Source organism: Nyctereutes procyonoides, unplaced genomic scaffold (assembly GCF_905146905.1).
Source record: "Nyctereutes procyonoides isolate TBG_1078 unplaced genomic scaffold, NYPRO_anot_genome, whole genome shotgun sequence".
In the NCBI taxonomy this organism is placed as follows: Eukaryota; Metazoa; Chordata; class Mammalia; order Carnivora; family Canidae; genus Nyctereutes; species Nyctereutes procyonoides.
The window spans coordinates 22,444,924-22,589,102 of NW_026575140.1; positions in this window are offsets into that span (position 1 = coordinate 22,444,924).

The following is a 144,179-nucleotide window of genomic DNA, read 5'->3' on the forward strand; positions in this document are numbered from 1 at the left end:
CATTCGTGAGCTGACTTTGGCTTCCAGTGAGCCCAAGTGCCAAAACCATGTCTCTCCAAAGGAAACCTGACCTTGACAGAGAGGACACAGGCTGACTCGTGTTACCCAGTTCTGAGTTCGGGGTGGAATGCTGTGTGGAAAGCGGACCCCGGGACACTGGAGCTGGAAGAGGCTCCCACCACCTTCTAGCAGCTGCTGACATTTATAGCATTCTCACTGCGGCACCAGCTCTGAACTCAGCGTGGGGGCGCCTCGTCTCCACAAACCATCCCTTCTTCCCTCAAGCTTTGCTGTCCCCATTTTATGGACAAGGAAACTGAAACCCAAACAGCAAATCCCTCACCCAAGACCCCTTCACTAGAAAGTGGTGGAGCTCAGACACAGGGTGTCAGGTTCTAGAACCTGCTTCCTAACCCTTGGCCTGGGGTCTGTGAGCCCCTTTGGGTGTCACTGGGTGGGCTTCTGGGAGTCCACAAGACCTCACAGTTTCCATGCAAAACATTGTACACACATTTTGCTGGGTGAGGACCCACAGCATGTTGGAGAGGTCCACGCTCTCACAAAGGTGAAGACCTCCTGTATCCCTCATTCTCAGAGCAAGTAGATGGAGATTTGGCCTCAGGCCCCCACAGCCAGCCCACTGCCTTCCCTACTATCATCTGGTACATAAATAAATTGTCAGACAATTTTTATTTGGTTCTTTATTCTGCATAAAGCACCTACAGGAAAGCATCAGGTCCTATGAGCAGAGCACAGGGAATTAAGCTGCATAACCCCATCCACATCAGGGACTGAAGGGGTGCCAGTGCCCCAGAAGCCCCTCACATCTCCAGCCCTGCTTCTCCAAAGGCAGCTGCTCTCCTGGTCTCCTGGCAGCCTGAGTGGTTCCCCCTGTTTGGAACACCACACGGATGGGATCACACAGCACACACTCTGCACATAGGGCCTCTTGGCTCCACACTGCTGAGATCCACCTGTCGCAGGGCTGGGATACGTCTTCACTGCTGCGTACTATTCCGTGGAGTAAACCCACCAAGCTCACTTGTCCGTTCTCCTGCGGAGGGACTGCCAGGTGGCATCCAGTTCGGGGCCTTAGGAATGGGGCACGTCTGCATATTCTTGGATGTGCACACATTTACCTCTGTCATGTGTGTCTCAGAGCAGGATCACCCAGGCACCTGACGGGCCTGCTGTCAGCACTCGTGTCCTCTTCCACAGGGGAAGTTCATGCGCCCACAAGCAGCTTCCTGCCTTCTTGCCAACATCGCATTTTAGCCATGCTGGTGGGTGAGGACATAACATGTATTATAGAATATTAAACAACCTTCCTGGTCTTTTATTTTCCTCCTTTAAGGAGATTTTCCTTAGTCACTGTCATTCCTCAGCCCCATGACACACAAAGCCAGAGGCCAAGGCTGTGGCGGAGGTATGACTGTGAGCTGTGGTCCTCATGGGAGTGCCGGGTTGGGGGGCACCAGCTGAGAAGGAGCCCCTGGAGATTGCCTTTCTCCCCTCTCACCAAGGCTTCATGTGTGCTCTTGAGGAGCAAGCAGGTGCCGACTCCAATCTCAACGGTCTTGGTGGGAGAGCCTGCCTGCCTGCGGCCCTGATGGCAGTCTCTAACAGTGCTGAGATGCCTTGATGGCTTTAGCCCTTGCACTGTGCACTTACTACAGTCATCAGGGCTGGGGGTCCCTGGCCACTGTCCATGGCTGCTTTGAGCCTGGTTCCTGAGAGCGAGTGACAGCTGCAGTGGCTGGTACCCATCCCATGCTAGAAATTGTCAGATCTTGAACCTTCATGTAACCCCCGCCAGCCTCACATCCATTAGGAACAGAGAGATGGCTCGTTGTAGGCACGACCCTCTCCCTGGATGGCCATGGAATCTTGGCATGTGGGCTCCTCCCCTCAGGCACCCACATCTAGGGGGAGGTGGGACACGGGGGACACAGCAGGCAGAGCTGCCCACGATGGTACCTGGCCACAGGCACTCTGCGCTCTGGCCTCTGCCACTCCCTGCAGGACACACTCACATTGAGACTGCTTCTGATGCCCACACCCCTGCCTGGTCAGATGGCAGGAAGAATGTCCCTGAGCTGAGCCAGACGGTCTCTGCCCCTGCACCTCTGACCCTCATTCCATACTTTGGGACTGAGCAAGTCATTCTTCTAGGATGCCTCAGCCTGCTGAGCTCCAAGAAGGCACCGCTCCCACTCAAAAACACTTCCCGCTGCCCTACCCATCCTGAGCTGGGGAGTGCAGGCCACACCTAAAGTGCCACTGCCAGAAGCCTTGCCCCGAGTCAGAGGAAGGGAAGGACTTTTTTCCTTCTTTGCTGCAAATGGAGTAAATTCAGGGCTGGGAAATCTACAGGGTTTGGAGTTCCTTGCCACTGCCTGTCCTGCGCCTCCTCTTCCTTCCCCACCTTGCTGCCTCATGTCTCCCAGAGGGTGCCCTCCCCATACATGCTCCATGCATATGTGTGCACACATGCATGAGGCAGGGCCGAGGCTTGGCCTGGAGCGGGACCGGGCATCCTGGGGTCGGTTGGCTCACTCCTTCCCCCGGCCAGTGGGCAGGATCACTCAAAGACTGGGGAGGGGAGGATGCCCACATTGCCGTCAACGTTGCTTGATGCAGAGGTATTTCAGATTGCATCTTTAATGCCACAAGTCCAACTTAAAGGCATAAACATTAAGTCACTCCCGAGACATGTTTTCCACCAGTTGTGGATTTTGTCAACCCTGCTGTTGAGACACGCGAAGAGCCCACCGAGTTTCTCCCTCGCCATGGGGTGTGCTGGTCACCCCCACGTGGGAGGGATGCAGCTTTGGCACAGTGTGTCCCGCAGGGGCACTCGGCGGGATGGCAATCTGGCAGCCAGCGGGTCCCTCTCTGTCCTGGGGGAAACTGTCTGCCCTCTTCACCAGAAGACCCCCGGCCGTCATATATTCCAGGGGTCATTTGATCATTGCTGCCTTGTAAGGGGGCCGACATGACCCACATCTATTGACTGATTCATTGCAGATGATGTGTGGACAGAGAGAGGCCTACTGTGTGTGCTTTTTTAATGACCAGTTCCCCACAACCAGCATGAAGGGTGTTTTATTCATAATACCTCGAATGAGGGTGCATCCACTCACCCTATTAAAATTGGTGATTAAGTCTGAGCTATTACCAGTCCTTTCCACTCACTTTGGTTGGTGCCATGTGTGAGTCTGAGCTGCTCTGGAGACTCTGCTGCATTCTGGCTCGTGCTGTGTCCACAGCCACAGCAAACCTAACAACCTATCTTGGCGAGTGTGAGCTATTGCAAAAGCCCTGCTCCCACCCGAGGTGACTTTGTGCACTTACTACTCGTGAATATGCACATACATGAAATATTCCTTGAGTGACATTTACACTAAGGTAAGTTTTGCAGAATGGCTTTGCCTACCAAAAGTTTTCCTCTTAGACTCACAGTTCTTGTGAATTGGATGCTACCTGTAGCAGTTGTCACTGAAGGCAAAGATCACGCAGTGGGAATATTTATGAGGCCAGGTGGACAGGATCGGCTTCTCTACACTGCTCCTCACTTACTTCGGAAGGGGCAGAAGCAGGAAACCGCTCTGCGCCGCGCTCCCGTGCTTGCTCACTCCTGAAACTCACGCACAACACGTCTCTGTGACCTTTACGGTTTATGTTCCTTCTGGGAGAATCAAGACGTGTCTTTACAACAGGCATGTGGCATGTGGCATCCTCTTGAAACACAGACGTGCACCTCTTACCTTGGAAAGCAAGTTTTAATTATGGTTAAGTTACGAGAACTATGAAGTCTTTGGAAATTGTATGGAGATAACTTTTTTTTTTTCCTGAAGCTTTTCTTTTTGCCTCTAGCTATTTTACCAGGGTGAGAGACAGAGAGAAGGAGAGGGAGAGAGGGAGACAGAGACAAAGAGATTTAAGAACTTTAAAATTAAAGGTTGAGAAACACCAGATGAAGGGTCCCAATCTTTGTAGCTTCTATTTCCTTGAAAATGTCCCAGAAAATGTTCTTCCTCCCTGCAGGATGTAGCTTCCCCACAAATCCTGAAATTCCTTTGTTTAAAACAAAAACAAAACAAAACAAAACTTGTGGCTTTTCTCAAAATGACAAACCAGACACGCAGAATCTGCAATCCCCAGAACACAGCCTGGACCATAAACCTTCTGGCTCAGCAAGCAGGTTTTACGGGGACCCCAGTAAACCTGCGAGGATGCAATAAATAGCCAGCTGCCTCTCCCGTGCAGCCGCGTCTCTGGGACGACAAACGTCCGAGGCCACAGGACAGAGCCACTCGTGTAGGTCTGGGGCTCCGTGGACAAAGCATCCAGAAGGCTGAGATGCCCATCCCTCCTCCCGATGGTCCAGAGGGAATGCAGCAGAGAGGTGTAGGCGGTGCACACTCATCCCAAAGCATTCCTCCAAATTGCCGCCTCAAACAGGCGTGTAAGTATTTGGTTTAAACAATGGAAGAAGTAATACAACCAAGTAATTAGCAAAACAGGGCAGCTAGTGACACCCCGGGGAGTTAACATTGAGGCCATCGAGGACAGATGGGGAGGGATTTAACGTTTCAGGGTTGACACACGGGCACACACTTGACACTTGTGATGGAAAATTCTGCTTGACCCCCTTTGTCAGGTCTCGGGGGCCCCCACGCAGATGGACAGGTCCTCAGCCCTGGACTCCACTTGGTCACTTGCACCCACTTGACACTGGACAAATCATCTCATCAAGCCTAGCTCTCAGCCAAAAATGGGAATAATTCCCTCTGTGGACCTCCTCTCTGGGGATATTAGGAAAAAGAGTAGAGACAAATAGAGAAGACATTCAGGAGGATGTTGAAGCGAGAGGGTTTTGTGCGCATGCCAACCTGCAGAGAAGAACAATTCAGTCCTGCACACAGCTCGCTGTCCGCCCAGCCCCGTGATCCCCTCTGCAATCAGCTCCTCCCCATGGTCCCCGCACTTGCTACCTCCTTCCCTCTGCCAGGAAGCCGCTTCCTCCTGGAAGGACCTTGCCATCACTCCCGGGTGTTCCAGAAATCCCCTGATAACTGGTTGTGTCCGGAGAGTGTGGTGGACCGGCACGGGAGCACGTGGGAGCGTGCCAAGCAGATCTCTATCTACATCCTTTTCCCTCCGAGGTGTGCCCTGGCCACTAGACTCCCACACACAAGCTCATGCACAATGGCACACACCCAGACGGCCACACACTTGTGCATGCCCTCCCGCATGCACGTTCTCACACACACTCAGACCCGCACGCAACTCTGCACACACTAAGATGCACCACGGAACACAGTTTCCTGTGTCTTGCACAGACAGCAAACCACCTCATATGGCTCCCTATGGTTTGGGGCCGTCTCCAACCACCCCGGCCAGCAGCCCCTAAGTGGACCTGCCCCCATTATGGCCCCAAGCTTGGTGCCTCACAGCAATAGGCCTGACTCTGGGCTGCGAACAAGGTTTTGCTTCTCCAGCACCCTTCCTGGGTGCAGGTGTCTGGATGTGTGGGCTCTGGGACCTCGAGCATCCACGAGCATCCCCCATGGAGCTTGGGTGCTGGCGGTCATTTCCCCAGAGCTGCCAAGACCACACAGCTGCAGGACAGTTACAGTCTTCCCATCGTGTGAGTTTGAAATCCAGGTGGCGGTTTGGGGCTCAGCACCCATTTGTCCTTTATTGGGCTCTAGAAGGTTCCAATCTGGTGGCGAGCAGTTACGAGGAGCCCAGAGTCAGGAGACTCTGGATGCAGGGGCCACTTGCTTCTCTTCAACTGCCGCACTGCCTGGACTCTCTCCTCTGGGTCCCGGCTGCCCACCAGTACCACACGGTGTCAAACACTGCCCCACAGGTGGGACGCCCCATCCCAGCACTTGCCATGTGTAGGACCTCGTGTTTGTGGGATTGTCTGACAAATTGCCTGTCTCCCCCCTCGAGACACCAGACTCCCTAAGCTGAGGGGCTGGCCCACTGCCTCCCTCAGCCAGGCACAGAGCCCGGCACGGAGTGAGCACACATTCCTGCAACAAACCCGGGCTGACGAGCGGCATCCAGGCTGCCATCTGGGCATGTGGGCTATAGGGTGTCTGCGAGTGTCTGAGTCGGTGATGCTGGGGAGAAAAAGTACGCACACTCAGTGGTGGTTGTTGTTACTGTTTTGTTTTATCTGATGAGGCCCCTGCTTCTGGAAGGGACAGATTCATAAAGTCAGCATCACCGTGCAGTAATACACGTGCAGAACACACTTCAGAGATGGCAGACTTTCTCCACCACGTGTGGTACTCCTTCCTATGAGCTTCACATCCACGTCTCCTGACCCAAATCCCAGACGATCCTTTTTTGAATAACATGCTTTCGTAAGCAGAAGTTTATTTATTTATTTTTTACCTCTCCCAGTCCTAGTGAAGCTCTGGGTTCCTGGTGGGTACACGCCAGCCCCTGTCTTGGGGCACTGAGCAGGAGGGACGATGTCCTACAACATACGTGCCACGGGAGCACGGCTTCCCCATGCAGACAGCAGGCATGCTGTTTCCAAAGCGTCTGGGACTCCAGTGCTATGCCATTGCCCCGGGCAGCGCTAGCCCTGGACACCCAGTGCCCAATAACCAGTCGGGCTGTGCTAACTGCCCTCTGGGTCCTTTTTATAGACATTCACATTTCAGTGGTGGGCAGGCAGCCTTCCAAGTGGCTGGCACCAGTCTTGTAAGAGATGGGTCTCCATGTCACCCAGCACGGGCAGGCTGGAAGCTGGGTCTCTTCATCACCCTGAGGCTCCAGGCTGAAAGAGGAAAAGAGGAGCCAGAGGCAGGAGCTGGGTGATAGTTATCTTGTCACTGCTGGTATCACAGACATATGAATGGCCCGATTCCTGAATCAGAGCTGGTTCCTGGAGAGGTTTCAGAGGTACTGTCTGCTGAGAGGCTGGCAGCCCAGCTACAGAATAAATCACTCCCCTCACTGGCTCCTGCAGGACTGAAACCCCCACGGAGGTGGTCATCTAACGAGCTTGTTTGCTCAAGTATAAACGCCCAAGCATCCGTCCACAGGTTGCCTTACTTCTGAGCCCTTCAGTGTGGAGGGAGCATCACATCCTGCACGAGGCCCCAGCCCGCAGGAGAAGGGACAGGGAACAGGGTCCGAGAAGCAGGGCAGGAGGCAGCTGGCACAGCCAGGATGAGAGGTTGTGGGGTGGGACTCCAGATGACCACCCGTCACTTGCCCACTGGGCGACTTTGGAATAGCCCACAAATATTAGCTGAGTATCTACTAAGTGCCACGAAACATCCCAAACACTAGCACCATGAGGGCACACAGGATGAGTTCCCAATCCTGTTGGGGGCAGGGGCAGGGGCAGGAGATGAGCAGATGCATGAGCCAGGGAATGTCAGGTAGTGGTAAGAGTGGGTTTTAAGAAGAGAGGGAGACATGGTGTGGGTGGGGGAGGCTCTCAGAGGAAGGAGATCATTACCTGGCCGTGTGGAAGTTTGGGGAAGACTGTTCCAGAAAGAAGGGGTGGTTTGTACACAGTGGAAATGAGCATCAGGTGCTTGAGGAGGCAGAGGCTCATGAGGCTGGAGTTGAGAGGAAGAGAGAAGCCAGAGGCACAGTCAGAGGGCAGGCGAGGAAGACGGCACTGGGCCTGGGGCCTGAGGCCCAGCAAGATGACTGAGTCCCATGGTGTCACCCAGCTGACACATTTATGCTTTTAAACACAAAACTGTAACCCCAAGCAATACAGTTTTGCATTTTTATTAACATGACATGAGCATTTCTCATCTTAATAAAAATTCTTCTAAAGTTAAAAGGAAAAAGTTCTAGAAAAAATACCGAGTGTCAGGACAGATGCAAGCTGCTGTGGCTGTGGCATGGGATGGAGAGGGAGGTGGGGCTCATTAGCACGGAGCCCCGAGAACCACCAGGACACACCAGATCCAGACCTCGTCACCTCCCCCTGGGGCTACACCGAGTTCCACCTCCTTGGTCAACCATCCTATACCGAACCACAGTGGTTCCAACAAAACACCCCGAATTTAAGACATTTCCAAGAATGAATCTCAGTGACACTGTGTGCTTACATATGCCAAACGCGGCTCTTGATGTTGGAGACACTGCGCCAAATTCCCTTCCTCCACGGAGCTCAGGTTCAAGGACCTTCCGGAACTTTCTAGTAACCAGTGAGCCAGGTGTTTGCACTTGGAGTTAATACCTTTTAGGAAGCTTGACAATATTTTTTTACTTTTCATCTGGATATTCTCACAATCTGTGGGGAGGCTAACAAAGACTCCTTTGAAAAAGATATTTTTGGGAGTGAGGTAAGGTGTTTGGAAATGAGTAGTGAGGACGGTTGTACAACATGGGGGAAAGAAGTCACACCACTGAACTGTACACCTAAAAATGGTTAAGACTCAAAATTTTATGTTATATGTATTTTACCACATTTTTTTTTAAAAAAAGGTTAATAATATCCTATACCTAAGCTCATCGGATTGTATACAGGGCGCGATACCTGAATTGATACCTCAATAAGCCATTTAAAAACAAATAGAAATAAATTGACTTTTATCAAGACACCTTTAAAAAATGCTACAGAGCCCAGAATGGTAAGATAAAATTCTACCATTTTATGTCTGATCATTTATGTCTGATCGTCACAGACATCGCAGGAATGAATCGCTCTTTACTATTTTTTGTTTCTTATTAACCAAGCCTTGCTCAACAGACAGCCCGAGGTACACCAGAAAACAGCCCCCTGAGTCTCGCCCGGGAAACCTTGGTCAATCGATTCACAATCAATTTCGTCACTACCGACAAGCAAGGAAGTTGGACATGTTCTAGAAATCAACTGGTCTCCGAAGTAACTCAATATCCCACGGGCTCAGCCACTCTGCCCTCTCCTCTCTCTTTATGCCATTTATTATGATTTGATTTTTTTTATAATCCTAGAGCTTACAAGTGCCTCTCTGAAGGCGAAAATCCCCACAGAGCGGAGACATTTCGTCTGGCAGAGAAATAATGTAGTTTGCCCCTTAAATGCTAATATCCACTTGCGTTGTTGATTCAACCAACTACTCCAAGAACTCAAACCTGGATCCCAACAAAGGTGAATTGTACAAAAGTCAAAATGTGAGGCGGGTGGGATCAGCTCCGACACCACGCGGGGGGGCGGCGGGGACGGAGATGGCAAAGGGCCGGGGTCAGTTCTCCGAAAGGAGCCGTGTGGTCTCGGTTTGGTTTCAATTAACTTTAGGAACGATTCTTTTCTGTGCTGCTGGCTCGTATGAAGGCAGAACTGCCCCGGCAAATGGCATTTTGGGTAATTGGCGCTGATGGTCACCAAACCCACAGGGCTGAGATCGACACCCCAAGTGCTGCTGATTTAGGTGAAATTGAACAGTGCGCATGTGACCGCAAACCCAGCTGAAAGGCGAACGCCCCGGAACGGGCTGGTTTGCAGCTTGAGCAGAATAGAGGCTTCGCTGTGCTCCAAGTCAGGACGGGATCCAAGCCCGATCTGAGGCTCCGCTGCTGGCGAGGTCTCTGGGGTAGAGGGCAAGTGGCCTGAGGGACAATGCAGTTACTGAAACCAGAGAGGTTCTCAGGGAGGAGGGCCGAGCCTGGCCCGCGCCTCTGCAAGCCCAGGCAGCACGTCACGGCTGCTGGCACATGAGGAGGGCCGATCGTTGGTAGTGATGACACCGTCACCAAATACCTCATACCGCACATGTCCTTGATTTGACCATGTCTCATTTGAGGAGGATTCTTCCTAGGTCCCTGCCTCCAAGGTCCACGTGAACCTGCAAACACACGGCTCCTGCATAAACTCCATTTATGTGGGATCACTCCGATGAGGGATTGGGATTCCATGGGAGCTCGGAGGAAGGAGGCCTGGTGCAGCCTTAGAGGTCAGGGGGGTCTTCCTGGAGGAGGTGGCACTGGAGCAGAATCTTGAAGAGATGTAGGGACCCTCCAGGACCAGGGGAGAGGACTGTAGCCAGAAGCAGGTGTGTAAAGGCACAAAGCTGGGGAATCGCCAGGAGCCTTCTGGGAACTCCTGGTCCCTAGGGTGGTGTCAGGAGAGGAGTGCTGGGGAGGTGGGCGTGGAGAGCTGAGAGGAGCCCAGGCGCCGGGCCTGCAGCTGGGTCTCTGTCCTGCAGGCAGGGGGCGCAGAGGGAGTGATCCGGGTGGTGTTAGAACTCTGGGTCTTGGCCTCTGGAAGGGGGGTTGGAAGGGGTCGAGGGTCTGGTCTGGAAGCTCTGACCACAAACTAGGCAAGGGATGGGGGTTTGGGGTGGACGCTGGTGGTGGAGGTGGGCAGCAGGGGCAGCAGGATTTGGGGAGCACAGAGGAAGATTTAGGACATTGCTGTGTCTCCTGCAGATTTGTCCCGGGAGTCTTCAGCCTCCGTGTCCTGTGAACTCGAGCTGAGCATGGACTTCTTTGTCCTCAGCTTCAGGGAGACCAGGACAGGACAGGGCCCAGGAGTCCTCCTCTTCCCAAGGGTCTCCCCGGGAGGCCACCTCGGGCTAGTGTGTCCCTCAATCCGAAGTCACTATTCCCCTCCTGGTGGTCCTTGTGCATGAATCTCTCCTGTGTCCTGCTGTCTCTTCTTCCCTTGTCCCCTAAACGGCAACAGCTCTCATTGCCCCCCGGGGCCCCCACACCCCAACCCTCCTTAATAAAAATCCCTTTGTAAACAGACCCTCCTGAATTCTTCTGATGTGAGTGGTCCATCTGCTGCCTGGTGGGACCTTGGCTGAGAGAGATACAAGCAGGACGTCCATTTCTCAAAAACTCTGGGTCACTTCCCAGGTCCTGGCTGTGCAGGGACTGAGCAGAGAACAGTGTTGGCAGGATCTCTGTTCCCACAAGATGCTACAGCACAGGGCTGCCCCGGAGGCCTTGGTGAAGAAGCCTCGGGGGCCCCGGGCTTGGGGAGTCAGACCCTCCGGGGAGGGGGCCCCTGAGCCTGAAGTCCCAGCGAGACTCTCAGGGGCTCTTGGGCACATGGAGGTCCAGCCACTCCCATGGGCCACGCACCAGGCTCAGAGCCACCAGCGCTGCAGCGTCATGTCACACCTTTGCCTGGAGCGGGACTGCGTCCCATCTGGCACACACAGAAACTACATCTTGGACTGGGCGTCCTTCCTAACTGGTCAGCAAGCATGGGAGGGGCCAGGACGCAGCCACCCGTACCAGTGGTTCAGGATTTGGAAAATCACCCCCAAACTCCTAAGCAGGTTGCTAGCTGATGTGTCCTCTTTGTCCCACTCACAGTTTCCTGCTGTTTCTATCTCTGGTCCCAGGAGTCGCACAGCACAAGCACAATGATAATAATTTGGAATTTGTGCAGGTACCAACAGTGTTCCTGCTCTCCCTCCCTCTTCTTTTCTCTCCCTCTCTTCCTTTCTCCCTGCCTCCAAAATATTAGCAATATAGCAAGTCCTGCTTTATGAAAAGTGATGTTAATTTTTTAAAAAAGAGAAGTTGGTGGTCATCGGTCATTTTATTCAGAAACCGTGTATCTTCTCTCTTTGCAGCACGTTCGATCGACAAGAAAAGCGTGATGTGCAGCTTGTGGAGGAGTCGTGGTGCTTTGAAAGGACGCAGGGCTGTGTGCCCCATCGACTGACCCACCTGGGGCACCCACTGGGACTCTGGTGCCTTCCACCCATCCAAGACTTAGTGGGCACCCGCCCCACACCCTGCGCTATGTGCTGGCAGCGATGGTGGTGGGGAGATTACTCAATCCCACATCTCCACACCCTTCACTGCACCCTTTACTTTGAGATGTTTCTTCAAAACACAAAACGGAACGAGTCCTTTCTTTCCCTTGCTCCCTGATCGCAGCATTCAATAGGCCGCAGTAGGTAAAATGTCCGTGCCACCGACAGGAATCCCACTGCACGAAGTAAAAGCCGTCGTGTGCTTTCCCTTTGGATTGGATTTCCAAACGGGTCAAACGTTTACAGAAATGGACCAGATTGTACAAATAAACCATAGGTCTAGCGGAGAAGGCAGTTTACATTACTCTGGGTCGGATGAATATGGGAGCCACAGCCCTGGCCCTTTGAAAACCACTTTGCACAGTGTACGTAAGCTCTGCTCCCTGTCTGGGATCCCTCAGCCCCATCAGAAAGCGTCAGGAAAGGCATCATGATCCTATACATCCATGGGCCCATTCCCACTCCAGCTGGGTGGCTTTGCCCCCACCAGCTCAAACAAAAGAGGATTTTAGCCTGGAATCCCAGCTGCCCAAAGGGCCTTCAGGGGTTCCCCTCCCCCACCTCACTGCTGGCTTGGGGCTTGGGGCTGCCATCATCTTCCCCAAGCATCTCAAGAGCAGAACACGGGTCTCGTTACCTCGTACCCCACACATGAGACACCGTGCCTCGCACAAAGTCTTCCCCATTCATCATAGATGAAGAACGGGGTGTGGACCTGTGTAGGCAGAGCAGGCAGGCCTGGGTCCCTGCTTCGCAGAGCAATGCCCACCTGGTTATTAGGCTACTGTCTCTCAGCTCCAAGCCCACCTGCTCTGGGTAGAGGTTGTGGTGTGTGTGTGTGTGTGTGTGTGTGTGTGTGTGTGTGCAAATCAGGATGGATCTGACCCAAAGGGACTCGTGTCCTTACAAGAAGAGATATTTGGATTCAGACACACACACAGGGAAGATGGTCATGTACAGACAGAAGCTGAGACTGGAGGGACACGGCTCCCAGCTGAGGGATGCCTAGAGTCCCCAGGAGCTGGAAGAGGCAGGAAGTCCCTCCCCTGGATCCCTCAGACGGAGGCACCTTGATTTGAGGCATCTGACCTCCAGGTGAGAGAATGCACTCCTGCTATTTTAAGGTACCAGTTTGGGGCTCTTTTGTACTCAGCGGGGTTAGGTGTCTGACTGGCTGTACCAACGCTGCTAGAAGGGGGTTGGAGTGTGTCCTCCGTGGCATCGGAGGTGGGGGTCCCCCTCAGCACCTCTGAAACCATAGGGGGAAAGGGAACTGCTCCACTGGTGCCTAGCTGGCTGGAGGACAGTTTGGTCACAAAGGTTTTCTGTTCTGTTCATCTGTCCTTTTCCTGGGACCTTGGGGAAGCAGGCTTTGCTTGGAGCATCGTTTTGTCTGACCTGTTGATAGTTCTGGGTTGCAGCCTTCTCTCATGTTCTCTCTGGGATATTAGGGAGGCCCTGGGGAACTTGGGGACCTCATGCCCACCCTTCCTCCAGGGCCGGGGTCCCAAAGCAGTGATCCCTCCTCATTCCACTCTCCCTGGCTCTTGTGTACTGGTTGGTTGTGCTACGTTCGGGGTTTTTAGTCATAAGAGAGAAGACCTGCAGGATGGAGCTCCCCCATCCTGGTGGGATCCAGAAGGGCACACCTGAAACCGTCTGCCTACTCAGAGCCCCTGCTTTTCACCTGTTTGCCCATCAAGCTGCCCTCACCTCCGTGCTGACCACCCAGTGCCCAGGTCACAGCCTGCCTGGGCCTCTCCAGACAAGGGTGAACTACCATTTCCCTGGAGCCTCCCCACCCAGTCGAGGTCCACAGGGCACCGTGTGATGTTGTTCTCCCGTGGCACATCTACCAAGCCCGGCCTCCGTGAGAGTGACTCAAGCATGGGCTCTGACCACTTCCTCAGGAGGCCTCCGCCCCTGCATTCAGTGCCTCCTGAACAGACACTCTGCAGGAGGGATTCGAATCCCTCCTCAACTCTTGAGTGAACTCTTGAGTGGCCCAAGGAAAAATCCATCAGTGCATGCTAAAACCTCCCAACCTCTTCACCCTAGATGAGCAGCGCAAACGTGGGACAGAATGGGTAGGTGTAGGTCGCAGCACCTGGATGGCTGTCAGCTAAGCATCAGACTCTTGGTTTCCATTCAGGTCATGATCTTGGGGTCGTGAGATCAAGCCCCACATTGGGTTCTGTGCTCAGCGAGGAGTCAGCTTGAGCACAGCCCCTGTGCTCTATGAATAAATAAATCTTTATTAAAAAAAAAAAAAGAATAGGTGTAGGTCTCCAGAGGTTGGGGGACAGGAGGAACAAGCCCAATGTCAGGGCCCCGCTAATTCTAAGTTTTAGAATTACTGATGTTTTCTCCAGCCCAGCCTTGCACCCACTTTCCTTTTGGCCTCTCACCAGACTTATTTTGGAATGATTTTTTTCAAATTGCTGAGAATCCTTATATGCTTTCCCCCCACACCGACCCCAATTCTTTTTTTTTTTAAACACTCTTTTTTTAAATTTTTTTTATTTATTTATGATAGAGAGAGAGAGAGAGAGAGAGAGAGAGAGAGAGAGCCAGAGACACAGGCAGAGGGAGAAGCAGGTTCCATGCACTGGGAGCCCGACGTGGGACTCGATCCCGGGTCTCCAGGATCACGCCCTGGGCCAAAGGCAGGCGCCAAACCACTGCGCCACCCAGGGATCCCCCGACCCCAATTCCAAATCCCTTTACTTCAAATTCACTTTTCTGCATTAAATTTGGGAAAAGGGGCAGCATTTGGAAAGTCCCATCAAAGGGACCAGAAACTGGAAGTTATAAAATCCCAAGCTATGACATCAGGGTTGTTTACAGAAAGGACGTCTCTTCCAGGAACTGAGGCCTCCTGGTCGTCAACAGTAGAGGCCAAAGGAGGAAAAGCCATAGAAATCTGGAAACCAACATTTATTTTTCTCCTAGTCTGCATTTGGGCTTCAGAGATGGGTACAGCCAGGGAGGGTCTATGAGCATCTTTCAGCCCACCCCAAAGGCGGTGTGGGCTCTGTCTGGAGGCGGCTGGGATCAGAAGGGAGGATCATGCCTGAACTTAATTCAACAGGCTGGGGATTTTTTTAGGATGAAACTGTGCATCTCCTGACTGTGTGGTTTCTCCCAGGGCCACTCCTGGTGGGGAATGCTGGTCTTGCCCCTATGCTAACTCTGCGCAAAGAGAAATGTTTGACTGTTTGTGCCCCTAATCCACCTTTGTCATTTCTTGATCCTGGTCTCCCCTCTTGATGGGCTCTTGGAAACCTCATTGCTGTTGGTGACCACCACCCTGACCACCACTGTCTTTTCCTTTTTTTTTATTTTTTATTTTTTTAATTTTTTTTTCCACTGTGTTTTCCTCTGTTTTATCCAGCTCCTATTGGTCCCTCTCACCCATCCCCAGCACACACCAACAAACCTCCAGGATTTCTGGCCCCCCGATGACCTGACCTCCCCAATTCCAACACCTTTCTCCCACTGGTTAAGTCCAAGTTGGGTTGGTAAGTCTAACATGAGAGAGAAACAGACTTGGATCCTTGGGTCTCTCTGTTATATAAACTGAACCTTCTTAAATTATGCAAATGAGAGCCTGTAAGAGGAAATGGCCGTAAGCTGACCTAGGCAGGCAAGAGGACAGATGGCTTCACAGATTCCAGTGACCCCAAGCTTGGCATGGAAGGGGCTCTCACACCCGAAGGGCCAAAGGGATGAGAAGGAAGGCCAACTCATGGTGACCTATGTGGACATGAACACCAGGACAGGTGTGTCTCCTCCACATGTCCTCAGCACTGTGGGGGCCCCACATCTCTCAGACAAGTCCCGGTGGGGGTAAAGGGAGGCCCTGGAGCTGGGTGAGGTCCAGGCAGACAGAGGCTCAAGACAGTAGCTCGAATTATGGAGAATCAGAGACACATTGCTGGTACAAGTAAGTAGGTTTGGACTGAGGAGACAGGGCTCGGTGGCAGCTTCCTCTTCCCCTCACTCTGCCATCCCTCGGCGACCACAGCCCGCATCTCCATTTAGGCACGCGCCACCCCACCCCCCCTTGCAGCCTCCTCTCCTGCTCCTCCTGCACCCTTAGATTCCAGCATTGAAAAAGTTGTCACCTGGGAGGGACCTTCACTTGACAAATGAAGAACCTGAGAACCAGGAGGGTCAGGAGTGTGACAATAGCCCTAGGAGCATGGCAACAGGACCCACTCAGAGCTGTCACAGATGGCCCGCCCGGCTCTGCAGGGCATCATTTGCACGTGGCAAACCTCATCAGAGGAGTCAGGTGGGCATCCTCTGCAGTGAAGATTAATCAGTTTCAGATAAGCACTAAATTATGAAATTGTCATTAAGGTATTAATTATTATTAAATTAAATTATTAAATTATTGGCTTGTTTCGATAATTAGGAGGCGCCTCTGCTTCTGTTGTTATCACCTGTGGGTTTGCAAATGCTGCTCTGGGGGCCACTTCCCCATGTCCGTGTCCTAACATTTTCAACACCTATTGCTCAAGTGTTCCTATTTCTCCTGCCTGCTGTACCCGGAGACACCAGCTCCTTCCTAAATGTTGGGAACACCTGCTTGGTCCTGGAGATGTATCTGGAGGACCAAAGCCAGTGGGGTTCCCCTCCTGCTGTGGGATCATGGGAAAGAGTCCTGGTGGAAACCCACAGCTGTATGAGTCCCGCGGGTTCTGCAGAGTCCAGTGACCCTGGCGAGCAGCCTCTTCAGAACTCTCCTGGAATCTTGACCCACCCAGAACACTCTGGTACTCATACTGTCTGGTTTATTTTGAGCAATAGTATTTGAATGCCAGAAAATTCCCATGTTTCCTTTAACACTGATGAAAGATATGATTTGCTCTTTCTCAGCAGCACTGTCCCTATGGTAGAGCGTCACATAGCAAAGTGCGAGAAGACAGGTTTCTGTAGAAGTTGCTTTTTTGTGCAGGGGGACTTAGGGTTTAAATCCAGATAAGCTTCAACTTGAACCCAAAGGGCTGCAAAAGCTATGACACTACTGCTTCACTTCTGCATGCAAGGAGGCACGCAGGTCCCTTGAAGACCACACATGTGCTGAGGACAGAGCAGGAAGCATCAGCAAGCCCCCCTGGGTGCTCACTGTGTGCCAGGTGCCACTCTGAGTCTGGGCGTATTAACCCCCAGGGTCACCACAATGATCTTATGAGGCGGGTGTTACTATTGGTCTCGTTTTACAGATGAGGGAAAGGAGGCCCAGAGAGGCTGAGTCACTTGTCCAAGGTCACACATCAGGTGGTAGAACTGGGATCCACAGCCAGGCTGGAGTTGATTTCAGAAGGAAAAGAAGTCCACCCAGGCACAGAAATGAGCTGGACTTCTTTCAGAAGCATAGAGAGAGAATCTTCCTGCCTCTGATAGGATGAATCCCGTGCACAGGGAGAGTAGCGACGTGGGGACACCAGGGCCGGCCCAGTCCCCACAGTCACCACCAGAAGAGAACACTAGAGAGAGCCCGGAGCCTCCTGGTGCCAGAAGGCAGAAGGGTGAGGTGGGGGAGTGTGGAGCCTTGCCAAGGAAGGCAGGTGGCCTGGCAGGGCTGAGGATGGGGGCACAGGGGGCTTTGGGGACCAGCCAAGGAAGCGTGAGGTACGTGGGCCTGTCCTTGCAGGATATGGAAGGGGGTTCAGGCACCTCCTGGATGGGGACAGACCTCCTGGGGAAAGTCCCAGAATCAGAACCAGGCATGATCCTTCTGGGTGGATTCCCCTACTCTGGGACTTGGGGCCAGGGCGCTACCCCACTCCTGACCCCGCACAGCCCTGGTGAGCCTCTGGGCTCCTGTGTGACCTCGGTCTCCTCGTGGGGAAAAGCCATCCCAATCTGACAGAGTACCGGGAAGAATCGGAGAGACACACACGGCCAGGGTCCTGGCACGCAGCACAGCATGTGTGTATGACAATTCCTAGGAGAAAATTTTGCCACCGCTCCTCCCTGTCCTCCCCACCCCCCGCCACACACACACAATTTCCAGTGGGGAAACCGTTAATATTTCATGAGGTTGTGGTGAGGCCAAGATCTGAATTCCCAGCCAAGGAAATCAAATTTTCAAACCCCAGGGGAAGGCAGTGCAGAGACACTGACAAGTCTATCTAATGCCTTCCCGGGAGCTGGGTCTGCGTGGGGACTCTTTCGGGGCACTGGCTTTACACGCGTCTCAGCAGGTGACTGAGCCTCTATGTGCCTGTCAGTGACATCGCTGCCCCCTTTGTGGCCAGGGACAGATGGAGATGCCCAGGAGGGGGGTGGCATTGCAGCCCCCGGGGTGGGGACAGATCTCTGCGGGCGGCAGGGAGGAAAAGCCTGCTCCGCAGTGGTTTCAGCCTCTCTGCCCTGCACTTTGTTTTGCCTCACAGCTCATCAGACGCCGTGCCTGGAATACCCCTGGCTTACCCACCCCGACTGTCCCTGCTCTGCAGGTGAGGAGACTGAGGCCCCGAGAGGGTGAGCCAGGACGGCAGCCAGCTAGACCCCGAGCCAGTCACTCCTGAAAGTCGTCAGCCGGGTACTTAGCAAAGCGCTATCCCACCCGCAGGTGCACGGGCCCAAGGCAACGGCTAGAAGGAGGCCCGCCCTGGAACTGGTGAAATTGGTGGCAAACAGCCCCAGCCCCAACCCATCCCCACGTCCCCAAGGGCCCCTGGATACCGTGGACCGAAGTTGTCCCAACGGGAAGTCCAACAAGCAAACAAACACACACCAGACATCTACTTGAAATGATTTGGTGCCTAAGATACAGGATGGGACGGTCTGCTGGGTTCTACGTAGGAAACGGGGCGCGCCTGCTGCAGTGGCTCCAAAGCAGGGGCACCTCTGGCTCTCACGCCTTCCCAGGGCTGCAGGAGGTAACTGCTGTCTCCTGGGTGCAAAAGCAAACAGCGGCGGGTCTTTGCAAAGTGCCTCATTTCATTAGACCCGTGGGAGTCGAAAGCCAGTCTGGCCACAGAGGGTTGGGAAGGCCGATTTCACCCACGTACAGAAACAAGAGGGTCGCCAGCAGCTCCCTCGTGATTTCGAGCCCGCCAGCACCCCAAGAGTTGTTCCTTGGTCGTGCCTGCACAATAATGAGAGTTGTAGGAAGGATTCCTGTTTACTCTTAATGTATCTAGTTGTATCCTACTATGGTTGTTCAGATGTGAGCAAGCGCTACTTTGTAGGACTTCCAAGAAAATATCTTGAAGGGTTGATCAGCTGGGGGAGAGGGCTGCCTGTTGTCTTCTCCTCCCATCGCCACCACTTTTTTTTCTGCCTGGATTGTGGATGCAATGAATGAGGCTGTAGCAGCCTCCTTGGGCCACGAGACCTCAAAAACAAAAAGCTTGCCTAGTGGGTAAGAAAGACTTCTGAATACCTTCATGGAGCTAATAGCCAGAGCCCTTATCTTTTATTTTATTTATAGACTTTCTTTCTAATAGGAAAAACAATAATATTCCAAAAATAAACTACTTGAGCTTAAATTCCAACCGTGCTGCCTCTTACGATGGTGGCCATTAACCACAGGCAAGTAATTTTAAATTCTCCTTTGCCTCAGTTTCCTTGTCTAAAATACAAGGATAATAATATTACCGACTTCACAGGATTGTTATGAGGATCAAACACATACCCATATATAAGTAATAGTAAAAGCTGCATATACACATTAAAAAAAATACAATAACCCCCAGCAGTGGTGACCCACAGAGACCATCAAATAGCTCCTGTTTCTTAGACTCCAGCACCTTCCTGTTTTTTTTTTCCTTCTTCTTTTCTTCCTGAGCTTTGTTTTCCATCTCTAACAGCTGGTTTTTGAGCTATGAAATACAGAGGATTCTCTTTCCCTATGTCGACCATGAACACAGAAGTCTACCTAATACAGTCCTCAAGCTAACTGCAGACATTTAGGGTTGCCAAGACCAAGATGATGAATCCTGCCTCTGCCACCGTCAGGGTGGGCGACCCCACAGTCCGGAGCCTTGTTGGTGAATTTGCAGAAGATTTAGGTCAGTTCGTCATGATGCTGGGGCTGGCTGAGCAGGCCTGCCATCACTGCCCAGGGCAGAATGAACGCCCCTGCAGCAGACCACTGCCTCCCATGCAGGGTCTTCTCCACCGAGACCCTCTCCCCGATGGCCAGCTGAGGTCCCTTGTCACAACATCCCTGCTTTGGCTGTCGGTGACCGCAGGGGCTGGATCTTGTCTTTCTGAGAACCAAGCCCTTCCAAGCAACTCAAGGATCTGGAGCTGGGCAACGTCCAAGGGGGGCCACTTGTAGGACATTCCCTGAACCTCTCACGGGGCAGTCCTAATTGTGGAAGTCGCCATGAGTCTGTGGGTCCTTCACTTTTGTTTACTTCTTAGGAGCATCTTCCATGGAGGGCTGGTCTGGGAGAGCTTTAGTGCCTGAGAAAGGCGGCCAGATTTCCTGGGGACTGTTTTAATTTTGGATCCTGCCCAAGAGATGCACAGACAGCATTCAAGTGAAGTTTGTTTGGTTGATGATCCTGGGAGCCATTGTGGGTGAGTGGGGAAGGCAGATGGGGGCAGAGGGCAGGTCCTTGGGCCACCTAGCACCCAAGGACCACCAAGCTCAGCCCTGCTATGGTGACTCTAGGTGCCAGTGCTCAGATATCCCTGCAGAGGCAGCTGGGGTATTTATCAGGGGTTCTGGTGCAGGGCGAGTGGGCGAAGCAGAGGGAGAGACTGAACCCCCAGAATTTTTCAGGATTGCTTGCAGGCAGCAAAAGCCAGAGGCAGTCCCAAGCAAAGGACAGCAAGGCTGGCAGTTAGAAGCTGGGTGGGCATGCCCTGCTGTGGTGAGGGTCAAGGGGTCCAGGAAGCTGGGTATGTGCTCTGGGGACAGATGGCAGGAGACTGGGGAGGGGCCGTGAGACCTGTGCATGCTCATCTGGGAGTCCAACCTGCCCTCTGTGACATGATGGCAACAGTGCACGTGACACTGAAGGTTCTCAGTTGGCAAGAAAGTAAAGCAAAACTCCGACTGCTCAGGATAGGCCCCCCCCAAATGATGTCTTTTTTAGTTTGAAAGGAGATCTGTTCTGGTTTGTGAATCCAAAGCAAGGAGCCCAGAGCTCTAGCTGGTAGGCACCTGTCCTCACCTCCAGCCCCTGCTCCCCGTTCATGACCATGCCTCTTCCCAGGGTGTAAGCAGGTGTGAGCATGGGAGAGCCGCCCCGCCCTCCATGTGGACCTCCCAGCCTCCCGTGTTTGTTTGGGGGCAGGCCGGCTCCTCTGTCTGCTGTGCAGCCCCCGTGGGGAGGACCTGCGAGGGGGTCTCTGCAGAAGTGGCACACATGCAATAAGTGTGTTGGGGAAGAATGCATGAATGTACAAATGAGTGACTCCCACGGGCAGCGCGCAGCCCTCTTCAGGACGGGTTTGTGTTCCCAGGAAGGTCTGCTCCACATCCTAGGGGTGCACGTTGCCCCCACCTCCCAGCCCCTGCCCCACCTAATCACATAGTAGGAGGCTTGAAAGGACCCACTGGAGAATGAGCACCCCAAGTCGCTGTGCGTGGGGGAGGTGATTCGCTCTCCACCTGCCTTTATGAAAGTTCAGGTGTCAGACTCCTGCCATGTACCAGTCCTATCACTCTGGCTCCAGAGTGACCTAACCCTGCACCCCGCCCCGGGCTTCAGTGCCCTTGTCAAAAAGGAGTTCCTTCCTCACAGGTTGTTGAGGGCATTAAATGAGTTAATATATGCAAAACCCTTGGAACAGCAGCTGGCAAAAAGGAAGGCTGTGAGGAGGCTAGACATTGTTAGAGGTTCCTGGAGGGAAAGCAGCCCTTTTGCAACCACGAGGCTCTCCCTCCAGGAGACAGACAGGCCCTGACAGTGGGGTGGAGCAGCCTCAGTCTCTGTGAGCCTCCTCCCCCACAGTGCAGGAGACAAGTGCTTGTTAGTTGGTTGGAACTTGTATGCATAACATTCATTTGTTTCAGATAAATATGCAGAAGACACGCTTGTCCTTGCTGAGGACTCCACAGAGAGGCCAACCTGGACGGGCAGCCGTGGAGCTCCTGCTGTGTGGTGGGACATGTCATGTTGCCCACCTGGGACCTTCGCCGTGAGCGAGTCCAACATTTTGTTAAATTACTTGGAAACCACAGTCTGGACGCTGCAGCTACCTTCAGTGTGGTGGCTGAGACCAGAGCATCTGCAGCCCCAGGGCTTGGGTCTGAATCGTGGTTGCACTCCTTGCTGGCAATGACTTTGGTCTCTGTGCCTCACTTTCCTTATCTGGGAGATGGGGATGATAATTTTTGCACCTCATCCAGTGTTGTTAGGACTTAATGAGCTATTCCATGGAAACACTTAGAATGTCAGCACGTAGGAGATGCTCAGTCAATCTTTGCTTCGATTACCATTGCTGCATGTTCAGTGATGTGCTCAACACCACCCTGTCAGGAACTAGATGAACCCTGGCCTGAGGGAACCCCCCCCCAACCAGCCAGGGACACCGAAAGCCCTGCTTCCCCACTAAAGCACCTGGGGCCTCACCTGCTTCCAGCTCCACCTTGATCACTGAGGTTTGGGGCTTTGTTCAAGCATCTAGCCCTATCTGAACCTCAGTGACTCATCTGTAAACAGATCGGGTAATTCCTGAAGTCATTCCAAGCACCAAATCCCTACGGCTTCTAGTTCTACGGATGCTTAGAAATATTTCCTGCGATACATCCACACTTTTCCAACAGAAAGAGCTGCATCCTCCTGAGATGGCCATGACCTTATCTCCTGTCCCTATGCTCTTCCCCGGCAGACTTGCTCTCTTCCCAGGAGAGGTCAGGCCTATGTCCCCTCCTCTTGAATCGGTGGCTTTGTGACCATTTCATTCCATTGAGTGCAGTGGAAATGCTGCTGTGTGGCTCCCGAGCCAGGTCCTGATGCAGCAGGTGACTCTTACTTGCCTGGTCCTCCTGGGACATGGCTCTGGGGATGCTGGGTGCCACATCAGACACCCAACACGAGACCACTGTACTGGGGGGGGGGCACGGTGAGTGCTCCAACCCACAGCTCAGTGTTGACTGGGGGCTATAAAAGTGAGCGACTTTGAACCTCCAACCTGACAACTGACCACAAGCAATGAGCCGCCCCTACAGAGAGCCCCCCCCCCCCCCGAGCTTTCTTGCCTTCCTGACCCACAGAATTGTGAACAAAATAGTACGGTTGTTTGAGCTACTAAGTTCTGAGTAATTTGTTACATAGCAAGAATAACCAGAACAGAAGGGATACCCCCAATATCCTATGCTCAGTGTGTGATTGATGGTAACATCCTGTGCTCACCTAGGATATTCCAATAGCTCTGGCTCAGGATAATTACCCCGCATTTTCAAGAAAATCGCAGCACAGAAGTCAGACTTCTGTCTTCCCCTCCCTAGCAAAGAGTGGTGTACTTCATCTGCATTTCAAAGGGAGGGCCTGTGACTGCGTTTAACCACTCTGGGGAACCTCTGACAGCTCTCTCCCCAGGTGTGAAGGTCCCACCCTCAGCCCCCAAGGCTAGGAAGTCCCCGGAGAGCCCTCTGATAGCTAGAGTCCCGGTCCTTTGCGGAGACAGGCATCTGCCTCTGCAGGCAGGTCTTACAGAGGCTAAGGTGTCACACCCACTCATGCAGAGCTTGTGTCCCACAAGCTGCGGGATGGTGATGTCATCCCCTTGAACCGTTTATACCTGGGCTTCATCCACTCCTGCACTCCTCAGTCCCTTGGGGTCGCAGGCACTTACTTGCTCTCCAGGTCCCTCTCCCCTTGGGCTCCTCACCGCATAGCCTGGCCACTCCCTCCCATTCTGGGGCACTCCTGCGCCCCCTCCTCCACACCCTCTGCCTGCCTCGAGGAACCTCCACTTCCAGAGCACCCCCCCCCACACACACACACACACAGGGCTCTTGAGCCTTAGTTAGCCTCCCTGGTGGAGGGAAAGGTGACTTTCCCTGCTAACACTCTGCTTGGCCCAGTGGGCACCTGGAGGCCGTCCCTGGGGCCTTCAGGCTCCATGGGGGCAGGGGAGCCCCAGGGGCCCGCAGCGACTGTGTAGGTTAGACCACCTCTGATCCAGCAAGATCATAGCCCACTTCCCTTTGGAATAAAAAGAACGTTTCAGGGGGTGGCCAGATGGATTGATAAGAATAAGGATCAATCGGGATCTGACCAGGTGATATTAAAAAATGTTAAAGGAGAAGAGTGTTAAAATTACAGAGAACCCCATTTTTGTTGGGAGCTATCACTGGACAGGGAGGGAGATGGAGAAAATGCCATTGTTGGAGGAGTTTGTGTTTCTGGTCAGAGGGAAAAAAGGCAGCAGCTTCTCAGCAGGGGGCTGCCCTGTAGGTTTGTTTTAATCCCCCACATTCCTTTCTGCCCCCTTGGTTCTGGGGGGGCCCTAGGGGAGGAAGGGAGGGAGGTGCTGCAGGCGGCAGTACTGACAGTGAGCATCCACAGGGGGATCTGCTGGGTCACAGGTGTGGATCCCAGTGCTCCCATCCCCGGAGGGGCGGCAGTGACAGAGCCAGGGTTCACACCACAGAGACCCAGAAGGGTGCACAGACTTTTCCTTGAAATGCCATCAGTCCTCACTGGAGGGAGAGAGGGAAAGAGAGGTGAGTGTGAGAAAGGCCGGGTCCAGGGCAGATGGTGTAGAAATGCCCCACTTCGTTGGAGAAAAGCCCTAATTCTGACTTGAGCTCTCCCTGGAAAGTAATCCCCCGGTCTTGGTCAGTGTTCTTCTCTGGGTCGATGTGGGACCTCCTTCAATCTAAGTCCGTTCTCTCTGCGATGCCGGAAACCTGGACGATATCCATTGTTTTTGTAGTAAGAGGGACAAAAGAGTAATATTGCAAATATTATTGTTTTTTTTTTCAAGTAAAATAAACAATGGGGTGGATGGGACCCGGGTTGGGATGGATTTAAGGGCAACCTGGGATGATTTAGAACCTTCTGGCAGGGCCCACTTGCAGTCTCTACCACCAGAAAGAGCCAGGGACGAGCTCACCTCAAAGGGTGATCGCAAAATTAAATGAGTTCACGTAGAGCTCTTAGACCACAGCCTGGCAAGTGTTAGGATTGCTACGCTCCCTAGAATGGTCACTATTTGGATCCATAGCGCCCCAGGAATTGAAATTCGATTGCTGGGACTTTGCCTGGACGCTGCATCTGATCCAAAGGCTTCTGCTGCTTCTGCTGCTGCGGAGGAGCCTGGCAGGAAGTGCCGCGCCGCTCGCTCCCCTGAAACTCAGCTCTCCTGGCCCCGGTCCGCCTGGGACAATCTGACAATCCCATTTGGGAAGGTGAGCTGGCCTCCAACGCCCCACGTCTCTGAGGACCCCCAACTTGTCCCAGCAGCTTTGCTCTTGCCCTTCCTCTCTCTCTCTCTCTCTCTCACTCGCTCACGGGCAGGACACAGGACTTCGGAATCCAGAGTCGCGTTCCCAAAATTGCACAGATTCACTTGACTTAGCTCCCTCCTCCTCACCGCCTCCCCAAAGCCCCCAGACCCCGAGTGCCCCTCGGCGCCTCTCACTCTCCTTCCCACCCCCTTCCCCGAGGAGCCCCAGAGAGTGGCACAGAGGCACTGGCGGCTCCCCACGCCCGTAGTCGTGGAGGGGAACTGGGGCAGCGTCATATTTTAAAAGCCTGATTTCTCCTCCAAGGCCACGAAGAATTATATTGTAGAAAAATAATAAAGGTGGGGGAAATGTTCAAGCAATTAGATAAAGAAAGCAATCTGCAAAAATAGCACCCGCACCGTTCGTCCTGTTTTTATGAGGACGAGAGAAAATAAATCATAGTAATAGCAGTAGCTCATGCTTATGGGTGCAGATGCGATGCCAGGCGCTGCTCCTCATGGAAGTGTGTACGTGTGTGTAACTTGCACACAAAAACACCCAAATGTGAAAAGCTGGTACCTCCCCGTGGTGGCATTTTAGTGTGTTTTTTCCCTGTCTCTTTTGTGCTGTTGTATGTTTTCCAGATATTCTACAATAAACACGGGATACTCTTGCAAACTGTTTTAATACATTTTTTCTTAAGAATCACAAGAAGCAGGTTTAAGCACCCAGAGACACTAGTCCGGGGTATGGGAGCCCTGAAGGCAGAGGCTGGCCGGTTGGGCCCCGCTCCCTCCCCTCCGGCAGGGCCAGCTGGATCCTGTCTGTTACCTCCCCGGGACTCTATTCATTGGTCTTAGGATTTCCTGGAGTCCTTAGCTGAGGCCTTCCCACATCCTAGATGATCAATACGTGATATCAAGTAATGCTTTTTCAAAAGGATGTTTCACCACCTCCCCAGCCACACCAGAGCCCAACAGAAGCCTCCCCCAGACAGCCACACCCCAAGATGACTGTCTCTGGGCACACTATCTGATCTACGGGGCGGTGGGGTGTAGGGAAGGAGACAGACACGGAGATCCTCTGGGACCAGGCTCTGAGCCAAATGCATGACATGTCCCGTCCCATCTGGAAGGAGGATGTGGGGTCCCCACATTCCAGGAGGCCAAGGCTCCGTGACCTCAAGCTGGTCCCCAAAGCCTTCCTTGTCACTATTCCTGCTTCCTTCCCCGTCTGTCTTAATGATAGATAAATTCTGCTCAAAAAGCTACTCTGTACTACCAAATAATTATACTGTTGTTGTTTTAACTGAATTGGTCAGCCAGTTTAATTAGAGCCGGCAGGCGGACGGTCCCCCACGCCAGGGCTGCAGACAGCCCCCTTCGATCCTGCACGCCTGTATCTTAGCAAAACAGAGCTCTACCTTGGAGGGCTTGGTTTAAGAATGTTATCATTTCATTTAAGAAAAAAAGAAAACAGGCAAAACTATGTGGTCAACAGCGAAATCAATTTATAAATGACCCTTCCTATGTGTCCTATAAATGTTCCCTTCTCCAGATTCTGAGGATCTGGGTTTGGGGAACATTTTGTTAAAAAAAAAAACATAGTTAAGTAAAAAGAGGAAAAGTTTTTGTCATCAACATTATAGCAAAGTGTATGTTTCCCATAAAATACGTGACGCCTTGCCATAAAACTGTTCCAGGAGTGTGAATGTGTGAGTTCCAAATGGAAACACTGTCATCCCCGGGGTGACCATGCGGGGCTGGTGGAAATGCGCCCCAGTGACTTGTGAGTGCATTGCTGACCTGGGCGCACCTCACTGAGCCTTGTGACAGGCATGGGGGGCAGGGAGGAGACTAAACAGAGAATTACTGAGTGCTGAGTGACTTCTGCGGGTCCTCAACTCAATACATTCCTCTCTGCATCTGCTCTCCTGAGGAACCTGAGGTGCCCGGGCGGCTCCGGGGTCCTGCTGGCCGCTACAGTGCAGGGCCAACGGTGTCACAGAGAAGCTCTGGTGGCCAGAGCCCTGGGTTTGAATCCCAGCTCTGCCACTGATGACCTCGGATAAGACAGGGCAGCCGGGTCAGGAGCAGGGCACCTATCTAGGAGACCACAACCAAGGGGGCGCCGAAAACTCAGTCATCAAGAGAAACAGTAGTTCCAGACTTTTTTTTTTTTTAAAGAAGTCAAAATTAGTGTTAAATATCCATGATAATCAACTTATCAGAATTTTAAAGACAGGATCTGACCCTGCCCCTGCCTGAGCCTGTTTCCTTGGCCTCACCCTGATCCAGACCCTTGCATCCTGTCTCTATGTAAAAATGTGATATTTTCCTCTGCACGGATTTACTTTTGCATGAATTTAGATCTTTCTTCTTGATGCCTAAGTTTTTCTGTGCCCTTGTCAATACTCTGTGCCTGAGGCTAGTGCCGCACTCTCCTCCTCTGGCTCCCTGCCCCGGGAACAGCCTCACCCCTCTGCACCTGGTATCCTCAGGAGCCCCAGTGCGAGGTGGCTCCCAGGGTATGTGCTCCCATATCGTATGTATGTGTGACTCAAAAGTCACAGCCAATGTTTGGCTTCGAGGCCAGGATGGTGTGCACGCTCACATATGGAGTTGTGTGCTCACTCGTGCAAAGTGCCCGGGGCCAAAGTCCTAAGACACCACTGTTCCCCCCCGCCACCCCCCGCCAACCACCCCCACCCCCGAGCTAGTAGTGCAGCTTGGCAGTCAGAGCAGAGCCTAAGAGCACATGTGGGGATCCAGCCTGGACCAGCCAGGCCCTGGAGGCCTTCCTGGAGGAGCTGACAGTCTACTAGGCCTCAGGACATTTGAAGAAGGGAAGAGATAGCATGTGACTGAGATAACGTGGGCAAAACGATTGGCATGAAGAGCAACACCTTCCGTCACTGAGGCAGATGTAGAGCTGTCACAAGGCTCTGGGAAATGGACATGTCCTTTCCTTTGCAGCAAATTTTTTTTTTCTTTTTCGGCTGACTCACACACACACAAGCCCCCAGCAGCCGCCTCTTCTGCCCAGCACCCAGAGGTGATGGCAGTCTCCCCATCGCATGCTCCCTTCTCAGGTGCGTTTGCTGGCCTGTCCTGTGTCCTTGGGTCGTACTCTCCAGCAGCCTGTGGTCTCTGCTGGCATCTGCTCCTCACCCACATCTGCAAAGGCCTGCTGAGCCCAGGTGTATGCATGTCACTCAGGCCTCATTGCAGAGTCCTTTAAGTCCTGAATTCTCCCATAGGATTCTTAGATCCTTCCTCAATCACTCCTGCCTGGGAGCAAGCCCCCAAATCCAATCAATTAACGCAGACCAGAAAGTCAGTCCGCTTGAATGAAAACTAGATGCTCACACTTAATCACCCATCCCCAGGGGCTGGTTAGGCCAACTGCACGGGAGGAAGGAGCCCTGTGCAGACATAAAACGATCAAGGATGGCCCGCGTGGGTATGGAAATATGCCAGTGACATATATGGTTGGGTTGGAAAAATCAGGCTCTGCCGACCTAGCAGTCTGATATGATGGCCCTAGCTTTTCAGAGCGTGGCTTTATACAAAGAGATGCCTGGGGTGGGGAGGGCTTGGGGCCACCAAATATGCCTGTGGTTACTTAGGATGCGAAATTGGGAGGAGACCATTATTAAAATGTCTTCTTTATATTTTTTGGCAATGGTTAAATTTTCTACATGGCTATCCGTTATCTTTGTACCACCACCAACAAAAACCCCGCTGAGCTATTTGCATTTAGCACGGCTGGTGAGCAAGAAGGACCTGATTTTCTGGGATAATGCATAGAGAAGAAGGCAGATTCCAGATGTCCGGGGTTGGGAGTTGGGGGGGAAGGTGGGGTGGGGCAGGGCTGGGGGACAGAGAAACTGTTTGATGGAGCTGGGGGTTTTATTTGTGGGGATGGAAACGCGTGGAACTAGACAGGGCTGCACGGCACTGTCAACGTGCTGAATGCTACCGAATGGTTCACTTTCAAGCACGTAGTTTTCTGTTGGGTGAATTTCATCTCAATGAAAAAAGTGACTACTTCTCTTTTGTAAAATAAGCCACCTAGTGAAGTTACCCTTCTATCTTTGAATTATACATTTAATGATCTAATGATCAAGTTTGGACAGCAGTGGTGCGGCTTGGTGTGTCCCAAGGCACACGGACCTGTGTTTGTGGAACCCAGAGGAACACGGGGTTAGTGCTTGGGACTCAGCTGGATGACCACTGAGGTGCCCCAGGGTCCAAAGAATCCTGTTCTGAAGCCCGAAGCCTCTCTGCCTATGGGATCATCTTAATATCCCACGCAAACTTAACTTCTTAACACAACGGTCTAGCCTGACATCCATCGAAACTAGACCTTCTAGAAACTTCATTTCATTTTAAAGGGAAAATAAAAAGGCATTCTGTGTGCCTGACTCTCTGTCCTTTCCATTCCTTGTCCCTGCATACAGTATCAGAGATGATTTATAAGAAATAAATATTGAAGAGGAGGAAATTGCCCATGAAAAAATGCAGAATCGGGGAAAAGAGGAGAAATAATTAGAATCTAACATCCATGAAAGCTATGAAATCCTGCGCAGCCGCCATCATGGGTCATAAATCTGAAATGTATTTGCGCAGTGTGTTTACCTCACCCCCAAGAGGTCCCGGAGAGGTGGATCGGCGCTGAAGACCGCTACATGGCGGGCAGATACTGGGACCTACAGACTCCTGCCAACGCTTGCCCAAATCTCCAAACCGATCCATCTGTCCTTTGACCCTCGCATGCAGACACGCACACATGCACGCAAGCCCGGACCGGACAAGCGTATGTTTATGTCCGCGGTCAGGATCATGAACAGCACTTTGGCCCCCCTCGGGTCGGGTGATTCATGCCCCTGGTCTGTCTGGGCGAACCTGCGGTGGGGGCCGGAGGCTCGTGGGGACGTTGGAAGCTGCCAGAGAAAGGATCGAGGGGATGTGGCCCATGAGGGGACGTCTTGATTTATCCAGAACCCCATTTACAGCCTATCCATTGTAGAGCTTCACACGTACACCATGTCCCTCTTCTCCCCCTCCCCCTCCCCTGAGCAGGTCCAGCTGGAAGGAGACAGCGCTCGGAGTTCAGTGGGCGCAGACAGGAATAAAGTAAACAGACAGGTCATCGGCAGGCAGTTAGCAGCCTTTGGACAGATGATCAGCGTTGAGCTGGTGGCGGACCACACACACGAAGCCCCCTCGGACCACACAGGCATCCGCCTGCCCGGCCTGCCTACGCCACACGCACGCGCAGGCTGGCCTCGCCTCACCGGCGCGTTTCCCCCGCGCCACAGGAGATTTGGAGAAGAGTCTAGAAACCCCCGAATGTTGCAGCCCCGTGGCTGACCCTGCTGCTTCCAGGGGCCCCTGCGAGAGCCCCCTCGGATCGGGTCGTGGGGTAGAGACCACTGGCTGGAGGAGGCAGAGGGGCAGGGTCTCGGGGTCACACACTCTGTGAACTGGGGCGCTCACAGCAGCTGGTGTGCGGGCTGGATGGACCCTTGCCTCCCAGGGCCGTGGCCCACCCACCCCGCGACCATTATTACTCTTATTCTCCTCCAGCAAGTGGTCCGCGACCCCCGCGGCCTGCACACCGAGCAGGCCAGCACCCCTCTACCAAGTAGCTGCTGTGCCTCCTGAAGACAGCTCCCACCCTTCACATCCTCTCCCTTCCTGGGACCTTCAGACCCAGAGGCCACCTAGGACACTGGAAGCTGCGTCCCGAAGCCTCGCCAAGTGGGACGCCTCTGAGGGTTAAAGCTGTCCCCCCCGCCGACCCCAGCCACATGTTCAGAGAACCTCCCTCTCCCATAAAGCCTCCCCCCACCACTCCTGTGGGCTGGCATGAGGTGGGCAGGAAGCTGAGGGATGCTCTCTAGGCTTCTGCTGCTCCTCAGGGTTGGGGCCCCGTGTCTGACACGCCCAGGGTGAAGCCCTGACCCCCGCAGTCCATTATGCCATCTCAAGAGGCCTCCCAAGTCCCTGGACACCTCTCTAATGAGGAGTCAGCCGAATAAAGCCCCTGCACCCTGGCCAAGGCGGGGCTGGCAGTGGTTTTGGCTCAAACCCACCCTGGAAGGGGGCCCGTCTACTCAGACTCACCAGGCTTATCAAGCAGAGGTGCTGCCCCCAGGGCGCTGGAGGGGGTGCAGGCGAGCGGGCAAGGATCCATCCCGGTGACACCTCAGACCACCGCTCCAGGGTGGGGTGTGTGGCCTCAGGCCGCCCACGGCACCATCTGCAGGCTTTGCTCCGCGCCCCGCACGGCCGGCGGCTGACCGGGGCCATCTGTCTTCATTACGCGGGTTTATTTGGGGAGGCGAGCGATGGGGGGCTGTCATGGCTGAGAGAAGGCTTGATCTATTGGCAGACATGCTTTGAAGCCCTCTTCAAGGCTGCGGTTCTGCAGATCAGAGTGGATGGCAGCCCCAGGCGCGTCCCCGTGTAACAGGGGGTTTCAGTCCGGGGGCTCCGGCAGTGGCCGTCCTGGGGAGAACTGGGTGTGAGCCGAGCCTTTGAACTTTGCACTGCTGCTCTCATGGCCTCCGCCCACCACTCAGTCCACTGTTTTTTGAGGTCCGGGGTATTTTTAATGATCCAGTCCATTACCAGGAGGGGTCATCGGCCCAGCCTTGAGGACGTAATGCTGCACATCAAGGACAGAAGCTTCGTAGTCTGGAGGGGGAAGCAGACAAGAGGCAGAGAAGGAAATGAGATTCTTAGAGAGTGGAGAGAACACCAAGGACAACTAGGCAGGATAATGGGATCGAGATGCCGGGAGGCTGGGCCGGCGGCTGCCCGGCCAGTGGGCAGCAGCCCTTAGCCGGGCTCCATGTGGATTTAGGTCTCAGAAACCATCCAGTGAGAATCTGAGCTCCGTTACTTGGGGTCATCCTTCCAGCCTCAGCTCCCTGGCACACCAACCCTCCAGTCCTCATCTGAAAATGGGCCGATAAATGGACCCAACTCCCAGGGCTGCCCTGAGGACTGCATGAGGTCACAGCCAAGCCCCCATGAGACCCAGAGACCTGGCTACAGTGGCTGTCCCTGTGGGGGGACCTCCACATTTACCCCGAGCTGGGGATAAGCCCACCCTGGACAGAGAGGAACTACCCGGTCCAGTCCCTTCGGCCACTTGTCTCTGCTCCTTGGGATGGTGTTGAAGTATTAGTGAATAGTCCTAAGCATCAGGAAGGCTTTCCACTGAGGAGGGACCCTGAAATATTAGTGTAACAGAGGAACCACTGGGCCAGGCGAGAAGGGATTCACTGGGGTCCCTTTAGGGAATGGAGGAAGGTTGCTGCTTGCTCACTCACTCAGTTGGCCTTCCCTTTGGGGTGGGAATCAGGCTCAGTCACACATGAGCAGGTGATCAATGCCAGTTACCCAATCTCCCCACACTCATCCATGTAATGGGTCTAACAACTGTATCAACAGGAGGACTGTAAAGATTGAAATTTAAAAGTCGGAAGCAGGTGTCCCTGGGGCACGTGGGTGGCTCAGTGTTTGATCGTCTGCCTTTGGCTCAGGTCGTGATCCTGGGATCCTGGGATCGAGTCCCGCATCAGGCTCCCTGCATGGAGCCTGCTTCTCCCTCTGCCTGTGTCTCTGCCTCTTTCTCTGTGTATCTCTCATGAATAAATAAATAAAATACTAAAAAAGAACAAAAGAAAGAAAAGAAGTAGGTGTCCCCATACATAACAGGTGAGCAGTCAATCTGCCTTCTATCTCTCTGTCCTTTCCTTCCATTGGTCTCCCCATCTCCCACTTTTTCCTTTTTTAAAAAAGGTCACTAAAATGTACAGCAGAGTCACATAAATGCTGGGGAAATAATCTGTGAGGACAGTGAAAGGAACCACTTTAAAATGAGGGTCGGAACTCGTCTTCCCCCCGCCCCTCCCGGGTCCGGGAAAGCCAGAGGCACAGGCTCTGGACACGCGTTCCCATGGGCAGGATTCCTCGAACCTGGGCCGCATGCTTCCAGAAAGGAGGGGCCCTGTGTTGCTGGGATCAAGGGGGGCAATGACACTTGCCACTCCCTGAGTGCTGGCTGGGGACCCGGTGCCTTGAGGCCTCAGTTCACGGAGTCCTCCCGTTACCGGGCGTTTGGAGAGCAGAGAACGCCCTGTCCCAGCGGCGCTCTGCTCTGCCCAACAACAGCGCTCCAGGCCCGGACGACGACCGGGCAGGAGGCTTTTCCACGTCCCACCAGATGTTTGCCGCTGAACAGCCCGAAGCACACCGGGCTAGGAGACAAACCCCAGCGTTCCCTCCAGCGCGCGCGGGAATTCCATTTGCCTGTCAGGGCCCAGTGCAAGCATAACACAGACCCTCCTCTCCAGCCCCGGCATGGGAGGCGTTTTGACTCCTGCTGAGAAACACGAAGGTCGTGACCCACCAGCTTCCCCATCTGCCCTTTCCTCACCAGGGGAAAATCTGACAACAGACTTGTTATTTATGAAGCTAATGCAATCCAGAGGCTATTGGCACATGGGAGGGAGCGGGAGAGAGCATGGGAGAGGGGTCTGGCCCCACAGAAACCAGTTTCACTGGCTGCATTGTGAGCAGGACATCCATGGGAGGGTGGGGAGCGGGCTCTCCGTGGCCAGGAGCCTGGGGGGGCGGCACTGGGGGGCCAGCGAAGCTCCAGCAGGCCGGCACACATCCACCCAGGGTCTGCTGGGTCCCTGGCACCAGTGAACACTCCTTGGTTAGTTCCCTTCTAGGAATCGTGCACATGGAGGGGAGGAGCTCCCCAGAACCAGCCTTTCTGTGGGGCCACGGGGGTCAGGCACTTCTAGCGCCACATCGTTCTCATGCATGGGCTCTGAGACGCACTCTTCTTGGGGCAAAAGCTAAGTTGGTTGGTGGTTTCTTTTTTTTTTTTTTAAGGTAGATTTTCTAAAAAGTTTATTCTCTCTAAGGACTCACGCACAGAATCAACATCAAACAATGATTTAACACAGAGATGCTATATTTGTTTTTCTCTATTTCACTGAATGGAGGTGATGAGCCGGCTCGGAAAGACACAGACACTGTGTCTCACAGACCTGGTGTGACCCCAGCCGCTCTGCTCACAGGGCCTGTGAACTTGGTTGAGTCACTAGTAAGTGGCGGATGAGGCCAGGACGTAGCCCCACAAGGTTCGGGTGAATTAGAGATGAGAAAGCACATGACCCAACAGAGCCTGACAGGGAGCAGGCTGCAAGTACCGGGGGCTCTCATATTGTCTTCACCCCATCTCCAGCTAGAGACCTCATGCCAAAGGGATCGCACACAGAGACAATGGAGCTGTAGGTCCGGGTTCAAACCCCTTCCCTACCTCTTGCCGGCTGTGTGACCTTGGGCAAGTTACTCAACCTCTCTGTTTGCCTCAGTTGGTTTCCTCATGGGGATAACCAGTGGTAGCAAAAGGTGAGTGAGTTAATGCAAAGCCCCGAGGGGCCCCTGGCTCACGGGTAATTGGCATTTATTCTTGTCATTATGGGGAGAATTGCCATTCTCAAACGTTTGACTTAGAATCACTAAAAATATTTATTACACAAAAAACAGCATGGCAAAAATCATAATAACAAAAAGAGAAACCCTATAAAACTTCTATTCTGATAAATCCTATTTTCAGGTAGTTTCGAAATATGTGGATTTTTCCGTCTTTTGCCATGAAGCAGCCCCTGGAGCTGCTCCTCTTGGGAATACACGGGCTTGTGGAAGAGGCTGTGTGTGGCCTGGATGAGCAGTCTCCTTTGTGGCGAGGGTCCCCTGTCTGCCTCGGTGGTGGCACACGACGGGGAGCCTGTGTGTGCGTGCAGGCGCCGTGTGGGCATGGACGCGGGGCAGGGTGATTGGCTTCATGTGTTCAGAAGCATCCGCTCCACGACCTGCAAAGGCCATCGCCCAGCACCGCACACTCAGGGAACCTCAGGGAACCACCGGCCGCCGTGGCTCCGAGGGGCCACATCTCTTACACGCTTCCCAGGAGCGGCCCGTGTCTCCAGCGCAGAGAATGAACCCAGTGGAGTCAGGGGTCTGTGTGATCTGGGTGCGGTGCTGTCCCCTGGGAGGGAACGTAGTCTGGAACGCAGCAGAGCTCAGCGCGTCATGAAATGGAATTTGCCTCACAGAGGGGATACTTTCTTCAAGTTTTTTTTAGGTATTTTTGGACAAATAATTCCTAAGTTTTTTTTTTTTTCTAATCTCAAAACAACCTAAGGTTTAGTTTAATTAATCCGAAGTAACTCTAGGATACCAACGCGAGGCCGTGCACGGGGGCGGCATTTTCACTGTTTGTGATGCGTTCACATCCGCGTGCCCCGTGGAGCCTCCTCACAGGCCAGGTGGCCCGAGCCCGGCGGGCAGAGCCAGGCCTGCTCTAGCGCACGGTGAGCGCTGTGGCGGGGGGCAGTCGTGACCTGTGTCCCCCTCCTTGAGGGAGGAGCCCAGCCGTCTCCAGGGTGCTCATCCCGTTGTATGTGAGAGGACCCTGCGGCCCAGTGGGCCAGCCACGCTGGTGCCCCCTTTGTCAGGCCGCCTTCCTCTGTCCTTGTGTCCCTGCACCTGGAAGGGGGCTCGGGAGCCCGGCTTCAATGATCTGCCCCAGCACCCACTGCCTCTTTCCTGGGAATTTCGGCGTGTGTGGAGCGGGGGCCGGGCTCCTCTGCTCGCAGCAGCCGGGAGGGCAGGTCCTCCGCCAGCGCCTGGCCTGGCTCTGCTTCCTGTTTACTTCAGAGAGAGGCCGGGGCCCGCGGGGTCTGCAGCCAGCCCTGTGGTCTGAGACGAGCCAGGCCGCACGAGGGGTTATCGTCCCATCAGCCCGATAGGCCGCAGGGCTCTGCCGTCTGTCAACTGTCTTTTGTCATCGAAAGTTGCCTGTCCTGGAATGTCATCTCGTTAGGTGGATCAGGCCTCCACGGGGTGGCTCCGAGTCTCGGCTGGGCTCGGCTCCTCACTTCACTTTTATTTGCACAATTAGGACATATGTACTCTTTTAAAACGAATACAATTTCTGATTAAAAATTTCAAAAAAAAAATCATCAACATAGAAAGATGTAAGGAATAATCATCCCAAACTTCATCCCTGAGAAATAATATGTTGGTCAAGTTTCATTGAGGGTCTGTCTCTGCAAATTATACCCCTGAGACCAACGTGTCCCACGCGACAAAATGGGAGCGGGTCCCACATGCTGCTGCCGACCGACTCTTCTTTCTCATTCGGCAATAGGCACTTTGACGGTACCATGAACAACACTGCAAGGAGCACCCGCTCCCGTCTGCTTTGGTATTTCACGGGATAAGGACCTAGAGGGGAGCTGACTGGAGCAGAAGGCATTCACCCTCAGAGGGCAGATGCATCTGAGCCCACTGGCCACAGACAAGCTGCACCTGGGTCCCAATCCTGCCTCCCACTGGGTATCACCTCTCCTATCAATCTGCTGACACCGTAAGCAGAGAGTAGCATCTCACCATTCTCTTTTATCTTAAAAACAAACAAACAAAAAAACCTCAAAAAACCCCACATATTTTGCACATATTTGCCGGTCACTCAGGCGCCTATGGACTGGGGCAGCTATTTGAACACTTGGTCTCCAGGCTGCAAAGACGGTCATCCAAAGACAGGTCCGGGCCCACCCCACACCTCCAGCCAGCCAGCAGATGCGTGCATCAGCTCGACTCTTTCTCTCAAGAGATGGTCCTGCCTCTGCTGTTTGAGTGCTCCTGTAGATGGGGAGCTCGCCACTGCCTGCGGGGTCCACTGTGTCCCCAGCTCTGCCCGGGGAACCATTCCAATCCCTCCTGCAAACCGTATCTCCTGCCCCAGACAACGCCGGAAGCACATACTAACCCCCTCTCTGTTCCAGTCAAGCTCACCGAGACACAGAAGGTTAAGTAACTCGCCCAGGGTCACGCAAGCAGTAAAGCAGCAGCGTGAGTAGCTGAACTGTTGCACGGCACCACGCAATGCTCAGAAAGGAAACTTGAATCTGGTTAGAGATCTAACTTCACAAGAAACTACTTTCTCAAGCTGTAGATTCCTTAAAGATTTCTCTTACAGACATTTTCTTTAGCTGCCCGAGGAAGCAAGAGCCACTGTCGGACACCCGCTGAAGCTCAGGCTTTGGGCATTGTGCCAGGAGCCCTGCTGGCGGCTCGGGCTAGCAGGAAGTAGGAGACCTGGCCCGGCCTCCAAGATGTCCCTGTGGACTCAAGGTGTCACTGGTCCACACAGCAAGAGCATCTAAAGTATGATTTAACTGATACAGACCCAAGTGAGTCCATAGCATTCATCCCTATTTTTTTTTCCCACTGCAAGCTGCTTTTAGAGATTAGTCTTCCTGCAGAAATGTCCTTACATAAAACAGAGACATATATGCCACAATGACCTCATTTGTCTTCTGTCGGGCCCAGCCTTTCCAACCACGGCCACCTGTTCCCCAGCAACCCACCTAGGCCTCTTGATAGTCTTCCAAATTTCATTCTCTCTGTCTGGCCCACAGGTCTCTGAAAGGAAGGCTCTGGCATCAGTCAATCACACTTTAGTATGAACTAGTCCAACACCTTAAATAGATGAACCCTACCAAGAGAGAACATTTGCATTTTTTCAAGGGAGGCATGTTCACTCATGAGATAGACGTCTGGGATTTGGACAGTGGAGAAGACACATTTATTGATGTTGGACAGGAGACCTCTCAGCTCTGCTGAAATCAATCCTTAATTTCATCTCGCCCCGCCCCGCCCCCGCACCACCTCCATTTGCTTGAGGACTTCTCTGTCCTCAGGACATACAAACAACAGGTTAAGCTATGGGCTACTTCTAACCTGAGATGCCTGGGTGGTGGAAATAAAACCTTTCATTTTGTTGCAAACCAAACCAAACAGAGTTTAACGAAACAATAAAAATAAAACAAGACAGAAGCACACGCTGTGACCTCTTTCAACCGAAGTCTCTGCCCGGGGCTCAGACCTGCCAGTGAGCCCCCGTATACAGAGAAGAGGAAGGTACAAAGTGCCCGTGGGGCAGGGGCCCGCTGGCTGGGGCCCGCTGCAGCTTGCAAACTAAATTTAAAAGCTTGCATCCCAAGACCCTTGAGCAAAGGTTACTCGAGGTCTGTTCAGGGTTCAGGCATAAAAAAAGCATCTTTATTTGGCAAGGAAATGCCTTGTGAGAAGGCGCTGGGCTGACAAGGGGCACGGAGGGAAGCTGGGGCTCGGTGAGTTTTTCTTCTGGCATTTACAGCCCTGAAAAATGATTGCAGCTTCCTGTGGCCGCCGGAGCTGGAGCCTGAAGTGCCCTTTAAGGAGGGTCTGTTTACTCCATCCTCGGGCAGAGGCCCTTGCGTGAGCTCTGCGCAGCGGCGCCCCGCCTTGGCGCTGACCCCAGGGTCTGCGTCCAGACCCGCAGTTTGGGAAAAGCCGAGGCCGGGTCCGGGGCGGGCAAGGGGCCGCCAGGGTTGGGGGGCGGGGGGCGAGGGGCGCGTTCCCGGGAGGTCAGGGTCAGCCCCTTCTCGCGGGGCGCCCCGGGCTGGCCTCTGGCCGGGAACGGCCTGCGAGGCGGGTCTGCCTGACCTGCCATTTCATACTTCGAACGTTCCGGAAACCTTGTGCCAGGGCCAGCTCCAAGCTCTCTGGCTCTTTAGACAAAACAAGAAGTAATTAGCCTGGATGGGGATAGTCCTCTGTCTCTGTGAGCCACACCACAAATCGGATTTGAATCTCAGTCCCCCGGACTTTTACACCAAGGTACACAGACGGCGAAACAGAAAACCAGTGACACGGGGGACCGTTCAGGACGCTGCGTGTAGCTCCCCGAAACCGCACCGGCCAGCCTCCGCAGCAGGCAGGAAAACTGGAACCTGACTCCTCCGCTCGGCTGCTTAAATGTGAAAGAAATAAGCATATGTAATGGGATCTGTGAGTTTTCAAAAGTTTGAATTACGCTGGAAGCCTTGGCTCTGAGTTTTTAAAGATCGTTTTGAAACCTTCCTACTTACAACATGATCGCTACTAATTTTCTCCTCATATCCTGATTCAACAGTCTTTGTTCTGGAGAGACAGTGTTTTATTATAATGCTTTGGTTTCTGTTATAAATACAATATTCTTTCCTTGGAGAAAATTTAGGAGAGTTTAAAAAGGGACATCAAAGTGACATCAAGTCTCACGGCTCAGAAGCGCCCACTGCCAACACAGCAGCAAACGGCCTTCGGTCTGCCTGGTGTATATGTGTGCATGTGTGTGCATGCGTGTGCAAGCACGTAGGCAGGCATGTATGTGCATATGTGTGCACACGTGCATGTGTGCATTGCAATGTGTGTACAGGCATGCATGTGTGCACATGTATTCATGTGCACGTATATGTGTGCATATGTGTATGTCTGTGAGTGTCAGGAGTTTTGTATCACACAGTCCTCGCTTATCAATATCTCATACTCTCTTCTTTAAAGTCCCTTATAAACATCATTTTAATGGTTGCCCAATATGCCAACTTATGGAAGTGCCATAATTTATTTTACTATTCCTCTATGATAAAAAAAAATGTTTTAAAGTGTGCAAACTTCCTTTCCCAGTGGAAAAAAATAGAATAGCTGCTCTGGAATGGTTATTTGTGATTTCCTGAAATTAGGTCAAAAATACTACACATTTTTTGTTAACCCAAGTACCTACTTCCTGGTGGATTGCAAATACCGACCCACTAGGTGACCAGAGGAAGGGGAGTGGCCAGACCCTTTCCTTGTGACATTGGGGTGGGTGCGCCATGGGATGTGCTGAGCCTCGTCCCTCCCTGGACTCTGTGTGTGAGTCATGAGCTAGGCTGAGAGCAGATGAAAGAAAGCATGGGGCTTACATCTGGGAGCAGGCATTCCCAGGCTCCACCGAAATTTCAGGGGTCCCGAGCTCTGATCCCTCACTGAGCCCCTTAGGAATTCCCGGGCCCCTGGGTTTAATTAATGGGGAATCCCCTGTGACCCAGCTCTAAAATTATCCCAGGTCCCTTCAACCCATAATTCTGAGAAGAGCCTGAAACTTTTTGTTTTGTTTTTTGTTTGTTTTGTTTTTGGATTTTCTTTTCATTTTCTTTTTTTGCACTCACTGTTGACATTCAACAAGGAAAACTTTTATTTTTTGCAAACATTGAAAGACTGTAAAATTCTCTCTGAAACCTAAGACATTGCATGCCATCACAAAGAATTATGAAAAAGTGAAAATTTTAGATAATCTTAAGAGTTGTGTAAATCTGCAACAAATGTATATTTAGCACACTTAAAAGAGTCACAAAACGAGCATTGCCTTAGTCAGTGGGGAAGTAAAATAGTCACATGTGTTTGTTCTCCGTGGTTTTGTGTTTGACGGAATTAGAACTTGACTCAGTCCCTTTTCCTTCATGAAACATCCATGCAACATGTTCTCCAACGCTCATGGTCTTTGGTTATCAGTTTTATCCCTTGCTAGTGTGATATCCGGCTTCAGCGCCCCCAGCTCCATGGACAGCCAGGAAGCATGTGCCCTTGGGAAGGTCACCAAAGTCCTGAAAGCTTCAGTACCTTCACCTATAAAATGGGGTTCCGCCCTGTAGCTGCTGTGATCCCAGAAGGAACTGCAGCATGGAAATCACTCGCCACATGGGGACTTGCAATCCATCACTTAGGATTAAGGGTTTTGTTAGTTCTCTTGGAAAATCCTGAGATGCAAACTAAAGAGCAGGGGTTGGTGGCTGGAGGCTTTGAAAAGAATGGATAAAATAAATAGGACTGATTCTCATTTCTAAACGTTTGAAACTATTTTGGGCTATAATTTCATATTATAAATTGAATCAATTGCCCACAAAAGAGGGAAGATCCCTGTGTCTGAGTCATGTATCCATGTGTCTGAGAGCGCTAACAAATCTGAGGGGTGTAAGTGATCTGGAAGGAGCTTTCTCAAGCAGGGTTCTGGATTCTAACCTCACCAGCAATGTTCCAGTTTTTTGACATTGTGTCTGATGAAGTACCTGGTGTAAAACAGGTAATTAATTAATAGTAATAGTAAACCTCCCACTCACATGACAACCGCTCAGGGTCCGGGAGTGTGCTGCATGCTATGCAGAGCTCCTCCTGTAACCCCCCAGGTAGGGGTACTGCCAGCCCCGCTCTGCAGATACAGGGCCAGGCATTGGACATCCAGGCTCAAACCCAGGTTAGCCGGCCCGCCCTACCCTCTGCGGTGCAGCACGTCACAGCCCAGACGTCGGACCCCTGTGTCTCTGTCGTACCCTCTAGGCCACCAAGTTTGAGCCTGGGTGTCCAGCCCCACCAGTCCTCATTCGTAGTCTCTCTACTGTCAGCCTAAAAATGTCATTCCTTCCTTAGGGGAAATATCCATTTATTTTCTCCTCTAAAATAAAAATTAAAAAAATTCTATAAGCTTTTGTGATGTTAATCTCGTAACAGAAGCTTGTAGAATTCAAAAGATGCAGCTCCTTCTCTGAAATATAATGATGATAAGGAAGAGCTGGATAAGTCGCGACAGATTCGTAAGATTCATGTTGCCTTTGGGGAGAGATTTTTATTCAAATCAAGCAACCCAGGAGGTAGGGACAAAACTCTTGCAGATGGTTTCCTGAGGGCCACTCATGAAACAGACGGAAGACACTGCCCTAGCACTGGGAGGCAGCACTGCGTGGGGCTGGGCCCTTCCACCTCCAGCCTAACTCTGCAGGTCAAAGCTAGTCCTGCCCTTTCTGATCTGCCCAACCACAGGGAGCACCCAAACCCACCTCCTGACCTCCAGACCAGGCCTAATGGTAGCGCCCATGTGCAGAGACACAATGGGCACATGTTGTCACCTTGGGAGATGGGTGCAGGGGGAAGGCTCAGGTCTTAGAGTCAGAGATCCCCAAGTGGATCATCACCTCTTTGCACGGTGACTTCATCCTGGGCATGGAACACCCATCTGCAAAGTGGGGATGGAATGACGGTGCTCTGAGGCTCAGAGGGAGAGACTCCCAGAGTAATGCTTAGGTCGCACATGTAATTCTCCCATAAGCTGCAAGTGGCCACCGTCATTCCACTCCCCACTGGGTCCCTGGCATGAGGTCTGTCCAGATGGGCGCTGTGTTCAGAAGAGATGGACAGGTGTGCTTCGGCACATGGGCACTTGATGGCACCTGCCTGCTGGGTTGTTGGGTAGATGCCATGCCCCTGCCTGGGCATACAGTAGGCGCTCAATCCTAACTGTCCTGTACTCGACATCACGTGGTGCCATATAAACGCAGAACACCGGAGAGGGCAGGGATGAACAACCTGAGCTCAGGCATCGCCCCCAAAGTAACTGGAGACAAAAGTGTGGGATCTGACTTGTAATCAAAGAGGGAGTGCATTTGCAAACTAGCAGGTTACAGTTAACATAAACTTTGGGAACCACGAGGAAATTAAGGATATCACTTTAAATTAAATATCTTAAGTAGACACGTACTTTAAATGTGATAAGACAGCTATGCTACATTAAGTCAATGCCGATCGGTAATTAAAAGCGGATTTCTCCAGGCTTAGCTGCCCGGGAGGAGAGATCCCGTCTTCGTACAGGAGCTGATAGCCGTCGGAAGTATGGTTTTAATAATCCTTGGCCCCATTTGCCCTCCACTTGGCAATAATAATGATTTGTTCTTGTAATGAAATAATATTCATTTACTGCAAATGCGGTGCGCACACAGGGCATGATACCATCGGTGTCGCCGGTCCTGAATATGACCTGCTATGGAATGATTTCACGGAATTCTAGAATATCAGAGGTGCACGGGATGGAAGTCGTGTCAGGTCCCTGCCCTTCATTTCACACTTTGAACCAAGGGTTTGTGGAGCTGTTCAGATGCCACCTAGCCGTGAGCTTCTGGGAGGTTCCAGGGAAAGCTCCCTCTGCCTCTCCCTAACTCCCCTCTCCTCTCCTCTCCTCTCCTCCATCTTCGTCCTCTTGGTCCGTCCCGTTCTGAGCATCTCTCCCCCATCCTCCTTTCCTTCCTCTTCCTCCTCTTCTCTTCTTCGACCCTCCCCCTCCTCCTGAGCACCCCAGCCCTTCCATGCCGAATGCCCATGTCTGTACCCCACCTCTGTTTTCATTTTTTTTTTAATTTTTTTAAATTTTTATTTATTTACGATAGTCACAGAGAGACAGAGAGAGAGAGAGAGGCAGAGACACAGGCAGAGGGAGAAGCAGGCTCCATGCACCGGGAGCCCGACGTGGGATTCGATCCTGGGTCTCCAGGATCGCGCCCCAGGCCAAAGGCAGGCGCCAAACCGCTGCGCCACCCAGGGATCCCCCACCTTTGTTTTCTAGCTGAATGGACTCCCAAGCCTTGCCAGGCATCTGGCAGGACCTCAGTGAAACCCTGGGGGTGGCAGCATGGGGGGCCCTTGGGAGTGGCCCAGAACCACATCCTTGGTTTTCCCACAGCTGCTGGCTTTACACTCAACTGATCGAAAACCATGAACCCTTCGGCTCCGCTCTTACCTGCTTACAAAGAATGGCCCAGGGGAACGGGTGTCTCATGGTGGTCTCCTCCTAGAACAGACTCCCAAAGTGTCCTTATATATCGATAACTCCCTGAGGCCCCCTGTGCTAGGAGCCCCTGACGTGGGATCTCAGGGCAACTGTGGTCCTATTGAAGACCCCCTGGGACACTGGATTCTCTTCTCATGTCCAAGGCTCTGGGTGGGAAGCTGGGGCCCTGGACGCCCTGAAAGTTGTGCAGGTGAGGTCAAGGGTGTACCTCCCTTGTAGAGCACCAGGTGGGCAAGCTGAGACGTTCCTGGGTGGAACCTGCCCATGCGGGCTTCTTCAGAAGGCTCAGGGATGTAGGAAGTTCTTCAAAAGTCTCACCCATGTTTTCTATTCAAATGAAAGTGATGCAGCCCATGGACAGGCCGCACATGAAAGCAGGATATGGGAGGGACGGGGCAAGGGGATGGCTGTTCCCATGGGGTGGGGACAATGAGGATGCATGTGTGTGTGCGTGTGTGTCTGCGTTCCTGTTTCTTTCTCCCTGTCTCTGTTTCTCTGCCTGGATCTCCATCTTTTTCTTCTTCTGCCTTTTGTTCTGCTTGTTTCTATGTGTACTGAAACTAGTACACATGTGTGTACTTCTTTTTCTGTTTCTTTTTTGTCTCCTGTCTTTCCATTCCTCCTCTTCTCTCTTGGTCTCCCCAGTTCTCTGGCCCCCTCAAGCCCCTCTCTTGCATATCTCTCTGCCGGCCTGCCCTACCCTCTGTGGTGCAGCACATCACAGCCCAGGCCTGGGATCGCTGTGTCTCTGTCACACTCTCCAGGCCACCAATAGTGAGCCCTGGATCCCTGCAGATGCCCATGAGAATGCACCAGGTTTCTCCTAAAATGAGGGAAACCCAGGCAGCCTTGGCCTAGGTTCTGTGCAACCCCATCCAGGCCTAGAATGCACAAGCCACTCTCTCATGCAAGAGTAACATGAAAGAAAGAGAATAAACCTGTGTGCTTTCATCAACACTCAACTTTGCTCTAGCAAAACATCTCTCCTGCTTCAGCAGAGGGATGTAGCTTGCACGTGCGGCTGGTGTCAGCTATGCGGGGTTTGCTGTTGTTTGGATGATTCTGAGTAGGAGCTGACTCACAAATGTCAAAGGAAAGAGCTAATGTTTCTGGAGACGCTCCTCCCTCTCCACACAGTGCTGGGGGTCTGAAAACAAGGCATGTCCCGCAGAGTGTGACCCTGAGGGCCAGCTTCGGGGTCTGCGACTCCTGGGCAGAGTCCCTGAGCCTGCAGCAGGGAACCCAACTCATTAACTCATTGCTCTGCGTTTCTGAATGTATGATGCAATTTCAGGCACCCGTCTAGGCTTCAAGGAAGGCTGATTTTCCTCAGAGCTGGGCTATGTTCTCCTTTAGGGAAGGCTTTACTCATTGCAAATTATTTGAGTGGCTTATGGTCTGTGCTCCTCTAAATTCCTGAACGGAAGTGCTTCAACTCTGTAATTAAAATCTGAGGAAGCCCATAATACTGCTGTGCCTTTGTTTGCTCCCCATGAGAACAATTAAACATTTGCTAAAATTGATGGCTCACAAAATTTTCATGTCATGCTGACAAGGTCCTAGGTCCCGGCACAGCCACAGTCCTGATACAGATCCCGTTCCCTTCCCGCCCTCACTTAGCATGTCACCAACCTTTCGGTGTTCTTTGATTCCCTAGCCTGAGCCCCACCCCCAGCTCCTGGGTGACAAACAGTGAATACTGAGAGCCTGAAAGAGATGAGTTAAACCACTCAACAACCAACAGGTGTTTCTGAAACACCTGCTCCGTACACGGCTCCACGCTGGGACAGAGTGCCAGCCCCACTCTGCCGCTGGCTGGCTAAGGAAGCTTCAGCAGGGACTGGTCTTATCGCCAGGGGATGCAGCAGTGAAAAAGGAAGACATGAACAAATAGAGGCATGAATAAATGAAGGAGGAAGGAGTGAACCAGGCAATGAATAAATGATGCTAATACACACGCAACGTATATCATCATTCTACACGGGGTTGTTCTGGTGGTGAGAAGAACCTGGCAGCCAGGCCCGTGCGTCCCAGTGTGACAGTCATCAATCCTGGACTGGCCTGAGAGCGAGCTAATTGCCGAGGTGGAGAGGGGCAGGAAAGGAGGGACAGGTCAGCACAGCCTTGCCACAGGGCTCTGCAGGGGGCTGCAGGTGACCTTTTGCTGCTCCCCGGAGAGGCCCACCCACCAATACTCCCAGTGGCCAAGTGACAAAGTGTGTGTGTGTGGGATGTCTGTGGCTGAAAGATCCTAGTCTTTGATCTCATCTCTAATGGCCACCAGGAAGGAGGGGAGAGGAAGAGCAGGCCGGGCCACCCAGCCCCACATGGCCTGGGCTCTGCTCCCTGAGCTGGTGGATTTCTGGTCTTTCGATGGCAAGCTCTTCTCTGAATGACTCTAAGGGGCCTGACTGTCTAGGACATGGCCCACTTCCTACCGCAGGCTAGTGGTTTCAGACTGGTCTAAGAGTTGGGACTAAAAAAAAAAAAAAAAAAAAAAAAAGAGTTGGGACTAAAACGCAAAGTATCAAGCAAAACTGGGTGCTCTCCTGAGTTGGTGTTGCAGACAGCAGAGACAATTCTCTCTCCAGCCAAGGCATATTTATTGGCTTGTTGTCTAGCATGTGAGTCTAGTGCATAAACCCCATGAGCACAGGGGGGCTTGTTCCATGGTGATCCCAATACCGAGGGAAGAATCTGGCTCATCTTGGCTGCTCCACAAACACTCGCTGACTGCAAGGACAAAGGAGCGCGTGAGCTAGCCAGTTCCCTCGCAGATGGTTTTCAGGCCTGTCTGCTCCCTAAAATTACCTGGAAGAAATTAATGCAAACATTTCCCTTTTTAAAAGCTCTCCATGTGGTCCTAATGTGCAGCCAAGAGTAAGTGAGTGCTTGTGACCTGGGGAAATCCAGCTGGAAAAGCTTGTCACTGAGACACACCTGCACCCCCAGGCTGTATGAGTAGTAGAACTTTCCAGAAGGGCAATTTAGCAGTATGCTCATCTGCGCATGTGTATTTCCAGGCACAGATGCTTGGAATGTAATTAAGGTGTGGACAGGTAAGGCTGTGGAAATGGCCACCAAAGCTTTCTGTGATGGCCAAAAAATGCTGGATGCAGCCTAGAAGTCCAACAATACAGAGAGTGTTAAATAGAATGCTGCTTTCATCTTTGTGCTATTAAATGCAGTTTGAGGAAGCATCTCATTGGCATAAAAAGTCCACAATATGCTATAATATATACATATTTACATAGTGTGGTCCGACTTTTAGAATGGCAACTGCGAGGGGAGCACCCTGCAGTCTGTAGATCCAGGAGCATGCACACTGTAGTCACCTTGCCATAGCCACGGATGAGTGAGCCACGGATCTTGCCAGCACTGTGCTCGGAATAGGGGATGAACCCTCAGAGAGAGGCAGACCCACAGGAGGTTGGCTCCAAGGGGTGCGCTCATCTCTGCCCCAGCCTGGGCAGGGACCCTACGCTGACAGGTGCCGTCTCTGGGGCTGGCTTTACAGACATCGCCCTGTCTCTTTCTGCATTTGCACACTATCTCATTTTCCCTACAATGAACACACACCGACTGAATAAGGAGGACTCTGTAGAACTCTCGGGACACTGAGGACAAATGATTCCTTCTTGGCCAGTGTTCACATTGCTCTCTACATGGGTGAACATTACTTTGATAGTTAGCTGCCTCCTTCCTGGCTTTATGGGTGTGGACATGGCTGAGGAAGCCCTGTGGTCCAGGACCACTTGACCACTCCCTATCTGGGGTGGCTGAAAGTGCCCCTGGATTCTGGGTGCAGCTCTTGGCTGCACATCACAGGAGATGTCCAGAGCACAACAGGGATGATTAAAGAGGCAGCTGAACGGATGCGTCAGAAAGACTTTGTAAGAGTTGACCTCACCTGGCTGGAGCAACGATAACTGTCTGAATAGCCAGTGTGGGAGAGGAGGGCTGTGGTGCTCGCTGGAGAAGATCTGAGGGACTTGGGATGGGACTGAACCCGGAGCTTCCTAGCTATGCAGTAGGGGATGTGTGCACGGAGTGGGCTGACACTGGGGCCCTGGAGAGGGCCCTTCCAACTGGGTATCACTGGGCATCCCTGGGCACCTTTGGGTCCCCAGATAGGAAACATCAGACATCATTGGGCACTGTTGGACACCACTGGGTGGGAAAAAGAAGCCCTGGGTTTCACAGGCATTCTTGGGAATCAGCAGGCATTACTGGACACTACTGGACATCACTGGGCATTGCTGAACATTAGTGGCCATAACTGGGCATCTTTGAGCAGCACTGGACATCACCGGACAAATTTGGGCATCACTAGACGTAGTTGAACATCTTTGGGCTTCATTCAACATCTTTGGGCTTTGCATCATTGGTGAGGTGCATCACAGCTGCGGGAAGATCTGAGGTGGAAGGAATTCGTTGGTCCGGCTTCAGATTATCAATGCTGCTGGGCCGTTGACTCTCATGGTCAGGAGCAATGGATAAGAGGAGCAGATTACAGAAGGGGCAGCTGCAGACAAAGGGTCAGGAGTGGTGGTTCTGGGCAGACCCTGAGCTCAGGTCTCCATGGAGACAAGCTTGGTGAGAAGCAGAAAGACCATCCACTGTAGCATCAGGAGCCACAGTGATGGGGACAACTTCTCGGTGCAACTTCTGGAATGATTTGGCATTGATTTATCAGCTTGTCCCATTGTGTTGATGGATCTTTCTTTACTTTTAAGCATGATTAAGTTTTATCTCCCACCTGGTTCGCAAAATAATTTTACACATATTTTAAAGTGAAGCAGATAGAAATTAAGATAATCGAAAAATTCAAACAGAACAAAACCAGTGGGGGGGAAAAACAGGAACAGCTGATACTACTGCAGGTACCTTCATTAATTAATCATTAAACAAAATCCACTGTGCATGTGCTGGGCACTGGATGGAGGGAGAAAATAGAGAAACACATATGTTCTGCTTGCAAGAAGCTTGTAATTTGGAGCAGATAGTAATAAACACTTGTACAAAATAACTCTGATGTCACAAAATGGAAGGTGGGAGTAGTGTTACCTACTTCATGCTAGGAGGGAACAGAGGAGGAAATTCATGACTTCGGCTAGTAATGGAATTTCTCCTGAGCTTCCTGGCAGAAAAAGGAAAAGGTGAAATGGGTTGAATTGTGTGAGTCTCGTTGCTTGGAGGAAAAGACTAACTTTAAGAAATTACATTGACTGGTTATGTCACAGAATTAATCCAATACTCTGGTTGGAGAAAGGCGACTTTTTCATGTGGACTTCGAGAGTTATCCCTTATAAATCAGTAAGTGAAAAGGTGAGTCGAAGAAAATGTGTACACAACAGACCTTTTTGTAAAGAAAACACAAAATAAAAGGATTTGAATAGAGGAAAACTGAATACTTTGCAGTCTGCCAACATTGTGGAGTGAGGAAGATGGAGACCCCTTGCTCTCTATTCGTAGTCATCTAGACGGGTTGAATTTGTCCAAGCAGGTATCTATTCCTTTCCTAATTAAAAAAAAGGGGGACGCCTGGGTGGCTCAGTGGTTTAGTGCCTGCCTTTGACCCAGGGTGTGATCCTGGAGTCCTGGGATCGAGTCCCGCATTGGGCTCCCTGCATGGAGCCTGCTTCTCCCTCTGCCTTTGTTTTTGCGTGTCTCTCATGAATAAATAAATAAAATCTTTAAAAATAAATAAACAAATAAACAAATAAATAAATAAATAAAATTTAAAAAGGGAGGATGTAGTTGTATACATATATAAGGAAGAAAGCTCTCCCAGGGGAAATTTCTCAAAGCAGAAGGAGGAACAAGTAAGAGTGAGCCATGCTGAGCAGAGCACAGCCAAGTACTCCTCACCCCAAGGACTGCGGGCTCCTCCTGGGTGACCCTGCAGGAGAGGAGGCTCTGGGAGGCCGCCACTGCCTCCCTCCCTCCCTCCGCGCCAGCCCTGCCCAGCAGAGGGGGGGCTCCAGTGAGATGAACAGCAGGCCCACTTGGATGCTGGTTAAAAAAAGTAAATAAATAAAAACAGACAGACAGACAGATGGGTGGAGCAGAGAGCAAGAGGCTGCCGCCCGTCTCCATAAGATCCTGGGCAGACCTGGTCCCCCTCTCTGCTCCCATCTCGAGGCACAACTCAACGTCTAGCGCTGTGGTCATGCAAGGGTTTGCGCTCACAGCAATTAAGGTGGTTTCCTGCGATAAATGCCTCAATCTTCATTGCAATCTGCGTGCTCTCAGCTTTCTTGCCTCTTCGGGCTGCAGCTCCACAGATCGAATCCTGTCGGAGGTTATTCTGTAGCTTTTTGAAGGTCAGGCCGGAGAGGAGGGTCCTTTGCTGTCAGAGGCACCAGTGGGCCCAGCCGGAGGGACTGAGCCGGGGGGACGGGGGCCTCCGTCCCCTCATTAGTAAAAGCTACAGTGATTTTTCCTGGGGTGGGGTTGGGGGCTGGCTACGATGGGAGGAAGCCAGTTAAAAGCGTTGGGGAAAAACATGCCCTACTGAGTAGTAAAACAGTTGAGAGTTTAGACACCGGCGTCAGGCAAATCTGGACTGAAATCAGAGTCCTGACATTGTCTAGACAATCTTAGGATAGCTTAGGTTCGGCTGACTGCCCAGCCTCATTCCCTCATCTGTAAAATGGGCACATTTTACAGCACCCGCCTCAAAGCACACAGACATGTTCACGATGACCTCTGGACACCCTGTGTAGACCCCAAGCACTCATCCCCCACCTCTACCTACTTCTCTCTTTTTTCCAAAACGCATCCCACCATCCACGCCTGATATTTATTTATTTATAGTCTTCCCCCCATCCCTGCCCACCACCAAAGCCCCACTGGGGCCGGGGTGTTTGTTTTATTCTCTACTCTCTCCCCAGCACTGAATACAGTGTCCAGCACACAGGAGGCACCCAAGGAATGCTTGCCAAGTAGATAAAGCATTGGCTGGCGAATGCCATGGCACTTGAGAAGGCATGCACTGGGGGCAGCCTGGGTGGCTCAGCGGTTTAGTGCCGCCTTCAGCCCAGGGTGTGATCCTGGAGACCCGGGATGGAGTTTCACGTCGGGCTCCCTGCATGGAGCCTGCTTCTCCCTCTGCCTGTGTCTCTGCCTCTCTTTCTGTGTCTCTCATGAATAAATAAATGAAATCTTAAAAAAAAAAAAAAAAAAAGAAAGCATGCACTGGGTAACTGAAATGATCTGCAGTAAGTTAAACTGATATATTTAATATACTTCGAGAAGTTCTCCTTTTCTGAAGGTTTTTAACTTTCGGCTGCGAAACTCTGTTCTAGATGTAGGGACGATGGGAGGGGCAGGAATGGATGGGAATTTGTGGCCATAGTATTTTTTTTTTTTAGTGGTGACGTTCTTGTGTTTCTTTTTTTTTTTTAATTTTTATTTATTTATGATAGTCACACACACAGAGAGAGAGAGAGAGAGAGAGGCAGAGACACAGGCAGAGGGAGAAGCAGGCTCCATGCACCGGGAGCCCGACGTGGGATTCGATCCCGGGTCTCCAGGATCGCGCCCTGGGCCAAAGGCAGGCGCTAAACCGCTGCGCCACCCAGGGATCCCAATTTTCGTTCTTGTGTTTCGAGCATCCCAGAGCCTCCTTTCCACGCCCTCGCCTCCCAGGCTAACTGACCGTGGCTTACTCCCTGTGCCTTCGACCGTAATCCCAGCCCTCAGGGTGGAATTCTTCTCTGTGTTTGCAAAGAGAGCTGAGCTCGGTGAGGTGTGAACATCATTCCGCCAGTTGTGGGGAGAAGGCCCCCGGGGTCCCGGGAAATGCTGACCGCCCAAGCATCCTGTTGTTGAGACGCTGCCCATCCCAGGCTGGAGAAGGGAGCAGAATGTTTGCCATACAAAGCAGCTGGCCCCAAATTTCCTCTGGTGGGGACCCATGCTCTGGTCTTTGGGGGCGATCTCTGTGTGCACCAGGGAAGTGGGAGACGGGAAACAGAGTGGGGATGGCAGATGCTGAGATCCAGCCGGGTGTGTTTTAAGGTGGATGAGAGGCAGCTAAGGTCGGATTCTAGAAAAGGTTCTGATTAGTTTGGCCCATCCCTGCCTGGCTGCTTCTAATGATGCTTTCAGATAGAGCAACAAACATAGGGAAGGATCAGCCCTTCCAACGTGGAATGTGTGGGCCAGCTTCAGACACCAGCAATCCGCCCAATCGGATTCCCCTCCCAGCCCAGGCATGCGAGCATCTGGTGTGGCTTTCTTGCTTATCTGCTCTGTGGTTTCGATGTTCATTATAAAATCATGTTTTACTTTTAAAACGCAATGATGGTGGAACCAACCTAATTAGGCACCGAAACCAAAATCTCACAGAAATGAGTTTTCTTTTTTTACTTACTACAAGAGAGTGGAAATCAGATTTTTACTAAATCGGATTTGCAGTAGGGTTAGGAGTGAGGTACCAGCTTCGTTGTTTTAATTGGTTTCAGTGATTTTGTTCTGGAAACATGACGCTCCTCGGGAAACAGATCCTAGCAGAGGGAAATAGTTGTGATGGATGGGGATGATGGACCGAGCTTCAAGATGTCGCTTCTTGGCTTAATACTCAAAGCGCACCCTCTTCCCCCTTGACATTCTCATCTTTAAAATGGGGACAAAAACATGCAGTTGTTTTTTCACGAGTCCAAAGACTTGGATTGAGAACACGACCCTCAGTGTGCAAGGAGCCAGAACCTCCATGTAGCAAGCCTGGTTGGTGTTAATATTTTTGACTCCACCCAGAACACGGTGATCCTAAGCGAAGCAACATGCAGGCCTCACAACACTTGGGGTGACATGGTCCTTTTATATCATCAGCTTAATATCTGGCCCCATAACCTGGCCCGCTGTTTGGTTTGCTCTGCGAGTGACACTCTTCTCCCCGGGGCCACTGCGTCCTTCTGGGGTACGGCTGCAGCCGGCCACTCTAACGGCCCGCATGCGGGGCGCACACGCTCAGCTCACGGAGGTCCCAGCCCCCAGCGCTCCTTGTCAGGTCACACGGCACAGCACTGGCATCTCTGCAGGTCCAGAGTGTGGGTGTGGGCAGTGTCAGGGGCCAATGAATGTGCGTGAAGCCCAAAAACGGAAAGCAGAGCCATATGTGTTCCTGGAAGGTACTCGGGCTGGAATGGGGTTTGGTGCCTGGGTCCCCAGTGTACTCCGTGGCCCGCGGCACGTGACCTGGCCTCCCTGTGCCTCAATTTCCTCTTCTATGAAGCGGCAGTGACAGCGGCGCTGATGTCATGGGGAGGGCGTGGTGAGCACACGAAGCAATATTCACAGAGCGCCCTGAGTGCCAGCATGTGGCAGCAGTGACCGTCCTTGGGAACCGGGGACAAGCCCAGACGAGTGTGCCAATGCCCTGCCTGCTGTGCATGGCTCCTGGCGGCCTGGGTGGCTGGGTGGTGGGAGTCTTCCTCCCTGTGTCCAGCTGCCCAACTGCCCAGCCCAGCTCCAGAAAAGCCCAAATCTGAGGATTCCTGGGTGCACTCAGAGGTGACGCAAGCTCCTGTTTTGCATGAGGATTAAAGGTGAGTCCCCGAAGCAAGAAGCTACTTTGGTGCCAGGTATGAAAGCAACCTTGCACTTTTGCATGACAAATATTTATTGCAGCAAATCTCAGTTCGTTCGGTGGGAGGCCAGACCCTCGCTGAATGGAGGAGGGTCTCAGGGGTCTCTTGAGTTGAATTTCCTCATGTTTTCGGACAGTATGGTCTTTTTCCCCTTAGTCACATTAATCTCCAGCGTTTTCATTTCCAAGGACTGTGTGTGTCAGTGGCTTCAACACTTGGACTCTAATTTGTACAATAAAACAAAAATAATCCCTCCCAAGGGACCTGGTTTGTACCCTGGAGTCAAGGGGGCTTTTGAGGGCACAAAAGTATCTCCTCCACAAACAAACAAACAAAGCAGCCTCCTTCCGGCCCTCTTTCCAACAAAGCACACTGGCGGGGTGTGGGGGGGGGGTGGCGGTCATCTGCTCCCTCACTCCCAGCCGTCTGGGTCTCAGGTCTCAGTGGGGCTTTGCCTGGACTTTGGGAGGCAGGCTGTGGGCAGACAGGCGTCCCATCTCCCTGCCCATGCCTGGGGCCCCCCCACGCAGACAGGACTCCTGCGTGTGCCTCCTCCCTTGGCCGGGCCTCCAGGCACCCTGGCTTCCGTTCCCTGCACCTTTAATTCACCGGGCATTGCTAAACTTGACGTGACAGCAGGAAAGAGACTGAAGCTTTTAAAAAAATAATCATAATAAAAGAAATCCTTCTGTTCTGAGAACCAGGAAGCTGAGAACCTGCACCCTGCGGGCCCCATGCCCAAACACCGGCAAAGGCTCCATGAGTTCAGATGCAGGATCTGCAGACTTGGGGGCTCTGGCCTGGTGCCGGTGGCCTCCTGGCTTCTAGGCCAAAGACGGTGGGATGTTGGGATGGCTACTATTCCTGAGTGATTGAGCCGGTGAAGCCTTCCCCTCGAGGACAATGACACTCACGTCTGCCCCGTCCCCAGCTGAATTTACCTTTTTGAGCAAGAATAGCCAGGTAGGAAAGAGGAGGGAACACCAAGGGGCTTCACAAGGGGCTCTCTAAAGCAAGAAGCAGCCACTCTTCTCCCCTGAAGACCTACAGAGGCTTTGCAAAGGGAAATGGGGCATCCCCGCTGACCAGGACCCTGGGGGAGCCGCCTGACTTTGGTTCTAATGTCAACCCGGAGACATAGGCCTGCCTTCACCCTATCTCTTCACTGGAATGCTGGTGACTTCCCTCTGATGCCTGTGAACCCATGCTGCCCCTGGAGTCATGTCTCCCCACCCTCCCCTCCCTTCCCCTCCCCTCTGAGCATGGTGAGCTGTTTGAGAGGCTCTCGGAGCATGAAACCCACAGGGGATGAGGGGATCTCTGCACGACCCATCATCCTCCTTCTAAGAAGGACCTAGGAGGGGAAGGGCATTTGGCTTTTCATTCTCCAAAGTTCCCAGCTTTGGTGGAAATTGGGGAATGCATGCACACCCCGCGGCTTGCCTGCAGGGCTCTGAGAGGTGCAGGCTGGCGCCCCGGCCATGAGTCCAGCCCTGTCCTTCTTCGTGTCCTGTAAGCTTCAGGGGCTGAGCAGGAGGAGAGAGGGGGCTCAGGGGGAGGGGTGGCAGCCCTCCCAGCCCCAAACAGGCCACCAAGGAACTGCACCACCGTTCCAGGTGTCTGCGAAGGTTGAGGGCCCAACCTAAGTCCTCACCACCGTCTGACATCATCCACTGCAGGTGCAGGAGGATGAGACTCAGGGGACAGTGCTGGCTTTGTCATCTGAAAGGACTCTGGTCCCCACATCTTTGGGTGTGAGGATGACAGGGAGGAAGGGGGGGAAGAGGAGGAGGAGCAGCAGGAGGATGAGAGGAGGGGAGGGAGGCCACATACTTGTCATTCCCTATGTCCATGGTCCCAGGCCCACGCCCAGCTGCCCCTGCCCTTCTCACCCCTCCAGGCCAGGGGACCCTCAGAAAATCCTCCCAGGCACGGAGCAGAGAAAAGGCTTAGAAGCCAGCAGATCATCTGCTTTGGGTTAAAATAAAGTGAAATCAGATTTTAGGGGGAGAAGAAGAAGAAAGAGATAAGCCGGGGAGTCAGAGTGTGGGGCAGGAGGAGGCCCTGTCCCGTGACGACCCAAGTCCGATTCCCGACCCTTCTATGACCAACATCACTGCAGGGAGGGCATCTCCCTTGTCAGGGACGCGGTCCCACGAGGACAGGCCTGAACCTGGGCCCTGCAAGCCCAGCATCGACCTCCTGGAAGCCACGCCCCCGCATGGCCAGCCTTGCTGTATTGTGCAAACATCACCCGACGTGGTCACCAGGCTGGTAATAGGAGACAGTTGGCCTCCTATTTGACCTTTCACCCCCTCTTTACTAAATAGGGCCTAATTATTGCATTTGTCTGTCATTTGAGCCACAAATGATCCATTCAGGTCATGGGGGGAGGCTGCACTTTTCTGCCCCTGTCTGGAGAGCTCTACTAATTGTATCCTTCAGAGGAAGTTTGGCAGGAGGCTGGATCTGCCCCCGTGCTTCCGGGGAGGGGACAGTGGAAGGGATGTCATCCCAGCTGAGCCCTGAGCGCCTAGGGTCCTGGGGTTTGAATTCCAGTCCCACATGGGCCTATGACTTTCTGCACAGCCCAGTGAAATGCTCGCTGTCTGCCCCATGGCCCCAAATGCTTGCTGAGGCCCATGCGCCCTTCCTCCCTCTGCACCCTACATTCCCCCATGTCCTTGCAGTGAGGAGGCCATGGGACTGAGTTCTGGCAAATGGCACATAAGTGCGGGTAGGACGTGCCCCCTCGAGCCCAAACCTCCAGCGCCCAAACCCCACTGTCCCACCTGCTGCCTCCTGCCGGCACCCAGAGGAGGGTGAGCCACAACACAGAAGCCTGGGTGTCTGACTGGCTCAGCGGAGGACATCTACCCCCGATCCCCACCCCACCACCACCACCTCGCCATCAATCTGTGCTGTACTGTGATGACAGCACAAAACTACCTTCATTTTATTAAGCTTCTGAGACTTGGAGTTTGTTATATCAGCACCTGGCCTACCCAGATTAACGGATGGTGGTTTATCTGGGGGAGGCCACGTGCTCCCGGAAAGACTGTAATTTGCCAGCCTCCCCGACAGCTAGGGTTGGCTCATGAAATGTAGCTGGGAAAGCTCCTTGCAAACTAAACAGACAAGGAAAACATTCCCTTCTGCCCTGGATGCCTGGAGTGCAAACATGATGGCTGGAGCTCCAGCAACTCTCTCGAACCACGAGGTCTAAAGGCGGTAGAGCAGAAGATAAAAGGAACCGGAGGCCCTGACCGTGAAGGCACTAAATTGGCCCTGGACTCGCTATTTTTTCACTGGTTTTACTAAAGAGAAAAAGAAGCCTTTGTATGTCACAGCTACCATTATTTCGGAGTTTTGGTTAAATGCACCGGTTCCTAGTCCTAGCAGCTAGGCTCCTTACCTATAAAAATGTAGGCATCTGGCAGAGGCTAAATGGGGTAGTATCATGAAAGTAAAGAGTACATTCCATGGGAGGGGCGATGTAAATGCTGTTTGTCCCACCATCACACTGGTGAGTGATTATCTGCTCACCAGCAGCAGTTGCTCTACCTCTTCCTGAGTCTCTTTGTGAAACGGACATGAAAATGCCAGTGGGAGGTGAGCATGTGATAGAAGGCCTCCTCGCTGGCCTCCAGGGTCCCGCTGCTTCTTCCCCTCCATGCGGCCCTCACAGCAGGCCCTGCCCTCCGAGGCACCCTCCCAAATTCTCTGGCTCACGGTGGCATTGACTGGAATGTGTCCGACTCCCCGTGTCACAGCTGCTTGACACTCTAGCCACTAGGTCATCACGGAAGCTCCAGAAATCTGCCTCTTGGGGAATAGCCTCCCCAGGCTGGGCAGGCTTCAGATCGAACCTCGATTTACTTTCCTACCCACACCTCAGAGTTACAAACAAAGCAAAGTTCCCCACAAGAGGCCTCATAACTTAGCCTTCCCTTAACAAGAGCTGAGCCTGTAATTCATGAAAGCAAGTCATGAGACAGTAATTCATGGAAGCAAAGATTTAGAGGAGTTGACATTTGTACACAATTAAATGCTAACATTGAAACATGCAATTGCCCTCTTTGTTCTTTGTGGGCTGTCGGTAGAGCTCCTGTGGCAAAAAGAAAACATCTAGGACTCTCTTGACTCTGAGCTGCTAGGTACAGTCGTGCAGGTTGTTCACTGCACAAGGGACGTAGCCAAGGGGCAAGTGGGCAGCCCACATGTACTCATAAGACTTGTACATGGCTCAGGGTTATATTTACCAAGGGGGAAAAGCATCTTCTCCTAATTTCCACAAAGATACCCTATGAGCTAGTGGCAGATGGCTTAGATCACTGGCAAAGCCCCACCTTTGCGTGGTTTCTGCCTCTTTTTGTTCATCAAGGCTTCCAAATGCAAAACAAAGCATTGAAAGCACGTCTTGGGGATCTGCGGCACTCCCTGGAGATTAAGCGTTCTTACCCTAGTGCATTAGGGCTGCACTCACCTCCTCTTTGAGCAGTGTTGTTTTAATCCTCCATTCCTCGAGTCAAATGATTGTCTTACAGGAATAAGACTGTCCATCAGCTGGGCTTTACTCGCAGGGGCTTGGGGCAAAATTGGAGGCAAAATTGGAGGCTAATGTGAACCCTGGGTAGCTAACATGTCTGTTAGACCATCCACCATGCACTGGATTATCTGCGTGAGTCCAAGAAGCCCATCTGGATCCACCTTATTCTTAGATACTCCCAGTGGTCTTTTCCTGAGAAGAGTGCCTTATATTTACACCCAAGTAGATGGGTGAAAATCTTGACAGTACCTGGGTGTGAATCAGATGATTTATTTTTTCCTTTTTTTTTAAAAAAAGGATTTTATTTATTTATTCATGACAGCCAGAGAGAAAGAGAGAGAGAGAGAGAGAGAGGCAGAGACACTGGCAGAGGGAGAAGCAGGCTCCATACAGGGCACTCGATTCCAGGCACTCGATTCCAGGTCCCCAGGGTCACACGTCAATCCAAAGGTGGTGCTAAACCGCTGAGCCACTGGGGCTGCCCTGAATCAGATGATTTAGATGGTAGTTATGGTGGATGGAAATACCTGGAGAAAAGGGAGTGAGATCTGCAGAGGGGGAAGGGCTCCTTCTAAGACGGAGCAGGGAAAGTTCAAGAAGAGCCTGGAACATCCCGGTCTGACAGACACAAGGAAGTACTTGGTGAATAATGGGGAAAGTCACTTGAGGGGCTCCCTCTGGTCAACTCTAGGACGACTGGACCAGGAGAATAAATCCTGCTAATAATGGGATAGTTACAACCCAGAGAATAAAATAAGAATTCATCAATCTACATTGATACAGTAAATGAGTGGAGGAAGGGTGGTGGTGGGGAACTCTTTCTTGTAGAACTTCCCCTACAAATGGGATACAACAGTAAACCAGCAATTGGACGCCACCCTGGCGATACTTATTTCAGGTGAGAATTAGCGATGGATCTCATGCTCGCAGGAGGAACATGGTAAGTAGAAGGGGTTTTGCATGGTCTCAAAGTATCTCTTTACAAGATAGTTATCACCAAGAAAGAAACAGTAACTTTACGGTGGAGAGGTGCCCCCTGACCCAAGGGGTCAGTCACTGTCACCAGTAACCAGACAGATGATGTCATGGGCCCTTGATGTCAGGCCTGAAAGAGGACACAATGTCACCTCGGGGATATTCCTGCCTCCCCGGCCAAAAATCATCGACTGAATCTAATGACAAGGCAACGTTAGACAAACCCAAAGGGAGAGCCATTCAACAAAATAATGGGCCTTCCCTCTTCAAAAATGTGACATTCATGAAACGACTGGAAACGTCTGAAGAATGTTCCAGAATAAGGAAGAGTAAAGAGACAGGACAACAGAATGTAACCTGTGATCCCAGGTTAGGTCTTGAACCAGAGAAGGTACATATGTGTACACACACACACACACACACACACACACACAATTCTTTTCTTTGGCCGTATAGGGCATTCACGGCACAGCTGGTGACATTCGAACAGGCTCTCTAGAGGAGTAAAGTATTGTGTTGGCGGTGTGTGTCCTCACTTGGACAGTCATTCTGTGGTGACATAAGACAGTGTTCCTGTCCCAAGGGAACATACACAGGAATATATAGAACTCTCTGTACTCCTGTAAATTTCTGAAGATCCAAAGTTACTTAAAAATATAATGTCTTGGGATCCCTGGGTGGCGCAGCGGTTTGGCGCCTGCCTTTGGCCCAGGGCGCGATCCTGGAGACCCGGGATCAAATCCCACGTTGGGCTCCCGGTGCATGGAGCCTGCTTCTCCCTCTGCCTGTGTCTCTGCCTCTCTCTCTCTCTCTCTGTGACTATCATAAATAAATAAAAATTAAAAAAAAATATATAATGTCTTATCAGTCAACTATTCAGTCAATCAATCAGCGGTTTTGCATGCTGCACACATGTGTGTGTGCATGGCCTCCTCCCCTGGGAGGCCCCCCAGGACCCCCTCCTGGCCCCGAGGGGCTCTGTCCCTGACACCCAACACCCCCCCCCCCCCGCCGTGAGCTCCTCTACTTCTGCATGTCCCAGCCCCTGTTCAGCAAGACTGACAGCTCGGGAGGGATCCAGGACCCACATGTTCTGGGGGGGGCAGGGCGTATACAGATGGGGAAAGGCTCCAATCACCGGCGAGGCCAGGCCTGTTGTCTTGAATGGACAAATGCACGTCTGTAGCAAGAGCGACGCAGCAACCAGGACCTGGTGGACTGGGCTGGATGGTGGGTCCCCAGATCTGCAGCCCAGGGAGGGGGGCTTCCCGCCCTTTCCTAGCCGTGGGGCTCCGGGTGAGTGAGCCCATGAGCACAAAGCCTCCCCTCTGTTCCTTTCTGTGTCTGGCCTCAGGGCCCTCATGGGGGTCACGTGAGGTGACTGATGAAGCCTTGGGGCCCAGGCTTCCCGCCAGGTACCAAGGCTCTTGGGGTTACTGTGATCACAATGCGCGCAAAGGAATGCGGGGTGCATGTGGGTGGAGGGGGTAGGAGTTCCCCAGACACCTGCCTGGCTGCCCCAGTTAATGCAATTCCTTTCTCCCAACAACACTGCGCCATTGACAACAGAAGTCAACTGATGAGTCAGAACCTGCAAATTATCTGTGTCACGCCCATTGGGCCATTTCAGTTGGTTACGTTACCATATTTCTCGGGATAGCCATTGACAAAGTGAGGCTGAGGCAGGCCCGAAAATCGAGGACCCTGAGCTGTCGACCGCACCGTGCACTGACGGGACTGCTTTCCAACAACGAATGATCTGAACTGTCACCCGAGGACACATCCAAAGCCGTCAATGATCTCAGGTAATTGGATTTGGAGGACCGGCGGCCTTGGCATGAAGCTGGGAGTCCTGGCGGAGTCCCTCGGCCATGTGGAAACGGCCCAGAGGTTTCCCCCGTGGCCAGATTCCTGGCGTAGTCGGGCGGCTCAGATGTCGATGGCACAAGACCTCCCTACATCACCCTGCGAAGAAGATGCCGTAATGTTTTGGGGGAAAGAACAGATCATACGGCGTTTGGCTCCCTTCCTACCATCTGTTTTCTCTTTGGCCGGTTGGGAGGATGGAAATGAACACATGACGCATCTCTGCTGGACAGTGTGTTGCAGAGACAAAGAGATGGGGGTTTTCACAGGTAACAGTTATCTTCAAGGCCCTGCACCTACCAGGGGCCCTCTCTGATAACACTACCACCGGCCCTACAGGTGCCAGGGGCCCGACCCTTGCCAGGGCCCCACAGCCAAGCACACGGCAGGCAGGATCTAATGCCGGGCACCCCCTCCTTCTGGGAAAACCTCATCTTAGTGAGAGCCAGCCTGCAACCACCCAATCCCCCCGCCCGCTCCGAGAGCCCTCGTAACCGTGAACGAGAACTTCGAAATAAGGACCAAAACACCGGGAGACCGCCCATCGCCTGTGGACCCTGGCCCTGCTGCGCCCCTGCACCTGCGCTTCCACGCCTCAGCCTGCCTGGAGCAGGGCCCGTGGCACCGGGAGCCGTGGCGCCAGGGAAACTGCCCCCGCCCCGCCCTCAGAACCCACATTCCAGAGCATTTCGTGGACACTGAATCAGCAACACAGTTTTCCAGACACACGGGCCGCATTTCAAACCCTGAAGAAGTACCCTGAAAGTACGGAGGGATGCTTTCCTTGCTTCAGGGAGCTTTGTCGGGAACGGCGGCACCCCTCCGCCCGTTGTGCACGCGCTCCCGGAGCACCTGCTGGGTGCTGGGGCCGCAGGGCGTGCGGAGGCCGCGGTGTGGGCAGCTTCTGTCCTCGGGAAGCTTCAAGCCTCAGAAACATTTTTTTCTGACCCCTCATCCAGTCTGGCTGCGTGGGAAAGTCCTTCTGATGGAGCAAAAGCAGGAACCGGTTTGGCCCAAGTGTTTGGTTTTACAGACGTGATGTTTGCTGGTGAAGTGCATGTTTGCATGTCACTGTTGTTCAGAATCAAGTTTTATACAATGACACAGGGTCTTCTCGTAATTTCCCCTGGGAGATAAGGATCCGATTTGCAGGATCTGGTTTGCAACTGTCTCTGAACGTCCATGAGGTTGCAAGTCAGCCACTGTGGGGCAAGTTCTCTTGGTCAATGCCCCACCTTACCTATCCCATCCATACCCCACAATCACACTCTGGGCCTTCCTCACTCGTTTGCTTTGAGAACCCATCCCCGACTTTGTTCAGGACCTGATCTCTATCCAGCGCCGCGTCCCCGTCCCCGCCCTCACCCCACCGGTCTAACCCAATCAGGCTCATTCCAGGGTTTGTCAGGACTTTCTTTTCACATAGGTGTGAGACACAACTGTGGCCACTGGAGGGGGGAGGGTGTGGTGTCAGCTGGGAACCTATAGGGACAGGATCTCCTCCCCAGTACAGAGACGCGGGGGAAGATGGTGCCACTCATTCTGGGATGTTGGGTAAGGATGCAATATGTGAAACTTCTGCAGCCACTTTGTGAGCATGAGGATCCTGGTTGAGGACAAACCCGACAGGCTGAGGATGGCATAAAGGAAGAGCAGAATGAAGAAGATACATTAAGCAGTGCTGGAATCGCCTGATCTGGAGACGAGTTCCTCCTTGGAGCTGTGACTTCTGCTCCTGGGTGGGAGACGATGACTCCTCCCCATCCTGATGTTTCCTTCCACACGGAAGGAGCCCATTTATGTACAACTCCTGGCCTCTCTGCTTTCTCACCCAGCCCTTCCTTCCAGGGTGGGTGGAGCTGGAGCAAGGAGTGGGAATCTTAGCCCTGCCCTGCCACCTCCTCTTTCTCTTGGGAGGAAGCTATGCACAGGAAGCAGGCATTCCATTCTGCTCCTTCATGCTCTCATGCTGCGGAGACAGGTCCCTGCGAGGGGAGGCCGGTGCTGGTCTGGGGCCGCCTGCAATGGGGGAGATAGGCCTGCCTGAGTCTGAGACTGGATACTAGAGCACGCCTTCACCTGCAGAGGGAGGGCCCATCGTACCTTACCAGCACAGGTTGAAAAATGAGGTGACATTGTGATCACTCTTCTGCTTTCCTCTAGTTTTATTCTCAACAGGTTAGCGACTAGTTAGGAGGCAACACCCCATCGCTGTCTGCACTGGAGGGCAGGACCTGATCCTGTCCTGGGTTTGGGCCTGGCTCCCAGCCCCAGAGCTGGCTTCCCAAAGATTCGAGTTGGTGACTATCAGACCCTGGCTGTGTCTGACCTCACATTTGCTCTTCTACCTAGAGTCTCCTTGACAGGCCAAGAGGGCAGGAGATCATTTAGAAGGGCAGGATCCAAGCACTGCTGGATTTCTGTCCAATCTAATTCGGTGACAACATTACACACACCTCAATCTCCCTTTCCACGCATGCTTCCTCCCACTCATGCCACCTCTCAGGGTCAGGGGAGGTGGCTGGGTGGGTAGGCTCTGGTGGCACAGCTGCATGGCCACAGGCTCCCGCAGAACTCATCCACTGGCCATGAAATCAGATACTCTCAGGAGACCGTGGAGAAGGGAGACACGGAGGGGCGATCAGATGGTGGTGGGCATGTGGCCTGAGAGAATGAGCATGGAGACAGTGACGGGTCAGGTCGGGACACATGGCAGCCAATGTCATGAGCAAACAAGGTTCCTGAACAAGAAGGGAGAGGAGAAGAGCCATGCACACGGAGCAGTAGTAATGGTAGCAGTTGAGCTTCCTCTTATTACCAACATGAAGTGACACAGACCAGATATTTTCTCGCATTAGAAACAATAAAAATGGGCAGCCTGGGTGGCTCAGCAGTTTAGCGCTGCCTTCAGCCCAGGGCATGATCCTAGAGACCCGGGATCGAGTCTCACGTCGGGCTCCCTGCATGGAGCCTGCTTCTCCCTCTTCCTGTGTCTCTGCCTCTCTCTCTGTCCCTCATGAATAAATAAATAAAATCTTAAAAAAAAAGAAACAATAAAAACACATCGGAGGATGTAAGATCTATGTGACAATGGTGTTTGAGGGCCTGGCCACCAGGCGGGGAAGCACGGTGGAACCCTGCCATGGCCTGTCCTGTGGCAGGACCAGGGTCTGGGCATGGCACTGCCACCAGGCTCCCTCCACTGAGGAAAGGGACAGGTGGGCTGCAGGCTCTGATGGTGTCCAGTGTGGTGGATATTCTCCATCGGTCCCTGCGGGGTGGCTGTCCAGCCTCTCCATCTGCTCTGCAACCCGGGAGCAGGGCTGGGGTCTGGACGGAGGAGGAGAGGTGCCTGTGGCAGCAGCGCCAGCGCCCCCTCCCTTGCCCTGACTGGTGATGCCTCCAGGACTGCACTCTTCACCACAGTCCCCACACCCTGTCCTTAGCTGTGCAGGCCGTCCTTTCCTCCAGCTCCATGGGCACCATCCCCGTGCCCCTGGAAGCCTAACAATGCATACCCTTCCCCTTGCTGTGTGGGGAGCACTTCAAAATTAACTCCAAGTACAAGACGATCGTATTTGCAGTAGAGCTCACAAAACCTGAAATCTGTCTGAAGCCGGAAGCCTGCGCGAATTACTGCGCCGGCTCAGGGGTATGACTGTCGACTAGCATCGGGCCACCATGGTCTGGGAGCCAGCACTGCCTGAAGCTGGGGGGGTCGGGGGGAATGGTCTATGGTGTCCCAGGACCTTGAGCAGGTCCCTTGATCTCTGGTGTTTTAAATCCCTGGAGAAATCCGAGGTGGTCTGAAGTCTTTAGCCATAAGAACGCACATGTGAAGCCCCTTGCCCGAGCAGCCTGGTCTCCACCCTGGAGACTTTGCGTGTCACCGCATGTACGAAAGGGTGTTTGGCCAGGCATTTCCTGGAGGTGTTTGTGAGTCCGTGCAAGCTGGGGTGGCTGAGTGTCAGGGGCAGTGCGCTGTGGGGGAAAGACAACACGTGGACCCTATTTTTGTACTGTTCTCCCCGAAATAGAATGGCACGACCCTGTCCAGCGTGCATCCCGGCAGCTTCACCTCCCAGAGTGCGCCTGGCCTGGCCATGGAGGAAGGACTTCCCTTGGCCCTGGTTTCCTTAGCAGGTTTCCTCAGACCCCGCTTGGGGAATGCCGACTTGGCAGGAAGACACATACGGCCAAGGTCTTCAGGCCTCGGGCCCCGCAACAGTCCTCCTCAGGGACGGGGCAGGACCCGGCCTCACAGACTCACAGGGGCTGCGTGGTGTCTGCTCCTGCTCAGCGGAGTCATCCCTCTGACCTGCTTCCTCAGAGCGCATGGGGACCAGCTGGGAGAGGGTGGGGATCCCACATTCAGCTTATGCCTGTCACTCTAAGGAACAGCACCGTGGAAGGTGCGGGAGGATGGGGGCTCTGGAGCCACATGGGTCTGCCTTCAAGTCTTGTGTACCTAGCTGGGAATTTGGGGCACACTTGGTGATCCGGGAAGTGACTGCATATACAGCTTCCTGATTACAGACAAGACACCCAGGTCAATTTGAATTGCAATGAAACATTGGGTGACTTCTGGTGAGGCATGGGATGTACTTTCATAAAAAAATATTTGTTGGGGTATTTTGGCTCAGGTAATGAGACCAAGACCCATGTTAGACTCCTCATTGGACATGGAGCCTGCTTAAGATTCTCTCTCTCCTTCTCCCTCTGACCTTCTCCCCGCCAAACCAAAAAAAAAAAAAAAAAGGATAAATTTTAAAGAAAATGGTTTGTTGTTTATCTAAAATTTAAATTTACATGGGCATCCTGAATTTTCACTGGCTGTACCTGCAACCCATGCAGCTGGCACACCGTCAACACAGGGCCAGAGTTCCCTATACTGATTCATTCAGGAAACACTCATAGTGAATCTACTGTGGGCCAGGCTCTGGGGACGTCGCAGGGGACAAGACAGACCCCGTTTCCCGTGGCTGCTAAAACAAATACCACAGACTGAGTGGTTTAAATGATAGGTGTATTCTCTTATAGTCTGGAGTCGAATCCAGCGTGAGTCTCTCCGGCCTAACATCAAGGTGTCTAGAAGGCAGGTTCCTTCTGGAAGGTCTAGGAGGGAATCTGTTTCCAGCTTCTAGAGGTACCGCATCCCAGCTCACAGCCTGGCCATCACCTTCACGGTCAGCGAGAGTGGGGACAGCCCTCTTGTCCTGTCATAACTGCTCTCTCTCCTGTCCCCTCCTTCCACTTTTAAGGATCCTGTAGTTACCTTGGGGACACCAAATAGTCCAGCATAATCTCCCAGTTTAGGGTCAGCTGATTAGCAACCCTAATTCCATACACAGCCCATCTGCCCGATTGCACAGAGGGCAGCATTTTCACAGGTTCCAGGGACAAGCACAGGGACGTCTCTGAGGGGTCTTCATTCTGCTAACAGTCTCTGATCTCGGGGAGCTCACATCTGGGGTGGGATGTGGGGGCAGGGGAGAGGTGGGCCATAAACAAGTTCACAACAAAACAATGTGTTTATGCACAACGCAGGGTCCCTCACTCCTCATCCCAAATGTGTCAGGGGCATCTGGCACGAGATTGGCCTGCAGGTAACAGAGTAGAAATCTGAACTCAAGACACAGACTGAATAAAGACACACAAGTCTAAAAATGATAAAGTGGTGCTAGTGCTATACTTACTGAAGCTGACTACGAGCCCTGCCAGGAAGCCTGCTTCCAGGCGTCTATCAGGAAAAATGTGTGTGGACACCCACCACAAGATGTGTGCAGGAGTAGTCAGGGCAGTCAACGACTGTAACAGTCCACGACTAGAAACTGCTTCATTGCCTTGCAACAGCTAAATGAATGAATAATTATGGCGGGTCATACAATAAAATAGTGTGCAAACACAAAAATGAGCACATCTTGCTGCACACAGCAACACGGAGGACCAACATAATACTGACATAATGCGGAACAAAGCCTGAACCAATGTCTATTCCAACAGGTGACACGGGTCTGCGCTCCTGCGGTGTGGGGGTCGGGCTGTGTCCACGGGGCTGAGCTGTGGCCACTGTGCCCTGCATGACCCTGGGTTGGCAGGAAGAAGGGTATACCCTCCGGCCCGAAGGACTCTGCAAGTCCTGGTGTCTGCCCTACTGAGAGCTGGCACGGAGCTGCTGGTGGGTCACACCTGGTTCTGCTCCCTCCCCGTCCTTGCTACCTGCTGGCCTCACTGCCCACCAGTGACCCCTGAACCACCAGTCACAGGAGTAACTCCCCTCCATAGGCTCTCCCACCCGCTCCTATGCTGAGTTCCCGTCTGAAGATCCACGTGCGAGCCTACTTTCCCCGTTTCCCCCCAAGCCACGCAGGTCCACTGAACTGATACTTCTGGAAGACTGGGTGGGGCTGGTCTCTAGCCCTCCCTGACTCCTCCCACAGTCACATACGGTCCTAATCCCTGTAATAAATCTGTTTTTCCACATGGCTCATGGTAGTTCTGCTTCCCCCAATCGCATCAGGCCTGATAAGCCTTATCAGGAGGTGGGAGAGTGGGAGGCAAGCTGGAAGGGGCGCTCAGGAGCTCCCAGGGCAACTGGGGATAGTCCCAGGGCTTTGTTCACTCATCAAGCAGCATACCTGTGATGTGTGCACTTTTCTGGACATTTCGACATGTACTTTTGTCATGGGTGTTTTAAAGTTTTCCTACATTAGTTATTTTCTAGCACGATGTTTAGTTCCCAAGCACCCAAAGCAGATGCAAAAGGCACATGGTGTCACTTGGAGGGTCCACCAGGCTCCAGGGTTCAGAAGAAGGGCCAAGGGGTGCCTTATCTTCTTGTGTGCATTCCCAGGCCCTGGCCGGCTCCCAGCTCAGGGCGGGGCTCAGTAAAGGTCTGCTCGGCCAGAAATGGGCACAGAGCCCCTGGGAACCGGGACCTGGGAGGGCCTGGGGGGAGGGACACGGGGAGGCTCCCTTCCCTCCTGGAGCTGCATTTTGCAGGGAGAGAGGCATCCGGAGCTGGTCCTTTGCATGTTAATAGTCTTTTATCTCGGGGTCTGGGGAGGGGGAGGTGGGGGGGGTGCTTTGCCCCAGAGTCTAACAGAACTCATAAACCTCCTGAGGGACATTTTATGTGCTTTCCCACCAGCTGTACAGGGATGCTGGGAAAGACCTTTGCATTGTGACTAAATGAGACGGGCTTCCTCCAGGGACCAGGAGGCAGGCCTGGGCTGAGACAGTAATCCCCGCCTCTGAGGTCTCAGCCTCCTGCTAAGAAATGGCTTTTATCCATTCAACTGATACTGAAAGTGGCTTGCTGGGGGTCAGGTGCTGGCAAACTAAGATACAAACCTGCCCTCCCGCAGCTTCCTCTCTAGGGAGGGAGCAGAGTGGCCTCCTTTAAAAGTTATATAGCTTTATTTGTATATTTTGTATACATTTATTATCAATTGTTTGCATTATAGGAAATAATTACATTCTATAAGATGCTATTTTTCATTTATGTAATACACAGTTTATTATCATATATAAATACTATATTTATAATGATGTATTTATAAAATATATACAATGTTTATATTGCTATTATATAAATGTAAAAAGTGTACAACTTTATTAATATAAAATTATATATTCATTAAAATATGTAATGTAAACATTTATGTAATTAATACTGATATTATTGATATTATATCTAATTTATATATAATATAAATTTATATTTAATTTATATATAATATAAATATAATTTATATATATTTATAATTATATATGTATAATATCTACTTAAGCATTTATGTGCAATATAGTACAACATAGAAATAAATGTGTTTATATAGAAATACATTTAAGTATAACATATATATTTTAATGTCCATCTGGCCCTCCACTCTCTGTCCTTTTGCAAATGCAAATTTTACCTGGCTGAAGCGAAAGGACACATGGTCTGGGGCTCTGCACCCTCAGGTAATGCTGCGGACAGACATGCGAGTTCTTCTGGTCAGCATGCTGGCAGTCAGGAGTGGGTGGCCCAGGCAGCAGAAGGACGGGGCGTGGGGCCGTGGGAGGCTGAGGCCTGGGCTTCTGGTGGTAGCTCATGACTGCAGCCAGGCCACAAAGGTTAGAAGAGCCTGTGGGAGAGGGGGAGTGGATGCAGCTAGGGTGCTGCACCCCTTCTCCAGCAGGAGGCCAGGCAGGGACATGGAATAGGCCCCTCAGGTTAGGAACCCGGGGCGGGGGGCAGCACTGAGGAATCCTGCTGCACAGGCCTGGCTGTGTTTCCAGACCTTCCCTCATACTCTCGTGCTTGAAAGGTGTCCCCTGAGGGCCCAAGGCCACGACTGCCTTCACCCTACCCATGAACCCCCTAAACTTGCTCCTTCTCAAGTCTTTCCCATAATAGCTGATGGGCAGGCTCTGACCTTTGGGTCACTCTTGTCTCTTCTCTCCTCCCACTCAGGCTCCCTCTGTCTCCTTCCTCCTCTCCACATCCTCCCTGCTTCTCTTCAGGCAGAGCGCCAAACCCTGTCATCCCTACCTGGATTAGCACAACAGCTTTCCACACACCTCCCTGCCTGCACCTTGCCCACCACCAGTGAATTCTCACACAAGAGACAACCAGATTCTTTACCCACTCAGCACGATACAATCTAAGCTCCATGGCTTGGCCTCATGGCCTCCCTGGTTCCAAGCCCCCCCCCCCTTTTCCCTACACTCGAGCCTCCTTGCTGTCCCCCTGTCATTGGCCATCTCTGCACCCACTCCACGAGGAATGTAGAGACCCTCTGGCAGATCAAATGACATCTGATCAGACCCCACAGGACAGTTCTACTTAAACAGCACCACACACACTCTCCCCATCCCGTTCATGCTGCTTGATTTTTCTTTGTAGAACCCAAGGTCTGTGCATGCTGCACCTTTTTTCCTGTGTTCATTTGTCATCTGTTTTCCCACACTGGAATAAAGCCTCCTAGGGACAGGATCCTTAATGGTGTCTCCTGGACAGACACGAAAGCCTGGCCCACTGTAGGTACCCACAAGTACTTGTTGAAGGAATCCATGGATGGATGGATGGATGGATGGATAGAAGGGTGGGTGGATGGATGGATGCATGAGTGGCTAGATGGATGGAAGGATGGATGGATGGAAGGATGGATGGATACATGGATGGATGGATGGATGGATGGATGGATAGATGGGTGGGTGGGTCAGTGGGTAGATGGATGGATGGATGGATAGATGGGTGGATGGATGATGAATCTTCGTCTTCCTGCCTCTCCCTCACTCCACTCTGCTGTCAGCTCACACTCTGGACCAGTCCCTGCCCTTTCCGACGACCATGAATAGGCATTCTCCTGGGAAATGTGTTTTCCTGTCAGGTTTCCCGCTGCTGATGTTGCTGAGACAAAAGATCCCCAGTACACACTGGCTAGCCCTTGCAGCACAAAGCTTCACAGTCAGGACCTGAGAATGGCAAATGCCCCCCGGTACCCTGGGATTCTTTACAACTTTATCTCAGTTTCTGCACCCACTACTGATTTGAAATAAGCCAAACGCTGGATCTTTGGGAAGACTTTTTCAGAAAGGACGAACTGCAGGAAGCTCTCTGAACCATTCTCTTGAGAAGGAGCCAGGGGATGAGCCATCCACCCTCCCTAAGTGTCTCTCTGCCACCCTGCATCCCTCCAGTGCCTCTCTCTGTCTGTGGGGATGTGCCTGGTCTGGCAGTTAGCTGCAATCTGGGGATCCCTACACACAAATTCTATTCCAGGGAGTCCCAGGGTGGAAGGTGGGGCCAAAGCAGACCTCAGAGAGCAGCCCTGGAGCAGGTGCTACTCTGGGCCAGCAGGCTCAGAGCGCTAGAGGTCATGCACTGAGGGCAGGGGGCACGCTGGCCAGCCACTTAGCACCTACCCACTGGACTGAGCTATCCCCAGAGGAAAGTCTTGCTCTTTGCTCCTCCTGCTGACTCTCCAGGCTCTGCTGGGCACCCACTTTCACCACGCTCGGCGGTTCCAATGGCCACAGTGTTGAACATCTCTTCTGGACAGTCCAGAGAAGACTCCCTTCTTCAGTGCCCTGCACTAATTCTGCAAACTCTTAGGAATTCTGGAAGCATCCTGACATTGTGGGGGAGAGAGCCCAAGGGAAGACAGAGTTGGGAGAAGAAATGATCAACACCAAATGCACCCCCTCCACACACAAACACACACCATCAGGTGGATGTGCTGAGTCCACTGGAGCGTCCCCTAACCTCTCTCTGTTTGTCACAGACAGAGACAAAGCCCCCACCCCCATCCATGTTTCCTTGGGGGTCTATTTGCTCACTGATGAGGGCCCATCACCCCCAGTGGTCGCAGGCTGGGCCTGGAGCCTGTATGGCTGTGAAGCTGGGATGAGCTCTCTCCTCTGGATGCTCGGGGTTTTCCCCGCCTTCAAGGGGACACAGTGACAGCAATGCTGCTTCATGAGCTCCTGGTGAGGATGAAGCCAGTGCAGCGACATCAAGCTCCCGGTGTGCGCTGCCCCAGGGCCAGCCCAGGGACAGTGGACTGTTGTCGTATGCACTAAGACGCCACTCACCTGGCTGCATGCAAATACTGAGACGCTAACCAAGTCCTGGGCACACGGCTGGGGCTTAATCTTTCCTGATGGTTGTCCTGGAAGATGAAGTCCTGGCTTATGATCTCCCACTCCCCCTCCTTCCTCCGAGCCTTCCCCGCAGCCGGGCTTCAGAGTCATGTCTTCCTGCCATTTTGCCATCCGTGTAGCCTGCTTCCCTGTCGACTGCATTTGGCAGCCCACATCACTTTGCCCACCAGGGGCCACTGGCTGAGCGGGTCCTTCAGACACCAGGCCTTGTGGTTGCCCCCTCCCCATTGCTCTGGCTGTCTTGGCATGAAACCCCCAAGAGAATGCAGCACTCCTACTTATACAGCAGGAACCCTTTGTAACAGGCCCACAGGCAGGGCTTGGATCTGCTTGGATGGAAGCTGTTGGCTGCTCTAATACTTCCAAACCTTCAGAAACTATTCCTGAGTCTGCCCTGGGAGATTTGGGGTGGGAATTAATTCATTCACTCATTTATTCAGTGATGGCTGATGTTCTCTACTGTTGTGAGCAGGATACAAACATTGAGCTTATGACACACAAACAAAACCAAAAATGTCCAAAATGCTTACTCTGGGGAATGGAACTGGGGATGAGGTGGAGTAAAGTAGGATGCCAGTGTTTCCCATGAAAAAGTTTTTGGGAAGTTTTGATCTTCCTTAACCATGTGCATTTATTATATCAGGGGAAACAAAAATATAAATGGAATTATGTCGTTCCCTTGCTGAAGCCCCTCCCACAACACAGAAACTCACAGAACATGACCCCAGCCCTTCCCACGGACTCCAAGCCATGCAGCTCTGGCCCTGCCTCCCTCTCCAGCCACACTCAACACAAGAGGTCCTTTCCTGCCACAAGGCCTTGGCACGCACTATTCCCACCTTCTGAGGGCTCTCAGCCTGGCTTTCGCTGCGGACTCAGGTTAAGTTTCACCAGGCCTTCCAAATCTAATTACATGTTTGTGCGGTTCTTTGACTACATTCTCCCCCGATAGACTCCAAGTTCCCGGGGCACAGGGACCACATGTGTTCACACACGGATGGATATTCGGTTGGTTGTCTGCATTTGCTGGATACAACAAAGTGTAGCAATTTACGGGTCTCTCTCTCTCTCTCTCTCTCTCTCTCACACACACACACACACACACACACACACACACACACACACAGTGCCAGCACCTTTCCTACCTAATTAATTGTAGGTAAAACCCATGTCCTCTCCACAGGCCTATGAGCAGCGACAGGGGGCAGGGAACCTGACCTGCATGTAGACTTGAGCAGATGTGAGTAGCAGGAAGAAAAAGGTCTCCGGCAAACCATCTCCCTGATGTCGGGCCGTGGCGACATGTCAGGCCCACCGTGAAGGTCACTCCTCTGGACTCAGGACAGGCACGTGTAGAAAGGGTAGTGAGGTCCGCCGAGGCAGTGCCCGCGGCAAGCCACCGGGCACGCAGTATTCCTGGGCGGGCGGGCTTCCCCTCCCTCCACCCACCCAAAGGCCACCTGCCCAGGCACACTGAGCGCCCTTCGTCCTCGCCACCAGGGGGCGCAGGCGAGTCCCGTCTGGGCACCTGGAGACCAGGTTGGGGCGAAGCTCCTGGCTCTAATGCTGGCTTCATCCCAAACACCTGAAAACTTATACAAAACTTAAACAGATAAACAGAAAAGGATTCCCAGAATCCTCAGCCCCAGAGAGCCTGGTTTGCAGCGGGCCCTGGGAATTTAGGGTTTTTTGGCCAAGTGCCTTCGCTGATTCTGAAGTCGTGGGTCCATGGACAGCCGGCCCGTGGGTCTGGGCTGGGCCACAGACTCCGGGGAGAAACCCAGGCCCACCCACTGCAGACCACAGGAGATGAGGGCGACCAGGACGAGGTCTGATGTGTGGTTTCTTTTCTATCTTTGGACCCCGCACTCCGTGGGAGGGGCAGGCAGGAAGGTCCTGAGCCCGAGAGAAAAGGTACCAAGGGAGCTGCAGAGGGGCAGAGGCTGCAAGGGGAGGGGGGCATCTTACTGGTCCACGGGTGCCCACGGCCAACAGGGGAACACTGGCTTCCCCCCCCCCTTTATGGACGTCTTTGAGGACTTTTTAGTTCAACTCGGGTACAGAGGACATCATTTTCCTCCCTGGTCCCAGGGACCCCTGCCACTCCCCCAACCCTTGCTTTATTTCTCTAATCCCTTCTAACCACACAGTCAACTGTTCCTTGTGTCCTTACTTCTGTGTGTCCTTGCACAAGGCTTTGTGTGCAGTCAGCATCAGTGATCTTGTATTAAATCCATCATTCTCCTTTACCTCCCCTTTGAGCACAGTATTATGATCCGTCCATGGGTTGGGTGGACCCAATCCACTGTCGCTAACCGGAGCCCATGAGGTGGGCGCCCCTGCTGTTCTGTCCACTGTTCCAGTGATGGACTCCTGGATCTTACCACCATCAACGACACTTGGGTGGGCATCTCTGTACTCGTCCCACGTGGATCTGCGTGAGGATCCTGCAGGACACTTACCCAGGCGGGAGTGTGGCGGGGTCCTGAACACACGTGAACACTTGGTTTGTCAATTAACTAATCGGAGCTTTACTTGCCCCTCAACTGTAAGGGGAGAAATAGTTCATTTAATAAATGCAAGCATTCTATGGTGCACATGCTGTTAGGTCCCGAACTGTGGATCAATAACTTCAAGGTTGGACATAAGTACAAGTTGGTCGTTAGTCTGACTGCATGTAGGAAATAGATGGTACTATCTCTGTTCTTTATACCATTTCTCCAAGAGCTTCTGAAATCAAGCATGAAGACACTCTGTGCATCGGCAAATGTGGAAAAAGAACCAGGAATTCCCAAAGTTCGGTCCAGGAACATGACCCAGCACTCCTCAGAGAGGCAGGATTCAGGCCCCACCCAGACCCAGAATCAGAGACTTGGAGGCTGGAGACCTGTGTTTGAGCGAGGTCCCGAGGGGTCTGCAGGCAGGTTCTTCAGAAACAAAAAAAGATAGCTCTGAGAGAACTCGAGCCAGCCTGAGAAAATGGAGGGACAGACGTATGGATGACAGAGAGACAAAGGCGACAGGCAGAGAGGCAGATAAACGGACGGACAGGCAGATAGATGGACAGGCAGACAGGGAGATGGCAGGCAGACAGACAGGCAGATGGACAGACAGGCAGACAGGTAGACAGGGAGCTGGACAGGCAGGCAGACAGACAGGCAGGCAGGTAGGCAGGCAGCAGGCAGCAAGACAGACAGATGGACGGGCAGACAGACAGGCACGCTGACCCTGGCTTTGGCAAGTCACAGAACAGAGAATCACCAGCGTGAAATTCCCTGCACAGAGCATCTCGTGGCGTGTTTATTAAGTGGTGAGAAGACCCCAGAGCCCTCAGAGGATGGGGCAGGGGGTGCTGGGCGGACGGGGCCAACCTACTGCCGGTCTGTCTCAGACGGAGCCCAGCTTTTAGCCATTTTACACGTCACATCTTGGGAAGGTCTCCGTAGAAAATAAGACCCCAGGATGAGACGATGCTGGAAACTTCTGGCTAGCCCAGTGTCCCCTCGTTTCACAGATGTGGAATCTCGGAGAGGGGGAGTGCCTCCCCCAAGGTCACACAGCAATGCAGTGGCAAAGCCAGGCTTAGCTCCTCTTGGTCCAGGCCTCCCTGTGTGACACGCTCAGCCCCCAGGGTGGACAAGAAGGTCGCGGGAGCACTCACAGAGCCGTCGGGGCAGTTCCACGAGGGTCTGCCATGATCCCTAGTTAGGGATGAAGAGGCCGGTGAGGCGCCTCTCCCAGGGACGTGGAGGGAGCCTGCCGGGCCCCCTCTGTCCTCCCCACCCTGCCGCACGCCTCCCCCCTCGGGATCACAGAAAGCCAAACCCGCACACAGCTGGCGGCCTCAGCTTCCCGGCCAAGTTCATTTTGACATTACAAGACAAAAAGCACAAACGTGTTCCAATGGGACAGGCTGTTACCGCGGTGCCATTCATCGGGGTTTACGATTTTCCTGGAGCCTCTCAGCCGGGCGATGCCAGAGAACGAGCCAGAAAAAGAAAATTCTTAGGTGACGTAAATGCAGTCAAGACACTTGCGAGCGAGCGGCATGCACTTTTCCTGCCCCGGGAAGGGGTGGGGTGTGGGGAATGGAGCCATCTTAGAGCCAAATAGAGAAAGAGAAACGAAAAAAGCCTGGTGCCTGTGAACTCACTTCATTGAGCAGGACTGCTATACATCCGTGCCTTTGTGTTGGAGCAGAATGCCTTTGGCTTGATAAATACTCCGCGTGATTAACCAGGGACACCTATTAAATCATTAGAGCGGAGGTCGCCCGGGACGGCGTTGGACGGTCCGGACATCAACTGTATTATTTTATTTCCAGATAACAGTTATTTTGGTGGAGCCAGGCTTGCCAGAGAAGAAGATGATAAGATCAGATGGCCTCGTGAACTGCCAGATAGCCAATTAGGGGTTCGTGCAGACGGGGCTCCGATCGCAGTCCCCAGGCGGCCGGGCTGCAGGGATTTGTTTTGAGCCAGAGGAAAGCTCGAGACGCCTGAAGCCTGGCCTGGGAGCTTGGGTGACCAGCTCATCCCCGCTTGCCTGGGACTGCCAGGTTTTAGCACCACAGGACTTGCGTCTCAGGAGCCTCCTTAAAACTTGGAAAAGCAAATCGGTCTTTGCATGCTATGGGGGGGGGGTTGGGAAAAGTGGGTGCATTCTGATGAAAGAAGAAACCCGTGCTCCTTCTCCTGCAGGAGAAGTTGGGCTTGGTACCCAGCCTTGGGTCTGTCTCCTGGCAGCCACCCAAAACGTTCTTCCAGGCAAAAGCAGGGGGAAGGAGAGGGAGAGGGAGATGGCATGAGCAGCAGCGGCTCCCTGGCGACGCGCGTCTAGTTGGGGGGCAGGGAGTCCCTACGGAAGGTGTCTGTAGCCGTGTCTCCCATCAGCCATGACACTGTCACTGTTTGGGGGATGGCCACCTAAACAGCAAAGTCATCCTCTCTCTCCTCCCCCGTGTTTGTGCAATACCAGCCAGAATTGGCGGCCCTTTATTAAAAACACCTGGCCGTTAAGAGGCTGTGCCCCACAGCGAGATAGAACCCCAATGGCTGGTGGTTTCTACTTTCGGACCAGGATGTTCCCGATGGGGACGGCCCCAGCGAGGCGGGGACCAGGCCGCCTCTGCCCCTCATCCATAAAAGGTTCCTGCCTCATCCCTCCAAGCGTCATAGGGAGCGTGGAATGCCAACAGTGCTTGGAAGATGGTCTAGCAGATTAGACATGTAAGAGGGCACACGTGGGGAGGCCCCGCGGACCTCGACTTGGGGCCGTAGAGAACAGGATGCCCCACAAACACTTGAGGGCCCGAGCTCATGGTAAAGGCCTGCTCCACCAACCTGACACTGTAAATGTGATCACAGGAGCCCTCTTTCTCCTCAAAACCACTCTAGACACATCCTGCTATAGATCAGTAACAGAAGGTAAGTCCCCTCCCCTCTCTCTCCTTCTCTCCCTCATAAAGCAACCCACAAGAATTTATGGGGTGCTGGTAATAATGATGATAATGAATATTTAAATACACAAATGCTTGCTCTTCGCCAACCAAACCCACGTTGTCTGGATGCAGTGCTTCATCTCACCTTCACACCTGTTGTACGGCTATTTTTCTTCTATCGTTGTAGAGCATACACAACAAAATTTGCCACCTTTAGCCATTTTAAAGTGTCAGTCCAGGGGCATTAAGTACATTCACGTCATTGTGCCACCATCACCACCAACTACTTCCAGAACTTTCTCATCTCCCCTGATTGGACCTCTGCCCCCATGAAACACCCCCTCCCCACCCTCTCCCCGGCCTCGGCACCCCTCCCCTCACAGTCTACTTCCTGTCTCTATAGATCTGGCTCCTCCACGGCCTCGTATGAGTGGAACCGCATGGCATTTGTCCTGTGGCGACAGACTTACCTCACTCAGCATGTCCTGGAGGTCCCTCTGTGCCATGGCAGGTGTCAGGATGGCCTCCCTCTTTAAGGCTGAGTAATACTCTATTGTCTGTATATGCCACATTCTGTTTGTCCACCTGTTGACGGACAGCTGGGCTGCTTCTCCTTACTTCCCGTCCTGTGAGGCATAACTACAGAAGACATTTCTCCAGGGGTTTTGTCGTTGCTGCTGTTGTACATGAGACTCCACCATTCTTGGAATTGGGGTGATTTCTGATACCTCCGTGTCTTGTTTTCACAGAAGACCTGCCATTCCGGGGTCCAAGGCAAGAGGTTCTTGTTTTTTTCCAAGGCCGTGGTGGGAGGAAGACACCCCCACACACACCATCCTGACCCCACTCTCCTCAGCCAACAGGAAGCTCAGAAGGGCACAACTGCCCCCACTCCAGCCCACTCTGGCAGTCATGGAACATGCTGGAATCGACCCTTATGGGTCCCAGCTGGATACTTCTTGCAAGGAGTTCAACAGACCCCAAAATCCTGATCCTCTCGACCCAAGAAGGACCTGTCTGTCCCGCTAGACCCTCTCTTGTCAACCAGGCACACCCCCAAGGAAGCCCTCTCCTCTCCCTGTTCCGCGCTGGGAATGCTTTGATGGGCTTCGCTCCGCTTGACCATTCCCAGATTGTCGGCGTTCAGAAGTTTCTCCAAAGATTTTTCATTCATAAACAATCAGCAGAAGCCCATCAAAAAAGCCAGGAACAATTTCTCCGTCGGCCCCCGCTCCTGTGCGCTGACATTACAACCCTCCTCCTCAGGATAAACAGAGCTGATCACTTTATACCCTTTGTATATTGTTTCTTAATATGAGGGACGTGAGACAGCGAACCGGTAGTCGTGCAAACGATTGCCTAACGTAAACTGACAGCTTGCGTTGGAGTGTTTAGCTTCAGAAACTGTGAAAATGGTCACAGCCTAGTAATTAACTCACATTTACTTAACCCCGACATTTGCTGTTATTATTGGTACTTTTAATCAAGGAAACGAGACCCATTCTGCTGCAGGAGGGTTTGATCTGCCCCCCTGCCCATTGATTTTCAGCTGACCCAGCTGGCGCCCCGGCCCCCGACGCCCCGGGCCGGCCTCCCCGGCTCCAGCACACGCAGCGCCCCCTCGGCTGGGCTCTGGGGCCGCGCGGACAGGGCTCGGGCCGGGCTGGGGGCACGCTTTCAAAAGAAACAGCGAGTTTTTACCTTTTTGCCAACAGTTCTGTAGACAACATTTGTTTTTTATTTTCCTCTTTTTTTCTTTTCATTAAATCGCTTTTATAAACTCCTCAAAAGTTTCAGTTTATTCAGTGACAATTAGTTTATGGCATTTCTGAAGTGGATTTAGTTCGAGTGATAAAATTACAAGCCAAAATTGCAACCATAATGGAAAATCCTGGTTCATGTTTGGCCTTCGAGACCACAACTGAAAGATTACTGGCTGATGCCAACTAGCAGGAAGAAGTAGCAATCACAGAACATTCCTGTCCACATGCAGCGGGATCCCAGGCTCCGCCGTGAGGACGCGGGGCACCCCGGGCTGGAGGCCGCCGCTTCCTGCCGCTAATGGTGGGACGGGAGAGGCGGGCCTGCCCTCGCCTGACAGGTGGAAGGAGCATGGGGCTGGGTTGGCAGATTTGCCTCCTTCTGCCCTGAGACATGCTCTCTTGTTTCTTAAACTCCAGAGCCAGCATTTTCCTGAATTCCAGCCCTGCTGATTGCATCTCAGTTTCTTGGTGTTTAACGGAGACCTTCCTGAGCTATTTCCTGATAGCGGCTGGGAGCCTTTTGAACAGTCGGCAGCGGGATTCTGGAACAATCTGAACCCGTAATGGCAGTTCCAGGGGCAGGGCTGACTTTGAACTACAGCAGGAAGAGCAACATGCGGCCAGCTCACCCGCTTTCAAGCTCTCTTCCTCTGCACGGTTCAGACCCCAGCAACCCCCCTCCCCCCTGGGGCCCTGTTATCCGCGGGGGCACAGACCTCTGCTGGGAGCCAGGCTTTATTGAGCATCTACTGCATCCCAGCACTGGGGGTGCAGCTGTGCACCAGACAGGCCAGGTCCTCGCCCTCCCTGGTTGACGGAGAACACAGATAATAAAACAACCTAGGGACCAGAGCGTTTCAGACAGAGATTAGAGCTATGAGGAAAATGAACAGGGTGTGTGGTAGGGAGAGTAATTGTTGGGGGCAGGGCGGGGGTGGGGAGATGGAGCAGCCAGGGTAGGCTACTGAGAGGAGGTGGCAACTGAGCTCAACCCAAAGGACAAGGAGGAGCCAGCCAAGTGATGAGCTGAGAGCGAGCACCCCATACAGAGGGCCCCGCGTGTGCAAAGGCCCTGAGCTGCTGTGGTGTTGAAGGCACGGGAAGGACGAGCACTGAGTGGAGGAAGCATGTGTCAGCGTCCAGTGGCCTGGCTGCAGCAGGTTCCAGCCCTCGTCCAGTCCTCTCAGTGCTCTGGCCCCCCCCTCCCCAGCTCCTTCACCACCGCCCTGTGGCTGGCTCCTGGCCGTCAACCCTCCACCCACTTCTCATTTCACACATCCTGCTGGAAAGACCTTGTTCCTGTCTACCTTCAGCTACCTCCGGTGGGTGGGCAGGAGGGAACACAAGAAACATATTTTTTGACCGACGGATCCGGAGCCTGAGTACAAACTGGGAACAAGCCCTCTACCTGGATGAGCCGCTTGCTGAGGATAGACAGACAGATGGACAGACAGGTAGATATTGATTAGCTATTGAGAGATAGATAGACAGATATTGAGAGATCGACAGACAAAAATGATAGAGACAGATGGATAGACTGACAGAGACGGATAGATAGGCAGGCACATGGCGCAGAGACAGACACACGTACACACATCGTATAATTCATACACATACAAAATGATATAAAATGTAATCCTACTCTATCGACTGTTTTATTTATTTATTTTTATTTATTTATTTTTTTATCGACTGTTTTATAACTGACCTCACTAACTTTAACTTAACGCCAAGCTGGCGCTGTGAGCCCAGGCCTCTCCCTATAGCGTCCCCTGTGTATTTGTACTGACTGACTCACACCTTTCCAGGGCGACATGCACTGCCTGCAACAACGCCAATGATGCCAACGTGAGCGAAGTCGAAGCAAACGCCTCTCTGCGTCTCCGCGCCCACACCTGCACGCTGCTTGCTCAGCGGCATGTGTGCAAGCTCTTTGCATACTTTTTCTATTCAGGTAGAAACATACCACGTGTTATTTATTTGGACAGAAACAGCATCACACCAGCGTGTTTCCCCCAGAGCTTCCTTTCTCTCTTGCTGAATCCCGCATGGACATCTTTCCTGCCTGTCCCTGTAGATCCTCGACCAGGACCCAGCACAACCCCACACCTGAGGCTGCCATTCTGGGGACAAGCCTGTCTACATACAGGGTAAGCACAAGTGCTTTGGGGACTCCTCCCCTCCCCAAAGCAGTCATCAACTGTGGGGGTGGGGAGGGATTTCATGCATGAGCTGGTGGCAGGGCTCTGGAGTGGGGCCAACCCTGCTTACCAGGGTCCAGGTGCATTGAGCCCCAGGAGTCACAGTGGTGACGTTCTGAATGATGTTCCTTTTACTCTTTACTCCCTCCCCTGTCCCACTGCCCCAGCTCCCAAATCAACTCCTTGTACTCAAATCCTTCTATCAAGGTGTGTTTCTGAGGAAACCTAAACCCAGATGCCCAAAACCTTGGACTGGGTGATTCCCTCTGGGTGACAATAGGTTGCTCTTACTCTATTACTTTTGGTGATTTGCTAATAGCTTATCAATACCTGGAGCCAGCATGCTATTGCCTGTGGGACAAAAGTGGCCCACCACCTGTTTTATGAATAAAGTTTTATCGGCACACACCCGTTTGTTCACTTACGGTCAATGGCTGGTTTTGCACAACCGCCATGGAGTAGAGTAGTTGCAATGGAAATTGAAGTATTTACTGAAGTTGAAGTATTTATCTGGTCCTTTACAGAAAATGTTTCCCAGCCTCTGGTCTAAGTGATAAGCCAACTCCATACTTGAACCACTCCTCTGTTTTAGGCATTTCTCACCCAGGTTAAAAATCCTGTTCTGTGCTGTGACCTATTTATTTCATTTGAGGATGTGCAAACCGGTGCCGTGCTCAGTGGCCTGGAGTGAATGTGTGCACACTCATGTTATTCTCAACTTTGCATACATGCCTCAGATTCAAGGACCAGAGCAAATGCTAGGTGTTTGATGCTTATAATCTATTTCTACCAAGTGACCCTTGCACCAACAGGGTTTGAAAATGCCCATTCAAGGGTCAGAAATCCCTCATTTTCAAGGGCCAGGTCATTTGAGAGATCAACCCAAACCCACAGATGCTCCAGAGCACACAGAAACCACAATGATAAGGAAGATAGGATTTTCTGACAACCTCTGTGAAATAGGAATGGTGGTTGGCCCTTTATTTCCCTTATCCCTGAGCCTCCCCCCAACCCTGTGAGGTCAGCATTGAACCCAATAACAGAGGAGAAAGCTGATTCAGAATGCTTAAGTAACTTGCCCAAGGACACACAGATTGGTGCTTGTGTTAGTCTCTTGGGGCTGCTGTAACAAGTGACCACGAACCAGATGGGTCAGAACAGCAGCAACTTACATCTTACAGTTCTGGGCGCCACAAATCTGACACCACACTGCTAGCGGGTGGGCTGAGCTCTCTCTGAAGGCTCTGGGAAACAGCATGTACACCTCTCTTCTTGGCTTCTAGTGTTGCCACTGGTCCCTGGTGTTCCTCGGCTTATGGACAATCTCTGCCTCTGTTGTCACGTGGAGTTCTCTCTGTGTGTCTGTCCCTCCTCTTCTCAGGAAGGGCACCAGGCATTGGATTTAGGGCCACCCTACTCCAGCATGACCTCATCTTCACTTGGTCACATCTGCAAAGACCTATTGTTAAACAAGGTCGTGCTCACGAGAACTTGGAGTTGAGACTTCAACATGTCTTTTGGGGGGATCACAATTCGATCCATAACAGTGTCCTAATCTGAGTTCTTCAAGGAGCCGGCGAGAACCCAAGTCTGAGTAGCTGATTTCAGGAAGGGGCAGGCATATGAGATGGGAAAGCAGAGGCAGCCCCAAGTGGGTTTTTCTCGATCCACCTGCTCCCCTGGTGACAAGAATTCCCTCCTATGGGGAGAACCACTGACTCAAGGGCAGGGGAGCTGGGTATTTATGCCAACCCCCAGAGGCACACGTCGAGGGCCACTCCTCAGGGTGTCCATTCCCTGACACAGCTGGCCTGCTGCACAGAGCAGCCTTATGTGGTTTGGTGGAAGGCCCCCCAGCACAGATATCCCCAGGGTGGCTGGGAGTTGTGCAGAGCCTGGGACACAACAGATACCTGGGGACCAGAAGCATCAGCCTCCCAAAAGAAATGCAGAATATAGGCCCGACCCCAGAATTGGAATCTGCATTTTAATAAGCTTTCTGGGCACATGTGACTAAGCTTTCATAGGCACGCAGGTGACAGTTTGAGCACTGTCAGAGTCAGAGGTGTCAGCACTGCAGTGTCAGCACTGCAGAGGCTGAGGGGTGAGGACAGGGCCACCAGCACCTGCCACACTAGAGACACAGGAGTCAGAGAGGTCTCCTGGCAAAACAGAGTCATGATTTAGAGGTTGCCAGTTAAAGAGCAAAGAGGAGTCAGACCAAAGCAAGTGAGGTCCATGCCTCCTCAAAACCAAGACAGACAGTCCTGGCCTCACAGAGCTCCCAGCCCGGGGGAGGGGACTGACCAGCACCCAGCTCCACACCAGGCAGGTAAGGAATGCGGTATGAGGACAGGGAGTTCAAAAAGGGGCACCGTCCCCTTACCAAAAAGGGTAAGAGGGGCAACCTCCAGGCAGGGTAAGACCTGACAGATGGGCAGGAGTTGGCTCAGCCCAAGGAGAGGTGAGGAGCGTTCCAGGCAGAAGGGACAGTACGTGCAAAGACCTGAGGCTGCACAGAAGACACGGATGAGCGGGGACAGAACAGCTTGAGGGAGGGTGTGGAGGCTGAAGAGGAACCTGGTGTCTGTAAGACGTGCGTGCAGTGCGGTCCTATTGGTACACTCTCAGGCACGTTTGTATCTACCAGGGCAAGACAGCAGCAGAAGAGATCCCTAAATGTTCACAGAGACCATCCCTGGGTGGCAAAACTGCAAATGAGAGTTATCTTATTTACACCTCTCTCTGTCAACTTTTTACAGGAAATATTGTAGGAGCTACCTGTGGCTCACAAAATACTGTGTAACAAACCCCAAATTCTTAGCAGCCCACAACAACAAACATCTGTCTAGCTCACAAATTCAGGGCTGGTTAAGAGTCGGCTGACCAGGCGGGTTCTCAGCCAGCGTGGCTCCGCTCCCCATGTCCCTCATCCTCCTTCTGGGACCAGTGGGCCCGTCTGGGCATGTGCACTCGCGGCCCCCGCGGAGGAGCAGAACAGTGAGGCTTGGGCTCAGAGCTGGCCTGTGGCCACCTGTACCTCATTCTAATGTTCAGAGCACGACACAGAGCATGAACTCAGAGTTAAGAGATGGGGAAATCTCTTCTGTACCTTTGGGGCAAGGGAACTGTGATGTGGACAAAACCTTGGACACAGGGAGCAATGAGGAACTGGAGTCAACGGAGTGCTTTATGGCATCACCGCAGGAGTGTTATCTGAAAGGGAGGGAGATGGGGAGGATGATGAGAAGGGGGCGGAGAGGGGAGGGGAGGAGGAGGAGGAGGGGCAGAGCAAGGAGGGAGGGGGGGCCGAGAAGGCAGTGTGTGGATTCAGAGGCTCTTCCCAGCCAGGGAACTAAGAAGGCAAATCCTGACCCAAATATTTTTTTTCATTAATTTATTTTTTATTGATGTTCAATTTGCCAACATATAGAATAACACCCAGTGCTCATCCCATCAAGTGCTCCCCTCAGTGCCCATCACCCAGTCACACCACCCCCACCCACCTCCCTCTCTACCATCCGTTGTTTGTTTCCCAGAGTTAGGAGTCTCTCATGTCCTGTCTCCCTTTCTGATATTTCCCACTCATTTTTTCTCCTTTCCCCTTTATTCCCTTTCACTATGAATGAGACCATACAATGTTTGTCCTTCTCCGATTGACTTACTTCACTCAGCATAATACCCTCCAGTTCCATCCACGAAATCTAGACCCAAATCTTAACAGCTTGAGAGTAGTAGGAGGGGAGGCAGAGGGCAAATGGACCCCGCCCCCCAACCGGCGCGCTGCCTCAGTTTACCCATCTCTGCACAGGGATGGGAGAGTGCCCCAGTGAGTGCCTCCAGGGCTCCCAGAGCAGCGCCAGGCACACAGCAGGCGCCATGTGGGTAGTTCTGAGCATAAACATGAACTGAACCGCCTGGCCCCTCCATTCTGAGCTGGGCCCGCCCGCAAAGGCAGGGTAACCCCCAGCCAGCCTTCAGCCCTCCTCTCCGCTCTTTACCTAGCATCCTGCACGCGGCTTTTCTTCTTCCGCAGAGTAAATAGATCACTTCCCTCCGGCAAAAGAGAAATAAAAGCGGTTCCTTAATGCATAAGAGGAAAGTATGGAAGAAATTCCAGTTTGATGGTCTACAGGTATGTTTGTTTGGACTGGCGCATATAAATCAGTGCCTGGCTTACATCAGATTATCACAGCGGAGTGGCTCTGGGCTGATTGCGTCTTTACAATCTGTTTACGAGGAGGGCTGCAGTGAAACATTCTGGAAGGGTTGCCGCATAAGCCTTTAAAAGTTTTTGTAATTGCTGGGCCTAGACCGTTCCGCGCTGGGAAATGTGTCCTCCTGGGAGCAGCGTGATCTAGGGAAGCAGATCTGGCTTCCCATCAACCTCTGAGTCCTCAGTGCTGGCCCAGCACCACCCAGGGATGGCCCTAGGAACATTCTGACATCTTTCCTCCTGCCCTGGGTGCACGCAAATGTGTCCATGAGTTTACGGGGGAGACCACACTGCATGCACAACGGATGTGCGCTGCTTACCTCTTCTGACCCAGCACATCCCACCCAAGTGTTTCTGACTCTGCTCGTTCCAGAAGGCACCTCTTGTCCTCTCTGCATCCTCAGGACCTCTGTATGTGCCATCCTTCTACCTGGAACACTCTTCACCTCCCCTGTCCACCTTTTTTGTTTTAAAGATTTATTTATTTACTGTAGAGGGAGAGTGGGGGTGGGGGGAGGTGCAGAGGGAGAGGAAGAAAGAGAGATCTCCAGCGGAATTGGTGCCCAATGCAGGGCTTGATCTCACGACCCTGAGATCAGGACCCGAGCCAAAATCAAGAGTTGGACACTCAAGTGGAGGAGCCACCCAGAGCCCCATTCCTCACCTCTCCTTTAGCTGAGTCAACTCCTCCCCACTTTCCAGGTGGAAAGTTGCCTTCTATGACTCTCCAATCTGGCAAGAGTGCTGGTATGGGTTATATTGCATCTCCCCCCCGAATTCATATATTGAAGTTGCAAGCTGCCATACCTCAGAATGTGGGCCTTACTTAAAGATGAGATTATAAAAATTAAAAAAAAAAAGATGAGATTATAGCACATGTGATTAGTTAGGTTAAGATGAGGTCACATCAGAGTAAGTGGGTCCCTAATCCAAATACATCAGTGTCCTTACAAAGGGGAGACATGTAGACACAGACATGCACACAGGGCAATTTCCCTGTGGAGACAAAGGCAGACACCAGGGTGATGCGTCTATAAGCCACGGGGCGCCCAGGACCACCAGCAAGGCAGCAGGAGCCAGGGGTAGGGTGGGGGGAGGCCTGGCATAGAGTTTCCCTCATGGCCTCAGAGGGAGCCAGTCCTGCTGGCCCCCTGATCTTGGACTGCAGGAGAGCTTGGGTCTGCTGTTGGAGCCCCCAGCTTGTGCCTCTTATCAAGGCGCCTCCATGCTGCCCCTCCTTCCATTCCTTTTGTGGACAGCCACTGGTCTTGGTCTCGAGTGGGGACTAGAACAGATGCTGGATGGGAAGGAAGATAGGCCAAGGTATGGGGTCAGTGAGTGGGGGAGACAGGTGTTCCAGGAGAGAAGTGACTCTGGGCTCAGAAGCAATAATGGGCATTAGTACATGTGCACATGAGGGGTGTTCCCCAAAGATCGTTTGTTCTGTAGGCCAGGGATTTCAAGCCCAAATCTCTGCAGGGGCCAAGCAACTGACTTAACAGAGCCAGGGTTTTTTTCTCTTACAGGAAGATGCATTAAATCAGGGGTGGGGGTCATGAGAACAGTGGTGTGCAAGCGGGCTTGTACGATGTTTCCAAAGACTTTTATTACCTAGAACAGGGTCTCACGTCAGATGCACTGGGCTAAAGGGTGACTGCAGATCAAGAGGCAGAAGTCCAGAGTCGAAGGAAGTGCAATTGTTTGGAGAAACAATTTACTCAAGGCAAGACCGCTTTCCTGCAGTGAGTGTCCAGAGCAGTGGCCCCAGGGACCCAGGGCGTCCGGTTGGGGTGTCATGACCCCCCATCAGTGGGGTGTCACTCACGTAGGTTCACAAAGTGCCAGCCCCTTGTCCCCCCTTGACTGGGGAAAGCCTCAGGTGGTGCTGATAGGTCTCTGATCCCCAAATTTCAGGAACAGTTGAAGGGACTTAAACAAAACTGATAGTAGGGATACCACCGAGCCAGAATCATGACCGTCCGTGCAACTGGGGAAGCACCGCGACGGTGGAAGCAGCCCTGGGCTGGACACTGTCCGCACAAGGACACCTGGGCGCAGGCAGGTGCAGTCATGGAGGCCTGCCCGAGCGTTCACTCTCCACCCCCCCGGCTCTCACTGCCCACCTGACAACAGCACTGCGCCTCTGACAACCCCTCACTGGAACCAGGGGGGCCCTGTTGCCACAGAGGGAAAGCTCGGGATGAAGCTACTCTCCTTGTTTTGGTTTAGCTTGTTTTTCTAAGATAACCACTTATTTTCCAGCCACAGAAAAAGATGTCATAGCATACATCGGGGACACTCGGGGGTTTCCCGAAGATACACAAGTTTAGAAATCCCTACTCCGGGGACACCTGGGTGGCACAGTCGGTTAAGCATCCAAGTCTTGGTTTCAGCTCAGGTCATGATCTCAGGGTTGTTGGTTTGAGCCCCGCATCAGGGTCCATGCTCAGCAGGGAGTCCACTTGAGATTCTCTCTTTCTCTGTCCCTTTCCGTCTGTGTGGGTGCTCACTGTCTCTCTCTAAAAATAAATAAATAAATCTTAAAAAGAAAAAAGAAAATAAAAGAAAAGAAAGAAAAGAAAAGAAAAGAAAAGAAAAGAAAAGAAAAGAAAAGAAAAGAAAAGAAAGAAAAGAAAAGCTTCCTCTGCAGATGGGTGTGATCAGGTGACACAATTTGGGCCAATGAGTTGCAAGCAGAGTCCCAGTGGATTCGAACAGTATCTGTCCACTTGACCTTCATTTTCTTCCTTTGTTCTGCCTGGAACACAGATGCAATGGTGAAGAAGGGGCAGCCGTCCTCATGCCATGAGACATGAATAAAACAAAGTCAGGAGAAAATTGGGACGATCTCCGTTCCAACAGTCTTGTGCTGAACCAGTGCTGTCTGCTGCCACCTTGGGACTTCTCAACACTTGAGAGAAATAATATATACCAAGTGTGTTAAAGCCACCATTGGGGGATTTCTGTTAGCAGCTTTCAAATGCAAGCCCGAATGATATACTCTGTTGGGGCGGGGGGGGGGGTTGGGTGGTGGTGAGGGGTGAATGACCTAGTGACCAACACTCTAGGACAGACTCTGTGTAAGGCTTTTGCTGCCCCTCAGAAACCTACTTTTGGAAATGCTGTTCCTCCTCTAATCTTATAAAGAATGTTCCAGTTTCCTAGAGGCCCAAGAGATGTTGGATTGACTCCACGTCCCTCTCTGCCATCAGCACACTCCGAATCCTGCCTGGGAAGGCCTGAAATGACAGCCTGAACTTAACCACATTCCCTGCTGACCACATCCCATCTCAGCAGGAGGACAAACCCTGGCGTCAAGTGTGCCCTGTGTACTCAGTGTAAAGGAAAAACCCTAGAACAAAAAAACTAGTCCTTAATCAGGTTATTATGCTACACATGCACCCAATGGGGGCTGATCGAGTGAATTATGACATAGCCATATAATAGAACCCTACTCTTGTGAAACGATGCCGGCAAATATGTAATACATCCAGAAAGGTTCACACTACATCGGGGCGGGGGGGGGGGAGGGACGGCGGCAAACAGCCCTGCAGAATGCGGACTGGACTTCTAGTGGACGTGCGACATGACGACCAAGGACTGGAAGACCACTTCCTCCCAAGTGTAACAGGTATTCTCCTGGAGCAGCAGGATGATGCACGATGCCTCCTTTTTATTGTTTGTCTCCACGTTTCCTCGTCTCAATAAAAAAGAAAAAAAAGAGAGAAAGAAAGAAAGAAAGAAAGAAAGAAAGAAAGAAAGAAAGACAGTAAAGAAGCCCCTCTGCATCTCCAATCCACTCAGTGGATCTGATTTCAGTTGTAAAAGGGTCAGCTGAGTCCTTGGCAAATTTTATTTTCCACTATTATCTGAATAGTATTGGCTAAATTTACTTTTAAGAGCAGCATTCTTAGGGTGGCACATGCCCCACCTCCCTTTTGCTTTTTTTTTTTTTTAATCTGCCTTTACAGAGGGTTTGTTCTGACACGTTCAGTACACATTCGAGGCAGCTGCTTTGTCTGCAGCCTGACTGGCTCCTCTCAATACAGAGGTTGTTACCCCTTCAGCTCATGCCATCAGTGAAGCATTTACAGAACGCCAGATGTTTGCCTTCCACGGAGGGTCCCCAGAAAGTGCTCAAGAAGATGACTGTCCCTTTGCCGGGAAGAAAACTAACAGCCAGGGGACAAATACAAAGAACTGAGGGCAAAACTTGACGATCCTCACAACCCGCAGGATCCCTCCAGCAAGTTCCAGAACCATCCACAACAATGACGGTGCACCTCAAATAAATCAGACTCTCCTTTCACGACACTGGCAGCCCTGTGCCTATTTTTAAAAGTTTACAACCCTGGATTTGTGAGTGCAGCTAGCAGGGTGCAGCCCAGAGCTGTGCAGGGCAGAGCATTTTTCAGTTCCCATCTCACTCCCGAGTGGCAATCCATCATGATAAGAAGGGGCAGGGAGGGAAGGAGCCAGGCTCCCCGCAGCCTCCCGGCTGGTGAAGCTCCCGAAGTGGCAGGCACTGCGAGCCCAATCCATTAACCAAAAAAGGGCGCCACAGCCAGAGCTATTTCTAGGTCCTGGCAGGCAGGGCTCGGGGAGGCTGTGGGTGCCAGGCAGGAGGTCTCACTGGCCACCGTCCATGCACATGGAACTTCTTCCTCAGACACCCAAATCTGGACAAGCTGGCCCAGAGACACACAAAGAGGTATGAGAACGGCCGTATTGGATCCTCTCTATATTCATGTCTTGGGGCTGCTGTTACAAAAAGACCACAAAGTGGTGGCTTTAAACAACAGAAATTTACTCTCACACTTCTGGAGGCCAGAGTCTGAGATCAGGGTGTCACCGGGGTCCCTGCTCTTCCTCCAAAGGCTCCAGGTGAGGGTCCTTCCTTGGTTCTTCCAGTTCCTGGGGGCTCCAGGAGTCTCTGCCTTCCTGTTCACCCTGCCTGTGCATCTCTTCTTTGTGTGTCTCTTATAAGGACAGTTATCCTGGATTCAGGGACCACTTGGATAAGCCAGGGTAATCTCATTTTGAGATCTCTTAGTTACATCTGCAAGGAACCTGTTTCTATAAGGCCACACTCACAGATTCTAGGGTCAGGATGTGGGCATATCTTTTTGGGAGCTTCCATTCAACCCACTACACTTGAGCAGATACTCATTATCTTCCCAGGAAGGGCCCCAACTCATGGTTCCAGGGAACCTGGGGCTCCCATGTTCAGCCATCTGCCCTTACCCAGGGGGCCTAATCCAGGGATCAGTGGCCCATCCCTGCCCAGGTCCTGGCATTCACCAGTAAGCATCAGTCAGCAGGCTACCTACATGCAGGGACACTAACCTCAGCCTTGGATCTGAGTCCTGGTTCCACCAAGTCTACTGGACAACCTCGGTCTCTTTTATAAAGTGGGAATAACCAGAGTCTCTGTCCCCAGGGCCATTGTGAGAATCGAGAGTAGTCCCTTCATAATGGACAGAGCTTGAGGAGACCTCGGACTGTGTTCCCCAAGCCCCTGTGTTTGAGGTTTTTAGCCTATTAACATCAATTCCATTTGAGAGGCTCAGCTTTGCTCCTTCCTGGATCAAAGAGGAATTAATGCCCCAGAGCAACACTTTTCAAAGGACTTGCAATGTGCAGTTTGACACACCATGGAGCAGTGAATGCAACTATGACTCCGTCTACCGGGAGGCAGTGTCAGACCCCACAGCCTGTGCTTCTGGCTGAACGGCTATAGGTAGGTCAGAGGTCCCAGTGACACCCTATGCAGGGTGGATTTATTTGCTTAAGTGGTTCACAGGATTTACAGAAACATTTCTTACTATATCATGGGTTTGTTAGCATAGGATATAGCTCAGTAACAGCCAGATAGGAGAGATGCACCTGGGGAGGTCTGGGGCAGGGGGACACGGTACTTCCACATATGCTATAGGGGCACCACCTTCCCAGGAACCCCACCAAAAGCTCCCTGAGCCCCATTGGAGAGGGCAAGATAGAGTCACTCATGTCCCGCAGTGACGTAAGCAGGCAAGGGCGTTGCAACCAAGACCAGACATATCACCAAAAGCAGCAGAGGCTGGAGGCACCCAGAACTGATAACCAGCAAGGCCACGAGAGCCTGGAAGAACCAAGAGCTGATAATCACGAGACCCAGAGGAGGCCTGCAGAGGCCCAAGACTGATTAGACTCCTTTAAAAAGAAGGCCTCTTGCAGCAAATGGTCAGACTCTCCAGATGCGTCATGACCTTCCCATGTCTGAGCGCCTCCGAAAGACACCGCGCGAAGCCTCTGCCCGATTCACCTCTGAACAGAGCAGGTCCATGGCCTGAACACAGCAAGCAGCCTGGAGAGCTGACCCGGACCCGGCCGAGGCCTCATCCCTACTGCGCGCTCAGGGCCTGACTTCACGTTTGGCTCCTTAGCTCCTCACCCCGGTTGTGTCTTAGTGTGTCACTTTGTCTTGCGCTTTGCTCCACGTGACGTGTACAAAGCCAAGTAGAATGTGGAGTGGAATATTGTTGAGTTTGGAATCCTGAACCTGCTTTAGAGATTATGGTAGCCTTACTTGGCGACCGAATAAAGCTGACTTCGTGGGAAGGTACGACTTGCATGGGGGCCATCAGAGCGCGCTCGCGACGCCGTCCTCTGGGCGTTCGTGAGGGCTGCGTTACGTGGCCGCGTATGCTCATGTCACTGCTGGTGGTGACTCAACTCCTAGAGATCAGGAGCTGAGGCTGAGGATTCTCATCCCTCCGATCGGAGGGTTGGCTTCCCAGGCTACCAGCCCGATCGTTGGTGACCTCGGGGCTTTTCAAAAAAGGCCCTCAACGCAACCAGAGACCTCGATTGCTCTCCTCCCTGAGCTCTGCTCCGGGAACAAATCCTAGTAGTACAAGTCACAGTATCGCACAATGGGAATCCACAGAGCCCTTTGTTTGCATGCATTTCCAGAAACCCCGACTTGTTGGGTGGAATGAAGCTGGTGGTGGAGGGGGTGGAGGCCAGGACTGAGCCCGGCCCCCGAAGTGGCCCCTCTGTGGCGCTGTCACACCTCTATGCCGTTGGTCTGCGGCCAGGGGAGGCAGACTGGAGCAGGAAGAGGCCTTCACAGAGCTTAATCTGCCAATCAGCAACAAACATTTCTTACTTTCCACGCCCCATCGTGCTTCAAATATTCCAAATCTGTATTTAAGGACCACCTGAGCTCACAGCCATCGAGCAAAGCAGAACAAAGAAGGAACTGGACAGAGATGGAGAATTTCACACATTTTTTTTAAAATAAAAACAACCTATGTTTATTGTAGAAAATCTGGAAGGCATACACAAGTGCCTGAAGTAAAATAAAAATCACATACAGCAACGATCTTTCTGTTGTCTTTACCCTATTCACATTTAATAAACCGAGCATATAAACAAAGTAAAAGACAGTCATGGCTAACACCTGGATTCATCCCTGGTGGGTTTTCCTTTTCCCCAGGCTAATAAATAAAATCCTTAATTTAAAAATCTTAACACATGGACTGCCTTGTCACTTATTTTTCCTTGCATATGCTTGCCCTATATTTCATAAATGTTTCTTATAGTTTTACATGTTTTTTAAAGATTTATTTCATTTTATTTTATTTTTTCCCTCATGAACGTTATTTTTTTGTTTGTTTGCTTGTTTTTATTGGAGTTTGATTTGCCAACGTTTATCCCAGCAATGTCCACAATATCCAAACAGTGGAAGGAGCCTCGGTGTCCATCGACAGATGAATGGATAAAGAAGCTGTGGTCTATGTATACAATGGAATATTACTCAGCCATTAGGAATGACAAATACCCACCATTTGCTTCAACGTGGATGGAACCGGAGGGTATTATGCTGAGTGAAGTAAGTCAATCGGAGAAGTTTTTTTTTTATTTTAGAGAGAGGGCATAGCAGGAGGGGTAGAGGAAGAGGGAGAGAGAATCCCAAGCAGACTCCCCACTGAGTAAGGAGCCTGACACAGGGCTTGATCCCATGATGCCGGGATCACGACCTGAGCTGAAACTAAGAGTAGGATGCTTAACCAACTATGACACCCCGGTGCCCTAATCTTTAAATATTTTTTAAGAATGTGATTTTAGGGGCACCTGGGCAGCTCAGTCAGTTGAGCATCCGACTCTTGATCTCATCTCAGGTCTTGACCTCAGGGTCGTGAGTCCTAGCCCTGTGTTGGGCTCCACGCTGCACATGGAGCCTCCTTAAAACAAAACAAAATGGAACAAAATAAAAACATGGTTTAGAGCATTTCTTTGCGGACACAGCCCATCTTCTGTTTACCCAACCCTCAGTCACTAGTTATTTGTGAAATTGCCGATTTTTTCCCCCAGAACACATGAATGATGCTGTGATGAATATATATTTGCTGCACATACGCATCTGCGTGTTTTGTTTGAATCAGTCACTACAAATATAGTGACTGCCTTGGAAGGCGTGACCTTTTACGGCCTTCAGTGCCTGCTGTCAGATTGCCGCCCCGTAGAGTTTGTACCGGTGTACAGTCTCACCGGCACGTGTGACAAAACTGTTTTTCTGAAATCTCATAAAGAATGTTGCAATTTTCTAAAAACCTCTTTGCCACAGTGGGAGGCCAAGGAGCCAGGGCATCTGCTGAGGTTCACTTTATCTCCTTATGTCACTAGGGCACGTGTGCATTTCCCCGTGAGCGGGCTGATTGTTTCTTGTCTTGCAAACTGCTCAAAAATACCCACTGCCTGGGATACTTGCCTGGATCTTTTCTGATTTACAAATATCACTTGCAGATTAAGAAATGTACTTCAGGGGACGCCTGGGCATCTCAGTCGGTGAAGCATCTGCCTTCGGCTCAGGTTATGCTCCCCGAGTCCTGGGATCAAGTCCCGTGTCAGGCTCCCTGCTGGGCGAGGAGTCTGCTTCTCCCTCTCCCCCTGTCTGCTGCTCCTCTTACCTGTGCTCTCTCCCTGTCAGGTAGATAAATAAAATCTTAAAAAAAAATGTATTTCATATTAGCCTTTCATTAGAACTGATTGCTTCTTCCAGAGGCCAATTAGAAAGTCAGACTGTCTTTTGTAGATGTTGCTAACGTTTTCTCCGATGTGTTCATAGCTTCCTCATTTTGTTTTTTGTTTTTTTTAAATTTTTATTTATTTATGATAGTCACAGAGAGAGAAAGAGAGAGAGGCAGAGACATAGGCAGAGGGAGAAGCAGGCTCCATGCCGGAAGCCCGACGTGGGATTCGATCCCGGGTCTCCAGGATCGCGCCCTGGGCCAAAGGCAGGCGCCAAACCGCTGCGCCACCCAGGGATCCCAGCTTCCTCATTTGGTAATGGATTAATAAAAAGTTTTTAAAGGTCAAGTGCACTAATCTTTCTCTTTATGATTTCTTTCTCTCCCTATAAACTTAGAAACGTAGGAACTGCAATCTTCCCCCAACTCATGTGAGAGAAATTTGTAAATATTAGGAGAGGGCAAAGCCACCTTGATCCAGGAACAAGAGGACTGACCGAGGTAACATGGTAACTACCCGTTCTAGATAAAGAGAGTTCGACTTGGCTTTTAGACCCCACTGGGTCGAGTGTGTTTTGTCTTTCTACCACATTTCTCTGCCTGGATAGCGAGTGTACGTTTCTGTGGTGCCCTCTCAGATGTGCCTGAACAGCCGCTGAAGCTGTGGTTTGAATGCAATCGGAGGACTCTTTCCTTACCCCATAAGCAGGGCCCCTTGGTCCTCGGTCCACACAGTGGGTTCCAGAACTGAGTCCCAGAGGCCGATGAAGGAAAGAAGCATTTAGCGGCTCAGACACAGAAAGTGCTTTCCCAGGACTGCGGGCCAGGGAGGAAGAGTGCCGGGGCCCTGTGCCATCCCGTCCGCACGCCGCCAGGGTCCCAGACACCCTGACGCCCTGATGACCCCTTACCCAGGAGTCTGCATCTCACAGCAGCCCCCTGGTGCCTCCATCGCTGGCATGTGTGGGTGTGGACACCCCCTTTCTGGCCAAAGACTTTGTTCTACAGCTGAGGAGAGGAAGCCAAAAGTGGGGGGAGCACTTTTAGGTTTACAGCCAGAGCGGGGACCAAATCCAGTTTCTAATCCCAGACACAGCCCCCCGAGTTCCCGGCCAGTGTGTGAGCCTCTGTGTAGTTGCCTCCCCCCCTTCCCCCCCCCGCCCCGCCCCAGGTACTTTTCTACAGAGCTCCTCAGATTTCCCAACTCTTCACCCCTACGGTGCCAGGTGGTGTCTAAGTTTCCTTTGTCACCACAAACTGGGGGGAATGAGACCACAGAAATTCATGTGCCCATAGTTCTAGAGGTCAAAGTTTGAAATCAAGGTGTCAGCAAGCCCCTGCTTTCTCCAGAGGCTCTGGGGAGACTCCTTCTCTGTCTCTTCTGGCCTTGGGCTGTTGCTGTGATGACCCCTCGTGTGGTGTCTCTGGGTCCTTTTATGAGGGCGATAATCGTATTGGACTCAGGGCCTCTGTATGCCAGGATGACCTCATTTTAACTCGAGCACATCTGCAGGCATCATCCTTCCCCCTAAGGTCATGTTCTAGGGTTGCGAGAGGGACATGAATTTTGTGGGCACACTGTCCCCCCTGGTGCACATGGTCAGAGAAAAGCCTGTGGGGGGAGGGGCAGCCGAGGAAGGCCCCCCACATTGAGGGCACCATCAGAATCACTACAGGGGCCCTGCACAGCCCTCGTCCTTGTGCCCACCCGGACCCCTGAGACAGAACCCCTGGGCCTGGGCCCAGCCCATGGGTTTTAAAAGTGTTTCCCTGGAGATTCTGACAGACAGTGGTGAGCCCCCTTCCATAACAAGGACTTGTCACTGGGGACAGCTGCTGAGCCAGAAGCTACCTTTCTCAGCACCCTGCATCGAAGGTGGCCTGGGGACATATTCTCACAGTGACACGGGATTCACTTCCTAGTCCAAGTGGCTCAGAAGTGGGTGTGCCTTTCCCTGGGCACCCACTGGACAAGAAGGGCCACCGAGGCAAGATGGTGGCATGGCCACGTGGTGAAGGGTCCTGGGTCCCTGAACGACCTCATAGAAGCCAACAGTGACCTGGTCACACCACCTGCAGTGCCAGAAATGACCCTTCCTTCACAGCCCTGGAGCATGGGGGGGATGGCTGTCACATAGCTACTGTGGGGTCCCAACTGAGAACCCCTGGTCTGAGAAGACATGGATCCAACCCTGCTTCTGTGCTCCTGCATCCTCTTCCTATCACCTTCAGATGACCTCAGATTTGAATATGTGACTAATGTTCTGTATCTTTAACAAAATAGAAGTCCAAAGCATTTTCCACCAGCCTTAAATAGGGACCTACTCCTTAAAGTTCTCCTAGAATTGAATAACAGGAAGACGCTGATGATCCTGAATAATTTCCATTTTCTCTTGGCTGCCAGGAAGTTCAGAGTAAAATTTTATGTTTAATTACAGCACCTAAGTCACTCCAGATTCCTGGAAATCGGTCCTTCTGCTGCTAAATGGTTTCTGATCGGCCTTTAACTGTGCACTCTCACGGTTTATGTGCGTTTTAAGATTGCACGTGACCGCAAATCTCTTTTTACATTTGGGGGCTAATAAATAATAAAGGCATACAAACGCACATCGGCACAAACACGCACTCCCAGCAGAATTGTGTCAGATGTGGAGGAGGCCGTATTAAATTTAGCTAACGAGTTAATGTAGCAAGCAGGTACTGACTGACCTCCTGCCAAGGTCTGGGCGATGGGCCAGGTGCCCAGGAAGAAGAGGCGGACCTGCATGTGGCTTTTTGCCATCAGGGAATGCATGGCCTCGTGGGGGAGACAGGGGTGCTCACAAATAATCATAACATCAGGCCAAAATAATAACAAAACGTGCCACATAACACAGAACAAGTGTGAGTCTGCAGAGAAGAGAATCAGCAGTTCGGACTGGTGGGATCAGGGAAGGTGTCACAGAGCCCAGGCGGCTAATCTGGCTTTAATGAGATGGAAATAAAATACTGACAGGTGGAGGAGCAGGGGGCTGTTTAGAGCAGAAAGAGCAAGGAACAGATGTGGCAGGTTGAGGGATCTTTCTGTATTTCATCCTCCGCTGTGCAGGTCCCTCCACCCTGTGCAGGGTTTTAACCGAGGATCGCTCTTATTATTGTTATTATTTGTTTTCTACTTAATGCGTAAAGTTACTTAAAATAGTCACCGTGTCCTGGCATTACATTCTGAGTTTTTCCTAAGATGAAATCAAAATTCGCCAGTCTCGGAGGTTCCGACCTTCGGGAACTTGATGGAAGTCTGACATGTTTCCCTTGGCCGGGGCCAGGCTGTCTTCCCGTGCCAACAATAAGAGAGTAAGATAATGTTGGTTTCAGATCTTGATTCTTCAGAAAATGCCTCTGGCACTGCACTTTTCTGAAACATAATGGTGCGAGGGGACGATTCCAAGAACTGTGTGCCGGGGTCCTCAGGGGACGCGGGGCCGGTTTGTAATTACCGCAGAGGGGCATCCAAAGACCCCGCGACTCAGCACCTCGTCCTCCCCCACGCTCCCCAGGAAGACAAAACAGCACAGAACAAAACTGGCTAAGAAAATCCCCTTTGGAAGAGTCGCCTATGCCAGAAGAGATCCCAAAGTCAGAGAGCGTGTTCCCATGGGCGCTCGCAGGGCTCACATAGGACTGGATGTGAAAAAAAATGCTCACTTCTCCAGCTGCTGTCTTCAGAACTGGGGGCGAGGGGTGATTGGGGGCAATTAGGTCCGGCATCCTTGGGCCTCCCTATACTTTTTCTAAGTCTCTGTGTGAAAGTCAAGCACACAGAGGCAGGATAGTCCTGGTGGCTCAGCGGTTTAGCGCTGCCTTCAGCCCGGGGCGTGATCCTGGGGATCCAGGATCGAGTCCCACACCAGGCTCTCTACATGGAGTCTGCTTCTCCCTCTGCCTGTGTCTCTGCCTCTCTCTCTGTGTCTCTGTCTCTGTCTCTGTCTCTGTCTCTCTCTCTCTCTCTCTCTCTCTCTATATATATATATATATATATATATATATATATATCGAATAAATAAATTTAAAAAATGTTTAAAAAAAAAGCACACAGAGCCAGATGCTGCTGAGACACCAGGTTCTCCAGCCAGTGTCCCTATCTCCTTGGCCGACGCTACCTACTGGGCATCAAGCCTCCCTATGGCCGGGGACCCTTCGGGGTGGGGCTCCACCATCAGGTCAGCCCTCCCTGGCCCCAGCCCTCACCCTAGCCCCCTGGATCTGGCCCCATTGCCATTTCCAGCTGGCCCGTGGTCCGTTTCCAGCTGGCCCCACTGCCATTTTTTTCTATGTGCAGCCCATCTGTCATCCGTGAGGCTGTGAGCCCACGGACAGTATTTCTGCTGGTAGAATGTGACACCCAGAGGGGGCAGAGGAAATAGTGAGAGGCAAGGGTAGGAGATGCTGCCTGGGTCCCCTCAGACAGGCTGGGGACTTCTTTCTTTCATTCTTCAGCCAAGAAGCACCTCCCTGGTGTCTCTGCTGCAACGAACGTCTCTGGTCATCATTGGTGGTTTCTTCCCTCTGTGCCCAGTCCAGCTTCTAGGTGGGGAAATGACCGGCTACCTCAGCATGAGTCACGGGTCCGCCCCACGGCTTGGGGAGGGCAGGACACCATGTTACACAGAACATTATTTATTGAAAAAAATAATTCCTCCCAAAGGAAAGTCAGAGTGCTCTGACCAAAGGAAGTAGGGTGAGGCTGGGCCCCAAGACAATTCATGGGCTCCATCTCAAGATCACATAGCGAGTTCATTCACACGTGTGTTTGTTCAACTACTATTTACTGAGCTTCTACTCTAGGGCCTGGACATGCATCGTGTCTCTAGTGTCTCCCTGCTGCTCCGGGTTGGGTTCTGCAAGGGATGCTAGACCCAGATGTTGGCCCCTGGGAGCTATGGGGCAACCCCATTAGCCATAAGGCACTCAGTCACTGAGGCAAAGTGACCCTGTGACCTTGGCCAGCATGGCCCCTCCCCCTTCCCAACCCCATGACAAATCTCACTCATTCCTCCAGCAGAGCCCCATCGTGCGGGGTCTGGGCAGCCGAGGAATCACTGACAGACTCAACATCATCCTTATCTGACCTCTGGTGACCTTCCCGGGGCCGTGACCCCAGTGATACCTGGCCTGAGGATGGGGTCTTGTGGAGATAGATGGGCCCCCAGCGAGAGGCCCATGCATCATGCGGAAAGAGCTGCCTTCTTTGTATATTCTGCATCAACCCATAAGGTGCTGGGGTGGGATGCTGGCGAAAAATCAGACCCTTTGGAAGAACACCGAAGGTAATGGAGCAAGAAGATTGGCTTTTCTGGGCTTTCTCATCAGTGAGGAGTGTCCAGAACACACGCCAGCATGCAGACGCTGCGGGCCGGGCTGCAGGAGCCGTCCCTGTCAGCAAGGAGGTTCCATGATGGGCATCGGGAGCCAAACGTGTGGGTGTCTGCTCACCAAACATGCAGCAGTGACAACCTGGACCTCAGGCAGCCCTGAGGATGCACAGCATCCTTGCTGTGAACCCAGTGCCCCAGGTCACCGGATGGGACCCTTTGGGCTGCCCTGAATATCTCCCGAGGACTGGTTGTGTTAGGAAATTTGGGGTTCCTCCTCCACACAGAACCCGGGATCCCATGGCTCACAGAGCTGAAGAGTGGCCCAGTGGAGCTCCATATGGGGTGAATGGATCACAGGAAAAGCTTCTTTCCAGAATATTCTAGTGTGCCAATCACTTGCCTCTATCCCAGAACTGCCAAAGGGCTGCTGCCAGGGGGTGAGGGGGGCAGCAAGAGCTAGGGTTTGGAGCCACCAAGTCAGGTCGGTCCCTTCAACTTCAAGCACATGCTAAACTTGTCTGGCCTAGTTTCCTCATCCATCCAAGACAGTCGTGCTTCCCAGATGTGCTTGACAGAGGCCAAGCACACAGCATACCACCACAGCAAAGTGTCACTGTGCTGCACCCACCTCTGATTGTCTCATCTGCAAAATGGGCATGAAACCCCCGCTCCCCAGGGTGGCCTGTGGCCTGTGAGAGGCAGACCGCCTCACATATGGGAAGTACTTGAGAAATGGCAGTTTCCTCTTCCTCCTCTCTTAATTGTCCATAATTGCCTTAATTCCTAATGACCTTGAGTAGTCAGGCAGTCCTGGAAGGTCCTGCTGGAGCCATAAATACCAGGGCGGTCAGCCAAGGCGGGTTCAGGCCCTTGACATCCCAGTCTTCAAACCAGGAGGCAACCTCCTTCCTCATCCTCGGTGACCCCCTGCAAATGGGCTTATTGAGTGAATCTCGCCCTTTACTGCTATGGAGTATCCTGGATGCAAGATGCTTTCTCTCTGACTCAGCTCCCAGCAGAACTAGGATTCCCAGGCTCTCTTGCAGCTAGAAGTAGTCATGTGACCCTGCTCTAGCCAATGAGGTGTGAGCTGGGGGTCGTTGCTAGGAGACCAGTACCTCCATCCTGCTCTCCCCCTTTCTGCTCCTGGCAGGGAGGGCTGTGGCTCTGGTGCCATTTAACACTGCATCGTACAGCCTCTCCTTTATTAGTTTCCTCTGGCCTCCTGAAACTGTTTCATCTTCTTAAAACAAAACTGCAGTTGACCCTCAAACAAAAACCGTCCTGAACAGCCGAAAATGAGTGTGTAACTTCTGGCTCCCCCCAAAACTTGGCCAACAGCCTACTGTTGACTGGAAGCCTTACCCATAACATAAACAGTCAATTCACACATATTTTGTGTGTCGTATGTATTGTGTACTGTATTCTTACAATAAAGTAAGCTACAGAAAAGAAAACCTTATTAAGAAAATTATAAGGAAGAGAAAACACATTTTTGGTACTGGATTGTATTTATGGGAAAAAAATCCACATATATGTGCACCCACACAGTTCAAACTTCTGTTGTTCAGAGGTCAACTGTATTTCGTTTTTGATTTCAAATCATTCATAAACCGCTTTTGCTGGATTTCTAAACATATCATCTTGTAACAATGTGCTCTGTTTGAATTATAAACGTGGTCACATTTTGTCATGACAAGAAGTATGGAGTTTCAGACTTCTAATCAAAGTCTAACACACCTACAGAGAAGTGCAGAAATCATAAATGTATCGCAGGACAGATTTTTGCCAGCTGAACACACCAGAGCCACCATCACCCAAACTGAGAGACACTAGCGGCCCCCAGAACTCTCCCTCTCTGAAACTCTGCCCCAAGGGGCAATCACTGCCCTAGCTCCCAACAGCAAGGGTTTGCTTTGCCTGTTTTTATGCTTTTATATAAATGGAATCATCCAGCGTGTGGCTGCTTTTACTCAACGTGATGTAGGTAAGATTCGTCTGCGCCGCTGCCTGTGGTTAGGAACTGTTCATTCTGGTTGCTCTACATTATTTTGCCACATCAACAAACGACCGCGTTTTTGTTTCTAACAGCAGCCTCGTATTCTAATGTGAGGATGTGCCAAGCCCTATCTAACTCACCCTCTTTCAAGACTCTGGGGGGTTTTGTTTGGGGTGGTCATGAACATTACTGCAGTTATACTCCTGAACTCACACCTCGGGGCACTTTCCCCAGGATATCTATAGGCACATTCCTAGCTCATCTTTTCATTTATCTACTTCTGGACCACTGGGCTTATTAAAGAATCATACAGTCCTTTTACAACGAAAGGGAAAAAATCCTATAAAATATATTCAAATTGCCAAAATGCCCCAAAGGCAGAGTGGGGCCACCCTTCCGTCTGTCTCCAGCCTTCATAAAGCCTCATCTTCTTCCTCTGCCAAGGATCCCAGCCCCGTGGCTCCCAGCCCTTCTGGTGCTCGTCCCTTCTGTGTCTGGAAATGATTTGACAGCCTCATGAGTTTTACAGGCTCTAAGCATCCATTAGCTGACCTAATCATTTTCAGAGACCTGGGTTATCTGTGGTCCTGCCAAACCTTCACCCGTCAGAAATTGGAATGGGGAGAGTTGGTCCACATGTCCAAAGAGAGTAGTGGAAAAGATGTGCATAGACCTGCTTTCATTAGAGAAAGAGAATTCAGGAGGCATGGCGGGGGGTGAGGGTGGGGCGTCGCCAATAAAAAAGTGTTAGATGAAGACAGTGTGAAATGACAATAAGCAAGATTTATTTAAGGGCAGGCATATTACATGTTCCATGGAGGGAATGGGGTGGATCATTTACATATATTTGAAAACAAACCTCTCTCCCCACCGTTGAGGTTCCCTTGCACATGAAAGCTGTTCCTAAAGGGGTCTCAGACACCACAGCAAGGGAGCATGAAAGGGGCGGGACCTGGATTTTGCAAGTTATTCCCTTGTGCACTGTGGTGATCTTCTAGCCCTGGGCTTTGCATCACATTTCTGTTACTGTGTAATAATTTATTGCAAACTTAGTGGCTTAATACAACACACATTTACTCTCTCACATTTTCTGAGGGTCAGGAGTCTGGGCGCAGCTTCACTGGGTCCTCTGCTCGGGGTCTCACAAAGCTGAATCAGGGTGTCTTCTGGGCTGTGTTCTCATCAGCGGTCAACAGGGCAAGGCTGCCTCAGGTTTTTGGCTGAATTCTTTTCCTTGTAGCTGTGGAGCCAGGGTGGGTTGCATCTTCAAGGCCAATCGGAGAGTCTTTGACATCAAGGAGTGTCTCAGTCTCTCTTGCTTGATTACTCTAGGCCCAACCCAAGATAAGCGCCCGTTTGGTCAACTCAAAATCAGCTCAGTGACATCTGCAAAATCCTTCACCTCTGCCATGTTCTATGGGTCGAAGCAGGTTGCAGGGTGTGCCCACCGTTGAGAGGAGGGGAGCCCAAAGGTGTGTATGTGGGGGAGTGGGGAGAGGTCAGGGAGCCATATTAATTCTGCCCACCGCACACATTCACCATGTTTACTTAGGCAGCATTAGTGGGAGTCATCCAAGGAAATGGCTCATGGTTCAATGTTTGGTTTTTCCACATGTCTGAAGACTGCTGGTGCATTTTGTTAAAGGAGTATTTTGTAATGCTCTCCCCACTCCACCTGGTTTGTTTCTGCTCTCCGTGTGTGAGCAGTGAGGCACACTTACTGCCATGCCTGTCTTATGCTTACACAATCAAATACAACCATGTATACTCAAATGGAGAGTCCATCCCTGTTTTTTACCCAAGTGAGATTAAACCATAAACATTGCCGCTCACATCAGTTTATTTTTCCCCTCACATGGGCGGCCTCCCTGATGCTTCCCCACCCCCTCCTCCTTCACCGGCGGCTGGTGTCCCGTAGCTTGGATGGGCCACGTTTCCCCCCTTCCCCAGTGAGGGATGTTCTGTTTGTGTCCAGGTTGCTTGGTCTGTTTGTCTGGTTTTTTTGTTCCACACCATATGATGCCGTAACAGATATCTTTGTAAATATATCCTTACACCCTGGCACTTTTCCCGCTACAGGATGGATTTTCTGAGGAAAGATTTCTGGGCCACATCTGTACATGTGTGGCTGTCTCCAAGACCACAGCGACGTGCACCCGTGGGCTTCGATGAACACTCCCACTTCCCTCCACTCTCCAAATTAAACAACTTGCCAAACCTGAATTCAAATCCTGGTTTTACTAGTTCCTCCTGTATTTTCAGGGATAAATTGCTCAACATCCCTGGACCTAAGTCTCCCATCTGTAAAAGGAGAATAAGGATGGTGCCTATGTCACAGGATGGATCTGAGGGTTGGATTTGCTAACACAACTAGAAGTCCAGCCTGGCCTGACATGTGCCAAGATTCACTATGTGGCCGCTACTCTGACGAGTAGAAGAGCAGAAACTGGCCTTCCAAGATCAACCCAAGGCAGCGCTCCTTGTCAAGCCTTGCCTTTCCTGAGAGCATCTTGTTCAAGCCGGAAAGGAAATGGGCTGGAAATGCTAAGCCTGTGTTCTCTAGAAGTCAGGGAGGGAAAGCAGAATTGTCAGCAGCACTGTCACCACCACCATCACCATTTATGTCAGAATGACCCCCATGTACTGAGCACTTATATTTGTTGAGAGGTCTCTCCCTGCAGGAGGGTCACTCCAGAGGGTGTTTCCTTTCTTAGCCCATCCACCAGATTGGGGGTGTTTGGCTCTAAGTAGCACAAACACAATCCAAGGTAGTTTCTACAATAAGGAAAGTATTTCTTCTTGCAGGAAAAGAAATCGGGAGGCTTAGTGGCTCCATAGATGGCTAACTGGGTGTCATCATCAAGAACTCATGTTCTTCCCTCTTGCTGCTCTTCCATCCTCAACATGTCAGCCTCTTCCTCAGTATCACAAAATGGTTGCCATGGTTCCGGCTACCGCTTGCAGCTGTCACAGTGTCCAGCGGATGAAAGCAAACTGTTTCTTCTTTGTGTCCCCTTCTAAGAGCAAGCAAGTCTGGGGGGCGGTGGCGAGAACTGTACTTTCCACCCCATGTCCCTCACTACAGCCAGACAGATGTGCTCCCGAGTTAATGAATCCTGCCTCTGACCCTTACATGGTAGCAGTGGATAAGTTGCTTCACCTCTCTGTAAACCAGGCTTCTGATCTATAAAATCTGATCTGATCTATTTCTGATAAAATAGTATTTCACAAAGTTGCTGTGAAGATTCAATGAAATGGGAATGCCTGTGTTCTCAGGACCCTTACTATTACTGTTGTCCTTGCTGTCACTGTTATTGTTGTTAGCCCGGGGCAGTGTCTGGCTTGGTAACTACTTGAGTTGCTGAGTGATTGAAGGGGGGAACTGTCGCAGTGGCGGGACGGAGATGTGGGAGAAGCAGGAGCTGACAAGGGGCCAGCACAGGACCACCCAGCACGCCAGTGCAGGCCCAGACGCAGAGTGAAGGATCCCCCATCCTGCATGAAGACCCTGAGCCCCAGAGGCGCAGCAGGCTGCCCCCAGACCATCTCGGCCTTTTGTTTTTATCTGGGCTGTCCCGGAGGCCCTTGAGCTAACACTCAGTGTCATTACTCTGCTTGAGCAGCTCAGGTACCAGCTCGTTTGTCAATCAGCACTGAGCATTGTGATCATCAAAGACCCGAGAGCTTTATGCGGGCACAGCCGCCTGCGCAGCTGAGAGGGCCCCCAGCTGCTCTGCAGGGAGCCAGCAGATGCAGGAGACCGGGAGAGGGCTGATTTCGGGGTCAGGGCCCGTGCTCGAGATCCTCCACGAAGGGGTGTAAGGATGCAGACCAAGGCTGAGGTCTCAGGAACCGTGACTGGGGCCCCCATGTGCAAGTGAATCCTCGGGTCCCCACTTAGCTGAGTGACGCTGGGCAAGTTACTCCCGTCTCTGAGCTACAGTCTCCTGTTCTGAAAAAATGAGAGTTGGACCAACCAGGGCGGAGCCCTTCCAGCCTTGGATTGTGCTCGCAGCTCCCAGAGGGCAGAGGCAGCCCTGGCAGGTGAGGTGGCGGGACACTCAGGACGGTGGGAGACGGGCCGTGAGCTCTCAGGAGGCGGCCTGGTGTGCATGTGCGCAGTCCCTCCATGAAATTAGAAACGAGGGACGCCTGGGTGGCTCAGCGGTTAAGTGCCTGCCTTCAGCCCAGGGCGTGATCCTGGAGTCCCGGGATCGAGTCCCGCATCGGGCTCCCTGCATGGAGCCTGCTTCTCCCTCTGCCTGTGTCTATGTCTCTGCCTCCCTCTATGTTTCTCATGAATAAATAAATAAATTCTTTAAAAAAGAAATTAGAAACTCATGGGAGGTTTAGGTGCTTGCCCTGTGACACCTGTGTTCTCTGCACCATGGGCCTCTACCTGCAGCAGGCTGCGACATCTGTGCAGTCGGCAAAATCCAGCATTTCCCAAAGAAGTGAAACAGCACTGGCCAGAAGGGAAAGTAACAGGGTGCATAAGGGTTAGGACCGTCTACGGAACTGTATTCCAGGGCGTGCACGAACTGGTCACTGTGCAGAAGGATTCCTCCCCTAGGGCCACTTTTGAGAGCCCCCCCCCCCACAGCACACACATTTTTTCAAGACTATCCTTTCCTTAGGTGACTATTCCTGGGGGCTGGTCAGGAGCAAGGAGGTGGTTGGGCTATGCCCGCAGCAGACATGGCCTTGTCCTCAGAACAGATGCTCGAACATGACTGCTTATTCTCATCAGTGCTGTCACTGCGCCCAGCAGGCATCTGTACACAGGCAAGGGCCCATCCTAGCCAGCAGGGTGGCAGAGATGTGGCATTTCAGCATGGGGGAGAAGGGATGCCCGGGACACAGGGCTTGCTCTGGTCAGGTGGGGTGAGGAATGGCAGGCAGGGTGCAGAGGGGACCGTGTGGCAGCTCCACGAAACAGCATGGGTCCAGCTCCTCACCCCAGCATCGTGTGGCTGCAAGTGTCAGGTGGCAAGAGTGAGAAGGCCCGGCCACCGGCCGGAGTCATGGCTAGCATCTCTTGCCATCTGTGACCCCCTGTGAGGGGATGGGGCTCAAACACCAGTTGGGCCCGGCTTGTCCCAAATCGATGCAGCAGGTGGCTTAGTGAGAGGGCACCTGGAGGTGAGTTCCAGGGCACAGGGCTGGGCCTGGCGGTGGGGAGGGGTCCCACACCCAGGGTGCCACAAGGGCCAAGGCCCTGGCATTTCATCCCTCATCCCTGCTCCCACTCTGGCACAGGTGCTGTGCTGGTAAATGCCCAACAGCTGGCTCTCCACACCCCGTGGGCACATGGTGCCTGATTCCCACCACGCTGACTTCCGAACAGAGATGCAGGGCCTCTGAACACAGAGCTGCTGGAGGCCCAAGCTACTGGCTCCTGCACGCACTGTCACTGCCACGCCTGGTATGCAGTAGGTGCTCAGCAGTTTCTACAATAAGGAAAATATTTTTTCTTGCAGGAAAAGAAATCGGGAGGCTTAGTGGCTCCTTAGAGCCATACTTCTACAGTGATGGAACTGGTCTTCATGCTCATGATCATATTTGGGATGCCCCCAAGCAGAGCCCAAGACGATGGCTTGATCTAGGAAGTAATTCCAGGAAGCACGGTGAAGAGATGAGGGAGTGAGGTGGCGGGACCACCGTGCCAGGGTGCTGGGTGGGCAGTGGGTTCGGCCTCCGGGGACCTGAGATGGCCTCTGAGGAGCAAGAAAGCTGCAAAGTCCCTTGGCAACTCCTGCCTGTTGCTGGCTGAGGCTTCCCTCAGCTTTTCGAGGTTGGATGGACCATCAGGTGGAAGAGAGGGAAGCCAGCCCCCCAGGTGCCTCCCCACAGGCCAGGGGGAGGTGGGTGGCCCCCGTCAGCAGCCACGGCGACATCTACACAGACTCCATGGCCACCCAGATCCAGAGAGAGACAGCCTCCTTCTGTGGCTTGTATATGAGGGTCCAGGGAAGGAATCTCTTCTCCCAGAAGTCCTGGTGTGGGCAGGGCTGAGCTCCCTCTGGAGGCCCCAGGGGCGGGTCCTCTGGCTCTTTCCAGCCTCTGGTGGCCCCAGACGTCCCCAACTCTGCCGCTGTCCTCACTGTGGCCTGTCCTCTGGCTGGTGTCTCAGAACGGCCCACACAGACTCAGGACAGGCTCATCTTGAGCCCTACTGCACTTATATCTGCCAGACACTGTCTCTGAGTCAGGGCGTAGAGACACCTTTTGGGGGACGCTGTGCTCCCCACTGCAGTGGCAGCCCGTGTTGGAGAGATGCCACTCCACCGTCTCCTCTCAGATCTCTGACTTCCTTCTCGAGGCCATCACCCCCTTTCGGGGCCGTCTCACCATCCTGAGCTAGCACCCTTGCCCCTGGACACTGGGCCCCATGAGGGCTGTGTCTGCTTGTCCAGCGCCTTCCCCAGGGCTTGGCCTGGCTCCTCTAGTGTGCAGCAAATCTTTGTCCCGGGGGGAGAATGCTCAAGCGAGTAACAGAACTCAAGTTCGGGGTGAAGACCCCCCACTTCCCAGGGCACACACTGCAGATGGCAGCCAGGGTTTTGCTAGTTTTCTATTTGTGAACCATCCCTTTTTGAGGAGCCCTAAAGGCAAGTCCAAACGGCCTGCCCACTGAGCAGGGGCCACCAGGGCAGCATTTCCATCCAAAGATGGGCCCCTGGGGATCCCTGCGTGGCTCAGCAGTTTAGCACCTGCCTTCGGCCCAGGGCGTGATCTTGGAGTCCCAGGATCGAGTCCCATATTAGGCTTCCTGCATGGAGCCTGCTTCTCCCTCTGCTTGTGTCTCTGCCTCTCTCTGTGTGCCTCTCATGATTAAATAAATAAAATCTCTAAAACAAAACAAAACAAACCAAAGATGGGCCCCTTCCTTGGGCATCTAGTGTCCGGCGAGGTTGCAGGGGTCCGGATGGCTGGGTGTGTGCAGGTTCTCAGAGCAGACCCCTGAGCCTGCAGGAGGAAAACCCCAGACCCCCATCCAGCCCTGCTTCATAGGCCACATCTCCCTCCACACCCAGAAAGGAGCTCAGGACGCCTGTGGCCAGATCTGCAACACTGCCAGTTTCCTGTCATTGCCCCTTAAAAAAGAGAAAATTTCATCGTTTTAGGATTAAGTAATCAGCATGCCATGTATTTCTCCAAACCACAATGGCAGGCCTGCTGAAGAGCCGGCATCGGCCCCAAGACAACAGCAGGCCCCACGGCTGAGCCTGACTTGGAGCCTGGGGAAAGCGCAGCTGCTCCAACCAGCCAGGCCCACCTTGCCAGCTCGGCTGGTGGCTGGAATCCGGAAGGGAGGGACGGGAAGGGCCGGCCTCAGAGCCCCTGTGACAATCCTCTCACTTCTCTGAGCTTGAATTTCTCCTCCATAGAATATACAAGCAATGGGAGCATGACAAGCGCCATGCTCCCTGCCGGCCAGACCCACTCAGGGCGCTGACCAGACTATTGCAGTTAGTCTTCATAAATGGCAGGTGCTACTTTCACCCCATTTTACCCAGATACAGCAGCCGGGGCAGAGAGGCTGAGGAGCTTGCCCGAGGTCACAAAGCTAGCCATTACCACAGTCAACTTTAGAGCATTCCATCCCCTCAGAGAAAACCCTCCACCACTGGCAGTCACTACTACGAATCTTCCTGTCTTCACGCCCCTGCCTATTCTGGATACTTCATAGAAATGGAATCATACACCATGTGGCCTATGAGTCTGGCTTCTCTCACTCAGTACGATATCTTCACCCACGTAATATGTGTCGGTCCACCCTTCCTTTGTGTACCCACCTGCAGCCTGGCAAGAGAAGATGATAGAGATGACCCACAGGCAGCCCCCTGGAGGGTCTGCAGCAGAGCAAGCACGGCTGTTGCTGCAGCTGCTGCAGCCCTGACACCAGCTGACCATCAGGCACTTGGACGTGCAGGGGCAGCATGGCCCTTCCCACTGAGAGTGGGGCCGAGGACCCTCCTGACTCTGTCTGGGTAGATTTTCCTGACTGCCCTTGACTGATAGAGTCCAGCAGCACTGATAGTAGGCCAGCTCCAGGCCTGGCCTGTAAGAGAACTGAAGCCTCCTTCCATCCACTGGAAGCCCCAGCATGGCCAGCTGTGTTTGCCAGAGCCTATGTACACCACGTAGGAGGGAGGGAGCCTCCATCCCTTCCAGCTGCTCAAGTCCTCCCAGCTGAGCCCCAGATATCACAGAGCAAAGGCAAAGCAAATTTGCTGTGTCTTTTCTGAATTTCTGACCCACAAAGGAGAGAGATATGGTGATGAAAAGCAATTATTTCAAGTCACTGGGTGTTGGGATCATTTGTTACACAGCAATTGGTAAATGTAACAGTGAGCATGGTCATCTGCTACAGTCCATTCTTCTGGTCGCCAAATATTCCTTCTGCTTCCCCCTTCCCACACAGACAATACACTCAGCTCCTCTCTGCAAGACAACCACAAGTCCCACCAGGAATCCATCCCAGCTGGTAGCCCAAGGTCTTTGGGGACACATGCTGGTCTGTACAACAGCCTCAAATATGGAGATTCTAGGTGGAGCATCTGAGTCAGGACAAGTTATTTGCCCTCCATCCACCTGGAAGGTTCAGAGCTGCAAGATGGGGAGGAGGGGCAGGATACCCCAGTCAACACTGCCATTCAGAAAGAGGAGCTAATCTGAGGCATTTTTCAAATCCATTTGGGAAGCCCTGGACGATGTGTCCTGATCAGGGCTCCCTGGCCCTTGCTTCTCCACACCATCTGAAAAGTTCTTCCTGGCCTTTGATCCTCCCGGGCCCCTCAAAGTAGATATTGGGGATGTGCCCTCTTCAGAGCCTATACCACTTTCCAGGCCACTTCCTGCCTGTAGAAGGTTGAGGATCAAGCCTTTCGTTGGCAGCAAAACTCTCACGATAAAGCCAGTAGGCTTCTTGTCTAGCTGATTGCCGTCAGTCTCATGAGCCAATAAACAAGCCCACTTGCATTTCAAGACACAGTGCTCATGAGGACATATTTCTCTGCTTCGTCGTCTTCTTCTCTTTCTGGAACTTGTTGGGAAGCTTCCTTGGGAAGGTCTCGCCATTAATCTCTGCCATGAGTCACTCCACCCGACTGAAAGGATTTACGGGGCCGCACACCATTAGTCTGTGCTTGGCCTCGAGAAAATGTAATTAGCCAAAATCAGTTTACAAGGCCTTCCAGATCTTTGTCTCTCAGAGTTCCTCCAGCTTTGCTCTTTCTGTGGCTGAGTTGAACGGCATCTGGATTTTCAATAGTGCAAGACCTTTGATTCCCTTTCGTTTTTGGTGTAAACAAGATATTTTCTTGAGCTTGTCTCTTTTTTACTGTACTTTGCCAAGTAGGGCCAATCGCAGCATATGTGCTTTGTGTTATGCTCCAGCCTCTTTCTCTAAAGATGCAAGTTCGTCCTGTATGCCGAGTTCCTGCAGGTTTTATCAAACATCTGCCACCGCATGTCGCAGGTTCCATGCTTCCAACGCCAGCCTATCTCCTCATCCGCTGACTGCTGAGCAGATGCTGCATGTTTGAGGATTTTGTGATACCACCATTCCCCACTGGCATCAATTGCTGTATTAGTCCAGATGGGCCAAATCATGCTTTGGGTACAGAGTGAGCCCCCAAGTCCCCATGGCTTAACACAACATAAGTTTCTTTCTTGCTCGTGATCACGTCCAGTGAGGGTCAGCAGGTGCTGTGCCCCCGGTGCTCATGCAGGAACCCAAGTTCTTGGCAATACCACTGCCTTGTAGCTGTAAGGTTTTCAAGCAGCAGAGAGGCCAGCAAGAGAAGGACCTCAGGGCCTTCCACTGCCCGCACCGGGATATGGCATGTGCTGTGCATATCCTGCTTCACTGGCCAGAACTAGTCATTCCTGATGACTGACAACCGGCCTCACAACTGCGGGGTTAGGAAGCACTTGGGACCGAATGGCTGGTGGGCACTGCTCTCTCTGCCACATGGGCCTCAAAGATGGGACAGGACACATGTCCTGTGGCTTTCCAGAGCTGGCAAATTTCAGAGGGGCAACTTTGACATAAAAATGAGCTGCCTATCCCCAAACAGCCAAAGCAGTCTTGAAAAAGAAAAACAAAACTGGAGGTATCACAATTCTGGACTTCAAGCTATATTACAAAGCTGTAGTGATCAAAACAGTATGGGACTGGCACAAAAATACACATGCAGTACAGAATAGAAAACCCAGAAATGAACTCACAATTATATGCAAAAAAAAAAAAAAAAAAGACAGTTTCTTATATGGAAAAAAAAAGAATTTCTTCAACAAATGGTGTTGGGAAAACTAGACAGCCACATGCAGAAGGATGAAACTGGACCACTGTGTTACACCATATGCAAAAACAAATTCAAAACAGATTAAAGACCTAAATAGAGGTCTGGAACCATAAAAATCCTAGAAGAGAGCACAGGCAGTCATTTCTCCTACATCCGCTATAGCAACATTTTTCTAGATGTATTTCTGGAGGCAAGGGAGACAAAAGCAAAAATGAACTATTGGGACTTCAAGATAAAAAGCTTCTTCACAGCAAAGGAAACAATCAACAAAACTAAAAGGCAACCTATGGAATGGGAGATGATATTTGCCAATGACATATCTGATAAAAGACTAGTATCCATAAATCCATAAAGAACTTACACAACTCAACACCCAGCAAATAAATACTCCCGTCAAGAAATGGGCAGAAGACACGAACAGACATTTCTCCAAAGAAGACAAACAAACAGCCAACAGACACATGAAGAGATGCTCCACCTCACTCGGCATTAGGGAAATGCAAAGCAAAACCACCATGAGATACCACCTCACACCGGTGAGAGTGGCTAAAATTAACAAGTCGGGAAATAACAGATGTTGGCGAGGATGCAGAGAAAGGGGAACCCTCTTACACCGTGGTGGGAATGCAAGCTGGTGCAGCCACTCTGCAAAACAGTATGGAGATTCCTCTATCAAACCTTGGCTTCTTGGGGGGACCCAGGAAGCCCCAGTATTTATAGCTGCAAGAACTGAGCTCCCACCGAGGTCAAAAAGATGGAGATACAGCCAGAAGGGACTTTCTAATTATGCAATTCAAAGAGTCACAGTTTCTAAAACAAAACAAAACAAAAACAAAAACAAAAGGCGTCAGAGTTTCTGGACTCTGGAGGACTGACACCACCACAGCTGTACCTGTCGCCATACCTTCTGGGGCTTGCACACTCAGATCCAACGACCTTGACAAAAGACTCTGCTGGAGACCCCTGGGCGTATCAACATGAGTCACCAGGGCTTGTGTAATCTAATTCCCACCCTCCTGTCCCTGTCTCCCCAGCTCCCAGGCCTCCACGCCCTCCCAGGCCTCCCAGGCCTCCCAGGCTTTGCACATACTGTTCCCTCTTCTGCAACACCCTTCTCCCCCCTTGAGCTCCTCTTCCTTTATCCAGATCCCATTGAAACTCTACCCCCACCCCCTGTGACTTCATGCCCAACAGTCTCCAGCCCTGCTGTCCTCCTGGGGGTCTAGGATTTCCCTCATGTCCTTGTTCTGTAAATGTTGGTCACCCCCAGGACCAGGAAGCCCTGCACATGAGCCGGGCTTTAGCACAAGCAGCCTGCATCCCCACGGCCTCACACAGGCTCGGCACGAAGCACAGGTGGGCGGCGGGCTGCCTCTGCAGCACTCTGAGCACTTTATGCCTGTGACCCAGGAGCTATTTTCATAATTTCACAAAACTTAATAGAAATTGCACACAAGTCAAAATCAGAGTGACTTGGAGGTCAAGTTTCACCACTCTGGGAACCAGTCATGCTGATTATCTCATGCTCTGATTGGCTGCCATGGTTCGAGTCATGAATAAAGAACGAGGAAGCTGCTATCATCTGGTAGCAAAAAAAAGAGTTTCAAAACTTGGGATCCGAGAGGGTGTCCTACAGAGGGGGGTGCTGAGGCCCAGAGCCTCTCCTCCAGGGAGCTGTGCCACAGACCGGCGAGAGCAGACAGCTCTGGGATTAAGAGCTTTTCAAACAAGGCTGGCAAGTTTTAAAGCAACCCAAATATAATAAAATATTATAAAATGAACTTGCTTATTTCTGGGATAGTAGTGATGAGCACTGTTTAGAAGTGGCTCTAGGGTAAAATGGGTAGGATAGACTTGCAGGCTGTGGCCCCTGCCTGGGGTCACTGTCACCGTGGATGAAGCGGGGACTGGAAAAGGCTGGAGCTCTTGCGTACCTGGGCTCAGCCCCCAAAGGAGCTGTGGCTCAGCAGCACCCAACGATGTCCTCAGGGAAACACTCTTCTTTGTGCCTGTATCCTGCTCAGTGCTTGAATGCCTCCCCTGATGGAGAGCTCACTACAGCACCAGCAGGTGTTGGATGGTATGTTAGGATAAGGGGTGGGATTCATCACTGTTTCCACTCTTCTCTGAACCTTGTCTCCTCTGGTCTCCTGCTCCCAGCAGTCCTGTGGGGCTCTTCTTATTAAATCCTTCACAGACGGACACTAGGGCTCACAGAAGTTTCTAAATGACTGCCAGAAGCAAGTGGGTCTAATGCCAAAGCTCAGCACCCCCCTAAGGATAAAGCTGAGTCCTTGTCCATCAGGAGCCTTATCCCCTTTATGCAGGTGGTCATTCCCCTTCCAGGGAGGAGGGAAACAGCACACAGGTCCCCGCCTCTGTGTCCTCTCCTGGCCTGATCCCTTTGCCAGGGTGAAATATGAGCTGCAAACAAACCATTCCCAGTCTGGCTTTGGTCTGAGATATCTCCAAGTTAGAGTCATTTTCATCAAAGGTGAGTTTGGATTTTGTTTATTTTGCTTTGTTTGAGGGCACTGGAGCAGGGGATCCTTTGGTGCTCAAGGGGGTAAATATGAATTTATCTAAAAGCCATGCAAAAGTGTTTCATTTCCCAGCAGTGCTGCATAAGGGGTGCACTCAGCATGCATGTGGAAAAACAGTGAGATGTCGTGTCAGTGAGCTGTGTCGTGCTCGTCCTAGACTGAACCCCAGGAGAGGATGCGCACCAGGCGCCTCACGGAGCACCCTGAGGAGCGGCTTCTCCTTATCTTCACCACAGCCATGAGGCCCTATATGAGCTCCATATTTAAGTAAGGAAACTGAGCATAGAAAGCTAAGTTAACTTTCCAAAGTGGGGAAATCAGATGGGCTTCCCCCAAGCCCGCTGGACACATTCGATAAGAATTTGTTGACCAAAACAACAACCAAACAAAACAGAACAAACAGAACGGAAAGGTATGATGTGGGAAGTTAACTGATTATGATCTATAGTATTATCTCGTATTTTATAAGACATTATGTAGTTTTATAACTTCTTAAAGCATATTTTTGATCCTGAACAAAAAACAATATTAACATGCAGGCGCGTGCTTGCACACGCACACACAGAAATCACTTCTTGACTCAGCACGCACTTGGCTGAACTCCTTGGCCCACGCATCGCTCAGAACTCGAAACATCCTTTCTGCACCAGCACTGACCCGGGAATTGAAACAGGACACTGAACCTCATTAACGAGTTCGGACCTGCAGTGTCTCCACTGAAAAAAACATTTCCACTTATCAGGAGATGGCATTTCCTCAAGGGACACGAGCAAGCGTCACGCTGGAGGCGTTGCTGGCTCCAGGGAGAACTCAGGCCATGCCGTCCGCAGCAATGCTGTGCTCGGTGACACTGTCAGCATCCTCTGGCTGCTGCCACAGATGGCCACGAACGGGGTGCTTAAACCACAGAAATGTGTCTCTCACAGCCCTGGAGGCAGGGGTCCACCATCAGGTGTCACAGGGCCACGCTCCCTGGGAAGGCTCTGAGCAGGGGTGCTTCCTGCCTCTTCCAGCCTCTGCTCCTGGCCGCGTCCCTCCACCTCTGCCTTTGTCCTCACATGGCCTCCCTTGTGTCTGAGCCTCTCCTATTCTGTGTCTTGTAAGCACGTGTGTCCTCGGATGCAGGGCACGCTCCAAATTCAGGGTGATCTCATCTTGAGATCCTTAACTCATTTATATCTGTGAAGACTCTATTTCCAAATCAGGGCATATTTACAGGTTCTGGGAGTTGGGATGTAGACATATGGTTTGGGGGGACACTGCAGTGACCATGGCCAGATCGGACTTTCTCCCGAGAGAGAGGCCCAGGAGGGCGGCCAGCTCATATGGTTATCCCCACCTGCACTGCTTCAGTGTCACCCCACTCAGAGCTGCAGAGTCTCTGAAGCAACACATGAATGAATGCATGCCTTGCTCGAGGTCACAGAGCCGCCCACAGGCTTTCCAGCAGAGTCCAGGCTTTCAGGTGACCGCAGCCCCCGGCTCCGTGCCGTACCCAAGGCGAAGTGGCTAAAGCAGCACTAGAGTCTGTTGTGGGATTCGGTCATCAAAGAGGGACCCCCAGGATCCCAGGGGCACCTAGTGGAAAGGAAGCCCAGGTACCCCCAAGTCCAACCTTACCTGCCAGATGACAAACTGAAGCCAGGGAGGGGCAAGGACTTGCTCAGGCCACCAGGTCAGTAGCAGGGCAGAGTCTAGAGTGCTGACCCCAATCATCCCACAGATACCCACCCCTCCTCCCCAACTCCTTATCTGCTCCCTCTCCCTTCATCTCCTCTGCCTCATATCAGCCTCTTCCTCCTCCTCATCACCCTCCTCCCACTCTTCCTCTAATCCTCCCCCTCATCATCATCACTTTCCTCATCATCACCTTCCTCCTCTTCACCACTCCCTCCTCCTCATCCTCTCTTCATCCTCCTCATCATCATTGTATCACCCTCCTCCTCAACATACCCTCCTCCTCGTCATCATCCTCCTCATCATCGTATCACCCTCCTCCTCATCATCCTCCTTCTGCTCTTCCTCCCCTCCTCCTCATCATTGTCATCATCACCTCCTCATCACCACCTTCCTCCTCTTCTTCATCACCCCTCCTCATCATTCTCCTCGTCATCACCCTCCTCCCGCTCTTCCTCCCTTCCTCCCTCTCCTTGTCATCATCACCTTCCCCCTCTTCATCATCACCCTTTCCTCCTCATCACCCTCCTCCTCATCATCATCATCCTCACCCTCCTCCTCCTCCTCCTCCTCCTCACCCTCCCTAACCAGGGCAGCTCCCATGAATGCACTCTCCTCCTGCCGGGTTCAGAATCTCGCACCCATCACCTATTTCACTTCTCCACAACCCAGTACTTTGCCCACCATTCTTTTCTTCATTTTATAGATGGTACCACAGAGGCCCCAGGGAGGAAATAACTCCTCAGCATTCTCACTTTTCACAGTAAGTAGTGTAGCCAGGATTTCAGTTTAATTTGTCCGATTCCTAAACCAGAGTTCGGGGCCAGGGGTGCACAAACCATGGCTCGTGAGGCAGGTCTGTCTGCCGCCTGCGACCGTGGCCAAAAGAGGAGCGTTTTCACGAGCGCACGTAGAGATTAATTGGAACACGGCCACACCCGATCCTTAACGTATTGCCCACGGCTGCTTTCCTGCTTCGAGGGCCACGCTGAGTAATCCGACAGAGACAGTACGATTTGCAAAGCCGAAACACTGACTACCTGCCCTTTCCAGAGTGTTTGCTGAGCCCTGCTCCGTACCGCTTACACTACACTATCCTATAATACTCTATTAACTATACGCATCGTTGTAGATGCTGCAACTCATACAAAGATTTAAAGGCTTGGCACTTATGATTTCTCAGTCCTTTTACGTTTTATTCTCAAGTGAAATCACTAACAATTAATTTACCAGGAACCAAGCACTTCCTAAATGTGTTGGCCTCCCCTGGGGGGTGTCCTACTTCCACAGCTCCATTTTCTGAATGGATGATCCCCAAAGTGGCCAAGGAAGATGGAGAAGGAGAGGGAGGCAGAGGAACTAAAGAGCCTGACCATTGGAACGGCCCACAGTATCTGAATCAGAAGGTCCGTTCATGCTGATTTTCTACGTATGTCAGGAATTTTATGCCAAAAAGAGACTCTTCTACATCAATAGCGCATCTCCCCATCCCCAACGGGAAATGACATTACAAAAGGCGGAAAGGACATCAGACACGCTGGCTTGGCAGCCACATGTTCATGTGGGATTACTGTCAGAGTTCAAAGGAAGGGCTGAGAGGTGGGGGCCCCGCAGGGCAGCATCACGGTGATGCTTTTACCTCGAGGGACAATGACAGCCTGCTCTGACCGGGCCACTGGCTTCCTGACGCCCACACCAACCTGGCAGAGAGGCCTGAGGGGCTGGGACGGGTGGGCTGTGCTGCCCCTGGATGCTACCTGTTGCCCACATGCATCCCTGGCTTGCATGCCAAACAGCATTTCCAGGCATAGCAGTGTGCACTGTGTGCTGTTCCCAGGGCAGGCCTGCCCTCCGGAGCTGCCTTATTCTCTGGCTTGGCCTGGTAGGAGTCATCGTGGCTCCCCTTTTGTGAAGGGGGAAACTGTGATCACTTGATGTGCCTGCTTCACAAAGTCAGGGGAGGAGCCACAACCCAAACCTACACAGCTCAAACCCAGAGAGTTCATCAGGATAGAGACTGTGCTTAATGCACTATGGATCACCAGCTTGTATTAACAGGATTGATGCTAACAGCAGCCAGCACTGACTGGGCACACAGCAAGTGCTAGATATTGGTCTAATAATCCTTAAAATAATCCTGGAAGACTAGTACCAGGGACCCCCGGGTGGCTCAGCGGTTGAGCATCTACCTTTGGCTCAGGGTGTGATCTCGGGGTCCTGGGATGGAGTCTCCCATTGGGTTCCTCACAGGGAGTCTGCTTCTCCCTCTGCCTCTCTCTCTGTGTGTGTGTGTCTTTTGTGAATAAATAAATAAAATCTTAAAAAAGAAAAGAAAGACTAGCACCATTATTCCCCACAGGGACTAGGTTCTGAAGCCAAACTAATGCCTTTGAATCCTGACCCAGCCTGTGGTCCTGAACCAGGAATCACTTGGCTTCCCCATGTTCTGGGTTCCTTATTTGTTAAAATGGGATAATCAGAGTAGCCACCCAGGGGAATGCTAGAACCAACTCATAGCAGCTTGTAAGCACTTAATAATGCTTGTAAGCACTATTAAGTTTTGATGAAATTTAAAAATTTTCCATGATTAAAAATTAAATTATGTACAGTTAAAATTAAATATATTATGAAAAATAAAGGTAATGAACACTCAAATATATTATGAAAAATAAAGGTAATGAACACATCATTTCCAAAGCATTTTACTGCATTTTTACTATTATAGTTGCTCTTTTTTTTTTTTAAAGATTTTATTTATTTGTTCATGAGAGACACACATAGAGAGAAGTAGAGACACAGGCAGAGGGAGAAGCAGGCTCCATGCAGGAAGCCCGACGTGGGACTCGATCCCGGGGCTCCAGGATCACGCCCTGAGCCAAAGGCAAATGCTCAACCACTGAGCCACCCAGGCATCCCTATTATCATTGCTCTTAGTGTATTTACAGCTATTGAATCACTTAAGCAGAAATAAATACTGAGTCACAGTGACACCTCTTCCCAACTCTGTGCTCAGTGATCATGCACTGGTGGCCTGGAATCAGCCATAGTGAGAGTGTTTACACACAGAAGCTGGCAGATGCTACGAATCATCGTCCCCCCTCTCCTGAGAGCCACTTGTTGAGCATTCTGCAGCACACGGCTACAACTACCCCCTAGTCAGCAGGCAGTATGCTGTAGACATTATTCTTGTTACTGTTGAACAAATCACTGAGATTAAATAACCTGCCCAAAGTATGGAAGATCCAGACGTGATCTCAGGCATGGCGGATCCAGAGCTTAACCAGCAAGAACTCGAGGCCCACCACAGAGTAGGGATCAATACAGGCTAGTCACATGACCAAACACTAAGTTCGTCTCCAATCTGCTGGCTGCAGAACTGCCCAGGGGACTTTGCTAACACAGACTCCTCACAGCGTCTCCTATGCTGGGTCCCAGAATGTGTGTCTTCAGCATGTCCCAGAGGCTCAGATTCTGGACCGTCACTGTCTCCACTGTCAGCCTCCATCCCCAGCCTGTCCTGCCATCCAGCCTGGCAGTGAGTGGTGGCTGTGGATAGGGAAGCATATGGGGTTTAGGAACTCAGCTGCCCTCTGCATGGGCAGAGGCCTGAACCAAGAGGGCACCTGAAGACGGAGCATTGTCCAGGGGCCTCCTCCAGCAGGGGTGGCAGTGATGCCTGGGAAGCTGATGGGCTTAGGTTATCTGGGGCCACATTCACACATGAATCACCCACACAGCAGGGCATGGTGTGTGCATGGTGTTAGAAAGTTTACAAAATACGGCCACATCCCTTTTGCTCTAGTATCACGATGACCCTATGAGATCATCAGAGGAAGCACCAAGTCACCCTCCATTTACAAGCCAGGAAACTGAGGCTCAGAGAAGTTCTTGCCCAGCTCATTGCTGCTTAGACCTGGAGACTCTGGTTTCAAGGCTGCATTTTCTCTTAAAAGCTGGTGTGAGGGCAAGGTATGGAGAGATGGGGCTGAGTTCCCAATAAGTCAAAGTTTATGCATGATCTTGGCTGTGTCACTCACCAGCTGTGTGACTTAGGCAACTTTCTTAATCTTTCGGTGCCTTAGGTTTGCTCATCTGAAAAAGTGATTGACAGCCCTCTCATATGGTTGTTGCAAATTACTAGATGTAAAGATGATTCTTAGAATGTCGCACCAAGTGGGGTTTAGTAACATGAGAAACAGCAACCACAGTAATAGCTATGATGATATGATTGCCTTTATCTATTTTTTGGCTTCTCATGATTGGCTCTCTTCTTCAAAAGACAGAATATATTTGGGGCAAAGATGGGAAGTGGAGATGTGTTGGGCTGGGAGTTACAGGCCCTGGCTTGGAAACAGGATTCAACCCATCTACAGTATTCCCTGGGTGCATATTATGTGATGGTGCTCTGAAGGTGTCTCTGACTCAGTGGCCACATGGAGCAATGCCTGAGAGTGAGCACCTGGGTCACATGGGCACTGTGCAATTGGTGGCTGGTGGTCTCACTCAAGTTCTTATTCTCCCTAAATCTGCCTTCCCATCTATAATGGGATGAATAAAAAAAAATCGATCCCATGGAGTTTTTGTGAGTATGGAATTTTAACATGAAATTTTGCCCAAGTGGTGTTTCAGCTTAGGGTGGCAGCAACTGCCAACATTGGTGATGTACTTTAGAATCATCTGGGGAGCTTTTAAAAAAATGACACTGCATCCCACCCCAGACCAACTGAATTGGAATTGTGATGGTGATGGTGGTGATAATGGTGATGATGATGATGGTAATGGGGGTGATAGTGATGATGATGGTGATGATGGTGATGATGGTGATGATGATGCTGATGGTAGTAGTGATGGTGATGATGGTAATGGGGGTGATGATGACGGTCATGATGGTGGTAATGATAATGATGATGATGGTGATGATGGTGATGGTGGTGATAATAGTGATGCTGGTGTCAGCAATGTCCACAATAGCCAAACTGTGGAAGGAGCCTCGGTGTCCATCGAAAGATGAATGGATAAAGAAGATGTGGTCTATGTATACAATGGCATATTACTCAGCCATTAGAAATGACAAATACCCACCATTTGCTTCAATGTGGATGGAACTGGAGGGTATTATGCTGAGTGAAGTCAGTCAATCAGAGAAAGATAAACATTATATGGTTTCACTCAGATGGGGAATATAAAAAATAGTGAAAGGGAATAAAGGGGAAAGGAAAGAAAATGAGTGGGAAATATCAGAGAGGGAGACAGAACATGAGAGACTCTTAACTCTGGGAAATGAGCAAGGGGTAGTGGAAGGGGAGGTGCGCGGGGGGATGGGGTGACTGGGTGACAGGCACTGAGGGGGGCACTTGATGGGATGAGCACTGGGTGTTATGTTATATGTTAGCAAATTAAACTCCAATGAAAAATATACAAAAAAAAAACAGTGATGCTGGTGATGGTGGGATGATGATCATGATGATGATGATGATCATGGTGATGGTGCTCCTGGTGGTGATGGTGATGGTGGGCATGGTGAGGATGGTGAAGAAGATGATTATGATGATGGTGATGATGAGGAGGAGGATTGTGGTAGAGATGGCGGTGTGGATGGTAAGGATGGTGAGTATGAGGATGGAGATGATCATGATGATGGCAGTGGTAATGATGGGGATGGTGAAGATCATAATGATGGTGGTCCTGGTGATGATGATAAAGATGATAATGGTGATAATAGTGGCAATGATGGTGAGGATGATGCTGGTGGTGGTGATGGTAGTGATGGTGGTGGGGATAGTGAGGATGGGAATGATGACGATAATGGTGATAGTGGTCATGGTGGTGATGGTGATGGTTGGGATGGTGAGGATAGTGAGGATGATGATTGTGGTGTGGATGGTGATGGGGATGGTGAGAATGTTAATGATGGTGATGATAATAATCATCATTTTCCCCTTCTCTTCCTCTTCCCTTGAACATTGTCCTCCTGTATCTGCTCATGGTTCCTTCACTCACTCCTTCAGGTCTGTACACCAGTCAGTGCCTCATCCAGGGCCTTCACTGAGCACTCTGTACAAACTGGTGCCCCCATTTTTCAGCAGACCCCGCCCTGCTACTTTTTTCATTACGTGTCTCTAGCTCATGTTATGTCACACATCAGTTTGTGTACTACTGACGATTTCCCCCAACAAATTATAAGCCCTTGTGAAATCACAGATCACACACCAGAGTTTCTAGGTGACGTGAGGAGCTCAGGCATTTATGCCCCTCCTAACCTCAGCAGTTTAGGGTCTGCCAACATGTGGGGCAGAGCAGGCTTGGGGACAAGAGGCAACATCAGGCTGGGAGATCTGTGTGCAGGGTGTGGTGAGGGTCAGGAGGTAGGAACGCCCACACTGTGGACATTGCTCTAATCTCCAAGTGTCAGTTCCTTCTCTGTAAAATGAGCATACTTATAGTACCTAACCTGTGTCATTCACTCACAAAACAATAACTGGTGCACTCACAACTACCGCCATGTCTATCCCTTGGACTTCTGACACAGGGCTGGACACCCAAAGATGGCAGAGTCTATGCAGAGGTCAGATCTGGTTAGGGGTGGAGAGCAAGCTGGGGTGCAAGCCCCCGCTCAGCCTCCGACTGGGTCACCTGAACCAGATAGCCAAGCTCACCTAGCCTTAGTTTCCTCTTTTGTAAAGTAGATAGAATTGATAAAACCACCTTATCTGGCTATTGAGAGGATGAAATTAGATGTAGCATAAGATCACTTTGAGCACTAATGTCTCTTCAAGCTCAGAGAGGTGATAAAAATCAGTTTGGTGAAATTCTCTCCTCTTGGTTGAGCATAGACTCCAGAAAAAGTAAGAAGGAAAAGGAAAGAAACATGAGGAAAGGAAAAGGTAGGAAAAGGTAGAAAATGAAGAAGAGAAAACTTGGGCATGCGTGCACACACGCACACCCACACCCACACACACACACACTGATATGCACACATGCACGCTCACTAACATAGGTGCACACACACACTGACACTGTCACATACACATTCACACATGCACAGAATGACACACTCACAGATGCTCAGTGACATAGGTGCACACGCACACATTCACTGACACACCTTCGCACATTGCACACATGGACACACTCACTGATACGGATGCACGCTGAGACGCACTTACACACTGACATATGCACTCACAGACATGCACACACACTCACTGACACAGATGCACATGCACACTGACACACATTCACACACACAGATGCACACGCACAATGACACACTAACCAAGACACACATGCTGACACACTCACACTGACTTATATACTCACATACATGCACACACGCACTGACACAATCATTGATGTGCACGCTCATGCATGCACACACATGCACGCACACACAGGCCAACAACAGGACCCTGTTGGCATACAAACAAGGTGGGGGTAGCCCCGAAGCCTTTCCTCTGACAGCCAGTGGCGGCAGTGATGAATCCGTGAAGATATCTAAGTTTCCACTGTTTTAATTAGAGACCCGGGTTCTGAGGCCTCGCAGCTGGCGTTTCTGTGCTGCGTTCTGTTGCCTGACAGAGAAAAATGTCTTCACTAACGTCAGCCAAGCTCTGCGCCTGACCTGAGCGAGCGAAACTTCTGGGATTCATAAACTTGTGGTTTCTGGGCAGAGTGTCGTTTGAACCAGGCCTGCCCCCCGGAACCAGGGTGGGGGCCACCATCACTGGCAGGGAGTGGGGAGAGAGCCAGGACCACAGGGTGGCCCTGGGACTGTGTGGGGGTCCTGAGCCTAATCCACAGGTCATGGAGTGTCCTGTGGTTTATGACTGAGCCCCGCTCGCAGCGGCAAGTGCTCTGCTTTTCCAGGACAATGTCTTTGATTGCAGAGTGTGTGCTCAGGGTAATTTATTTTATTGCTCATCTTCTGCCAAGTGATATTTTACGATGCTCTATCCAATGGACATGCAGCTGGGCAGAGGCTCTCTCCATCTCTCCCAGCTCCCTGGCGGCTGTCTTCCTTGTGACTCACTTTGAAAAGAGGCAAGATGGGTGGTGGCGGAGAGAGAGGGTCCCGGTGTCAGGCGCACCCACGTCTTGCCTCCGACCCGGCCCGCACGCAGGCAGTGCCTTGGACTAGGGTTCCTTCCCCGACACTGCCTTCTCATCTGAAAATGGCAATTGGGAGGATATTGGTTGTGTCGGGAAGTAGTGGGGATCGAACTAAATGATGAGGAGCGGAGACGTAAAGAAGTTGCTAAAGTAGGGAGGATAAGAAGGCCCCTGTGAGATGCCAATAGGCTTCTGGAGGAAAATGCCTTCAATGTGCAATAAATTCTTTATATGCAGCATTGCTGAGACCACCCTGGAGCAACCCGGATCCCCCTTTTCCAGAATGTATGTGAACTCGTCTCTGAGGCCCGTTTGAAAGCAAGTGTCTGGCCGAGTCCTGCATGGCTTCGAAGCATTCTGTCCCGCAGCGAGCGCTCATCTTTCTGTCTACATCTCAGGGAAGAAGTCAAGCCCTAGCCCATGTACCCTGCACATAGTAGAGGCAGTGGTTGACAGTATGTGGCATGCTGCCCACGCTGGGTAGGAGAAAAATGGCTGTAATTTGGTTTACTCATTGACCATGAAGGACGTTACCTCTGAATCATGAGTCCAGCCAATGCTCAACCTCCTGACCTAAAAACAACTCAACTCAGACGCACACACATAGCAGAATTTCACAACAGGGGGTGATGGCCTACATTCTTATTTATTAAAAACAAACAAACAAAAAAAAAAACTTGGCCCAGATTGTGTACATTCAAGATGCTCAAATGATTATTGCAATTGATACTTTTGGCCATTCAAAAATTGAATGATCAAGCTGCTTCCAAGTAACTTAAATGTGTCTTAGAATAAATCTTAAGATTATTTATAGGAATACAAAAACATCGGTCACCCAACGTGGTGAGATTCACAATGTCTGGCATCCAATCCAAAATTTTCCAGTATGCAAAGAATCAGGAAAATATAATCCATAATGAGGAGGAAATCAATCCATCAAAAATAACAGAAATAACACAGACGATAGGGTTAGTAGACAAGGAGGTTAACAGTTACTGTGACTGTAACTGTGTACTAGGGCCTCTGTTCAAGCCCTGTCCAGCTAACAGAAGGAGTGGTCCTGAGGAGAGAAGATGGGCATCATGGGGGTGCTTATACCAGTTCCCTGGTCATCAGGGACAATGAGAAGTGTTCTGGAAGGTCCAGAATGAGGGGAGGAGCAAGTAGATGAGGGAGACACAGAAAGCTGCACATGACCCTGAGAGCTCCCACCCTACACCTCAGTCTCATCTCCAGAAACCACATCAAAAGATGTGTAGAAGGGAGACCCCAGCACTACGTGTCAAGATGGACTCAGGCCAGATGCCTACCTCCTGGGTGTCAGGGGTGGCCCTGGAATTGGAACTCAGAGCCAATGGTGTAGTGAGAACTACATGCCCAGCTCATGTGGAGCATGCAGTTTGGGGCCTGGCATACAGGGACTGCTCGCTATTCAGCACCTGCTCTCGTCACCCCTGACATGACACAGTCCCACTGTCACTCCAGCTACTCAAAGCCCAACATTAGCACCGGCATCTTGCTGAGCCTTCTCTGCAGCTCAGTACGGGCCCCAGGGTTCTGATAGTCCCTGTCTTCTAGGATGATGTTCAAAATATTCATGGTGCAGACACTGGCCTCCTGGAGACCCTCCTCTGCCAGGCCTTGTGCCCCAAACTCCAGGGTCTACGTATCCAAGATGGTGACAGGCAAGCACTCAGAAAACTCAAGGCAGAGGCTGTTTACCAACCTATGTGGAACTGTGTCGATATTTTAGCAAGTGATAAGGCTGGATTGAGGCATGCAGGCTCTCAGCCCCAGTGGCAATGTGTTCTCATATTCTCTGACTCACCAATTTCCCCATGAGGACCCTTCCCAGCTCTCAGGCCATGAGGTTGGATGTGGCTGGCCCCATGTCCAATGCCAGGGTAGCCATTTGTCATGGCAGCAATGGACACAGGGCACCCAAAGAGAGTCAAGCTTGAGACATGTCGGGGGCCTAAAGGATTGCTGAGCTGGCAGGAAGACTGGAGCTGCCAGTCATCACCTTTGCCACCCCTTCGGAGGGACTATGTCCTAACGAATTTCTCACAGAGGAAAGCAGAGATGAGGAAAGGAGAGAGGGGCAGCCTGCTGATCATATCACAACACCTGGATCCAGCAGCACCTGAAGCTGACATGCCCTGGCCTTGGGTAACTGAGCCAAGATTGTTTGTCAACTCAGCCAGGTTGAGTTGGGCTTCCTACCATTCGCAAGTGGCCAAGACTTCACCCATATAGTGACACCCCCTCCAAGTCCCCTGTGTGTCAACACAAAGCCCATTCCTCCCTGTGGAAGCCCCTCCAACTGGAGCACTTCTCCAGTCCCATTAACCCGGGTCAGGGGACCCAGTGACTCCGCGTGCACCTCTCCTCAAATCTTTATCATTCAGGATGTCTCTCTGCAGGGTCCTGCAGGGGATCACGACAGCTGGCAGCTGCATCTGTGGGGAAATGGGCAGGCTTCTCCCCTTTCCAGTTAAATGTCTAATTAAACTCAAGTGCTGAGTTCCACAACCTGAAAACATTAACCACGTTCCAGTGTCGGGTGGAGGCGTTCACGCACCCCAAATGCACCAGGAATGCACAGAACCTGCAGTCAATGGGCTGGGGCTCTGAGAGGGACCATAGTCCTAGTGTTGGTCGCATCCCACTCTGCACGCCCAGGGCTGGGCTCCAAGGGGCTCTCTGCAGCAGGCACAAGGGGGGCACCATCGGGGCGGCAGCACCAGTGTGCAGCTGAGCCCATCTGTCCTGACCTCAATCCCTGTCCCCCTGCTGTCCTCTTCCACCCGCCTCTCTCTGTGCCCCCACCGTGCTCCCTCTCCCAACTTTCCCTCTCACCTGATGTCTCTCTTTCCCTCCTACTCTCTTTGCCTTGGTCAGTCTTGTGACCAACCATAGGACATGCCAGGCAGGGCTAAGGACCCCACCCTGGGGCTTCTGCGCTGAGCCACGTCAGGCTGCTGAATGATGCAGCAGGGGACCGGAAATGGGGGCCACACCGTCCATCTTAGCAGATCCTTGGGGGCCCAGAGAGGAGCTCTGGGCTGACTCTAGACAAAGCCTCAGTCTGGAATGATAGCAGAGTCTCCAGACTTTTAAGGCAACTGCAGCCTGCAAATATTTGGGGAAGAACCCACTCCCACTGGCCCTCAGGCTGCCCTTCTAGGCTCTTCCTGGGTCTCTGGCCTCCACCAGAGCCTTCAAGGTCTATCTCTGGAGGCTGACTGACCAAGAACCAGAGCCTGGAATCACCAGAGCCCGTGTCCCATGGCTTAGTGACCCTATGTGTCTCCCAGGGCTGTCATGATTACATAGCATAAACTGGGGGCTGGAGACAACACGGACATATTCTCTCGCGGTCTGCAGGCCAGGAGTCTGAAATCCAGGTGTCACGGGGCCGTGCTCCCTCTGAGGCCTCCAGGGGAGGATCTGTTCCACGCTTTCCTTTCAGCTGCCGGCAATCCTTGGCGTCCCTTGGCTCGCAGACACATCCCTGGGTCTCTGCTTCTGTCGTCACTTGGACGTCTTCCCTCTGTGTGTCTGTCTTCCTGTCTCTCCTCTTCTTATAAGGACACCAGTCATTTTGGATTAAGGGCCCACGTCCTCCAGAATGACTTCATCTTACCTAATCACATCTGCAATGAGCCTATTTCCAAATAAGGTCACGTCTCCGGGAAGGACATCCAACCCAGTCGCGTTACTGAAGGCAGTGTGTGTGGCGGAGCCAGGGTGAGGGCTTGGACCCCGCTCTACAACTGCAGAGAAGGCTGCTCTGCGTCTCTGCGCAGGGATAACCCTGTGCTGCCCGGGGAGCTTGGGGCAGTTTCCCTGGGCACAGAGCCCGCCCACGGCGGACACAAGCGCCGAGCAGTCAGCATTCTACGTACACAGCACTTTGCAGATGACCTAAGACATGCCAAGTGGCCTCTTCAGTCCCTGATACCCTGATCACCCCCTCTTCCAGGATACTCCTTGGCTTCCATCTGTCCGACTGCTGTTGGGGAGAAGGAGATAATATTGGGGGTCCCAGGAAGGCTTTGGGCCTTGACAGTCACTGATGCCCCTTCTTTGGCCCCAGACGCAGATTCCCTGAGAGGACACAGGAGATGGAGCTGCGTCCTCACAAGGTGGCCAAGGGGAAGAGAAGCAAGGGCCGCAGGGGCAGGAGGGGGCCTTCAGAGCCGGGGGTGTCCCGGCAGAGATGTTCCAGCAGCGAGCGCCACAGGCCCCAGCAACCCCGGCTGGGATCCCGGCCCCATCTTTGACTCAGCCTGCTGTCGGCTGTTTTGTAAAATGGCAGCATCATCCCGAGTCACGAGACAGTTGAGGCAGGTCAGTGGATTAATGACCTGTGATATGGGCAAGACGTGCTAACCTGAAGTTTCCCACCTGGTACCCTCTCCTGTACCACCCTCTCACTGTCAAATCCCATGTGAGCAAGAGTGACATGGGCAGAGGCGGGGCACCCAGCCCAGGGAGGCGACCCCATCCGCAGGAAGAGGCTGGGAGAAAGGGGCCAGAGAGAGGTGGAAAAGGAAAACCATGCTGATGAGGGCAGGGTGGAGTGCTAGGGGGTCTCAGCCATGAGAAACACCTGGAAGGATTCAAGATGGGAGGGAATGTGTTATAGGATGTGCTGCTTTTGAGAATGAATTGGCATCCATGGGATGACCTAAGAGACATATATGAAGCAGGGGCCAGCAAACGACAGCCAAATCCAGGCTGCTGCCTGCTTTTGTAAATAAAGTTTTATTGAAATGTAGTCATGTCTCTGGCCCCTTTGGTGTTACAGTGGCAGGATTTAGTAGTTTGTCAGAGACCCCCCTGCAAGTCTGTATGGCCTACAAATCCCCAAATATCTACTATCCACCCCTTTGAAGAAACAGTCAGCTGGCCCTGAAATAAAGGTTAGAATTCCTTTTCCTGGATCACTCTGTGCAGCCAGATGCTGCTTCCTGGAAATGTTTCATGCAGAGACCAGGCACCTGCAACCCTGGAATGTATCAGGGCTACAGTGTGGGAACGACTGGCCTACACACCAGGTGAGCTCGACACATAAAAAGTGTCTGAAGACCTTTCCTATAGAAAGAAAGGAACAGGCAATGGTTTCCTATAGAAACAAAGGAAAATTGGGACGCGTGGGTGGCTCAGCAATTGAGGGCCTACCTTCCGCTCAGGGCCTGATCCTGGAGTCCTGGGATCTAGTCCCCCATCAGGCTCCCTGCATGGAGCCTGCTTTTCCCTCTGCCTCTCTCTCTCTCTCATGAATAAATAAAATATTTTTTTTTAAAAAAAGAAAGAAACAAAGGAAAATAATGGCAAGGAAGAATGAGGAGGGACAGAAGGTGCAGGAATGGAAACAGTGTCTCTCCGAGGTGTGGCCTGGGGTGTGGCGGGCACACAGCAGAGCACGAAGATGGGACATTAGGCTTCTCATCTGAACTCCATCACGTTCAAGGTCCCCGCAGTTCCCTGCTACACCAGGCATCCCCCTTAGTATGTGTTCCTTGTTCGAATCTGGCCCTGGCACTCCACCAGTGCGGCTGTAAAGAGAGGTGGAGTTTCCGTCCCTCCTCTGACCTGCGTCTTAACCAGACCATAGTACCTGAGAGCGGCTGCTCTGGCCACAGGCAAGAGAGCCTGCCATCGTCAGAATCTCCAGGGCATTTCACACCGATGCCCAGGGTGTGGCGGTGGCCAGGGGACAGGGGGAGGGACAAGCAGCTACTGGCTGCTCCATGGAGACCTAGAGAACTTCCTGGAGGAGGGGGCTTTTGATCTGGGCCTTGAAAATGGAGTAGTAATTCATGCCACAGCCTTGAGGCCAGCTGAGTCCCTCTTCCTGATTCTTCCACGTTCTGACTGGGGAGCAGGGATTCAGGCAACCATGTGCAGCGGTACGGAACACTTAATGCTGTCACTAGGTCCTCTGAGAGTAGAAGTGTACACAGAGCAGGCTCCTGGGGCTGGCTGAGAGGCTGGGAGGAGACAGGCCTGGACGGGCAAAGAGAAAAGAGGGGACAGTGCAGAAATAAAGAGGAGAAGCCCCAGACACAGAGGACTGGGGATCCCAAACTCTTAGCTTAGTTTAATAGTGTGGCTCAGATGTGCCTGGCATTTCTGTGTCTCCTATATAACCCTCACAACTCTCAGGGGGGTGCTATTATATTCTCTGAGGCTCAGAAGGAACCAGCTCGAGGGCATGCAGTTAGGAAATCACAGAGAGGGATCTGAACCCAGGTGGTCTGGCTCCAGTGTCCTCATTTGAACACCTGGCGAGCCTCACCTGCATTACCTGCCAATTACCGACAGGATTTTCTGACACTAAGAGGTAGATGCCCATAGGGCGATGTCTGCTCGTGGCTTCACCCAGGATCCCTACCAATGGGAACGACACTCAGAAGATAGGAGTGAGGGTCCTGGCCAGGCTACACTTAGCCACCATCCAGCCATGGTGCGGTCACCTCTGACAGCCTGTACCTTTGGTCCTTCTGATCTCTGCCACATTCTCCCACAGGTAAGAGGGGACTCTCAGGTTCATTGCCTCTCCCCAGCCTGCGCTGTGGCTGCTGAGTCCCCACCTCCAGGGCATTGCCTGCACCTGGCACAGAACAGGTGGTCATTAAATTAGATCTTCTAACCCTCACTGGGTATCACCCCCACACACACTCCACTCCCATCAGGCCTGCAAGGGACCAAGGGCTTGGACCCCACTTCCGAGAAGTCACCAGCTCCCAGCCCTGGACCAGGCTTGTTTGTGCCTTCAGGGAGCACCATATCATCTCTAAGAGGAGAAGAGAGGCACTCCTTCCCAGTCACCAGCCGCTGGCCCCACCGGCAATTTTCCATTCTGCCTTCAGAGTGGATTGAGACCCAAGTCCAACTCCAAGAGTTAAAATAATACACATTCTATGATGACTAATATGGGGGGAAATCCAGTGCTTCTCAGGAAATAATATTCCACAGGCTGTGTTACCTTTTGCTGGGAAACTCCCAGTTCCCACCAGAGAGACGAGAAAAGCCATCCATTTCCAGGCAGCCGAGCTAGTGCGGGACCCAGGCCTCCAGCCGTGGCACATCGGCCGCACTCGGAACACCTGTCCTCCAGCAGGAACAGACCTCTTCCAAATAAACACACAGCCTTTGGGAATGAGGCCTGGCTGGGGAAAGGGGTCCATCTGCCCCGCTCCGGATATCCTGGACAACAGTCAAAACGCTTCCTTCCACTGTCTCAGAGAAAAATGGCACCTCCGTCCAGCCAATTCTTTTTTCCTTTTTGACTGGAGAACCACGCTGAGTGTGCTTTCCAAAAAAGCCAGAACAACCTGGATATATCTCCTGGACTTAGCAGGGTCCATGGCTTTTTTCATTCATTCCTCTATTCCTGCATTTATACATTCAACTGGTCTGTACTGAACCAGGGCAGTGGGGGGTATGATATGGGATGGGGTCCCTTTCCTTGGCGTTCTTGCTCTTTTATCATCAACGCGGGCCTAGCAATGACAGCTCCTTATCCACCAACTGCCACACTAGAGTCACCAGGAACCACATTTGCCAGCCCACCGAGCAAGCAGGTAGGACCATGGGATCCCTTGGACAGTCCTCATGAAGAGAATGTGAGCATAAGGGGCCTAAGGACCCCGTTGGTGAAGGAGCATATGTCACCTCCCTCCTGTCTACACACGGAATGCAGAGCAGTCCAATATCCTATGGGGAAGGCAGAGCCACAAGGTGGCAGGAGCCTGGGCCCTTCCATGACTCCCCAGGAGCCCACAGAATAAAACCCATCACAGCGCCCACCTGCTGAGCCTTGTCCACCATCCCTGCTGCACCAGATGCAGCAGAACCCCTTCCAAGGCTTCCCCAGACAGGAATCCAGGGAGCAGCCCTGCATGGGCCTTGGTGTGTGGCCCCACTACCGGGGGTGGACCTGGAAGTGAGAAGCAGAAATCAGGATGAGGCAGAGGAGAAGCAGAGCTCAGAGATAGTCCCCAAAGGCCTCGTCCACCACCATGGGGAGTTTGGAGCTATGCTGGTCTTTCAGAGCTGTCCCACATCGGGCTGTGGCTGGGACATATGCCCATGTGAGATCAGTCACTGGATGCAGCTGCCACACAAAACCAGGACGTGACACTGGTTGAGACACGTTTCTCCTGCTACAGCAACCCCAAAGGGATTTGTCAGCCCCTGAAGGGAGGCTTCCCCCACTTCTTTCTCAAGGGGGCATCTGGGCAGTGTGTCCCAGAGCCCACCCATGCCCCTCCACCCCATCAGAGAGAACCAGTGATGGTCCCTGCATCTTGGGGTCACAAATTCCCAACTTAAAGTCCAGCAGAGATATGTCTGACCAGGGGGACCCAGGCCATGTGTCCACTTCTGGGCTGCAGGGAGGCAGGGACAGTGGTTGTCTGGAGCATCTACTTCTGAGCTCTGCCAGAGTAGCCTACCTGGCTCCAGGTAGCCACAAAGAAGGACAAGTGGTCAGTGCATGCACAGGCAAGCTAGAGGCAGTCAGGAGCCTGGCAGGAGACAGCTGAGGGGAGTTTAATACAAGGTGACTCTTAACAAAGTTTGTGGGGGGAAGTCACAGGGTGGTGCGGGGCTCAGCCTGGAGGGGGTGAAGGCAGTTACTAGTACCCCAAGAGAATATTGTGTGCAGAGGGTCACCCTGGTGGCCCATGCACCCATGAGAGCTCTCTCCTCCCATCTGCCAAGGAAAGGGGAGTCACCACCTGACAGGCCCACATCTCTCGAAAATGAGGAAGAGCTAGCATGTACCGAGAGGGTTCACTCGGTGTCAAGCAACCTGCTGACACCTAACATTAATACTCATTTATTCTCACACTAACCCCGAGACTGGTCCTATTCCATGCTGTTTGTGGCAGATACTCAGGGTGCTCTGCTTCTAGGCCTCACCCTGCCCCCTGCTGCGCATTGGCCCCTTCACTCCTGGTCTTACTCCACCCCTTGCTCCCTGCAGGTGCTTCCCGCAACCACCTCCCAAAGAACTCCTCACCCAAATCTTCATCACAGGGTCTGCCTCAAGGAGAGCCAAACTAGATGAAGAAGCCCAGAGGGCTGAAGTGACATGGCTCAGGCCACACGGCCTCACCAGGTGGAGCAGCCAGGACCCAGGTCTGCAGGTCTCGGAAAATGGCGGTACTCCCAAGTTTAGAGACTCCCCCAAGCTCTGGGGCACGTACACGGTGAATGTCAGGGTTCCGTCTTAGGTGTGCCGGGAACGACACACACTTCACTCTGCCAAGGAATGATCCAGAAGGAGCCTGGCATTGCCTTCTGGTTGGTAGTCACCCCTGCTCATTCCTGGCCACTCGGAGTGCAGGGCTTCTGGTCCCTGTGCACATAGCAGATGTGTGAGGAGGGTCTGCCCAGAGTTGGGGCGGGACTCTGGGGGGTGCCCATGCCTGGGGCTCTGCATTTGGTGCTGTGCTCCACTAGCACCCCAGCCCTGTGAGCAGCCGGTTAGAGACCCCCACCCCTCCCACCTTCCCAAATGCAGCCCTGAGAGGGTCACTCCTTGGCCCAAGTCTCGGCCAGGTTCCCTGGTCAAAACCCCCACATCCCTGCCTCCTCCTCCATCACAGGCCCCTCTGTGGTCCTCGTCTCAGGCCGGGGGAAGGAGGGGACGCCTGAGCAGGGACCACTGCACACCTGCAAGCTGACACACACACCCGGCTGGCCTCACCTAGTGCCTCACCCTCTTACCAATGGGGAAACTGAGGCATGAGAGAGGTTGTGTGGCTTGCCCAGGGTAATGTAGCTAACGATGAGCTGGGCCCAGATTCCGTGGTCGTGATATAAGGCCACTCCTGCACAGTCCACCCCTCCTGAGTGTTCAGAGAGCATCGGCCAAGCAGCCTGGCCTACATGGGACAGTGAAGGCGATGCAAGATGTTGACAAGAGCCAAGAATGGACAGAAGGGTGCTCTTGGGGGCTTCCAGGAGGAGGCAGCATGAGAGCTGGGCTGGGATGGCAGAAAAAGTCTTAAATAGGTTGCAGTGACATGGCACGGCCTAAGCAAGGGTAGGAGGATGGCCAGTGAATCGGCCGTTTGCTGGAAGACCGTGCACCCGGCTCAGTTCTGGGAGATCGACCTGGTCGGTTGGGCTCCTGAGAAAGACAAGAAAGGTGGTTTTTCCAAGCTTCCCGATGGCAAGACACAGGAGCTGTTCATCAAGGGGGCCCATGTGAGCACCCATTTTTCTGTTGTGAGTTCCTGGGGCATTTTGAGTAGAGTGTGAAATCACATTTATACAGAGAGGTGGGAACCTTTCTGAGTAGCCATTTATCCCCCAAAATAGGTTCGCAAGTCTTGTGACTGTTGAGCCCATGAATACTATTTCACACAGCCCCAGGCTTCTCCGTCAGCCCGGGAGAGTGGGCCGAGGCTGGCTTCCCTTCTATTTGTGCCCTCCGACGGCGGGGTGTGCATCCACCAAGTGGATGCATGTGTTTAGTTTGGCAGTGGGACGTTGGAAGGGGCTGGGAAGCCTTGGGGATATTTGGAACTGCTAGGGAACTGGTCATTGGCTTAAAACAAATTTGCATTCCTATACATCTGTTCCTCTGGGCCTGAGCTTGAAAAGGAGGCTTATTCATCAACCAGGGTGGAATTTGGTCCTGGGGTTACTGGCTTCCATCCCTCTCACCGGCCCATGTAATCAATCATGTAAATAGCAACTAATCTGCAAAGAACAATAGAGTCGTGTCCTGTGTTTGTAGGATCCTGGCATAGCCAGGGCTCCGTGGGCAGCGGGGCTGGATGGGGTTTGGACCCAGACAGCAGAAGACCTCTAGAGTCTCACTACTCTGGATTGAATTGTGCTCCCCACAATGCATAGGTTGACATCCTAACACCCAGTGCAATAGCACCCAGACAAGGTGGGGCCTTTGGGAGGTGAGCACAGTCACGGGGGTGGGACCCTTGTGATGGGATTAGTGGCTTTATAAGAAGAGGAAGAGAGAGGTCATAATCTGTCCACCACATGAGGATGCAGGGAGGAGGCGGCTCTCTGCAAGCCAGGAAGGGAGTCCTCACCAGGAACTGACGCTGCTGGTGCTTTGATCTTGGACCTCCAGACTCTGGAAGTATGAGGGATAAACTTGTGTTGTCTAAGCTCCCAGCCTGTGCTGTTTCGTTACAGGAGCCTGGGGGGACCCACACACTGTGGAGGGCAGCACAGAGAGTGGAGAGATGTCTCACCAGGCGGTAAGTGGGGACCCCAGGTGGATGGGAAATCAGCATTGGAGAGGCTTGGCAGGACTGGGTGGAGGCAGAGGGAGGGCTCCCCATTTTCCCTATAGTGACAAAAGTCCTCCTGCAAGTGTTGGTAGGTGCACGGCCATCACTCCACTGTCTCCCCATCAGCTTGGTGGGTGCACGGGACCGTGTCCTCAGCATGGGGGCGTGCAGTTCCATGGCATGTCTCAGAAAGCACTGGTGGCTCTCCCTTCTGCTCCTGCTTGCCAGGCTGGAGTGCTGCTGTGGTGCTGGTGGGTCTGCTTCAAGCCTGTGGGCCAGGCCCTTGCCCTCTGGGGTGACTGGGCAGGAAGATGACAGGCACCTGGACCTTGCACGAGCTCATGGAGCACAGGGTGACAAGAGACACAGGCCTGACAGGTCGGGTCTTTCTTGTTGCAGCATCTGGGCCTAAACTTCACTCACCCACAAGCTAAGTTAGAAATTCACTCCCTGAGGAACAGTCCTTCTCGTCCTGAAAGGATTTTGTGTTTATCTTAGGGGGAAGTTTGTCTTGCATTGATGGCTTGATGTAAAGGCAAGTGGGATGAACTTTATCCAGAACCAAAGCTCCCTGGGCTCATGCTTGTGCCACATGTCCCCTGAGACAGGCTGGTCCCCTTAGAGAAGCAGGGGGTGGTGTGGCATGCTCATGGCAGAGGGCCTGTGGGCCCCACGGAGACACAGAGGAGACCTCCGGGAGCCCACTTTCCCAGAAGCCACACTTCGGAGTCAAACCGTGGGGGCTCAGTCATTCCGATCCCTGCCGGTGGATTCGGATGGATGTGCACTCTGGCACCCACGGGCTTTCACGCTTCCACCTCTCCTTTTCTTCCCCGACTTCATTCCCGGATGGCCCAGCTTGGCCGAGGCTCCTGAGGTTTGACGTGTGCTGTTTGACACCCAGGTGACACGTTACAAACTCCAGGAGCCTCTGTCAGGAAGGCAAGACGGCAACGCGAGCTAGTTTCCTTGAGGCTGCGGGGCTTTTATTCCTAAGTCCACCCTTCCCATTAGCTGAACTTTTATAACTTGGAAAGAAGACAACAAGTCGTACACATTTCCAAGAATTCTTGAGGCGAGTTCCACAGAGTACAGGACTCATTAAGCATGTACCTAAGTCCCAGTTTGGGACGCAGAGACTTTAAAAGCCCCACAGAGAGCTGGGCCTGTGCCCCAGTGGCAGACCTGGGGTCGGCTCCGCAGCAGTCTGGCATCGCGGCGCGGCGGAGGACACGGGCTCTGGGGCCAGGTGGCCTGAGGCCAGCCACGGCTCTGCCACTCACAGCCTGGCTCCTCACCCTCTGCGGGTCTTAGATTTCCCTCCGCAAAACGGCATAGGCACAGCGCCCGCTTCACAGGGTTGCCACTGGGGTAAAGCTGTTAACCCGTGACAAGTAGTTAAGGACCACGACGGGCACAAAGCAAAAGCCCGGACCATTCCAGCTGCTATTTGTCATATAATCATTCTTCCCAGTTTGGATTGGAACCAGCCTGCCTCCACCTCCTAGATGGCCTTTCCTGTCCTTTCCCTTCCTCAGCCACTGTGCCTGGCATTCTGGTGACCTCAGACCCCCCGTGTGGCAAGTCACGAAGACCTGGTGAGAAAGGGCAGCTCAGGTGCTGGAGCTGCTAAAATATGTGAAGGGGTCATTCCTTGTGTTATAAATCGGACCTGATTTATACATGATTCATCTCATTCTAGAAACGAGAGCTGATTTGTTGGGACCCGGTCAGTTGTTCTCCTTCTCATGGCCTCATCCTTACTTACATGTTCCCATATGCTTTCTTTTTTTTGTGGTATAGGTCTTTTTTTAAAATTTTTTTTAAAGATTTACTTATTTATTCATTCAAGAGAATTCTTGGGCAGAGACACAAGCAGAGGGAGAAGCAGGCTCCATGCAGGAAGCCCGATGTGGGACTCGATCCTGGGTCTCCAGGATCACACCCCAGGCTGCAGGCGGCGCTAAACCGCTACGCCACCGGGGCTGCCCCTGTGGTATAGGTCTTAAAAACAAAACAAAACAAAACTATACGAATAAAACAAATTAAGTGAAGAAAGATTAGAAAATACAGATGGATGAAAACAGGAAAATGAAAATCCCTAGCAATGCCCTGAGCTGCGGGAAACCGTGGCTAGCAGGTGGATGCACATTCTCCCAGAGACATGTGGAAGATTCCATCAGCTATCTCTGTTTCTAAGACTTGGCTTTTTTGATCCTTCTGAGAATTCTGGAATCCACTTAGCCCTTTTCCAGGTAAAATCCTGGGGCTCAGAATCTCTAAAGGACTTTTTCACCGTCATGCAGCTCACACAGCCAGGCAATGGCAGGGATACCTGAGGTCGAATTTCTGGGAAACAAAATCCAAGTGGGAACCCTCGAGAAAGTGCTTTGCAGGGAGGGGGGGCTCTTGACTGGGAGTGGGTGGGGAGCGGCTGAACCCGAGGGGGTCTTAGCGGAGTGTGGAGTGTGAGCAGCATTGTAGACGGGGCCAGGTCTTGGGTGTGAGTGGGTGCACAGCTTCCCAGGCGAGGTGGCCCCCTTTCTGCACAGGCACTCCTGCCCAGAAGGGGAGCTGAGAACTCTGAGCAGCCAGCTGTCATGGTCTCCAGGTGGGCGCCAGGCTGGTTAAGGGGATCTGGGCATGACTGCCCACCCCAGGCACCTGACATCTAGGCCAGTCATTATTTTTCTGTTCACCTTAGTCTCACTCTTGGTTCAGCTCAAGTCTGGGGACAGAGATGCTGCCACCAGGCCCTCCTGCTCTTGAGACTGTGCCAAACGTCTTGGCCTCCCCAGGAGCACCCCCTCTGCCTTGCTCCTGGACCCAGTGTGGGTCTGTAGGAGATTTGTGGCTTCCAGCTGAGTTCAGCCCACGAGAGGCCTGGCCCAGGAGCCAAGTGTGGGAAGAAGGTGAAGTCTGAGGGTCTCTTTCCCGCCTCCCTCCCTCCAGGGTCTCCATGTGGCGGCATCCGTCGGGAGGCTTCAGCATCCTTGAAGCAGCCCTCCCTTCCCGGGAGCCCCTCTCTCCATTCCCAACTTTATCTTCCTATCTTCCAGTCCCCTTTGCACAACCAGGTTCCGGTGGACCCTGCCCGCCCAGACCTTTGCAACCAGTCTTTCTATCACTGTCTCCTGACCACCCAGCTAGGGCCTGACTGGCACAAAGTCTTGTGGTCCAGTGAAAAGATCAACGGATCCAGAAATAGGTGCCTCGAGGGGCCCAGGACCACCCAACCACTAAGAAATTGGAGCAACCCAAGGATTGCAGGAGTCCTGCTCATGAGGACACTGCAATCACCGGAGGGAGAGATGGCTCTCATGGGGAAGAGCTACCAGCCCAGCGCCACCCTACGATGGGAGATGCTTGGGTTCCTCCAGCACACAGCCCTCCAGAAGTGAGGGCTTCACCAGCACCAGGACTCTCACTAGGTGCTGGGCTGCCGGGAGAACAGCCAGGTGTGCCCTTCGCTGAGGGGGCGGTCATCCCAGCCGGCAAGGCAGGGTTAAGTGGCAAAGCAACAAACCAATGAGATCATTACAGACTGTGACAGCTGCCCTGACAGCGACAGAGAGAGGGGCTGGCACCCGCGGTCAGCGCCGGCTGACCCCCAGGGGATGTTAGGTAGCACGCAGTCGCAATACTGGATCGTTCACCCCACACCCAGAAGAACGCATGTCCTCCCCAAGACGGACCCTCTTTCAGTTCTGAGACTGAGTCTCTGTTCAGTGCTGACAGGCCTAGGCCTGTGACATCTCTCTATCACTGTCCCCCACAGTCCTGACACAGAGGGATGGGGCCGCCACCAGCCAGAGCTCGCTAGCACCATTCTCGCCTCCGGCGTTTACTCTGTTTCTGTTGTATGACACTGATTTTCTACTTACAGCAGAGACTCGGAGCTTCCTTTGGAAATAAATGCATAAAAAGCAAAGGGGGAGTCAAGTATACGAAATGATTTGAGGTCAGGTAAAGTGGAAGCATGGCCAGATGGTCAAGGAGCCACCTTGGTTCCATGATTTCTGACCGTCTAGAATTCTATGGCCTGGGGATCCCTGGGTGGCTTAGCGGTTTGGCGCCTGCCTTTGGCCCAGGGCGTGATCTTCAAGTCCCGGGATCGAGTTCCGCGTCGGGATCCCTGCATGGAGCCTGCTTCTCCCTCTGCCTATGTCTCTACCTCTCTCTCTCTCTCTCTCTCTCATGAATAAATAAATAAAATCTTAAAAAAAAAAAAAAGATACGTTTAGAATTCTATGGCCTGAAGCAGTGGTTCTCAAAGAGGGGTTCCCTGGGCCTAAAGCTTCAGCCAAGTGTCAGCCCTGTGGATTCAGAAACTTTCAGAGTGGGGCCCAGGTGAGTGTGCTTATCAAGTTCTCCAGCTGATGTTCACCCAAATATGAGAACCACTGTCCACATCCTTGGGCCACAGGCAGTGCTGCTCCTGCTCAGACTGAACAGAAACCATTTAGAAGCAGAAATTGTGAACGAGGATTTCGGGGGGTGGCTGGACCTGACAAAGGCCTCGTCCATGCTGCTCAGGGGCCTGTCAGGCTCACTTTACCCCATATGGAAGTTTGGGCCTTGCCAACTGACTCATGATGCCAGGCACAGTCATCCCTTACTCAAAGCCTGCTTTCTAGGTAGGAAACACCTACCTGCCATGTGCCCTCTGTATGTGACAAGTGAGGTACAAATTCATCACCGTGCATCAGGGCTTCTAAAATTTCCCACTGTGACCCACCCACTGGTAAGACACACTTCTTTTTTTTCTTTCTAGAGAGCGTGTGTGTGCACAAGCAGAGCAGGGGAGGAGCAGAGAGACAGGGAGGGAATCTCAAGGAGATTCCCTTCTGAGTGCAGAGCCCGATGTGGGGCCTAATCTCACGACCCTAAGATCATGACCTGAGCTGAAACCAAGAGCCAGACACTCAAATGACTGCACGACCCAGGCAACCCAAGGTACGTATTTCATATCTTACAGAGAATCCAAACCCGAGGTTCATGAGGTGATACTGAATCTCGCTGATAGCCTCACACTTTGATCATTTTTATCTTACTTCATTTTTTAAAATGCTGGTCTTGAGGCCCTAAATAAATGTAGATTGAGGATCTGCAAACTTTTCCTTAACACTAAGTATTTTAGGTTTCGAGGTCATATGGTGTCTGCTGCAATTTCCCCAGTCTGCCCTCGCACCACACTCTAGGAAAGTCAACCACAGGTCTGGCGGTGTGTGATGTGCACCCCAGGTCCCCTTCAGGTCACATCCTCCTTCTCCCAGCCACTGGGAGAGCTGGCTATCGGAGGCACGCAGCCTAGTCCCTCCCAGAGGTGGCCCTCAGCTGAGGAGGGTCGCCCTCACATGGGGACTGGTCCAGCCTGGGATTCAGGACAGAGGGGCTGTACTTCTGCAGCGTTCCTCCCAGGACAGCAGCCTCATGGCCCCAGCCCCACCTTAGGCATTGTTCATGCCCTCCAGGGAGCCTCCTTCCATGGCTCAGGCCTTACCTTCCAGGGAAGCCACGGCCTACCAAAAGGTTCCAGTTGCTTTGAGAAAAACACTGAATTAACCTGCTTCTTGGGCTAGGGAGACGGTCCCCAAAGTCCATGACTTGAGTACAGAGATCTGGGCAGCCCATGGGGGTCCATCCTTCCCATAGGGCAAAAGCTCCTCTGCAAACCCAGAAGAGCCAGCCACAGACTATGGAAGTGCTGGCGCACCCATGGGAGAAACCTTTACATTGCTCCAGAGCCTCCAATGTGTGGCAGTTTTATTAGGTGGTGTCCTGCCTGTTCATTCCACAGATGGATAATCCCCGGAGCATCTCCGTGCTGCACACCCACAATAGCTCCATCAGCTGAGAGAATACAAGTACATATCTTTCAAGTCCTGAGACTCAAGAAATGTGGACTAGGCAAAAGGAATGCTCTTGATTGTGCCTCCCACCTGGACCCCACACTGGGTGAGCTTCACTGCACTGTTGTCAAGTGGGAAGGGAGGTCATGGTTCAGGAACAGAATACCTGTTGTTTCACACAGGCAGAGACCCAGAAATTATGGAAAACAATCACGAAAAGGGAGGGCCTGTAGGCAAAGGGGTAAACCCACTGTGGTACCTCCACACAGTTGATGCTACTCAGCAATTTAAACCAAACAAGACACCATTGGGGCCTGCAAGGATGCAGACAGGCCTCTAGAACACCGTGCTGCATGGTGGGGAGCCAGCCCCATGGAGCACATCCTGTTTGGTTTCATTGGAGGTCAGGCTCTAGAACAGGCAAAGCCAGCCACCAGTGACAGAAAGCCAACGAGCAGCTACTTTTGGACTGGGGAGACGGATGCAGGCTGACGGGTGGGGATGTGGGAAGCTCTAGCAGGGAAAGAAGCCATCTGTGTCTTCACCGTGGTGGTGCTAACAGAACTGCACACATGGCCAAGCTCTCCAAGTCGCACTCCCAAGGTCTTTCAATAAAGCTGAGGGAGTTGTGAACACACAAACAAGTGATCTTTGGTGGTGGGATTGTGTGTGGGGGGGTATTTGTTATTTATTTTCTTTTTATTTTCTGCATTTTTAGAGCTTTCTGTTGCGTTTAAACTGCCAGCCAGACTATCATCTACCTAAGGACAATGTGATGGTTTCTGAATACCTTTATATCCTCCTTTTAAGAGAGGGGAGCCAATTCCTCTCCCCTTGAGTGTAAGCCAGACTTAGTGACTCACTTCTAACAAAGAGAATAAAAGGAATAAGGAAAAGTGATGTGTGACCTCAGAGGCCTGGTCACCAAAGGCACTGTGGCTCCCACTGGTGTCTGATCACTCACCCTGGGGGAAGCCAGAAACCATGGTGTGAGGACACTCAAGGGCCCCTCCCAGGGAGAGAAGCTGAGACCTCCCACCAATGGCCACGGAGGATCCACTGTGGAAACAGTTCCTTCAGCCCCAGCCAAGCCATTGGATAAGACCGCAGCCCTTGCCGAGGTTCCAAGTGGACCCCTGCATCTCTGTAAACACCCTGAGCACCAGCACCACCCAGCAAAGCTGATTCTGGGCTCCTGATCATCAGAGACCGTGAGATAATAAATGTGTGTTGGTCTAAGCCACCAGGTTTGAGGTGATTTGTTACTAATACAGCCAGAAATATTGTTTTCCTCACTTTTGGCCTGCCAGCAGCCAGAACAGTGCCTGGTACATCATGGGCACTCAGATGAACAATTTATGGAATAAGTGAATATGTGAGTTAAACAATACTGAAACCAAACACTATCTTGGACTACTGTAGGATACCCTTACGGGAAATAAGACACCATTTGCTGTGGGCCTACCACATGCAGACATATTTACCCACACTGGCTCATCCATCCTTGCCCACAAGCCCTGAAATCAGTGGCTTCTCTCAGACCAAGTTTACGGATGTGGAGCATGAGGCCTCTACCCACAGCTCTCCCATGCCTGCAGTGATACCCCTCCCAGCTTGTGGATGGGGCCTCAGGCACGGACCTCCTTCACCTCCAGAGCCTCTGTCCCTGAAACATGTCTTCTTCACTGCAGAATGATAGTTGATGCGTGCTCAGTTGAATCTGAAGACAAGAATTATGATAGAAGGGAAGAAATGAAACATGGATGTGGAAGGTCAGCTTTCCAGAGGACACTGGGCACGGAAGTCATATGGCTCAGGCCCAAACCACAGGCTGGCCGTCACCAAAGCAGATTGAGCTCAGGGATATGACAGGTGGCTCTCACCGATGGGTTCTCCCTGTTTGTAATCACCACTGTGTAATGTTTGCTTTGCTTTAGACTGATTGCAAAGTAATATGGGTTTTGTTTGAAAAGATTAGAAACTATGAAAGATCATCCAAATTTCACATAATCGGCCTTTCTCCTCATCCAAGAAGAAATCAACTATACATTTTGGTGTACATTCTTCTAAGCATACATGACGTATAACATTCTTATTCAACAAGTATGGGAATTATAGGATGCATTTTCTATAGCAGGGCTTCTCAGCCTCGGCAATGCTAGCATTTGGACCAAACTGCCGTGAACGGCTGCCCTGTGCATGTTAGGGCGGCTGTAGTGTCCTCTGCCCATGCATCCCTGCAGCACCCCCAAATTGTAACAACCAAAAATGTGTCCCGATATTGCCAAATGTCCTCTGACATCTCGCCCGGTTGAGAACTACTGACACTTACTCATATGCATTGAAAGGTTTTGAGCCCTTCAGCAGCTTCCAGCTTTCTTCTGAAATAAGACTTTGCAATAATAGGCAGTTAGATCGTGTCTTATCAATGGTCATCCACCATAACTATCACTGGGCATTCGTGCAGTTTCCAGTTTTATTTCATTTGCTCTCAAAGCCAGAGCATCACTTGTGCATTTACCTCTGCTGTGGAATTCAGCCTCGGTGCCCTGTTTGGTCCAAAAAATATTTTCTTTCTTTGTACTGCAGACAGTGCTGCGGGAAGTCGAGTGGGCTGTGGCTTCTGTAAGGAACTCACAGGCAGGAGGAACTGCTTTCAAAGACTTGGCAAGCGCGGCCTTCACCTTGCTGTGCGTTTCCTGTGGTGAGCGGGGGCCCTGAGATGCTAAACAATAGACCCTGCTAATAGGCCTCGGTGGCATGACCTCTTCCCTCACTGCTGGAAATCACTACAAAAAAGCTCAACTCGCTGTTCTCAACCAAACTGTTCAGAACTAATTTAAAACTTCCGATGAAGCCCGTGTGTTAAAATGGCAGCCTCAGGTTGTTCTTATTTCCTCTGGATAATTACAGAGTGACCGGTGGAGCTGGCCAGGATATGGGATGAAACTCCTCCATCAGGATTCCCCGGGGGTGCAGTGGAGGAGGCCGGGGTTGCAGGTCAGAAAGCCTGATTTCTGGTCCTGCTACGTGGGCTTGAAACACTCACAGGAGCCGCATGGGCCTCAGGCCCCTTCTCTGTGGAATGGGAATG